At 29.9% G+C, this 144179-nt stretch overlaps 1 protein-coding gene across 2 annotated transcripts; it reads right to left on the bottom strand.

Moving 5' to 3' along the window:
- Positions 1–49129: 49129 nt before the first annotated feature.
- if (inflated) lies at positions 49130–141626 on the bottom strand. 2 transcript variants are annotated; one of them, XM_065510416.1, is made up of 12 exons: positions 141329–141626; positions 128168–128729; positions 92071–92195; positions 79851–79948; positions 68455–68581; positions 59659–59720; positions 59128–59176; positions 55181–55255; positions 53623–54017; positions 52680–53563; positions 50397–52617; positions 49130–50237 (listed from the first exon to the last, which is right to left on the bottom strand). In XM_065510416.1, exons 2-12 carry the CDS (start codon positions 128428–128430, stop codon positions 50148–50150), a joined length of 4389 nt encoding a protein of 1462 aa, XP_065366488.1. In that variant the 5' UTR covers positions 128431–128729; positions 141329–141626; the 3' UTR covers positions 49130–50147. The 2 variants fall into 2 exon arrangements, with proteins under 2 accessions (XP_065366488.1, XP_065366489.1); XM_065510417.1 differs by lacking the exon at positions 55181–55255.
- Between the last annotated feature and the right edge of the window lie 2553 nt (positions 141627–144179).

Below are 144179 nucleotides of genomic sequence, written 5' to 3'. Positions count from 1 at the left end.
CATGAAAACGATATAAGTTATAGGGATCCAATGCCAACATTTTTCAACTTCCGACATGCGTTTTGTTTAGATATTTCTACCGAGTCAGTCCATAATTTCACTGATGAAATGAATTAGTGTTGGTTGGACATAAGGTAAGGTTGGCTCGGATTACACTGATCCAGTAGTAGGGTATTCGAATTATTCGATTTTTTTCTTGTTCGAATAAAACGAATAATTCGAATAAGACATTTTAACTTGTTCGAATAATTCGATCACACGTTTAAAATTAATCGAATTATTCGAATAATTTAAATTTTAAAGTAAAAGTAAATTAATGTAAAGAATGAAGTTTTGAAGTCGGTTTTTTAATATTTTATTGTTATAGAAAAACAAAAAATAGCGTTAAAGTTAACAATTCAAGTATTGATAATGTTAAAAAACATTAGAAAACAAAGTTCATCATTAACTTTTCAACAGAAATATTCTGATCAGATTAACTCCCGAACAAGCTACAAAACAATTGTCTAGCAAAACCCTTAGTTTCCGTTTTGGAGCTAAGCTTTAAAAAATTTGAGCTAGTTGGATATGATTCTGAATTCAAATACAATATAAACGTATTAACAACTTTTTTATGTCGTTCATTAATTCGTGTTTTAAATTGAGTAACTAATTCTTTAGTTAATTAATTATTCACTATTTCTAAATTATTTATAACAAATTGTATTATACATCAAGCTCTATCAACGTTGCCGAAGCTTAATAAAGTTGTCTTGGGGAATTACACAATAAAGGGAATCTGTCCAAAGTTTGATATCATTGTCCACTCCACTTTAATGTAAGTTAATATTTTGATTAATAATTGCGATTATTCTAATATTTCGCCAGCTAAATAACAAATATTTTATTCCGTACCTTTTATTTTCATTGGTTCAAGTCCTAAGTTAAAAATTTTGAAAAATTTGTTTTCAGAATTGTAACTTCTTGCAGTATTATTTATATATTTATAGAAGGAGCTATCGGAATACTCATCTACAATGATCGAAAGTCCCTTTGTCTTTAGTTATTTGTTGAATTTCAGAAACAATACAATTTTTTTAATCATTTTTACTTATTTAAATTTTAAATTATTAAAAATTTTAATAATTTCGTTTTATTCGATTATTCTACATAAAATTGTTCGAATTATTCGTTATTCGAAAATGGCCATTTTTAAATTGTTCGAATAATTATTCGATTAATCGAACGATCATTAGTCGAATGAATACCCTATCCAGTAGGCATTAAGCCTATTTTGTACTCACAGTTGTGCCAAACATATTAATTTTTGAGCGGCCGGTTTTCCACAGGTACTAAGCCATCTTCAAATATGACATTCATCGGCAGAATTAATATCGTTCAAAGTTAGCTGCGATCTAATTTATCCTACATAAACCTGTGTATGATCTGCTCGTGTCTAAGAATGTCTCTGTAGACATGTCGTCGATTAGATTCTAATATAAATTGGGTGACTCCTCCAGAAAGATTTGATATAGATTGTTGGTCGTTTCTTCTGATATTGACGATGCTACAAATAATCTGTGCAACAATATCTTTATTTATGAGAATTTCGTAGGACCGAATTTTCAATCGTCAGATTTGCGCCTTTCTGCTATTTACTTTAAGATTATCTCAAAGTATATTCCTACAACCTCAACAGCTGATGAATGAGTTAATAGTTCATATTGTTTAGATCAAATAACAATACACAATTTCAAACAAAATTCCTTGGCAAATTTTCGTATGCTATTGTATTTTCCTACATTGAAAGTGAGAGAACAGACATTATCGGCATTTCGCAACAAGTTCGGTAATTTCACCCATTTTAGTATCGAAAGAATAGAGAAATACAAACCACACTTTGCACCGGTACTCTAGAATCAATAGATTTGAATATCTTACTGTCATCAATAAACTCCTTACAACGCTTCTGCATGCGGTCGAGAAGCTCCATATTCGGTGGGATATAGTTGGTGAGAATCGGATGATGATCGGATGGAGTCAAGTATTTCCTACACCGTTTCAAAAGTCCAAAGTATATGAAAAATTTCTTTAGTTCAGGGGACAGAACACAATTTTCTTATGAGCTTATGATTTCATAATATTTACTCCTCCCATAAATAGAGGCGGAGCAACATGATCTGTCGATCTGGATGTGAGAATATTGAGTCCTGGTAGCTTTGTAATCAAACCCATTCGGAGATATTTAGCGAATCAGACTATAATTTAATGCAAATGAATGACAAATGTTGCTGTCATCTGCAAACGAAAATAGAATAGAGAAGAGATTGTCTCAAGATCCTGCTTAACCCAAGCATTTATTCGACAAACTCGCCCTATAATTGAAAGAATATGAATCTAATAATGTTTTGAACTTGTTTCATGAGCTCAACAAATAGTTTAGTAAGAAGATATATCTAAAAAAGGAATAGAGAAGAGATTGTGTCAAGATTCAGTTTAACAAAAGCATTTATCCGACAGACTCGGTTTATAATTGAGTGAATATGAATGTCATCTGTCATTTAATTAAATCTTGAACTCGTTTGATGAGTTCATGATCTCTGGGAAAGCTCAACATGAATTGATAGAAGGAGAAAAAACGAAACCTTGCGGTACCCCTGAATTAATGTTGAACTTATTTGATATGTTTAACAGCTCCTTATTTGCGATTTCAGAGAAAGCTCAATATAAATTGACAACAAAGTGCACCTTGCCACCACGGCGAATGAACGACACCATATTTCCGAAAGGAAGTCTAACAAGTCTCCTGATGGTCGGAATATTTAACAAGATGGTAGTTTGCATAAATAAAGCTTGAATGAAGCCAGAATGACAAACAAATGTATCTTCTTGCGATAATGGAATTTTCTGAAAGAATTTTTTTTTTCAAATTATAATTGTATGTTAACTTTTACCGCTAACAGTTTGTGTAAACTAAAATATTTTCTGTAGCTGTTTGTTGATGGTTTTCACTCTGTCACATTATTCAATACGTATTTATCGTTATTTCTAGTTTTTTTTTTGTATTTAGGTATTTTTGTTGTAAATATGTCTAAACATAAAATTATTTACTAGAAAAAAAATCAATGAATTTTAGTATTTGTCATGCAATGATAATTGAACATTGTACTCATCATACATTTCGTTAACATTGACATTTTTGGAACAATGTCAGCAAAGTATTTTTTTTTGTTTGTCACATCACATTTCAATGGATATACTAAGTTTAAAGAAATTTTCAAATTAAACAACGAAATGAAATGTGGAAATGTATGTAGATGAAATTCATAATTTCCAAACATTTGTGTGGAAATTTTTTAGTTTTGAGGTGTTTTCATTGCTAGAGTTTATTAAAATACTATATAATACTATAAAAATGTTTTTTCTGTTAAAAATGCGGGATTTACAATAGATGGCGTATCTTTTGAACGCGGTTTTGGTTTTTAATAACTTACTTTTAAGTCTACATATCTGTCATTTATTCTCACTTAGTTATTAACATTATAGTGTAACGTTTTTTTGGTTCGAAAATGTTGAAGTCTGTGTCAACAAAGCGTCATATGCGGGAAGTTATGCTTTACTTCTTTAATTTGAAAAAAGTGCCACGGAAGCACATCGATTGCTTACCGAAGCTTATGGTGAATGTGTTTCATCGGTTTCAACGTGCTAGGGATAGTTTGTGCGTTTCAGAAGTGGTTATTTTGACATGGAAGACAAAGATCGCCCAGGCCAGCCAAAAAAGTTTGAAGACCAAGAATTGGAGGCATTACTCCCTGAAGATTGTTATAAAACTCAACAAGATCTTTCAAAATCATTGGGGGCTACTCAAGCAGCAATTTCAAAATGTTTGAAATTGAATTTTTCACCGAATGGATAAATTACGATAACCCAAAGCGTTACAGATCATTAATGTGAAGCCCGGTCAACCAGGTAATGCTCTATTATGAGCTACCGAAATCTGACTAGACCATCACAGGGAACCTGTACCGAATGCAACTGATTCGTTTGAAGCGATCATTTTCCGAAAAACGTCCAGACATGAAACCGTAATATTCCATCATGAAAACGCTAGGACACATGTTGCAATACATTTTAAAAATGATTTAGAATGAATGCAAACGCTCTCTCTGAGATACGTTTCACTTTGGAACAGAATATCCGATATTGGCTTGATTCGTTATAGGCCTGAAAAAATTAGCAGTTCTTTTCACTCGGAATCCATGTGTTGCCAGAAAGATTTGAAAAAGTCATGGCTAATTCTTTGAATAAAATTATATTGTATAAATCTTTCAAAATAGAAGTTAAATATTGGAAAAAATTCCGCTTTATTAAATCATACACCCAATACAAATAATTTAAATTATAAAAATACTTATTTTTAATTTCAATATTTAAGTTTATTGAAATCTTCACAATATTAAATACAACAAGTTTGTCGTGTTATTAGTTAAAGGGCCCTTAAAGAAAGCACTTGAGCCTTGTCCCGGCTTGTTTCATTTTATTTACAAAATTATTACTTCTAACATAATTGATTACTATTTACTCACTTTACTAGGGACAGTTAATCGATGGCAAATGTTAAATTTAACTTAAGTTTCTAGAAATAGTTGTATAAACAAACACTTAAATATCTTCTCCTAATACGTCTTTTATATAGCTGTGTGTAGTTATTTTAATATTTATAAATACTAATTTATTAAGCAGCTAATTTCAGATGGTATACTAATTTTATTTAATGATTTAACTTAAATTTAAAATTTCTATTATTTTTAGAATATTAAATTAACAAACCAAGACAACCAAGCCAGCCCATTGTTTATCCTAGAACAATATTGGGGGTTCCTTTTCACACTAATGAAAATAATAATAATAAACAGTGTTCTACATTCAATCACTTGCACTCACGTACAGCTGCTAACAGTGATAGCACTAAAACAATAATGTACTCTTCTGCTACTATATTATTCCATTATAATGTTATGATTATGTACGAGGACAATGGGAAAAGTAGTTTTTTCATAGAAAGTAACTTTCGACAACTGGAACTGCCGCAGCAACAACGGATCATGTTTTTATAAATATTAAGAAATCAGAAGCTCTTAATGTTCAGGGCATGAGAAACACATTTTTCAATTGTCGAAGGAAACATATACTACTTTACTACATCTGATATCCTTACTATTTATACCACCTATATCCGACGGATCATGGCATACAACTATTCACAGAAAAAACTATTTCTTAAACCCTTTCAATTCAAATATTTGTCACATATTGAACTGGTTTCAATTATTTCATAATTGAATCAAGTATTCATGTGCTCAAAAACAAAATTTTCTGATATTTTCTATTGAATTTGATAATTTTGATATTCGAATATACAATTTTCGTTATTGGTTGAACTTTAAATACAAAAATTATTGAATAGATAATTTTCGTAATTGAAAACACATTTTTGTTATTTTTTGTTTTTTCGATTACGAAAATTATCCATTCAATAATTTTTGTATTTAAAGTTCAACCAATAACGAAAATTGTATATTCAAATATCAAAATTATCAGATTCAAAACTGAAAATTCAATAGAAAATATCAGAAAATTTTGTTTTTGAATACATGAATACTTGAATTATGAAATAATTGAAACCAGTTCTATATGTGACAAATATTTGAATTGAAATATAGTTTTTTCTGTGTTATGTATATGCCGTTGCTTCAAAGTCTATTTTAAAGCTTCTATGAGGAAAAAATTCTTATTGGTGAAAGTAAGATATCCAACTATATTGACCAACCGTTGCAATGATCGTTTCACTGATTTATTGATACTACAATAGAATGCGTTCTGCTGAAATTAGGAAACTTGTTCCCGATACCCGCCGATTTTAAACGCAATAGATGCCTTTCAATAAAAATTCATTAATTTGTTTTTGATTGGCTACAGATTTGTTAAAATTTCCCATATCTGCCAAATTGTTACACAATCTGTGAAAGTGATTATCGGTGACAGTAAGGTATCCAACATATATTAATTCACTGGAACCTGGTCAATGTGGGTCGTATTTAACTGTTTTAAGGATATTACACTGAAATGTATTCTTCTGAAGTATAAGGAACTTCTTCCCCATTCCGGTCTTCAGCTAGATCTCATTCATTCGTGATCGAACATTTATTATTTAGCCGTACCGTCCTTATGTGAAATAAACTTCCTCAGAAGTATTTCCAGTCATTTTAATGTATGAAAATTCAAATCGAATGTCTACAAATACTAATCCCTCTATGTGTAACTTTTTTGAGTAAATTTTTTGTTTGATATTTTTTCGAGTTACCGCTCTATGTTCTCTATGTTTATAACATTCAAATTTTAAAAAGTTCCATATATGAAGGCTTGAATGAAGATCGTTAAGCCTAAAATGGATATAAAATATTTTGCACTGGACCTGGGAATTAGTTTTACTATCGGATAGTTAAGAAATTACTTATTCCAGAAGTTCAAAATTCTAAAATTTTCATAAACATTCTTGTGGTTCCAAAATTTTACAACATTAAGCAATCCAATGCAGCAAACTCTCCATAAATATGACCAATTTAATGATATTGAACTATTGCCCATAATCAAAATAAAAAAAGTCAGTAACAGTGTCCAAAACCACTGCAAATATAAAAAAGCAGTGGCCAGCTATTACTGATTTGAGCCGACATAATACTTAAAAATTCGAGATTTACAATATATGGCGTATCTTTCGAACACGGTTTTTGTTTTTAATAACTTATATGTCGTTCTGAAGGGTACATATCTGTCATTTATTCTCATTTTTTTTTTGCTTCGAAAATGTCGAATATTGTGCCATTTGAAAAAAAAACCGCTGAAGCTCACCGATTGCTCACCGAAGCTTATGGTGAATGTATTTCATTGGTTTCAACGTCCACTTCAGAAATGGTTTATGTGCTTCAGAATTGCCAACTTTGACACGGAAGACAAAGATCGCCAAGGCTAGCCAAAAAAGTTTGAGGACCAATAATTGGAGGCATTACTCCACGAAGACTGTTGTGAAACTCAACAAAAGCTTCCGAAATCATTGGGAGATACTCAAGCAGCAATTTCAAAACGTTTCCGGATTCACACAAAAGCAGGAAATTGGGCAACATTCGAAACTGAGAGACCTTTAAAGACGATGGTGGGAGCAAAAGGGTCCTATCTAGTATGACTTGCTGAAACCAGACCATCACAGGGAACATGTACCGAACGCAACTGATTTGTTTGAAACGAGCGTAAGAGATCGTATGTGAAGTCCGGTCAACCATCCAAATCGACACCAAAATCGAATATCTAAGGTAATTCTCTGTATTTGGAGGGAGCAAACGGGTCCTATCTATTATGAGCTGATGACCAGACCATCACAGGGAACCTATACCGAACGCAACTGATTTATTTGAATCTCTCTCTGGGATAAGCTTCACTTTGGAACATAGTATTCGATATTAGCCTGATTCGTTATTGACCTCAAAAGATTGACTCGGAATCCATATGTTGCCAGAAAGATGGGAAAAATCATGGCTAACAATGGCCATTACTTTAAATGAATTTATATTATGCAAGTGTTTCAAAATAAAAGTAAAAATTTAAAAAAAATCGGGAAGTTCTTTTTATTCTCACTTGTTCCAGTCATCTTATTTACAAATATTTACTTGTCACATTTGTTTGGGGAACTGTTCGGCCTGTCTTCGTGTTCCTAGTAGTATGGTTGAATATTAAACGACATCATTAATGTAACTTACACCAATCATTTATGTATGTGTTCATATCGTTAAAAAAATAATACACTCTCTCCTACCAACACCACTTAGACTATGTGTCACACTGCAGCAGAACAATTATATATCCTTTACATCAAAGGATATGTTGATATGTAATTTAGTGTGTGTGTATGTTGCATAGTTGAATTGCACATAGCAAGAATGACAAGAAGAGAAAAAAAAAATTATAATGTGACACCACTACCGTTTAAAAAGCCAGTCAGTCTATTGGTAAGACTAACCGTAATAGTTCCTTGCAGTTCATGGAACTAGTTTAAGCAACACAAGTTACCCAGCAAACTGGTTGTAAAGTTTTTGACTGAACTGTAAAAGGCTAATGTCATTGTAAGAATTTCAGTAAGCACACTTTGAGCTACTTAAATTACTAACGTAAGATTTACTTAGGGACTTTGTTAGGCAATCTGCATTACTTTGTGGTAGACGAGTAACTAGTGACTACACAATACACTTCTTTACAAGACCCAAAAGTAAATAGTGATATGTCTAAGTACCAATGCAAATTTACTAAAACTACTATTTTTATTTAAAACTGCAGGGTTGCTTTTTTTGTTATTATTTTTATGTTTTGTTGGTGCCATTGTTGTTTTTAAATCAACCTACTTTTCCAGCAATGTATTTGTTTTTGTTTATAAGTTGTACCAGCAAGTAATTATTTGCATTCAATTACACAGGTCAACAGCAAAAAAAGGCTTGAATAACCATAAAAGTACAAAAATATTAAAATTTTTCAATTCTATGCAGCGATTTTTTCCTCAAAATTTAGAAAAAAAAAAACGATTTTTGTTACAAAACACATGTAAAGCTGGGTTTCCGCATACACCGTAATCGGCGACTATAACGAAAACTAAAAAACGTTGGTGTTCGCCACCGTCTCGTTTCCGAATTGTTTTCGTTTCAGTTGGGTGCGTTGCGGCATAAAACAGAGACGAAATTATTTTTTAATGTTGTATGTCGCACATTAAATAGAATTTCATTATTTTTCACAAAATTTATTATTTTTTTCTCTTCCAATAAAGAAAATTATTTTTTTTATTCATTATGATTTTCTTTAACCCGGCAATTCCCATACCCTCGCCAATGGGAGAAACAATTTGTTTTTATTAAAAATAGTAAAAATACGTCTAGTTTACACTATAAATAAGTTTAAAATAAAAAAAAATATAGCTAGTTGCGATTTTATAGCGGGGTCACCAATAGGTGACACTGGGCAGAGAAAAACTTATTTTCTAAAAATACTTGCTGATATTGTTAGCCTGAATATCTAGCAGTATTTATTAAAAAAAATATTGTGGTACTTAACCGTTTGGCATTTTTATAACAACTTATTTATCATAAGACACACACCAGTATGTTAAAATCAAAAACACTGCTTAAAGATTTTTAAAAATCCCCTAGTTAATAAAATTCTAGCGTTGCCAAAATAAAATCAGATATAAAACAGGATCTTGTCTGTATATAAATAATATCAATATTTATCAGTGATATTTGTTTCTATGTTTAAAACTACCGTTAATGTTTGTCACCTGTAGGTGACACTGGGAATTGCCGGGTTAAATTTTAAATATTCACTTAATTGTGAATAAATTCGAAAAGAATTCATCTATTTTTATGATCGATATGTCATTTTGTTCCTAGTACATGTTGCTTTGCGATAAAGCAATAAAACTCAACAATTTCTGATTTTTTTTAAAACAAAAAAATTTATATTTTCATGTAAAAAATATATTTTTTTTTTGCTACAATTTGTTATTATAACTCCGAAACTACTGAATCGATTGAAACGCAATATATATGTATATGAAAATTTGTATATAACATGAGGAAAATGTTTTCAAAATTCAATCAATCAAAAGAAGAACACTAATTACTCGATTTTATGTATATCAAACAAAAACCTAAATCTTTGTGAAAATGAGCGAATTCACTTAATTGTGAATAAATTCAAAAAAAAAATCAATCGATTTTTATGATCGATATCACATTTTGTTGCTATTATATGTAGCTTTGCGATAAAGTAATAAATCTGAACAATTTCTGCCGTTTTCGATTTTTCATAATTTTTTTAAAACAAAAAAATTGCTATTTTCATTTAAAAAATATATTTTTTTGCTACAATTTGATATTATAACTCCGAAACTACTGAGTCGATTGAAATGCAATATACATATATGTATATGAAAATTTGTATATAACATGAGGAAAATGTTTTCAAAATCCAAATCAATCAAAATAAGAACACTAAGTACTCGATTTTATGTATATCAAACAAAAACCTAAAACTTTGTGAAAATGAGCGAATTAACTTAATTGTGAATAAATTCGAAAAGAATCAATTGATTTTTATGATCGATATCTCATTTTGTTGCTATTATATGTGGCTTTGCGATAAAGCAACAAATCTGAAAAATTTTTGCCGTTTTCGATTTTTCATGATTTTTTTAAAACAAAAAATAGCTATTTTCATTTAAAAAATACATATATTTTTTTGCAACAATTTGTTATTATAACTCTGAAACTACTTAGGCGATTAAAACGCAATACATAAACTTATTAAAGGTTATGTAAATTTCAATTTTACTAAGTTTATTTTAATAATATCGTACTAACCGTTTTTGAGTTATCACTAATTATGTGCCGAAACGTCTAAAAAAATCACAATTTTTTAGACAATGTTTAAAAAATCCTCTCCATAGAATTTAAAATTTAGAACATATTTCTACTGCTGGAACCACAATACATCAAAATTGTGTCGTGGTTGTTGCCCAGTGTTATATGTCCAATAAAAAAAAAACATAAGTGTATTAAGCAAGAGGGCCATTTCATGTAGTCGTAGGCAGAGAAGAAATTATACCTCCATTATGAACTCAAACTAGGCTAGTTGTATGGTATGAAATCATCTCTAGTTTAGAAAAAAGTTTTAATTATAAACAGTTGTTTCAGGTGCAGTTGTAGCATTTCATTTTACAAAACTTGACTTGACATTAAACGTTTAACAAATCCAAAGTGCCTGAGGTTTCCTTAAAATTAAAGCTAATCAAAGATTTCTCAGAATTTTATTTCAATCAGAAAAGTTCTCACATATATTCATTTCATTTCTTTGCATTCGCTTTCCTTCCTTTTTAGTCTAGTTTTTGTTTCCTTCATATCATTTTATACAAGGCCTTTTCTATTTGAAGATTTTATCACTTTTTGTATCTGCATACTTTACACATGTAATTATGTATTTGTTCTTTGAAAATCAAACAACATAGACACACTAAAGTATTGAATATTGACCCCTATTATGGCAAATTATATGACATTTTTAGTTTTTAATGTTAAAAATAAAAAAAAATAGAAAAAACTAAATGAAAAAATGGTCTTTACATATGAAATAGTTTTATAAATGTGTGCCAAATGGAAAGTATTTGAGAAATCTAATAATCGATTTTGAAAATGTCATAAATACAAACATTTGAAGACTGTTTAGAAATTAAGTTAAAACCATTTATTGTTAAATTATTTGTAGAGATTTATATTATGAATTATCTAAAATATATTTTAATAATTTATTCAAATCTTTCTAGAAGTATCTCAGCTAGAACATGCTGGAAATCATCAGAATATGCCACTGATATATGGGGCATTTCATGTCAAGTGAACCAACTTTTGAAATCAATGTCTTCTGATCGGAATGGTTAGTTCTATTGGTTAGTAACTCAGACACAATTTTTCAACAAGATCGGTCGAGAACTGTCTGAGTTAGAGGGGGTCAAAATTTGAGGTTTTGGCCAAACTGGTGTTTTTTCTTATCCATGTATCTTATTACCTATTGTTCTTAGCAAAATGTGTCCCAAAAAGCTTATATAGCTCTTTCTTCAATCTTTCGTAAAAAATAAAAAAAATTTAATATTTTTTTCCGAAAGAAAAAACTTTTTTGACTTTTTTTTTAAAATGAGCCCTTTTTTTAAAATAAAGCTTATATATTTTCCTTGAAAATCAAAAACTTTGTTGATTTTTTTTTTTCAAAATGGACTCTTTTTTAATTTTTTGTTTTAGCTAAAAAAAAAGCTTGGGTCTATTCCTTTAAACCTATTTGGTCGCTTAGTGGTATGCGAGTGGGATATATACCAAAATAAATATTTTGTAACTCAAGACATACAATTTTTAACTTTTTTTTGCCAAATCGAACTTTTCTTTCCAATATGGGCCCTTTTTTCCAAAATTTTAGTTTGCTCAAAAGAAAGATTAGGTTCATTCCTTTAAGATAATATTGGTCCCTTAGTGGAATGCGAGTAGTAGTTTCATTAAATTTTTTAAGAGATTCCCAAAAATGGCGTCCCGTTAGGTTATCAAAAATCTTAAATTGTCCAATGAGCCTATTATTTCTAAAAAACCCTACTGCACGTTTACAATTTGCCAAAGAACATTTAAGCTGGTCCAGACAGAAATGCGGTACTCTTTTCGAAGGAATCCAAATACAATTTAATAGGTTGTGATGTGAGAACATTTCTAAGATGACTGAAGAAAAAGAGACTGGACCCCAAGTACACAAAAACACTAATTCGGTGGTGGCCAAGCTATGGGTACAAATCATATCATTGAAGATAATATGACTTAAATCAGATACAGGTATATTTTAGACGATGTTATGTATCCATATGCTGAGAAATATATGCCCCTAGTGGAGATTCTTGCAAGACAATGACCATAAACACAAATCTAGGGTTGTAATCGAGTTGTTACAATCCAATAAGATGCGTGTTTTGAAGTGATCTCTCAAATCTCCACATGTCAATCCCATGGAAAACGACTATATCAAGATATTTTCTAGAAATTCACATTAGGCTGCTATTGCTTTGGCTCTGTCAAATCTTGTATATCGTACACACTATCAATATGTGACAATAAAATATTTTTCTGATAAGGACAGGGGGTAGGGTCAAATGTGGACTGATCCCCACAAAAGTTTGTGGAAAGATTTAGGCCCTAATTTTGTAAATCACGTCACAAAGTGATATTTATATGGAAAGCAAAAACAAAATTTCAAAAATTTTAAAAATTTGTTTTTGTTTTATATACAAATTCTTAACAGAACAAACGCACGAAAATTCAAGCGTTGATTTGCCTTTCATAATTTGAAAATTTTGTATATAAAACAAAAACAAATTTTTAAAATTTTTTAAATTTTGTTTTTGCTTTCCATATAAATATCACTTTGGTGATGTGATTTACAAAATTAGGGCCTTAGCTTCATATAAAACTAGTTTATGTCAAATTATTATAAGACAATTATGAATGTTCAAGTCAATTTCTGAGGGGGACCTTGTATGGGGACTAGTGACAAAGGTTTCCCGATTTTCCCCATACTTTACAGTATAATTTCAGAGTACTTAGAACTAATTGCCGCATAATCAATATATTTATGACAGTATTCCGGGGACATTTGTATGGGGGCTAAGTGAAATCATGGACCGATATTTTCAATACCAAACATACCTTATCAACAAAGAATATTTGTGGAAAAATTCAGCTAGCTAACTCCTTTTATTTGGGCCCTATCGTGTTTTCAACAGACGGACAGACTTACGGACATAGCTTGATCGTCTAAGAATTTTATAGGGACCCAGAAATTTATGAAAAGCGTCGTAAACTTATTATCGACAAATGAAAGGAAAATAATAAACGACCAATTCATTTCATCGCCAAAGACCTAAAAATGCAACTAAATCGGTGCACGGTTTAAAATATTGTAAAATATGGAGTTGAAGTTATACTCAAAAACCGCTGACAAAAACATTGAAATGGATTAGAAATTTAAAGAAACTTAAGCTAGAAACTAGTGTACGAGATATAAACAAAAAACTTTTTTAAATACCTGTTTTTATGAAACATTTTGTTCAGAAAGTTTTTCTGATAGTTGTTGGTTTTGACTTCATCTAAGAGGAGCTTCAAAAATTTCAATCTTGTATATAAATTCTACATCATAATTTCTAAGATCTTTGTACACTTTGGGTTTTGCTATGGTCGATTAAATTATTTATTATATTTCATAATGTCAATAAAAGTATTTAAAATAATTTGACAAACCAATGTTTTACTACTTATCAAATTTAACTCGTAAAAGTTAATTTAAATGCATAAAATTCAAATTATATTGAATTTTGCTGATGAAAATATAAGAATTTTTTCCTCATTTAATTAACCGAGTAAATTTCTAATAAAAAGCAAAGTAATAAAAAAATAAACCTTATTCCTTCTACACTCAGTAAACATTTTTATAATTGAATTGGGAAATTTTATGTATTATTTGCTTTATGATTCTCTAGTTCTGAATGATCACTTTTGTTTCTAAAAATATTTTATAATTGTATATGAATTTTTTACTGTTATTTTTCCCCATTTCCATATATTTTCTTCTAATTATTTTAATTTTCCCTTTAACTTTGCTTTTTATTTCCCATAAATCTTAATCCAACACTTTGTAAAGACAATTAAAGGCAACAAACCCCGAAAAAACGGAATTTTTATTGGTTTATTTTCGTTTTTTTTAGGGTTTTATTTTGGTAAACATGCACAGGCATGTAAATAATCCCCAAATGTAACCAACAAAAATAAAAAGTAAATATGTACATAGAATTGAATGAATGAAACAGGTCTGCCTGCTGCCAAACTATTTTAAATGGACGTAGATAGAAGGTTTGATGGCCAAACTAAGTGTTTCACAAACATTTTAGGAGACACACTCACTCTCGCCCATTTATTCACTCACAAGGGATCCCAATATCAGAATAAAATGCAAACAAATGAACAAACAAACAAATAGCAAAGGGCAAACATTGCCAAAACGATTTTCAAAAGACAGAGTAATAAAAAACAAAGTTATAGACAGAGTTGTGAAAGAATTATATGTTCTGAAATGTTATTTAAATAGCTGTTATAGATTTTAAAAATGTCATTTGTTATATTTTTAAAACTACCGAAATAAATTTATACTAATTTGCATATTACGCACATCGATTTTAATTTCTTTAATGAAAATATTACTTTTGAGAGTTTTGTCTCTGTTGATGGCAAAAAAAATATTTTATCAAAATATTTTTTTCCAGGTTGGCTACCGTTACCGCTAAGCTAAAGTTACCGAAATAACAGCAATTACAGTTATCGCTAAAATATCATTATATGTATATAATCGTAAATACCGTTACCGATATTCTATAAATAATTTAAATTATAAAAATACTAATTTTTGATTTCAACAATCAAGTTTATTGAAATCTATAAAATTTAAAATAGCGGTATTCACTGTTAAGTGCGAATGGTCTAGCATCATTGCAAATGCAAAATTTTACCGTAATCCAATAACAAAATACACACAAAAACATTTACAATTTTGCATTTGCAATGATGCTAGACCATTCGCACTTAACAGTGAATACCGCTAATATGTATTGTAAATCTGTAAAATAATTTAAATTTTTGTAAATTTTACTAATAACTCAATTTAGGATGAAATTACCGTTATCACTATAATACCGTTAACGAAATAACCGTTACCGCTAAAATAGCGGTAACCTATTAAAACGGTAGCCATTGTTTTGTTTTTCATTTTTTGTAGTCAAAATTTTATTTGGAAAATAGTAAACATTTTATTGAACTTTGTAACCAAATTTTTTATTACCCCCTGTCTATACTTGACAAATATTTATAAATAAATGGAGACTATACCTGATTATTTTTTATCTTGACAAATATTTTGACGTTTATCATGATACAAATTTATCAGGTATATACAGGGGTTTAGAATAAAATTAATTTAAAGCTTTAATTTAGATTTTTTTATTGAGCCTCAAAAGTGAGTAAACATCAAAAATTATTTGATTTTTTTAAGATAATGAAAATTCTAAAATCAATCCATCGATTAAAATTTAAAAGTTTCGGTTTGTTGGAGATTGGATTGAATAATAGATTAGGTTCTAAAAAGCAAAGATTTAAGTCGGACTATAATGATTTTCGTGATCTTAAAAAAAACGAAAAATTCACTGGTGTTTCCTCACTTTTGAGGCTGTGTGTATTTTCAACAACCTAGCCTATTTATTGTCCATTAACCGGTTATAAATTTCCGGTGAATTTGCATGTATTTCTCTGCATATTTCCAGTTTTTGAGTATTTTTAAATTTGCTTGCTAATAACCATAAAAATAAATCATTCGTAAATATCAAATCGATTAATTCCCCAAAATTAATCTAATAATAGAATTTGAAGAGAAGGAACTAGAATTTATTTTTCTATAATTCGAACATTTATTTCACTTGAAAAACACTTTTCAAAAATGTCTTTGTGTTTATTTAAGCATCAGGATATATCTGGCCAACCTAAGTCTTAGAATTCAGAAAATAAACACTGGATAGGATCGAAAATAAATATTCTGGGCATTTTTTGGCCAATGCTTGCTTCAGGTTACCTGTGATGGTCTGGTCAGATTTCAGCAGATCATAAAAGATAGAAAGAACCCTTTTGCTCCAACCAAAGACAAATAATTACCTCAGTGTCATGGATAGTTGGCTTTGATGTCAATTCGGCTGGTTGGCCGAGCTTCACATAAGATCTCTCCATTTTTCATCGCAAGTAATGATTCGGTAAAAAAAAATTTTTTGCTTTTATAGCGTTCAAGCATTATTTCGGACATTCAAAATCGTCTTTCAAGTCTCTCATATGGTACACAATTTCACTGTTTCTTGGTCTTCAAACCTTTTTTGGCTGGCCTGGGCGATATTTTTCGTCCTTGTCAAAATCACCACTTCTGAACCGCACACACCATCTTTCGCACTTTGAAACCGATGAAACACATTCACCACAAGCTTTGGTGAGCAATTGGTGTGCTTCAGCGGCACTTTTTTAAAATATGACGCATATGACGCATTGTTCACACTAAATTCGACATTTTCGAAACAAAAAAACTTTGTTGTTTACACTATAATGCACAATAAGAAAGGAAGAATAAATAACCGATATTACATCACAATGTCGTAGAATTGATAAATTATTTTGTTTTTTTATTTTATTGTAAAGTCCGATAGAAACTTTGTATTTTTTTTAGCAATTAATCGGTACAGAACGCAATTTTGTATATCTTCTAGGATGTTTTTCTTCAAAACCGAATTTATAGCTCTATACATTGTTATACATTGTAACTAACTGAAAATTTATTGAAGTGCTATATTTTGTATTTTTTTAATAAAGAAATTAAAAGTGTTATTATTTACTTAATTTTCTTCTTGTAATATAAGAATTTAATTTTTCACAAAATTTAATGGGGGATAATACTGTTCACATCTGACTTCGTTCAGATGTGATTCAAAAAACGTATAAAAGTTCCGTTAGTTTCAGAGTGATTTGTTTGACGTGTTTACTCTTACAAGTGTTTTGTAAGATCAAACAGCATCAAATAAAATAAGACTAAATTTTTTGTTTTGAATCATCCTAAGTAAAATAAGTTTTTGAAATAAATAAAAGAATTCAAATGTATTTTATTTAGTGGTTACGTCTTTTTCGTTAAATATTTGTCATGTATGACCCTACCTTAAGAAACCTATAAACTATGAGAGATAGCAACGTTTTTTGTAGATCTCATCTTTCAAATCCGATCGAGAACTTTTCACTCTATTTTGGTGCCTTGAGGCAGCGACCTACCTTGTCCAAATTATTCTCAACTACACTTTTTCTACAGCCAAGGCAAATTTTATTAAAATTTTGCTATCCTTTAAGAAATTACAGATTTATTTCCATTATTATTTTTTTTTTTTCAAAAACCAAACAAATGCCATCAAATACAAAAAAAAAATACTGAAACAAAAACTCAGCAACTCCTTGCATCTAAAAAACTTGCTAGAAAAGTCTTATAAGAAGGCATTCCAAACAAAGAAAAGTTATATTTATAGAAGAGAAACCTGAGTTCTTCTCAAAGGAAGGCTTTTAAAATAACTCACGAATATTTTCGAATTTGTAATTAGGCTCGCGATTTTTCCCGCTGGTCTTTTTGCTATGTTATACACTCACTGCTAGTAATTCTTGTTCTTTTTCACGTTTACGCTTTGACTGTCGCCACTCGTACTATTTTATTTAAACACTCTCTCTGTGGAAAATGTTGTTGATATTTATTTCATTGTTGTTGCAGTAATTGTTGTTTTTGTTTTTATTGTTTTTGCTATTGTAATCCAATTTATACGTAAATTTTTACTTCTTGGTCTTGTTGCTTTGTTGTAGTATTCATTTGTTGTAGATACACGCATGTGCCAAAAATATGTGGGCAACAAAAATCAGCAGCAGCAAATGAAAATGTGGTGGAAAAAAAGAAACTAATTTTTCTAACAATTTTTCGTTAAAATTCTGCTATTTTTTCAGCTTTCTTCGGTTAACCACAAGTTTAAGGACAATTTTATAATTTTAATAATTTTTTTTCTTTATTCTTTTAAATAAATTTTTAAATTTTTTATATTTTACACTGTAGTTATTTTATTGATAAATTTATTTTCTTTTTAACGTTTTATGTTTAACGAGCATTTAATGCTTAAAAATTTAAAAGTTTTTATTATTTTTTTGGTTATAAATTTGTGGAAGCCTTTAAGTAGTAAGTTTATTCATTTTAAAAATTGTACTTTTTTCTTCAATATATATTTTTTTTATGTTTATATTTTTCAAGCAAATTCCGTAACTTTTCCCGTATTTCAAGGATTTTTTCCAACTTGCACCATACTGTTTGAACCCCCAAATAACACTAAATAAAAAAGTGTTTGTGCAACATGAGATACACTATTTCGTTTTTACTTGTAACTCAAAGCTTTGTGAGCAGCTACCACCAGGATTGCCAATCAGGAAACTTTTGTAATATGGGGGATTGTGAAATGATTGTAGGAGATTTAGGGTTTTAAAATCCTTCAGCCTCTGTTGCCCTCATTAGGTGACTTGGTGGTTTATTTGACCAGATTTCAAAACCTGGCAGTAAAATATAACACTTCCAATCCATTTTTTAAATGTCTGAAAATAAATCGAGATCCATGTATCCGGTGAGGGCCTTAAAAACCATCGGAGACTACAGGGATATAGGTTAGTTTAGTGGAGATACGGGACTAAAAATCTCAAGTAATAACATGCAATAAACCCAGTGTCTGTTCTTAGCGAAGAAATTTCGTCTTGTACGTGCTGTCATCGATCGATCCATAAGAATGAAGCTAATGGATCTGATAAAAATACAATTTCCAAAGTTAAAAAGTTGCAGGAGTATAAATATAACATACTCTTGTGTTCCTAAAAATCTCACACTATTATTTAGTTTGAATTACCAGCAAATTTTCACGAGTAACATTTAACATCTAGAAATAAGGCAGGAGATTTTAAATCCCACATAAAATAAACCAAAAAACACTAATGGCAACTTTGTTTAAGCAACCCCTAAAACTGTTATTTCTATTTATTCTCCCACAAACTCTCTGCTCTGACACAAACTTAGTTTTTCGAAATTTAGAGAATTTCCATTATTTTCCCTCTAAAAAATGTTATGACGTCATGGAATGCGTGGTGCTCTACTCTACTCTAGACAAAAATAAAACCAAATACGTCATCAATTTTCGTCCGTGATGTGAAGTGTGTTTGTGGTGTTCTCTTATTTTGGATTTGTTTGGATTTTCCAACAATATCTCCCACCTTACTCTCATACACAACAAGTTGCAGTTGTATGTTTTCTTAGGGTAATTTGGGATACTTTGAGTAAAAAAAAATAATAATAATAAATACAGCATAGAAAAGCTAAAACTTAACTACACATACAAGTAGTTGTTTACTTATACTGGTAATACCAGGGATGAAACAGTAACAAACACAAATGGTCCAACACCTCAAATCAGAGACGTTTTCAAGGACCTAATTTGATGAAACTTGTTTATAATGTTATTTCTATAATTGATCAGAATTCGTTGTATTGAATTTCGTTAATCATATCTATTTACCAAAATAAAACGCTGGGAGAATCGTAATTTAAACTGTGGTCATTCCACGAAGTGCTCGTGGAAGTCAAATATACGCCCCCTTTTTCAGAGTGTATATTTTAGGAACGTGGAATAAAATTAAGAAGTATTTAACCAAGACTTTAATTTAACTTAATCCAAAAAGGTACCAGTATTTATACATACTTGATGGTACTATTCACAATTTCCATTTTGCTAACCTTTTCTAGAAACCAGAAAACCTTAAAAACACTATTTTTTTACTATATACCAGCAAGTGTCGCAAGGGACCAGTCACATGACTGACCCAATCTCATCTCATATTGCTGGGTCATTTTACTCTACTTTTGGTGTGCAAATAGTATTTATTTAAGGTAATTGTTGTGTTTTACTTTTAGTATTAATTACTTGATTGACCACCGAGTTATCTATTTTTAAGGTCATTTACACCTTAATTTTCCTGAATGCCAAGAATGTTCAATACTTTAGAGTTTATTGGTTTTTCATCATAGTGTTTTTTGAGTCCTACACACTTTGTCCAACATTTCTCCAATTTGTTTATCACTTCCAAAATATCAGATTTGTCCAGGTCATTTTTTGTAGGATTATTTCACTTTTATGTAAAATCTCTTTCGGTGGAAGAGAGAGCATTTCATAGCCTAATTCATGGATTTTTGCCATGGAAACTGCACACGCGGCAGCCATATTGCGTAAAGCTTTACAATACCCAAGTGATCATTCAAAATTGAAACCACTGAGAGATGTGAGATGCCTATGATCTTTCGCACATTGAATCGGATCGGCCAACACCATATCGTTATTTGTTTCAATTGTTTCGGTTGTAGAGACCTCAACTGGGCGTCCAGAACATTCGGCATCTTCCGTGCTTATACGGCCACAACGAAATTCAATATAACACTTTTTTACCATTGAAATTGATGGTGCAGAGTTCCTATAGTATTTATCAAGCTTAGCCTTGATTTGAGTGATGTTTTTTCCACACGAAATTCACTTTTTTCCATTTTCTTCTCAAGTTACGTGGTAGTCTGCTAACAAACTAAATAATGCAGCTTGATAAAATTTTGACAAGAGTCAACTGACAGATGCCTGTTGACAGGAGCAGTGTTGCTCGTTCAGTTAAGAGCCGGGAAATTCAAAAAGTCGCGGACTTATTGACCCACTTCATATCAATGATAAAAAAAATTTGAGATTTAAACCCAGCTGACAAAAATACCGACAAAGTCTTAACAACAAACTAAATTATTTGATTCTTCTCAATGAAAATAATGAGAAAGCAATTTACACTCTTGGGAGAAGTTATTTCACCAGCCCTGTGTGCTCAATGAATTCAACGGTCACAAAATTTGTCAGCGATCACTTTATACTGTAGAATTTTTCTAATTCCAAGATGTCGACGAATTTTACTAACAGGTTATGTATGAAACCAATAACCCTGTTTGATGAAATAATAAAAATATTTGGCCTTACTTACGACGCCAACATTAGCACGTGCTCAGGTTTCATTGAACTGCTAGCAAAATCTTTACTGTTTGTCACAAAATTACCAAAAGTTATTGGTGGCTATCACAGTGTTCACTCTTTCTGAGCAGTAGCAGTAGCGATTTTCGTTTAGACAGAGTACTAAACTGTTTGATTTGTATGAGTCCAGATCAGTTACTCCAATGTCCATGCGTGACTCTCACGCATCGAGTTCATTCAAAGGTGGAACGCATTCCATGACGATACAAGACCTCATCTCATATAAAGATAAGTCGCTAAGTGCCGCCTGGATATTCCACATAAAAATCCTAACATTCCTCAATTTTCATCTCAAACACTCGGCAGAGCATATAAGGATGGCGTAAATGTTCGCCGGAAATATTGATGGGTAGGTATCCTTGTTTCCATAAAAACCGGCCCGAGTTTACCATGTTAGGAACCATCGGTAAAACACACGTGATCGGTATTGCCATGCCACCAAGTCTGAGTTCACCACTGATCCCTTGAAGGTATAAGGTCTCCAAAACTTCTATGCAACACCAAATTCGATAATATGTAGTCTGATACTGCAATACTAGCGTCATTCCCAAAGATTCCTAGAATCTGCATGTACCCAACTAGATCAACTGGCTTCGCCCGGGAGTCTGGTTGCTTTCCTATCGGCCAATTGCTTTCGCATATGAGCGACACATTAAAGTGGGAGCTCATATATGTAGCTACCACTATTCATGTATACAGTCCATGACACGCCTTTTGAACTGCTGGGTATCATATGAAATACAAACATACATATATTTTTATACGAATGCCACAACACAAAAAATACTATTGTTTTTCCAAGTGACGTCACAACACAATATTGCTCATGTTGTTGCTGTTGTCGTTGTTGTGCTTAATATGATTTCGGCTTCTGGCATTTATTTATTTGTTTATTCTTGTTGTTGTTCTATTACTTGTATTTGTATTAGTTGATGATTGTTAGAGAAAAATGTTGCTTGTTTTTGATGGTTGGTTGTTGCTGTCGTTCTCGTTGTCGCTGACAATCTGCTACATTTGTGTTGGTGATGACGGTGATAAAAATATATTTCTATGGCATTAAATTTTTGTCAAATGTAATAAAAGTTGAAAATGTTGTTAGAATATATGTACAGTCAGCGTCAAAAGAAAGTGTACAACTTGTTTTTACATTTAAAACGTTTTATTTACATATTAAAAAACAATTTTTTCTCCAGTTCTAGTATATTTAACAAAACACTTAATTGTTCTCTTGTTATATATAAACAAAAAACTAAACTATTTCAACTGCAACAAAAACAGTAACAACAAAACCAAAAATACTCCATTTTTAACGCGTCAGAAAAAAGTGTACACATTTAGAATTGCAATAAGATTTTTCTAGCTACATAAAAAATATATTGTTATTCTTTATTTTTGCCTAGATTATAATTTTTTGTGGATCTTGCTGCTAGTCTCATGAGATTTTAAGATAGTAGCTTTTCTTGTTTGATCGCGAGAACTTTAAAACCAAAATGGGAAAACAAACTGCAATTGAAACAAGAAAGTAAGTCATAAAATTTAAAAATTAAGGCAAATCGTCACGTGAAATCTCCTCTATAATAGGAAGATGTCATAATACTGTAAAAAAAATTATAGACAAACAAAAAAAATTAGAATTTTAGAAGATCAGCAACGTGCCGGAACACCAAAACGCCTTAACAACCTTGAAATACGATCGATTGTGAGAGCAGTGAAGAAAGTATTCACAGTAAGTGCAGTAAAATTATGCGAAGAATTAACAGATTCGTCTGGAGTGAGAGTTAGTAACAGTACGGTTCGCCGAGCGCTACACCCAAATGCTCTATATGGTGGAGTTCCGAGAGAATAACCCCACATTTCCAAAGGAAATAAAAAGAGACTTCGAGAATTCGCAAACAGGTATAAAAACCAAGAAAATTGTTTTGGAATAATGTGCTGTTTACGGACGAAAGCAAGTTTAAGATTTTCGGAAGTAAAAAAATGAGTAAAATTTGGAGAAGCAAAAATCAAGAGTTTGACCAAAAAATGTACTATCCACCGTAAAGCATGGTGGTGGTTAGGTGATGGTGTGGGGGTGTATGGCGGCAAGTGGCATGGGAAAATTCATATTTATTGATAGTTTGATGAGCAAAACCGATTACCTAAACATTCTTATAGAAAATATGGAACCCATCATTAGAAAATTAAATCTAGACCGAACCTGGATCTTCCAACAGGACAACTATCCGAAGCATATTTCTTAACTTGTTAAAGAATGGTTGTTGTATCATACACCGATACAACTGGAACAACCCCCACAGTCACCGAACATTAATCCCATTGAACATCTGTGGTAGCATTTGGACAGACAGATCAGAAAATTAAATATTACCAGCAATGACTCTCTACACGAAATCCTGCAGGAAGAGTGGTTCAACATCCCAACATCGGTGACATCAAAATTGGTAGAAACAATGCCAAGGAGGCTTGAAACTGTTTTAAAACCCAAAAGATGTCAAATAAAATACTAAACACGTTTTTTCTTCTAATTTCCCTAAACTGTACACTTTCTTTTGACGCGTTAAAAATGGAGTATTTTTGGTTTTGTTGTTACTGTTTTTGTTGCAGTTGAACTAGTTTAGTTTTTTGTTTATATATTGCAAGAGAACAATTAAATGTTTTGTTAAACATACTAGAACTGGAGAACAAATAGTTTTTTAATATGTAAATAAAATGTTTTAAATGTAAAAACAAGTTGTACACTTTCTATAGACGCTGACTGTATGTATGTAAGTAGAAGAGTGGCGGCGGGAGGTTAGAAAAATCTTTGTATTTTTATTGTGCTCAAAATTAAAGTTTTCGCTTTTTATTTGATTTAGTTTTTTAGTCTTTTGTTATTTAATAGGTCAACTGACCTTCAAATCTTTTTTATTTTTTGAACAGCCAGGGCGGAAGAAATAGCCAAGTGAAATCAGTTGGTATAAGTAAATTTTTACCCCCATATTCACACAAAATTTTTAAATTTAAACAATGCACTATAGGAAATTTTCCCCATTTTTTGGTCATAATTAATTACAGCCAAACGGCTAGACCGATTTAAATAATTTTTTTGGATTCGAATTTTTGAAGACTCTTAAAAGGGAGTGAGGGACCATTAAAACTTTTCCATACACTGAAAAAAAAATTTCGAAGATAAAAATAAAATTAACTAAAAATGTCTTCCAAACTGTGTTTACCGGGTTGTATGTTCCTGGATCCAGTCCATACATGTAACTCTTAGGTATTTGCCTAAACTCTTTTCTTATATTTTGTTTTTTGAGTGTAAACCAACTTTTGATAATAAAACAAAACTTAGTTATGTTTAAAATTTTAATTTATTCATCCATTTGATTTTCTAATTCTAAATTTAAAAATCAAGGGTTCAAAAGAACGTTCCATTCTATTTCTTCATCTTCACTTTCCGATTGCTCTTCATCTGTTTGGTAATTTTCTAAAGAAATGGGATAAGATTTCAGCATATTGATTACTTCTGTAAGAAGCTTTAATTTCTTCTGTTTTTTAATCCGTTTGTTCAGAGAAATACTGGAAATGAAAGGATCAGATGTATCCAATGCTCTATTAAAAACATCGGTCAAATTATTCACACGGCTGCTTTTTCGTGCATGCAACATTCTATCAGATTTATATATTTTATGACGCGATTCAGAGGCGTCTTCACCGAAGCATCCAACGGGAAGCACAGTTGATTCAATAATTTGCCTTGAATGCACAAAACATTCGTGACTGCTCCTCTAAACATTGATTTAGATTTTCTGAACAATCACTTTCATCAATATGTGACAAGAAATATGCATATATAGCGGCTCTTTTTTCATTTTCACCATATTTCTCATGCCATACATTAAATAATTCTGAGTTTTTCACACTGTATTTACCTGTAAAAATGCGTTTTTTGAAAAAGTATGCAAATATATGCAGCTGAAATATGAAAAATTCTGTAGGTAATTGGCTGTCCTAAAGAGCTGTTATGATGTTATAACTAACATCTGCTAACATTTTTTTGTAAGTCAAAATAAAATTCAGGTTCATAATTTTATTATTTCATCGTAAGGTCACTTTAATTTTTCCAATTTAATCGGTCTAATAGCCGAGTTCACCAAGATTTCTTTATATATTAATAAAGTACTTACTTTCAACATTATTTTCCATTTTTTAATTTTTAAAAACTCTATATATTTATTATGAAAAATTTTATTAGAAATTGTATCAAAATTTGCTGCACTCAATCGTTATATGAAAACTTATTTAGAAATCGAACATAAAACAACTGATAAAGTGACAAATAATCAACTTTTTTGCAAAATTTCAAAATATATGTTTACTTTGTTATATTTTTATTTTTACTAAGTCTGCTTTTACACAGGGCAAGTTTTCTTGCGCAAGTCTAGAGTTTATAGGAGAGAGAGGCAAGAAGAAAGAAGAGGGGTACAAACTTGCTTGTACTGGCAAGTCTCTTCAATTCTCTTTTGTTTTCTCATTTTTACTATGGCGTCTATTAGGTTTTGACATATAAAATTGAACACAGACTTGCTGTGTGTAAACAGTCGAGCAAGTTTAAAAGGGCATCGAAGAGACTTGCTTCAAGTAAACTTGCTGTGTGTAAAAGCAGACTAAAGCATAAAAAATGTATTTTTCAAAAATTTAAATTTTACATTTTGGCCAAGAAATGGGGAAAATTTCCTATAGTGCAATGTTTTAAAACAAAATTTTTTTAACAAAAATGTAAAAATGTTAAGTAAATGATTTCAAAATATTATAAAAACATGTTCCAACCGATTTCCGGATTTTATATATTGTTAGACTTCTGATATAAAAGAGATTATTCAAGCACATTTTGATATTTTCAACATTGGAACTCGAGTGTAAAGGTTAAGATAAATCCAATCCAAATCAATCTGTGATCACTCATATTTTATACCAAAAATTGATCTTCAATATAATAAACTCAAATCGTTAATTATGTTCTCTATATTCGCAGTATTTACGAAGTTATTAAAAATTTAAGATATTTGAGTTTATTATACCTAAAACCGATTTTTACTATTAAAAACTCAAATATTTTAAATCATAAATAACTACGTAAATACTGCGTTCTTAGAGAAAATAAGCTAAATATATGAGTAAGCATATTTTATACAAAAAATAAATTTCTAGTTTAAAAGCTCAAATATTTTGTAGACAAATACTGGTAATGAATCACAAAATCTAATTTTCAAATATTTTGAAAATTCAAACTTGACGGGTATTCAAGAGTGAAAAGATAAATTGGTACTTTTTTTCCTAATGGTACTTTTTTAATATTTCAAATTATTAAACTTATCGATATAAAATAGTATTTTATTAAATAAGTAAAATATTTTTTAAATATTTTCATTGTTTTACTATGATTGTTGTAGCGAAGCGAACCGGGTTGCTAGTCTAGTATATTTCGATTCTATAATAAGGAAATGATGTAAATTCTTTACATATTTTTCCTTCTATCGTTTATTGGATTGTTACTTCATATTTAGCCAAGTATTTTAGTGATTTCTTATTTTCCTTTTACTTATAATATTATTTGTAATGTTCTTATTCTTATTATTATTATGTGTTGTATGTATGTATATGGTTTAGAGATTATTCTACACTTTTATTGTCACTCATATGTACACAGAGAAAACAGATTCGTACTCACAACCAAAATTGTCGCCAATCGAATTTTGTCGGTTGTACTATCGTATAATTCAGTTGAAATTACTGAATTTATATGGTACTCGTAACTGAATTCCAAAACAATTCGATAGCATTTAGTCAGTAACTATTGTGAATTCATACATTTAAAATAATTTGACATTTTTTGTTATTTCTACATACATATGTATGTAATTTATTTCAAAGGAAAGATAAATTATTAAAAATACAATATATAGTTTCGAAACATAATTAGTATATTAGTTTATATGTTCATATGTTAGTAACTGGATGTTATCCTTCTTCTGGTGATTGTTGGAGGAACCATTTGCAGTAGTTTCAATACACATTATAGACCAGAAGACACGACAGACATTTGCGAAAAATTTCCTTTGTTTTTTAAAAACAGACCACTTTCTTATATTCTTCTCAATTTCAATATATCATTGTATAATTTAACTCTGCTAGCGAAGTACCTCAGAGGTCCAAAATTGGAAAAGTTGACTGCAGTTCATCTGCACAGAATTTTTAAAAGCAAAAAAGTATTATTGCAATTATCTTTAAGTTACGATTTTCTTACCGTCGTGACGCTCATCAATAAGTTAGACAATTGCATTTCAGAACCTTTTGGTAGCATCTCCTTAATGGAAATATGTATGTAGATTTGTACTTATTTTTATATAAAAAACGGTTTTGAAGGTCATTTCCATACACATACATATTTAATAACTATCAGCAACTGAACTTAATTTGAGAAATATAATTGAGCAAAAGACTCTATTTTCAGCGAATTTTTGGGACCCTCAGTTTCAATTATAGACTGATATAATATTTGTTTCTTTTTGTAGTAAATTTATTAAAAATTTTACGAATATTATTTTTATGCATTAAACACATTCAAGACAACAGGCTACACGACTACACGAACACAAATTCTGCTGGTTACAGTTGTAGTCGTGTGTCAGCTACTGAATTATTTTAAAGACGACAGCTACAATTAAACAGCTGATTTATTATTCAGTGGTGCCACTTTAATAAAAAATAACCGTACAAAATTCCAAAGTAATTAAGATTGAAACAATTATTTTGAGTAAAAATATATATATGGTTATAATCAATTATGTACTTGTTATTAATTTATTTCAATATGGTTATCAGAAACTTCTCTTAATTAAGTAAAAAATATATTTTTTTAAGCACTAATTTGATTTACATTTTTTTATTATATTAGCAACACTATTTCTGTTTTGTAGTTGACAAAAATAGAAATTAGCCTAATTCGGCTACATCGGCATGAGTAGTCGTGTGGCCGTGTAGCTGTGCTGTCGTTAAAATAATCGTCTCCATATAAACGTGTGCATTTTATTTTTGACAGATTGAAGTTGGTAGCCTGCTGTCTTGAATGTGTTTAATGCTTTAATATTTATTATTTGTCTAGAAAATGTCAAACATTTCAATACCCAATTTTCGGTTGAGAACCCCGAATTAATAAAAAACTATAATTATAAATGAATTGTTCAATTGTTATACAAAATTAATGATTTCAACAACCAATATTCAGTACTGAGTCTTTATATACTAAATTTAATTCGGTAGTCATTTTCAACATTTTCAAATAAATTTCATAAATACATAAATTGGTTTATGTAACTAAATTTTCTATTGTAGAATTTATTATTCCATCCCAATTATGTTTTATATATTAATATTAACAATACAGATTATTAGTTGCATTTCTAAATTGTTGATAATTGAAATAAAATTTTAGTTATTATTATTAAATTTTAATAATTGTAACTGTTTTCCAACCAATCTGTTTTCTGTGTGTATGAAATTTTCGTTGTAAACGTTGTATAGATTCACTATGCAAATAGGGGAGAAGTTTGTAAATAAATACGAACGTCATAAAATATTTAAGTACATATATTTGAAGAGATCTTATAAGACTATATTTTCTTTTTAATTCATTTTATTATTTATTTATGGAATTTTTCAGAGGAATTTTATATAAGGTTACACAAATTCTTAAATAAAATAAAAACATAATAAGGTTTAAGGTGTGTTTATAATAAATTTATAAACTGCTGGCATAAATAAACAAATAAGGTGCAAATAAGTTTGAGTTTAGTGTCTTAATTTGCTGATAATCGTTTGGGAATGAATTTTGTGTTTAAAGCCTAGAAAGATTTGTGTGAGAATTTTGTATGTTTAAAACATTTGTTTTGGTTCAATCTTATTGGGTTATTTGACAGTATAAATATGTACATTATTGGTATAAATAAATTAAGCTGACATTATAATGATTGTTTGAATTTTTTGCATTAAGATTTCAACTGATTTCATTTTAAAATGGTTGCTACATTTTGGTTTTTTTGCCAATTACTTTAAACAAATTCTTATTACATAAATACCAATATAAAATTTACTTATAAAGTGACAAAGTTGGTACTCTATTATATTTTAAATACTGTAGATTTCAACAAATTCAATAATTAACAAGTAAGAGTGCTATATTCGGCTATGCCGAATCTTATATACCCTTCACCTTTGTTGTGGATGCATTATTATTTTTTTAAAATTAGTATATAGGTATGTATGTACATTGCCCACTTTCAGCTTGCAGCATCCTAAATTTATCAAGAACACAAAAAACAACAACAACGCCAAACGAAACAGAACACCAAAAGAAAAAACAAAATACGCAAAGCAATGAAACCAACACACATCCAAACATACGTTTAATTGTATAAAAAACAACAACAACGCCAAAAGAAACAAAACACAAAAGAAAAACAAAATACGCAAAGCATGCACATTCAAACATACCCCAGCAGTTCTAGGAGACAGTACCGAACTAGTGATTTTACCCATCATTTAGGGTGGGAGCTAGTTACTTCAATAGCCACGTGACTAGTCATTTTAACACGGGCATGTCCTAGGCAGGGGGTCAATTGTCTCTTTTTGATTACAATGGGACTGTCTAATAGCTGGTCCAAAGTAGGCAACGCATTGGATTCACATACTGGTTACATAGCGTCAGTTACCTTGCTAGCTTTGTAACTGGTTACTTGATCAGCTACTTGACTAGTTATTTTAACACGTGCATGTCCTAAGCAGGGGGTCAATTCACCCTTTTCCTTACAATGTGACTATCGGATAGCTGATCGAAGGTAGTCAACGCTTCTGGTGGGTAAAATAAACTGCAGTACAAAAAAAAGTTTGAAGTGACTTCACCATAGGTTACTAAGAGACACTAAAGTGACTATTGACTTCATGCTATGTTACATGCGATATCAATTATATTAACACAATTTGTAAAAAACCACTTTGTACGAATTACTCACAAAACGTTTAAAGTGACTACACTCTAGATTACTTAGAGACACTTAAGTGACAATTGTCTTCACGCTAGATTACTTGGGATGCATAAAGTAACCAATTGTCTTCTCTCTGCACTACAAAGTGCACACACGTGTCAAATGACCAAAATATATAAAATGGAGTCAGCCAAGTGATAAGACATTTGTGACAATTACTGTCTTTAAGGGATACATTGACTACTTGCTTAACTGCTGGGACGTTTTGTTGTTTTTTTGTAAAAAAAACCAACACACAACCAAACAAACGTTTAGTAACTAAACAAAAAAGCAACAACCATACGTTTTGTTGCTTTTTTGTCAAAGCATGCAATACATTGTGTTTTTTGATGAAATTTTCAGAGGTTGTCTCGGATTTTTGCTCATATCTCCGTTATTTATGGACGGATTTTGCTGATTTTAAATAGCAAAATTCTCGAAAGTATGTCTGACAGAATTGTTGAAGATTTGGATCCCGGAGATGTCTGGGGCCTTCAGAAAATTGATTTCAACAGACAGACAGACGGACAGACAGACAGACAGACAGACAGACAGACAGACAGACAGACAGACAGACAGACAGACAGACAGACAGACAGACAGACAGACAGACAGACAGACAGACAGACAGACAGACAGACAGACAGACAGACAGACAGACAGACAGACAGACAGACAGACAGACAGACAGACAGACAGACAGACAGACAGACAGACAGACAGACAGACAGACAGACAGACAGACAGACAGACAGACAGACAGACAGACAGACAGACAGACAGACAGACAGACAGACATACAGACATACAGACATACAGACAGACATACATACAGACAGACAGACAGACAGACAGACAGACAGACAGACAGACAGACAGACAGACAGACAGACAGACAGACAGACAGACAGACAGACAGACAGACAGACAGACAGACAGACAGACAGACAGACAGACAGACAGACAGACAGACAGACAGACAGACAGACAGACAGACAGACAGACAGACAGACAGACAGACAGACAGACAGACAGACAGACAGACAGACAGACAGACAGACAGACAGACAGACAGACAGACAGACAGACAGACAGACAGACAGACAGACAGACAGACAGACAGACAGACAGACAGACAGACAGACAGACAGACAGACAGACAGACAGACAGACAGACAGACAGACAGACAGACAGACAGACAGACAGACAGACAGACAGACAGACAGACAGACAGACAGACAGACAGACAGACAGACAGACAGACAGACAGACAGACAGACAGACAGACAGACAGACAGACAGACAGACAGACAGACAGACAGACAGACAGACAGACAGACAGACAGACAGACAGACAGACAGACAGACAGACAGACAGACAGACAGACAGACAGACAGACAGACAGACAGACAGACAGACAGACAGACAGACAGACAGACAGACAGACAGACAGACATGGCTTAATCGACTCCGCTATCTATAAGGATCCAGAATATATATACTTTATAGGGTCGGAAATGAAAAATGTAGAAATTACAAACGGAATGACAAACTTATATATACCCTTCTCACGAAGCTGAAGGGTATAAAAATGGGGGATTTACAATTAAGGCTGTCTTCAAACTGACATTACTTACTTAGTTATTGAACATTATATTGTAAAAAACAAAGTTATTTTTGCTTCGAAATTGTCAAATTTTGTGCCAACAAAGCGTTATATGCGGAAAGTTTAGCTTTACTTATTTAATTTGAAAAAAAGGCCGCTGAATTTTGTTCATCAAAACTTAGGGAGAATGTGTTTCATCGGTTTCAACTAGAGTTTCTTGTTCGGTTTTAGTCGAAACCGAAACCGCGGTTTTTCAAGGCCTAAAACCGAAACCGACAATTATTCTTCGGTTTTTACTTTGAATCTATATTCAGTAGAAAAATTATAAATTTAGAAATGAAAAACAAAATTGTTCATCCAAGTATTTCTTGACTTAGTTATTTTCAAATATCCAATGAAAGTATGGAGTACTAGGAGTACTGTGCCACCCCAATTAGAAGAAAGAAATAGTACTATTAAGTTTCCCTTTGTGAACTAATAATAATTCAGGATAACATGTCTCTAGTTTATTGGTTCATTGTAATGTGGATTCTAGCTTATTCGAAACTATTATTATAATTAAAAAAGGACCATAAATACTCAGCATCATAAATGCCTAATTTCATATTTCTGGGCCCATTATTATTGAAAATGCAAAAGAAATGTACCACTAAAGTCACATTTTGCGAATTCTAACTCATTTAGAATCGTGTGTGTCTAATTTTTAGGTTTATTATTATAAAATATTCGAAAAGTACTATTACAATAAAGAACTATTATGTACATAAGTACCAATTTTCCACAATTGAACCCCCGTCAAGTTTGAAATTAAAGTAATTTCCTGATTATAGGTTCAATATTACAGAAAATTCAAAAAGTACCATTTTGAAGAACGAAAAAGTTAGTTAGTTCTCCTTTTTTTAATCATAATACAATTGAGCCCCCTATTCTTGATCATTTCTTTACTGAGAAGCATAATACACAACGTTAATGTATATAAGCTAACTAATTTATTATATTAACAAAATAACCATTAAAAGAAAATGTTCCAATTTTCCTTTATCCTCTTGAACACCCGTCAAGTTTGAATTTTAAATTTGTAAAGCATTTCCTATATTATCAACTGATTTTGTTTTTATAACGGTTTCGGTTACAAAATCGACCGAAACCGATCGGTTTTAAATTTTTTAAAACCGAAATCGCGGTTTTGAATACTTCGGTTTTTTGGAAACTCTAGTTTCAACGTGCGAGAGATGGTTTGTTCGGTTCAGAAGTGGTGATTTTGACACGGAAGACAAAGATTGCCCAGACTAGCCAGACAAGTTTGAAGACCAAGAATGGAAGCATTATTTCATGAATCCTATGGTCAAACTCAACAAGAGCTTACAAAATCATTGGGAGCTACTCAAGCAGCAATTTCAAAACGTTTACAAGCAACGGGTTCATCCCAAAGCGGGGAAATTGGGTACCGCACGAACTGAAGCCGATAGACCTTGAAAAACGATTTTGTGTGTTTGAAATGTTATTTGAACGCTATAAAAAAATTACATTTGTACCGACTCATTACCATTAAAATAACCCGAAGCATAAGAGATCGTGTGTGAAGTCCGGCCAACCAGCCGAATCGAAGCCAAATATCCATGGCTCTAAGGTAATTCTCTGTATTTGGTGGCAGCAAAAGGTTCCCATTTATTGTGAGCTGCTAAAATCTGACCAGACCATCACAGGGAATCTGTACTGAACGCAACTGATTCGTTTGAAGCAAGCAATGGCCCAAAAACGCCCAGAATATACAACGCTCGGCTTCACCCGCCTTATAGTCCACACCTTGCTCTGTCCGACTACTATTTGTTTCGATCAATGCAGAAAGCTATCCATGGGATACGCTTCACTGCAGAACAGAGTATCCGAAATTGGCTTGATTCATTATTGGCCTCAAAAGATGGGCTGTTCTTTTGGCGTGGAATTCATATGTTGCCAGGAAGATGGGAAAAGGTCATGTTGTATAAATCTTTCAAAATAAAAGTTAAACAATTTTAAAAATCCAAAATTTTTAAGTCATATTCCCTATATATAGAATCCTTTATTAAGAACTGTCGGGCTTGACCGACTATACTTCTTTTTTTAATGTTTGCATTTCACAAAATTAATGCATTTCATATAGATCATAAATAATATTTTCTCCTTAGGCTTTATCTTTATAATCTAAAAAAAAACTGCATTTTCATTCATATGTATGTGAGAATGATTTATTTTATATTATCACAAATTGTACTTTATCTTGGTTATTAAATGAGATAATTTGATAGTATTAAACTAAATTTTAATTAAATATTGTTTAAACCTAAGGGAAAGTTGCAATAGTATTAGAATAAAGAGTGTGACACTAAAAAAAATTGTCGTAAAAATATATACAAGTTGACTAAAAAATGTCTGGAGTAATTGAGATTTATTATTGCATTTTTTGTAGAAATTTAGATTATTTATAATTAACCCTCCGACGGCTGAGTAGTTTGTATACGAAGTACAAGGTCCACAGGGACCTTTAGGAAATTTTATATGAAAACGCCCCCAGGGACCTTTTCACCTTTTCAGATTTAAACACATTTAAATCTCAATAGAAACTAAACTATTGGTCGGATCGCTTTGATTTTTTTTAAACGATTCTAGATAAAATTTCCTTGGAATACATGTGGAGGGCGGGTATACATCCCATGGACCATCAAGGAGTAATTTCAGTTTGAAAATGGAAAAGGTCCCCAGGGACCTTATCACCCGACGGTGGGTTAAATACTGTTTTAGTTCCATAAGTTGTATTAGAACATATGCATTCTAGATTGTTATTGAGATCAATGTTATTTATTTGAAATTGTTGCATTCGGAACAAGTTCTATGGAGTCGTTATGAAGCCAGTACCCCTTACTTGGAACCACTTTTCTAGTCAATGGATTTTGCTTGAATTGATCACTATTTAGGTGAGTGATTAGCCAAATACAGTTTTTCTTATTGTTTTTTGTTGTTTTGTCCACTTTAATATTCTTAGTTGATAATACCCATTATTCAAGATTAATTTCTAACAACAACTAGTTTTGTATTAGTAACAATATTAATAACAACAATTAACTCATTAATTTAGTAAATAAATTTGAATAAACACAAATAATTTACTTAACTGCAATTCCTCTTTATTAAATACATATTAGAAAACAAAATAGAATAAAACTAACTATTAAATTTATTTGATGAATTTCAAAATTCACATGATTCGTAGCCATTCTATTTGAAAATGTCTAATTTAGTTAGTTTTTTTGTACTAAAAATTTGACTTTGATTTATTGTTGTTGATTTTATAAACAGATATGTATGTAAATGCAAAATTTTTTTAAAAATATATTTATATGTATGTATGTATAATATTTAAAGATTTTAGGTAAAATATCTTACAGCAGTTTTTAGCTATTTTCTCTTTATTTTAATTTACGATTAAAAGAAATGTTATGTTTTTTCTTTTGCCACTTTCTTTTACCAAACATTTTACTTTGTTATCTAATAAATTAAGAATTGTCATCAATCATTTGCTATGTAATAGAATTTGATTTTGTAGGGTAACAGGTATGTACTGTTTGTCCATACGTTTGTTGCGGGAAAGGAAAATAAATTTAAGAGAAAGAAGCTTAGTCGAGCAAATTCCTTTCTCCTTTCTATAGCCTTTCACATAGCCGAAAAATGGATTCAGTCACTCACGAATTACGCTAAATATTCCCTAAAATAGGATAAGGAAAAACTGGCCTTGAAAGGGAAAAAACTCTCTTTTCTGGGAGGTTGTTAAAAAATAACTTTGTTATTGCAGTTATTTCACAAAAGTGACACTGATGAGTACTTAAGAATCTTGGGAGTTGTCTGTAAAGTTTTTAAACAGAGCCCCGGATTCTCCCCTCAATTTCTTACTTTAAATTGTACATTGGAGGTACACAACGGTAATAAGATCTATTCTAACCTATGCTGCTCTGAAATGTTGGAGTGCTCCATTGGACAGTTCACAATTTCCACTACTCAGGCCTATCTGAAGACGATGCTGGTCACTTCCCTTGATATCTCTGCTAAGTTGGCTCAAAGACTCAGAGAGTCCGCCGGGTTGACGGGATCTCAGTCTACACCTATGGTTCAAAGACGGAAATGGGCACTGGCTCAGGAATTTTCACTGGTTAGACAGTTTCACAATTTCCACTACCAGAAGGTCATTGCTCCCCTTGATAGCTCAGCTAAGTTGGCTATAAGACGAAGACATTCCTTTGGAGTGACGGGATCTCTGTCTACACATATGGTTCAAAGACCTACATCAGTGTGCTTGGCTTCTTGGGTTTTGTTAGCTTGTCTTGCACCGTTTTCAAGCCGAAAATATACGCAATCGATACGACCGCGAAAATAATACGATAAGGAAATCTCTAAACGGCTTTCCAATGTCGAAGTATCTCCCCAATTGTATGGCCCAGCTTGGATAACAATTTTTCGTATGGGTTTCAGAACACGAGGGAAATTAAATTGGCAACGAATGCGTTAAATATGGGTCGTCTTTGGATTAAACTGTGGGTCAAAGTCTCATTGATATCCTCTTGGTTGCGATCAAATATATGGAGCCTAAGCTACTTAGGACCTCGGCTATTGACAGTCAATTTCCTGTTGTATTTATTGAAGGGGTCGAACTACCGCATTCGATATCGAGTAAAACTGGTAATTTTGTTATTATAGAATTGTATCGCTTCCTATGTTTAAATTTGTTATTCTTTTGAAAGGCCTATCAATGCCATTATGTATGTCAAATGTTAAATTTTCAATTACTCTACATAAATCAAGCTAAATTTGACTGATGTCATGGGTTAAGTTGGCTTTGAGAACCGCTGTAGTTTGTGGCTTATTCGCATATTCGCACGGTTTCCAGTTAACATCACCTCCACGTGACCTCCATCATGACCTCAAATCAATCGTGTAAAATTTCCAATGTATCATGAGCTGTGTGACACGTATCGTCGTCCTGTTGAAACCACATGACATTGGTGTCGATATCGTCGTTGGTGTCCATATAGCTCTCCATTGACTGCGATAGACTGGCCAATGTCGTTCTCAAAGAAATATGGATTGATGATGCCGCCATCCCAATATGCACACCAAGCAGTGACTTATTCGGGATGCATTGGATGCTCTTGGATCTCATGTGAATTGGTATCATGTTCACGTATCCATTCATCCAGAAGTGGGCCTCCTCATCGCTTAAAATGAATGTTGCCCGAGCAGAACGCCCTTTTTAATAAAACAAATTTTTAATTTTTGCTAAATGCTACTTTAACAACACTAATAAATGTAGCTTCAACAATATAGCCGCCATCAACTGTCAAATTTTGGAAGTCCCTATCCTGCTTCAAATCGATAACGAATGCCAGACTATCTCTAAATATTCTGATAAGCAGTGATATGATGGAATAACGGAATAACGGGATACTTTATTAATGCGTTATATAGTGTAGTGTCCTAAAAAATCTGCTTAAATTATTTTATTTAATTTTCTGCATTTTATCAAAACTCATGAATATAACCTACAAAACTATTTTAAACGATAAAAAAAGAAATATACACATTCACTTATTAATGCTTACTAATCACGATAACATATTGAAAAAATGTATATATTTTTTTTAAACTGCACGTTTTTATTATTAACTTCAGTGAAGCTACAGTAAGTGTCATAAATATTCTTACACTTAACTCTATTATACCAAATGAAGAAATATTATTAAATATACTAAGCTTAATACAAATTGCATATATTTCTACCTTTTACCCCGGAATTTTATCAAAACAGTTTGACTTTGTTAAATTAAAACATACTGTATCACTGCTTTTAACGCTTACTGTATTTTAAAACATACATAGTTGTTTGTTTTTTTTTTTTTTTTTTTTTTGATTTCATTACCTTTGATTGCTGTAAAACCAAATTGTGAAATTTTTATTCTCAGTTACATTTAGCTTGTTTAAATGAATTTCTATTTAACGAATGACTAAATATTTTGATTACAAGGGAGTGACGTTTTTTTTCCTCTAACTGTTGTTGATCAATTATACTCAAACACGATTAATTAAATTGTCTATTATTTTTTAATTTAAAATATAGAGCAAAAAGTGTATAAAGAAAAAAGCAGAAAACTAAACGTTGGGAAATAGTACAAACAATATGAGCAGAAGGTTTGCAGGAAAGTAACACTTCCTGACTTTAATTGTGTGATTTATGGTGTGGTGTTTGTTTTTTTTTTGTAGTGTGATTTGCATGAAATGTGCATCAACATTTCTCCATCCTGTTGCCAGCTTCCTGCCATGAACTTTAACCTTTAAGAATGCGCATGTCTTAGAAAATACAAAACAAATTTAACAGGGAATTTTAAAGTTGTAAAATTTTTTTTTTTTAAAAAACTTTGTTGGCGTTGTTTCTTTTTGTTATTTATTTAAAAGAAATAAAAACAAAAATAATGTGAAAAGAAAGAAAACACCTTATGTACGATAAGTAAATTAAATTTATTTATTAATTACCCCATAATAACACTTCATTATCGTGTTAGACACACAAATTGAGGAATTTCTTGTTGTTTTTTTTATTTGTTCCAATTTTTTTTTGTTTTTGATTTCTGTCTACAACAAAAAAAATATGACTTTTTAATCAAGCGACTTCTATTTGGCAAAAAAAATTAAGACGAAAATTGAACAAATAAACAAAAGAAGTTACTATCCAATTAACCACTTGAGTTTTTTTTTCTGTTTTATTAACATACATATGTTTTATTCCCTTGTCTAGAATGTTCTGGTAAATTATAATAAATCAAAAAACATCAATACAAATTCCATGGTTCTAAACTTACTAGTACAGTGACTAATGGAAAGAGGTCATATAACTTGGTGGTCTAAATGTTTTATCAACGTTGGCTACCGTTATCGATAAGCTATCATTATCCCTAAAATAGTCATTTTGCTCGAATACTATTTCCAATTTCTATTACAATTGCCGTTATTTTAGCGATAGCGTTACCGGAATAATCGAAAATGCCGTTACTGTTAATCTATAAATACCTTGAAATCAGCAAAATAAACTTGTTTATACCCTCCATCAAAAAATATGGGGGCCATATTAATTTTGTCATTCCATTTGTTACACATCAAAATATTAATCGTTGTCCCACAAAAGTATATATATTCTGGGTCCTCATAAGATTCCAAGACGATAATATTCTTCGATATGGAACATTATAGAGTAAACAACAATGTTTGTTTTGCTTCGAAAATTTTAAATTTTCTACCAAAGAATCGTCATATGCGGGAAGTTTTGCTTTACTTTTTTAATTTGGAAAAAAGTGTCGCTGAAGCACACCGATTGCTCACCTAAGCTTATGATGAATGTCATTCAACGGTTTCAACATGCGAAAGATGGTTTGTTCGGTTCAGAAGAGGTGATTTTGACACGAAAGACAAAGATCGCCCAGGCCAGCCAGAAAAGTTTGAAGACCAAGAATGGAGGCATTATTCCATGAAGATTATTGTCAATCTCAGCAAGAACTAGCAAAATCATTGGGATCTACTCAAGAAGCATTACAAAACACAGAATTTCATCCAAAAGCAGAAAAATACGAATTGAAGCCGAGAGAAACGATGTTTGAACGCTATAAAATAAAATAATTTTTGCACCGTATCGTTACTTGCGATGAAATTGACACCAAAGCAAAATATCCATGACGCAAGGACCAAAAGAGTCCAATCTATTATGGGCTGCTGAAATCTGGCCAGACCATCACAGGGAAACTATACCGAACACAACTTTGTGGATTTGTATTTCAGTAATTGAGTTAAAAATGTAAGATTTTTTTTTTAAAAATGGGCATTTTTGCGATTTTCTTTTGGGTAGGTATGTTCCGCTTTTTGTCTCCTATTCTATGTCTACAACTTTGCTTCAGGCACAAAAGAGATATTCCGTACGGTATACCGAGATATAACCATGTTAAAATATAGAAAAACTGATCAAAATCCACCTTGAGCAAAAATTCGTATGGCTATTAAATTATTAATGTAGCCAACTTGACAAAACTAAAGATGCAGAAGTTCTTATTTTTGGGGATACTTTCACGTGCAATTGTCAGAATTGAGTCCCAAATCAATGAACTGAAAAATGTTATACTGTGATATTGTTTTGAAGCGAACATTGGCCAAAAAATATGCGGCCAGACATCAAACTGTAATATTCCATCATGAAAACTATCGGCCACATAAACTACGGAATGTGGTAGCAGCCCGGCAACAAACTGGAAATGCTGGGTGGCTCTTTCTTGCATGACCTCTTTCTTGTTCCCTCATATCTTCAACATGATAGTTGACTACTCCAGTTTGTCAGATTAATGAATTACTTTATTCTTGTTGACATATTTTACAAGGAGTGTGAAAATGGTATAATTTTTCGCATCCTAAAGTAAGAATTTAAAATATTCAGAGATCTGCTAGAATTAGAACTGATGCACTTAATCCCAAGCTACTTCAATTTAATACAGGGCTACGCACTCACATTAGTACAATATTAATTTTTGTTTGAATGGGTCTTGGAAAGAAACGAAAACTCAGAGTGGTATGAGTGGAAGAGGAACAAAATACACCGCCTATGTTTAGCATAGCCCTTCTTTAATTCAGCTTTTTTCAATAGCAATGCTGCGGGATCTATATTTGGATGTTGGAGATAAAAAAACGTATAGCTACGAGGATGGTTCGCGACTTTTTGAATTTCCGGGCTCTTAACTGAAAGGGCAACACTGCTCCTGTCAATAGACATCTTCAGTTGACTCCTGTCAAAATTTGAACAAACTGCATCATTTATAGCAGACTACCTCGTGACCTGAGGAGAAATTGGAAAAAAGTAAATTTCATCTGCTCATTAAGCATTATTTTTATCGGAAAAAACCACTCAAATAAAGGCTAAGCTTGATAAATACTATGGAAACTCTACATTATCAATTTCAATGGTAAAAAAGTGGTTTACTGAAATTCGTTGTGGCCGTACAAGCACGAAATATGCCGAACGTTCTGGACGCCCAGTTGAGGTCCGTACACCCGAAGCAATTGAAAAAAATCACGACATGGTGTTGGCTGATCGGAGATTGAAAGTGCTAGAGATTGTGGAAGCCATAGGCATCTGACATGGCTCAATTGTCTCAATTTTGAATGACCCTTTGGGTTTGAAAAAGCATTCCGCAAGATGGCTGCCGCGTTTGCTCAGTTTCCATGGTTAAAATCCATGAACTAGGCTACGAAATGCTCCCTCTTCGAAACCTGAATAAATGTCTCTGCGGAGAGAGATTAGCCTCCAACGATGAAATCATCTCACAGAAAATACTGTTACGAAATTGTACTTGAATTCAAATATAACGATTTTAAGGGCTGATTTAAAAGTAGCATAATGCTTTCAAATAACATTGCTGTAATAGAAAACTGTAACATATCTGTGGGCATTATTAAATAAAAGCTTTCAGTTGACCATTGATCGTAAGTTGGCAACGCTGTTTGAATTCGAATATTCAGTTAAGGAACATTTTAGAAAGTACACCACAGATGGCGTATGATCTAGAATATTCGAATTTTGACAGTTAAAGAGCAATCTAGAGTGCAGATGGCAGTGTTATAAATAGTGGCAGAGGTTGCAGTCATTAGTGAGTTTATCAGAGACGCTTTTCGAATAAACATCAACTAAGTGCCTTAAAGTGTATCCGGTTTATTTAAAGGAAATAAACCAGCGTTTTGAAAAGGTTAAAACGTAACAATACCTATTCTGATGACCTCGACAAATCATATTTTTTGGAAGTGATACAAAAATTGGAGAAACTAAACCTGAGACTTCACAACATCACTTACAAGCTTTAGAAGATTATATAGAGCGGAATCCCTTTTAAATATTTCAGAGGCGGTATCTGTAGTCCCCGCTTGGGACTACTAAAAGTGAAATCTTCAGACACTATCTTCCGAATGCTGATACTTATAAGATATCCCGAAAAAGGTTTCCAGAATATTATTCATGACGCACTTCTCAAGACTGATGGCAGAGTTAAACATATATTGGATGACCAGTAAAGCAGAATTGTACTTCCTTGTACAATTGAGACAGTGACCAATTATAAATAGTTCTTTGAGAATGTCAAGCTACTGTGGTCATATGACAACGTTGTCGTTCCTATTGACTCACGTTAAATAACTAACCAACCTCCTTCTGGAACAGTGGCATGTTCATCTTACAGATCGATTTCATATCAATATCTCTAGAGTAGTTCTGTGGCAGTTCCCTTTCCTCTAGTGAAATAAATGTAAATCTAGTTGCAATACCGCTAAATTTTTTTAAAAATAAACTAAATAACATTTCAAATCGGCTAGTATAACTTTTTTATGGGAACAAATTCCTATGTGAAATTTGTTGGCGTCTATTGTACAATCAATTTGTTTAAATATTTTGCATTCATAGTTATTTAAATAGTTAGTTACGAATAGCTAGCTTTCCGAAGTCAAATTGTCGTTTATCTAATCAAATTCAATCGTTTTCAATTAAGTTCAACTAATCAGTGGATAATATTTTAGAGCGGTAAAGCAAGTGCAGGGGGTCGATATACATATACGTATAACAAGATCACCATGCTGTTATTTTCTTTATTGTAGTTATGGTCATGAGAACGTTTATTTTTCGTTTATTTTCTGGAATAATTCATAGACGAAATAAGTGTTTATGAGTTATTTATGGCTAGAAAATTTAAAATTTTGCACAAAGTACAATTCAACAAATGTAATAATTAAAAAGTTCGAGATCACAGTCTAGCAAGACCAGACAATTTATATATAAAATATATTTAAAAGTTTAAGTGATTTTTGGAAGTCCACTTTTGATTTAATAGAAGTTATTACTTATTTTTTCTTTATACATATATGTAATACTGTTTCAAAATCTATCTCAACTAAAACTAAACTAACCTTTTATATCCAATTAAATTAAAAATAAAATGTTTCTACAGTTTGCTTTCAATTTCAAGTCAATTATAATTATATTTTTCCACAGTTGCATGAACACTGCCAACTAAAATAGCAGAAAGTGAGAGAGAGAAAAACAACCCAACAACATCGACGACATCCCATCCCAATGTGTTAAACACAAAATGAACTTTGTGTCCACATTAAACCTTGACCTTGCTCCAGTAACAAACAGCTCCATTAGTGTATTGTCCCATAAAAATGTAGTCGCACAGCAAAACACTACTAAATCCATTTGTTTATGAAGTACGATCATGTATTTGCGTTAGTTTTTTTATGGTCACTCTAAAATTTAGTTTGTTTTCTTCAGTTGTTGCCAGCATTTTGTATGCTTGAGAGACCGGAGAGATTAAAAATAAAATTAAATTTAATTACGAGTGGTTTTCAGGTGAAAAAGATGAGTAAAAACTACTGCTATGCGGGCAAAGTGCACAAACAGAGACGAATAATACGGACGGAGATAAGTCATCCAGCCAGTCAGTCAGACAGTAACGATGTTTGATTTGAGTTTGTTTGTGTTGGGTTAAATCGTCAGAGTTGCCAGCTGAGCTGGGTTTGCAAGGAATTGGGGAAACTTTTATAGTTTCCATAGTTTTATAGTTTTATAGTTTGCAGCTCTCGTGAGCACCTTCCGGAACTCCTGATTAATCTGATTAGATCCATCAGCGACATTTTCCTTAGAAGACTGTCCATCTGCTTGCTTGACTGTTTGTTTTCCTTATTTATTTTTAAAACAAACATTTTTGTTTTAAATCTTTTTTAATAAAATAAATTGATGATTTTTTTTTGAAAAAATTTCCGTCATTAATTCTCACTTAGTTAATGAATAGTGTAAATAACAAATTTTTTTAGCTTCGAAAATGACGAATTTTGTACCAACGAATAGTCATATAAGGGAAGTTTTACTTTACTTCTTTAATTTTATTGTGTTTAATCGGTTTCAACGTGCGAGAGATGATTTGTGAGGTTCAGAAGTGGTGACTTTGACCGGGAAGACAAAGATCGCCCATGCCAGCCAAAAAAAGTTTGAAGACCAAGATTTGGAGGCATTACTCCTTGAAGATGGTTGTAAAACTCAACTAGAGTTTGCAAAATCATTGGGAGCTACTCAAGCAGCAATTTCAAAACGTTTGCGAGCAGCAGGATTCATCAAAAAGCAGGGAAATTGGATACAATACGAATTGAAGCTGAGAGACCTTGAAAGACAACTTTGTATGTATGAAATGGTGCTTGAACCCTATAAAAGAAAATAGTTTTTGTACCGAATCCTTACCTGCCATCTGAACTGGTTCAATTACGATAATCCGAAGCGAAAGAGATCGTATGTGAAGCCCAGCCAACCAGCCCAATCGACACTAAAGCCAAATATCCATGGCTCTAAGGTAATGCTCTGCATTTGGTGGGAGCAAAAGGGTCCTATCTATAATGAGCTGCTGAAATCTGGCCAGACAGTCACAGGGAACCTGTACCGAATGTAACTGATTCGTTTGAAGCGATCATTTGCCGAAAAACGCCCAGAATATGAGGCCAGTTATTTCACTACATCTGCTAAAATAAATGTACTAAACGAAGTGAGTGTATGTAAAGATTTGTACACTTGAACATAATTAAGCTATTAGTGAAACACTTATCACAAATTATCGATTTCCACATACTAACCCCCATTTCCTCAACAACCTGGTTATAGTTTTTCCTAACGATCTACTTCCAATTAATATTTTTTTGGTATGAGAACTATCAGTATATCGTTACGATAAAAAACAACCAGAGATTAAGAAAAGGGTAAGTGAGATAAACCTTCCATCTAACTGTCATAAAGAATAATAAGTCACAATGGAAATTACATGGGCATTATCAGTTAAATTAAATGGGTTAACGACAATCAAACACGTGTGGCAGCTCTATGGGGGGTAAATGTTTGTCTTTGAGCAGATAAATAGTAAAAATTCAATAGTAAAATAAAATTTACACACATTTCATCATTTCAATTAGATTGGATGGATTGTAATGGTTGTTATTAAAACAATGTTTTACAATAGTTAACGTAAGTACTTTTGAGCAATCATAAATAGGATAAGTTTGTAATATATTGTAGTTGAATTTATTTATTTATTTTTGTAACTTACACTACTTACATGACATTTAGCAACAATTATTTAACAGCTGTCTTTTGTGAAAACACAAAATACATATTTTTCTTGTTTGTAGTTTTTATTTTTGTTTTGACTTTTAAAACACTTTGAAGAAGAAGATGCTTTTATTTTTTCTTACACTTACAATATAAATAATTTTTCTTTTTTCGTTTTATTTGTTGGGGCAGTAGGGGATTTTATGATTTGTATACAAATATTTTTTTTAATTTTCTTTTGTTTGGTAAAAAATTTCAGGGAAAAGCAAAATAAGCTTAAATAAATAAACAAATTGTTGTATTTGTTGTTGGCTAAAAGTGGCAAATAAATAAATAAAAAAAAAGCAGCGTGCTTTTTTATTTTTTCAGGGGCTTTTCTCCAAGAAAAACAAAGATTTCTTTTTTATGTACTTTGATTTTCTTAAATTTTCACTTTTAATTTATGGCTTTTTCTTTTTTTCTTTAATATTTTTTAAAAGACTAACCAAAATATTTACTGCTTGTGTTGTTTTTGGTCTTAATTAATATATTTTTCTTTTTTGGTTTTTATTTTGTTTCAATGCTAAACTGATTTCAAAAAAGTTTTCTGCAAAAATTTCATTTGTTGTATTTCAACACAATTACACCCGTTTGTTTATGATTTATTCGCTTACGTTTAGTATTTTAACTTTTTTTTGCGTGCTCTCCCGAACGCAGCAGCGTAATGACTGATTGTTTAACCATGAAATTTGTTGATTCCATAAGATATACACAAACAAATCCACATGAGCTCCCCAAAAACAGAAAAAAAGCGATACACTAATATCGACTAAAAACAACAAATTGTATCTCCACTGAAATGCGCTCTCAATTGGCTCTCTTTCAATGTCATAGCAGAGGTGTTATGCATTTTGTTGTTGCTAAACCTCTTCATTATGCTTTTTGTTATTATTTTTATTTAGCTGGGATTGATTGTTGGTTTTTTTCCAATACATATGTATCTTGTTTACGTATTATACTATAAAGAAAGCTGTAAATAAGAGAGTGGGACTGGTAAATAAGAGAGTGTTTTTACTGTTATATCATAAATAACAGTTTATTCAACAAGTGCATACAGTTATTGGGGGACAAACCATATGTTTATCGATAGGTGCCTAGTTACAATTAGTTGTGACACTGATTTAGGTTTGTGACTGAGCTAAGTTGTTTAGTACAGACAAGTCACATTATATATCTGTAAATTTACTTGTTTCACGAATAGATAATTTGAAAAATGTAGGAGTGTATTAGATAATTATTTATGTATGTTATTATTCATTAATAGATGGCGCCACATGTGACGAATTAAGACAACCTAATAACCAAAAAATGGCAGCATATTTAAATAGCGTATTTTAGTTAATAATATTCTAACTTTATTCAATTATAAAAAATTCACACACTATTGTAACTAAAATAACGAATCAATAGTATACATATGTAGTATTTTGGAATTACAATTTATATTTTCAAGTATTTTTGATTAATTACTAGTCTCTTTCCCTCCGTCTTAGAAATGCCTCTTATTTCAATTTCCAGTTTAAATTTTCTTGGGCAAAATGTATACAAGCAGTATGGGGGTTTTTTAGAAATAATAGATTTCTTCTCGGGCGAAAGCAACCAATAATAGCTTCATTTGTCGTTAGGGTAACAGTTCGAGAACTAATTTCCAATTTCAGATTATTGTTTACCTCCCGGAGAGACACTTTTTGGAATATCTTAAACTTTATTGCTATCAAATTTTGTTGTCTTACGAATTAGACATGTGAAAATGTAGGACAAGTTGAATAGGATGTACCCCTTATTAGGTGAGGAACTAGTGTTTTGCTTCAACTGTTGCCACCATATCAAGCGTTATAGGTCACTATGGACTTTAGAATTACCTAAAATGACCACTAGATCGGTTTTCTGGACAATGCATAGAAATTGAGATTGATAATTTTTATTACATCCCAAACTCTTCTTGTCAGTGCCTACGAAATGTGTTTGTTTTGATATGAATGCCAAGCGTCTTTAAGCAAGTCAAAATATTCACTAGTATCCCTCATTTGGACGCTTAGTAACTGGGATAGTGTTGGCAACTGCATTGCAGATGTACTGGGAAAATTTCTTTATCATTTAACTTATTTTAATTAGATTATTAAATAAGCCTATTTGCTTTATTACATGGGCACTATGGTCGAGACTAGACTAAGTTCAAACTACATACATTTTGTGATTTCAGTATATAGACATCATGTCCAAAAGTCGATAATATATGTACATATGTCAAGAACCTCCTCAATAGTCGGCTTGTTCAGTCTCAGAGATCTGTGTTTTGTAAATAGCGTAAGGATTGGTCGGAATAATTGTCAGCTCATTTTCCGTGCATCATTTTAAGGTTATATTCTTTTCGATACCGTTACCTCAAATCCGGTCACAGATATAACAAATATATATGGCGTAAACAGTAAGTCTCACCACCAGACTATAGATTACCAGGATCTAAAATAAGCTCCAGCTTTTTAACTATCAATCGATTGATCTGTAATTAACCATCTAACACGCAAACTTTATGAAGCGAAAAAAGGTTGTCGAATAACTTTTTTAGGGTAATTATGACCCAATAAACTCAGAACAGCCATCAGAAACTAATTTGCAAATTAAGTTTAGGAACTATGTGCAAAAAGGTGAAGAGTGCCTCAGGGCATTGTTGCCGGTTTAGGTGTAAAAAACAATAAGATAGTATTTACATCTTACATCAATTATGATACGATTATATTGAAAAATATACAAAAAGTATGAAAATATGTTTAAATATAATAAAAAGTTTGCGACTTTTTGTATAGTTTGCACCATCCCTGAGGCACCCCTTAGTTTTTGAGTTCTCAACACACTGTTTGTTAATTGTTTAACATTTACAAATTCACGTGCTAAAATTATGTCATCACTCACAGCTGACAGAACAAAAACTAAAAGTCAGAATGCATTTCGACTTTGGAGGGAAATGTTAACAAATCTGTAACTAAAGTCACCGTTAAATTTAAAAAAATATATATAATTGCTTTTTAAGATAATTGGTGTTTTTTTAAAGGGTTAGCAATTTTATTGTCTATCCAAAAATTAAAAAAATCTAAGTCGACGCAAGTTAATTTATGCTCTAAGCCTGGAATTATCTAATCCATACTTCGAAATTCGATTGTCTACAGAAGATGTAATGATTCTTCATCTGATCGTGATCGAGAGACAAATGAATGGCTATTAGAATTTTTAAAATTGTATCGATTACTCCCTAATTCTATACGAAAGGAAATCGTTTCGAATTACAATGTAGTTAGCACACAAATTCGAACATTTTCATTTTCGGATTGAGTTAAGCAGTAACCGCCAAAGTTCCATGATTGGCAAAGTAATCTGACATTTATCGTGTTGTTGGCATAGAAGGGCATCAATTGACACCTTTTAGGCACACTGTGACTGGTCACGAAACTAACCCAAACTAAACTGTACGAAATATCGTACAATTTTGTCCCCTTTGCACATGTCACAGGACTAAAATTTTAATTTTCAACTTTAAAACGACAACTCTATGAATTAAATTTTAATATTTTTTTTTATTTTTTCTTAATTTGTTTATTATTTTTACAACTTAGTGGGTTAAAAGCAAAATTAATTGTATATAATAAACAAACAAAAAACTGCTGTTAATAATAAGTACCGTTAATAAATTAAACAAAGCTTTACACGGGGAGACAAAATATTAAAATTTTAACTATATTTTGCACAAATTTCAAAACAAATATAAATAAAAATTCACTTTTAAATTAAACATCTAAGCAGAAATTGTTTATTGTTAAAAAATTATGTATAAAAAAATTTAATTATTATAACAATGTTTTTTTTTTGGGGGGGAGGGGGAAATCTTATTTCTGACTTAAAGTTTATTTACACAAGTTTAAAAATTAATAGCAGACAGAAGAAAATTAATTGAGGGTTAATAATAATTAAAAATTAATTAATAAACAAATAAGTGTTTTTTTATGTTTTTATAAAATTATTTATAATTTAAATACTCATTCATACATTCACAAAGATCATACATTCTTAAAAAAAAACAGGACTAAAAATATACATTAAAAAATCGTTAAAAATTATAAAACAAACACTCTCATGCTAACTCGTTCACTCTCTTTTTTTCACTCACACACTGTGGCAGATATAATTGCTTATAAATTAAGAAAAAATTCTTTAAATATTTGATTTTGATTTAGTATTTTTAGATTCTTGTTAAAATGATTTTCAGTAGTTTCATTTAGATTTTTTTTTATAAAATTAGTTTTTTTTGTTTAAATATTAGTTTAGTTTTTAGTTTAAATTGTATATAAATAGTTTAAAATTGTTTAGCACTTTTATGTTTCTTCTTATAATTCTCAACAGGTTTACTTAATCTATTAAATAATTTCATTATTTTTTTAGTTTTTGTTTTAACAATTTGAAAAATATTTTCTTGCTCTTCCATTTTATTAATAATAATTATTGTTTTATTATTTATTTTATAAGAAATCGTTCGTTTTTTTATGGCAAATTTATCGTTTCTTTTCCTTTTTTATTATTATGTTTCTATTTTTTTTTTTTGGTGACTAGGAGCCGTTAGTTTGTTAAAAAAAAACACAAAATTATTTTATAACAAGAACTTTCTTTCAGTGTAAACTGTAGCGGGGGGTTTTTAGTAAGAGTATAATTTGTTTAAAACTTTTTATAAAAGAGTTAAATTGTTGATTTTGGTTCTGTTGTAATCTCTCGTTTGCGTTCTTGTATTTCCAAAATGTTCTTTCTATTACTAGTGTTAAAAAGGCAATTTATTTTTACTAGAGAAACTCTTAGAGTTTTCTCTATAAGCTGAATATGAAAGCACTCTTTGCTGGCTCATCATTTACAGATGCTCATCGGCATGATAACCGTTACGTAAGGGTTGACGTTCCATTGAGTGATCGGTGGGACGATTACGATTGAAGAAACCACACTGAAAATAAAGAAAAACAATTTATTAATATTTGTGTTTATAAGGATATAAATCCTTCACCAATTTCTACAGTATTCATTTGTGACCCTCTAAAGTCTGGTTTAACATTATCCGATTTGTATCAAATATTCAGACATTATCTATTATAAATTGGCTTACCTTATAAAGCAGGAATATCAGCAGCAACAAAATCAAAGCACCAGCACACGCCGCCAACACAACCACCCACAATGGTACCACATCCGGCACTGGTGTGGGTTCCGGTATTGCCTTATAGAAAATCTCATGTGTTCGGATAATATCATCTTTGGGCTCACCAATATATGGCAGTTTCGTGACATGTGACACGGCCATCGTGGAAACATTCAGTGGAACACTGCCCGCTAATTTCTCCATAGTCTGGGCCACCATGCGAGTACGTATGGCAATCCAAACACCATCGTCTTTGCCTAAATTACGGGCCACACAACGTAGCGTTTCACATTTGGCAGCCTTGCAAGGTGAATTCATATCGATTTGTGTTGGTTCGGCGACTTCGGATTCTTCACGACGCACTCTTCTATGGGGTTGGGAAGACGAAGAGGAGTGAGATCTTGAGGCGCCTTGTTGTCCGCCCGCTGACGGGCCATTGTAGTCTTCGTCATAGTAATCTTCGTTTTCGAAGCCATAATAGGGTTTGTTGCCACCATAGTTGGAGGAAGAAACTTGATGGTAGTTGGCATTGGTTTGTGGTGTACCGCTGGAATAGGTTTGATGATAGTTGTAGCTGCCTGCTTGAGGCTGTCCGCTGTGGGTACGTAATTCCTGCTCGACATTGCCACGGTTCAGGTTACCCAAATCTAAGGTGCCAGCTTGGAAACCACGACCTCCGACGGCAGCCTTTTCAAAAGTTCCCTCGCCGGCTGCAAAATCATTGTAGGTAGCAGCACTGCCTACACGTTGGTTAGGTGATTGTTGCTGTTGTGGTCTGTAAGCTCCACCTGTCGAAGAAGATGACGAATATTGTGTTCTTTGGGGAGTTCCGGAATTAACATAAGTTCTTTGATATTGTGTAGAGCCCTGTGGACCAGCCATCTGTATGTGGCCTCTGGCATTGTGAGCACCCATTTCAGCTTGTTGCTGACCTTGGCCTTGTTGGAATTTTTGCTGTTGACCAGCACCGGCTACACCAGCTTGTTGATAATTAGCCGATGATTGCTGTGCATGGTGGAAGGTTCTGGGTACACTGTCAAGACTGGTAACATATTCGGTACTACTTTCCACCACATGAGGCTGACCATGTTCGTCATAGTACACAGAGCTATTTTTAGTTTGTACTACTACTGAAGGTCCACCACCGGTACTGGTGGAGTTCCAGGAATAAGCCCAACTGCCACCGGTACCACCTCCCTGCATATTGCCCTGAGCTGCAGCATTGGCACGTTGCGAGTGCACAAATGAAGCATCACCAGAGGCAGCCTGTTCATCTTCCTTCTCCAAACGTATCTTTTCTTCGTTACTCAACTGAGTGCCTCTGCCTATGGACACCACATTGGCACCACCCTGATTCTGACCATGTGACTTTTCAATATACACTCCACTACTATGACCACCTGAACTACTTGAACTAGAGCTGGCACTTTCATAAACACCATGGCTCCTAATGATAGCACCTCTTTCCTCTAAATAGGATTTGCGTACAAGATTTTGATCCAATTGCAAATTCAAAGCATTGACATTAACATGAGGATCACATTGGATATTGCCATGGGTTTCGGGTTGATTGGTCATATACATGAGGTAATCACCGGCGGCTGTCTGATAGGGATAATGTATAAATACTATGGCCTCATCGATAGTGGAAGGACCCTTGTTGAAGATATTATACAAATGCACTACTTGGGGACCCAAATCCTCTTCTTTGGTGGCATTTTCAATGGGCTGGTAATCGGAAGCCTTGTACAAAGCAAAGTCGGGCAATGAAGTACCATCAATAGCCAAATCAGTCTCCACCCAAATGCTAATACTTTTGCGTATAATATTGTCGAAATGAGATCCATGTTTCTCAATATTTGTAGAGTTGGCTTCCATAAAGAAATCATAACTAGGAGCCATGCCTACTTTGTGGGAAGGCAACATAATCACCTTAAAGTTGGCAACTTTCTTGGACTGCAAAGGATTGCCGATATCACATTTCAAAGTATAATTGTTGGCCTCCGAAGGAGCGGTACAGGTAATGGGAGTATCGGTTTTATCACCAATCTGTTGGATTTTCTTAAAGTCCAAATCCTTAGGCATGACCATGTAAAAAGCAGCCTCAAAAGCATCTTCGTTCATGTTGGAAATCAAAACCTCTATGGATAAAGGTTCGCGAGAGCCCAAAAGATATTTGTCAATGGTCCTGTAAAACAAAATAAAGAAATAATTAATTTGTTTAAGCTGGGAATGACAGGGAATACTCACTTAATTTCTAATCTAAGATCAGGTTCACAAATATTATCAGCACCACAGTTCTTTTGTATATTAATGGCATCCCTTTGAACAATTTCACGATTTTGATCTATAACCGGTTCCAAAGCATCACGTTTACGTCTCACCAACGGTGCTGGTCTCCGGCTAGAACGTAAATTGTAACGTGTCTCCACCTCCAATGGAGTCAGCTTATCCTGGACATTATCAATGAGATATACGGTCTCATTGCGACAGAAATTCTTGCCAGCAGCCAAAGTTATGGTAAGATTACGTATATTGCGGCCCTCATCCAACAGGAAGAACATGCGAGGATTTTTGGGTTTCTTGGCATCCAATACCCAGGAAACATCAAATTCCAAAACATTGGGCAAATACTCGCCCGTATAACTCCAACATGTGGTAATATCGGTACAAGCTACACGTTTGCCATCACGCACTGTCTGGCAATGTTTCTCCTCGATATTGATGAGTTTGGAGGGACTGGCAAACGAAGTCATGGCATTTACAGCAGCCACAGGGCGGGATTTGAAAATGAACACTTGATCAGAGGCATAAGCACCTACCGCCAAATCGGGATAAGTGTTACCGTCCATATCCAAACCACCAGACAATGCGAAACCAAAGGTACGAGGATAAGGAGCACCCTCCACAATATCTTCGGACTTGATGATCTGGGAAGGTTTTGCCAAAGGACCATTGGCAGAGCCATGGAAAATGTAGACAACACCACGACCAAAGGGACCATCATAGGGAGCACCAACGGCAAAATCACCATAACCATCACGATTAATATCACCCAAAGTGGTCAAGGACAAACCAAAACGTCCCTTGGTATTAAAGCCATCACGGATATGCTCAGTAGACCAACGGGTGGCCTGAAATGAAATAAATTATTATAATAGTTTTTAGTTAATGTTAATAGCAAAACACTTACATCATTTGTGCTGGACTGCAAGAGAATATAAACACGACCCACATCATATTTGCCCTCGGCATTGCCGGGCTCACTGTACATGGGAGCACCAATGATCAAATCATCCAACCCATCACCATCCACATCCGAAGTTGTCATGGCATAACCAAAGTATTCACCAATCTGGCGACCCGTTATATTAAATATATTCACCATATTCCATTTATTCACCACAATCTTGCCCAACAAACCAGCACCTCTGGGCATGCCAATGGCAATATCTTCTGAACGATCACCATTAAAGTCACCAGTGATCATAGAGTAACCTAAGTAGGAATCATCATCAGCCGAACTACTTTCGGCTGTGGAATACACTTGATTTTCGGGTCTGGTAACATCATACGAATAAGTTTGACCTGAATAAATAAAGAAAATGTTAATTTCAAAAAGTTCCATTTGAAAGTGATGGCAATAAATAAATTATTAAGTTTGCAGTTAGTTCTTTTTTTGTAAAATAAATGGGTGCCAAAACCAAAATTATCTAAAATGGATAAACAGCTACAATAATATGTAGTAATAATAACAAGAACTCGAACAAGACATTAACACTAACATGCACCATAAATATATCAAGACATTTATTTACCAGTTACATAGAGCTTACACCACACTTGTGATTTGCAGAGATAGAAATTTAGCCATGCCTTAATATTTAAAATGAAGTAATGTTGAAGGGAATGTTAGAGGTTTGAGTAAAATACAATACCTCTAATATTATATTCCCTCAATTAATAATAAATTATGTATAAATGTAAATGTTAAAAAATCCTTTAAGATTAGCAATAAAAATGGATAAATGAAAATGGTTTTATAAATATTTTTTAATTAAATGTGTGTCGTAATGTAGTTTACAAATCAAACCAGTGACGGAAGGTTTTTCTTTAATAAAAATAAAACAAAATGATCATGATGACAAAGATGATGGAGATGATCGTACCAAACCGATGATGTTTTTTTTTTGTTGTTTTAAATGTTCTGATTAAAATGCTAAAAATGCTTAATTATAGTAGAGAAAAGATAACACAAGTTAGGAAGCTAAAATTGAAGCTATCAGCCTCAGCAGCAGGCGTACGAATCGATTGATTTATGATCTTGACGTATTGATTGAACATAAATACAACTGAAAAGTCTTTAAACAAACGGGTCAGTATAATGCAACAAGTTTGATTTTCATGTTTAAGAAGTAAAAAAGCGTTTTTTTATATATAAAAACAAAAGAATAAATAATTTCAGATAAAATTTTAAAGAACACACCATAAAAAAGCATTAAACTTAGAGATACAAAACAGAGTAAAAGAAAATTAAACTTAATTTAACTAAAGCTTTTGTAGAATGTGTCAATAATAAAATTTGATTTGATTGAATTGATGGTAAATAAAGATTAAAATATACAATGTATTTTATTTGGTTGGTTTTTTAATCGGTTTAAGTAATATGCAGTAGTTGTTTTAATAATTTAGCGTTTTTGAGTTTTCAACAAGACCATATTTGGTTTTAAAAACGTTGTAGATTTCATTACCTCCGGTACCGAAAGGCTGATAAAATGGCGGCTTATAGGGGAATGTTGCATCTGGCGATACTGAGTAGGCTTGTCCTTTAGTTTGGTAATGGAGTTTTCAACATTATTTTAGAGTTTTTTTTTATTTTTTCAATTTAAATATTTAAAGGTGATCAACAACACATTACACACGACATTTGTTTGGAAATTAATTTCAATATTAAACAAATTGAGACAGTTATGCGTATTTTTTTTTTTTTTTTGTAGGATAGTGCAGTAGTAGTAGAGTATAAAACACGAGCAGAAAACAAGAAAGAAATATTGGAATTTTGATTAATATTTTGAGGACACATTTTTAAGCAATAAATAAAAAATAAATTATCTCTAAAAATTATAAATAATTTACATTAATAGATTAATATACATATAATAAAGATTAGCAAGTAAAAGGAAATTTGATGATGAATATTGGAACATAATTATTTCTGTAATTCATTGACAATTGTGAACTATTTTAATTTAATTTTTCAGGGTGCAAATAATCTATAAAAAAATTTAAATTAAATGTTCTATTGAATAATTACAACATTTATTCAATAGAATAAGATCTTCGTTGGAAAACACTGTTATACACAAAATTTTCTATAGAAAAATCTGTTATACAGAATATTTTTCATTGAAAAACAGTATTTAAAAAACTGTTATACAGAAAATTGTTATGCACAAGTTTTCTCTAGATAATTTTCTGTATAACAGTTTTTTAAATACTGTATTTCAATGAAAAATATTCTGTATAACAGATTTTTCTATAGAATACTGTTATACAGAAAATTTTCTATAGAAGTAACTGTTATAGAGAAATGTTTCTATAGATAAATCTATTATACAGAAAATTGTTTATAGAAAAAACTGTTATACAAAAAATTTTCAATAGTTTTTCTATAGAAAAACTCTTATACAGAAAATTTTCCATTGAAAAAGACTGTTATATAGACAATTTTCTAATAAAAAACTGTTATACAGAAAATTATCTATAGAAAAAAACTGTTATACGTAAAATTTTCTACAGAAGTAACTGTTATACAGATAATTTTTTATAGAAAAAACTATTATACACAAAATTTTCTATAGAAAAATAGGATATACTGAACATTTTCTATATAAAAACTGTTATACAAAAAATTGTCTATAGGAAAATATGTTAAACTGAATATTTTCTTTAGAAAAAACTGTTATACAAAAAATTTTCTATAGAAAAAACTGTTATACAGAAAATTATCTATAGAAAAAACTTTTACACGCAAAATTTTCTACAGAAATAACTGTTATACAGAAAATTTTTTATAGAAAAAACAATTATACACAAAATTTTCTATAGAAAAATAGGATATACAGAACATTTTCTATATAAAAACTGTTATGCAAAAAATTGTCTATAGGAAAATCTGTTAAACTGAAAATTTTCTTTAGAAAAAAAACTGTTATACAAAAAATTTTCTATAAAAAAACTATTACACATACAGAAAATTTTCTATAGAAAAAACTGTTATAGAGAAAATTTTCTATAAAAAATATTCTTATAGAGAAAATTTTTCATTGAAAAAGAAATTTTCTATAAAAAACTGTTATACAGAAAGTTTTTCATAGAACAAACTGTTATACCAAAAATTTTCTATAGAAAAAACAGTTATAAACAAACAACTTTTCTTGAAATCCAACCAGAGAATGGGTTTGCTTCTTTGATTTGCATGACTCTCTTCTTTTGAATATGGCGAAATTAAAAGAAATCGAAAGACAAACAAATTAACACGACATGAACGGATATGCTACGAACAGAAAATTATTTGAAAGTATCAAATGAATTGCGGGTATTTTTAAATAACAAATATATGTGTCAATTTTTTCATCCCCGATATGGAATGGTTCGTGCTATGTTTCACAGATATTTAGCTGTATTTTGAAAATCAGCGTTCTGTGAGAAATGTTTTTCATGTTTCTCGTTGCGTAGCTATCAACTCGCCACATATCACACCACTGGAATTTTTTCTTTGGGTTCCAAAGTCAAAATTCTTCAGCAATAAGCCATATACCGCATGTAGCACCTACATGCGTAGCGTAGTCGCGGCCAATATTTGAATTAAATTATTTTAAAAAAGTAAATGCAGAGATTTTTCTTTCATTTCATAATAAAGATTCAGACTTTAGGTTAAAATATTAAAAATTCTTTCAAATTTCCTTTTTTGAAATAATAACGTATAATTCTATATAACTTAAACATTAACATATAATAAATATAAATAAAAATTAAAAATAAATGGAAGTTAAAAATATTATTCGGACATATACTTTTAATTTGAAGTAAATTCTACATTATTCAGGCTGAATTTCATTTATTTGCAATAATTCAAAGAATGCAACAAGTAATTTAAAACCTTTGCAGATTGGCCCGTTATGGGTCGCTTCCGCAATCCTCAGCAGAACCTCATCTTATTGTTGAGTAAAAAGTGTTTAAATTACTTTTTCAATGTATTCCTTGAATTACTAGAATTAAATGAAATAGAATTTTTATTTTTTTAAGAATTGTCTATTTATGTTATTATATAAAGTGGTATGAAAAGGTTTTAAATCGTAAAAGGACATACAAATTTTGAATTTCATTTAAATACGTATCAGGTATTTTCTGCAGGCATTATATTTTAAAAACTTCCGTTTATTATACAACTTAAAAAAATATTTAATAAATACTTAAAGCAAACATTGAAAAGCGCAATCATAATGATATACATATGTACTAGAGTTTGCTTTTCCAATTATGTTGCACTAATTTACAGATAAAATAATAATTAAATAAATTAAAATCCTGTTTAAAAACTTAAAACAAAGGTAGGTCTTATTTTCTATATTACAGAGAAATCCTTAAAGTAGGCAACTAATATGAATATAATGGAAAAGTAGGCTATGTTTATGGCCTACAAGGGAGCCCTTAAAAATAGGCAACAGTAAATTATTTAACCCTTTATAAGGTTCTGTTTCTGCCCCTTAAAGTAGGCATTGTATTCATTTAGACTTTAAGCTTATATGTAAATGTAAAAGGTCACAATGATAAGACTTTTAATTAAATATTTGAAAATCCTAAATAATTTTAGTAATATCGACTTATTTCACTACATACTCAAACATGCATGTTCTAGCCAATTACTTGGAACAATTTTAAACTAGGAATTTAAAAGATAACAAATATTTTTTTTTTAAATTATTTTAGATTTAGCCGACAATTAAAGAACACACAAACACACAGAATTGTATTTTTATGACGAGAAAAACTTAAAGTCTACCAAAAAGGAACATGCAGCATTTTGTTGTTCTTACGAATAAACAAAAATATCCTTGACTCCAAAAGAATTAGCAACAAATAAGACAGATAAATATTGATTTAAATTAAATATTTTTTTAAATTTCAATATCAACCTGATACTAAAGGGGTTTTTAAATTTAATTTTGGTAAAACAAAAGCATTCCAATATTGAAAGACAACAACAGTAAGACAGGTAGGAATTCTAATAAAATCGTAAGAAAAAGTATAACAAATAGAAAAAAGAAAACACATTCGTATTAGATTATTTAATAAAAATTTACGTTACAATTAGAACACAATTATTTAGCCAAAGATTTTTACTAAATGATTTTTCTTTAAAGGGAAAATAAAATCTAAAGGAGTTTTGTTTTTTAATTCTGGAAAGGAGTGGTTGGGGTTTACTTGAGATATGATAGTAAAGTAATATTAAAAACAATAATACAACAATATTTATTTTTATCAAAATAAACTTTTAAAAAATACTACTGATTTTTATATAAAAAAAATATAAAAATAAATTTAAAAAAATAAACGTACAATATCTAAATAAATAAACTAAAAAAATACAAAAATAACAAAAGGAAAATAAACAGAAAAAAATTAAAATAAATACCTTGCCAATACCAGCTACCAGGAGCACCAACATATAAACGATCACCTTCCTGAAAATTTTCAAAAAAAAACGAATTTTAAATTTGCACCTTTAAGAATTTGAATACAATGATTTTTTCTTGCTTTTAAATAGAATTGTTTAAAAATAAATAACCAAAAAAACGTTAACAGCAACCCAAGTGTTAATAATGATTTTCTTACTTCATTTTTAGCCAGAAAAAGTTCCAGAAAATTTATGCAAAATATTAAAAATTCTTTACACGTTTAGAATCACTTTGATTTCTTTGTTTTTCATGTTGGTGGTTTCTATTTAAGTCTGCTTATTTTTATTTTTTTGGTTTCAGAACATGAAAAAAACTGTTATTTCGTAAAAAAACGTGTTGAGTTTTTTTGTTTGTTTTGGTGTCATTCTTTATTTGGAGTATTTGCTGGTTTGTGTTAATGGGAATTGTTTATTTTTTGGAAATTATTCAATATCTTTTTGGGAATATTTATGGTTTCCTTGTTAATATTGTATTTAGTTAATACTTACACCACTAGCAGCGGCACTGAAACCAGCCTGGCAATAACCCTGACGATGATAACCCCAGTTGTCTGAAATTTTAAGAAGAGAAAGATTTGGTTTTAATATAATGATTTTAGGAAGTAATTTCAGGGTTTTGTTTTTGTTACAATAACAAAAACCTTGTAAAATTTCCACTCAAAGTACGTACACGCTTGTTGGCACAAACAATTTTGTAAAAATGAGCGAATACACTTAATTGTGAATAAATTCGAAACGAATCCATCGATTTTTATGATCGATATCTCATTTTCTTCCCATTATATGTGGCTTTGCGATAAAGAACAATTTCTGTCATTTTAGATTTTTCATGATTTTTTTAAAACATTAAAAATTGTTATTTTCATATAAAAAATATTTTTTTTTCCTTCAATTTATTATTATAACTCCGAAACTACTGAGCCGATTGAAAGGCAATCTATATGTAAAAATTTGCACATAGCATGGGGAAAATGTTTTCAAAATTCAATCAATCGAAAGAAGAACATTAACTACTAAATTTTATGTGTATATCATAAAAATACTACAATTTTGTAAAAATAAGCAAATTCACTTAATTGTGAATAAACTCGAAAAGAATTAATCGATTTTTATGATCGTTATCTCATTTTGTTCCTATTACATGTGGCTTTGCGATAAAGCAATAAATCTAAACAACTTCTGCAGTTTTCGATTTTTCATAATTTTTTTAAAACAAAAAAAATTGTTATTTTCATGTAAAAAATATATTTTTTTCTTCAATTTGTTATTATAACTCCGAAACTACTGAGCCGATTGAAATGCAACATATTAACGGATTAAACGGTTATGTAAATTACAGTTTTTCTAAGTTTATTTTAATAATATCGGCCTAACCGTTTTTGAGTAATCATTAATTATGTGGAGAATAGTCTAAAAAAAATTCACAATATTATTTAAAAATTAAAATTTAAATTTGAATCATATTTATACTACTAGAACCACAATATATCAAAATCGTGTAGTGGTTTAAAAAACCTCTAAAATTTTTTCGATTTTGTTGCCTTGAGCAATATAATCGAATCATTCCATCGGCAACAAATCAAAATGAATATATACTGTAATGAAATAATACTGCAAATACAGACATTTCTGGAGCTTAGCTATCAGACGATTCGTGTATTTCGCAATACCTTTTACGAAGTACGAAATCTATGTAACTCCCGTTCTGTGTCTGAGTTTACAGATGAAGAGGATTATTTTATTGAGATCCAAGTGAATAATTGCTCATTTAAGTTCCTTCAATTATTATAAATTAAATGGCAGCTGTTTTATTTCTAAGCAATTTGTTTCATTAGATAAAATCTTAAATAAAAGTTTTTTTAAATGAAAAAATTATTCAAATTTAATTTGTTATAATTGCTGCAATAAACGATCAATGACATTTTTATTTAAATTCCTCAATTAACAAATAATTACCTACATAAATTTAAAAATTCACAGACCACTATTTATTAATTTGAAATACCTTTGAAAATATTATCTGTAGTTTTACCCTGGCTCTGACTCTATCAACTCTAAACCCTCATAATTGTTTGCCTTTTTTCCACATCAATAAATTTCACTTTAAAATACTTATACTTTAGTTTTCTTCAAATTTAAATAAATAAAATATGTTCAAATTCATTGCTTTATTATTATTTACAAGTGTCCAACAGATGTCAAAAACTCTTTTTTCCTTTTTTATTGAATTTTATTTCCCTAGAAACACACCCGCACGTCACTTCATAAAATGAAAAGAACATGAAAAAACTCCCTCGAAAATATACATTGGTGATCGTGGCTATTTTTAGTTTTATTTTCTTTTATTTTTATCATTTCGAAAATTTTCCAAACGGTGGCAATACAATATTTTTATATTGAAATTGAAAATAAACATATGCAATTGAATGTTTTTCATCATGTTCCAATTTTTGGTTTTTAAGTGAACACCTCATAAAATTCTTATTTTAGTTTTTTTGTTTTTATAGAGTATGAATTTAAAAATAAACAATTAATATGTATAAAATATTGAAATGAAAATTTTAAGGATTCTTTTGGGGGGAATTGCACAAAATACGAAATTAAAGTATTTGTTACAATTTGAAATTTAATATACCTGGGAGTTTTCAATTAAATGAAATTTGAGATGGAAAGGAATTGTTTTTATGAGGACATTTAAAGTTTTTTTTTAGAGAGAAACCACAGTATTAGAATAGTTGGCAAAACAATATCAGAGCCAAGCATTTGGCAAATGTTGCTGATACAGACGAACTTATTATTTAGATTTTACTGAAATTTTTCAAAACAATTACTCTGTTTTGATATTAAAGAAATTTCCTAACTTAAAACAAAATTATTAAAACAACTTTCCCATGTGTAGCTGGAATACAGTGGGTAATAACTAGGCATTACCTAAGAATACTAAAAATAATGGCTATCCTAAAGAAACTCAGCAGCTCCTTATGGGTTAATTTAACTAAATCTCAGCTGAATTTTTTCTGCTAACTACTAATAAAGACTCTCACAACTATTTAAACGTTTCGTTTAAAAATTGTATTGGGAAGCAAAAGATATTGAGAAACCTCTCTTAAGCATTCCAACATTTCCAAGAGCAATAAATACCAACTTAACGCATTAAATATTTCAAATCGTATAAGAAAAAAAAAAATATGAAGTACTTGTATAAATTTAACTTGAAATTGTTTGGCGGTTTGAATGTCATATTATGGACAGTCAGTCAGTCGGTCCCTACGTCCATTATTATTTGATGAAATACATACAGATTTTTGTTTGTTCCCTTTTGAAAAACATACAATAAAAGCCAGCAAAAAAGTGTAAGGTAATGTAACAACAACTAATTGAAATTCTATACGGGGGCGATTTTATTATGAGAAATTACTAGCTTCTTAAATGTTTTCATTTTCTGTAGTTTTTTTCTCTGGCTTTTTTGCGAAAAAAAAAATACAGCACAAGGAAACAGAATCAAAAACACACCACAAACTGTTTAAGTGCATAATTTACACCAGTGGCCGGCATTTATAGTCATCAGGGGCAGAACACATCGTGTATTTAGATAAGCATAATACGAATGTAAAACTCATCAAAATTAGCAAAAGGGAAACAGAAAATTATGTTTATGCAATATCACAATATCTGTTATATTCTGTTTGTGCCGACAACTGATTTACACGATAGTCGAGTAGGGAGCACAACTGAACAGAACACTAAATGTTGAACCACTATATTGTTTTTTAACTTCAAAGAGAAATCAACAAAGAGGTGGTAAGTGGGGGATGATACCTCAGGGTCCATTTAACTTGAACCTTTATCCTGTTATTTGAAATTTAGTTTTTATTCGAACAATCGGAATAATTCGGAACACCAAAAAGTTTCTCTTTAATAACAAAACATTTTGCTTCGAAAATATTGAATTTGGTGCCAACAAATCGTTATATACGGGAAGTTTTGCTTTACTTCTTTAATTTAAAAACAAAAGTGCTGCTGAAGCACACCGATTGCTTACCGCAGCTTATGCTGAATGTGTTTCATTGGTTTCAACGTGCGAGAGATGGTTTGTGGTGATTTTGACACGGAAGAAAAAGGTCGCCCAGGCAGCCAAACATTTTTGAAGATCAAGAGTTTTCAAAATCATTGGGAGCTACTCAATCAGCAATTTCCAAACGTTTGCAAGCAGATGGATTCATCCAAAAATTAGGGAAATTGGTTACCATACGAATTGAAGTTAAGAGACCTTGAAAAACGATTTTGTGCGCTAAAAAAGAAAATCATTTTTGCACCGACCATTATTTGAGATGAAAAATTTATCCATTACAATATTTCTCTGTATTTGCTGGGAGCAAAAGAGTTCTATCTATTACGAGCTTCTGAAATCAAGACCATCACAATGAACCTGTACCGAAAGCAACTGATTCGTTTGAAGCGAATATTGGCCAAAAAATGCACATAATTTGTGGCCAGACATGAAACCGTAATATTTCATCACAACAACGCTCGGCCACATGTTGCAATACATATTAAACAGTAATTAGAATGAAGTGGTTGGGAGTATTGCCTCTTCCATTTTATAAGGTAATTCACTGTATTTGGTGAGAGCAAAAGGATCCTATATATTATCAGCTGCTGAAGTCTGGTCAGACTATCACATCGAACCTGTGTCGAACGCAACTGATTCGTTTGAAGCGAGAATTGGCCGAAAAATGCCCAAATTGACAAAGTTAGACCACATGTTACAATACCTGTTAAAAACTATTTAGAATGAAGTGTTTGGGAAGTTTTGACCTTGTCCCGCCCTACTACTATTTGTTTCGATCGATGCAGAACGCTCTCTCTGGGATACTGTTCACTTTGGAAAAGAGAATCCGATATTGGCTTCATTCGTTCTTGATCTCAAAAGGTGAGCAGTTCTATTGCCTCGGAATCCATATGTTTATACTTCTATACTTCGCAATAGATTTAACGAAGCCTGATCGTCTCCCAACTCAAGTTTTATGTTCAAACTCTTTAATTTTCTCAATTCCCAAAAAAATTAAAAAACATTTCCAAAATTTTTGGATGAATTTGCCAAAGGATTTAGTATAAAAATATTTGAATTTGGATGAAACTCAAAAATTGTTCAAGTCTGTCTGAGGTGTACTACTTTGAAGCCCCAAAGTCGATATAAAAAGGTGGTAATAAATCTGCATCTTCAAAACTACTGGTCCGATTTCAAAATTTTGTACAAACAAATCATAGAGGAGGAGATAAGCTTCCAGAAAATTAAATTTGTAACCACTCTGGTGTGCAAAACATTTTAGAGCTCGTAACTTGTACAAATATGGACAAATTTCAATGAAGTTTACTTTTTATTTGAGCATTATAGACAATCCTGTTCAGTTCTCTAAGTTTCAATTCTTCCTTTTGCAATCGGGCCAATAGTTTAGAAGATGCAGACTTATTACCACCTTTTTTAGATTGAAGAGTCTTTGAGTTGCGTTTTCAAAACTTAATCTTCTTCTGTTTTGTCAATACCGGTTAGAAATGGCGGATTTTTATTCTGTCCCTAACTTTAACCATATTTTGAAAGAAATGTATTTATTATTTTTTTATTTCCTTAAAAACATGTGAGAAGTCTACAATATTATATCTAATAAGTCAGAAAATAATGTTTTAAACTATTTAAAATAAATTAATTTCTTCTAAAATTCATGATGTAGGATTAAACTAAGTTTAAATCAAATTACTCTTTCACTCTCTCCTTTTATTATATGGATAACTACGATTATTCGAAATTACGTTTAAGTAAACAAAAATTAAACTAGGTTTAAGTTAAAATTTACTTCAATTTCAAACTTCTTCTAACATCTGTGCCTATTTCTTGTAGCAAACTTCCCTTTTGAAACATATATTTTTTTAACATGCTGCTGGTTTGTCAAGCAATTCAAAGCAACATCAATTCAAGCATGTTGCATGTTGGTTGTACTTGTTTCTTGCGGTTTAGCTACAAATACTGGTACAATACAAAATAAACAGTGAAAACCTTTATATATATTTTTTTTTATAAACAATTCTAAGTCTGAATTTGGTATGACATATTTGTTGTTTTTTTTCACTCTTCTCTTTTATTCTGTCCATTTGAGGTTTTAGTTGTTGTATAATTTTGTATACATTAGTGCGGTTTACTTGACTGGGCAAATGTTTAAATTGAAACACTTCAGAGACAAATTGTTATCGTTTAATTTGATCTGGCGCACGATCATTGTAAAAAATAGTAGTGTAAAGGAGAGAGACATTTGTACGAGTTGAGTTGAGTTGTGTGTGCTTCTGCTTCTGTTGTAGATTTCTGTATAAATATTTGTAAGGACTTCTGAAAAGTTTTTAACCCTTGACAATACGTCGCGTCGTATATATTTTATAAGAACAGTTTTGTACTTCCCTAAACACAATGCAACACTTTTTTGTTGTTTGTTTGTTTTCTTTTTTTTGTGCTTTGTGTCTTTAGAGGAACATTCAGCATTTTTGTTTTGCAAATGTTTTAATTCCTTAGAGAACAATTATCCTTTTATGGTCACAAGTGGAGGCACGCATATGGAATGATTAACAAATTGCTATTCAATCAGGAATTTATTTGTTTAAAATAACTTCTCTACAAAGAAAATGTTTTAAATGTTAAACGTCTTCGATGGTGTAGACAACGTAGACGACGACAACAACAACGTTGGTAAGGAAAAAAAATGTGAAACATGAAACAAATTGCTGTGTGTCTTAATAGAATTTTCATGTCCTTTCGTATAGCAGTGCTTCTTAAACTTTTCTTTGAAACTTGGGCTCCAATATTTATCATGACAAAAAATGTTAAATGAAATGTTCTGTAGAACTTAAGTTTCATTAATCTAAAATTCTAAAAAATATAGGTTTTTGTACTAGTAAATGCCCTAAATGAAATGTTCTATAGTACTTTTACAATTCAAAAAAGAACTATAATATATTTGATTAATTAAAAAAATAACTAATTTACGTTTAGTACTTTTGTTAAATCTACTACTTATTTTTAAAATTGTAGTTTTTGGGCATAGTAACAAATAACGGAAAAAAGTTTTCATCAGGAATTTTTCAATTCCAAAAAAGTACTATTTAACTTTTGGTACTTTTTCAAAAATCTATTACACTTTTAAAAAATAGTTGTTTTTCACTAGTCTTTAAAAAAATTTTGTATAGTACTTTTGTAAATCAAAAAAGTTCTATTTTCTTTAATTACATTTTATAAAATTTACTACTCTTTTACTATTAGCTCTTTAATAGTAGCAATATATCCTAAAGAAATGCTTCGATTAAATTTTAAAATGAAAACTACTTTTTTGCATTTAATCTGATTGAAAAATCTACTACTCTTTTTTGAAATGGCAATTTTTTAATATGAAACTTTGCAATTCAAAAAAGTACTGTTTTAAAAATCTACTACTCTTTTGGAAAATAGTAGTTTCTTGACACTCTAATCAAAAATCTAAAAAAAAAATTCTCTTTTGGATTATTTACAATTGAAAAAAAGTACAATTTTATGTTATTCATTTTTTGAAAAATCCACTACTGTTTTTCGAAATAGTGATTTTGACATAGTATTAAATTCTTAAAGAAATGTGTAATTTGCAATTCAGAAAAGTTCAATATTATTTTACGTTTTGAACTTTTCTTGAAATATTATTAAAAAGCCATATGGAAAATTGTCTATATTACTTTCACGATTCATAAAAGTACTATTTTACGTTTAGTACTTTTTGTGAAATCTACTACAATTTTACAAAGTAAAAGTTTTTTGACAAAGTAATAAGAAATCATTAAGGATATTTTCTCCAGTACTTAAGCGATTCAAAAAAATACTGTTTTAGTTTTACTACTTTTTTAAAATCAACTACATTTTAACACATACTTTAGTGGCTAAAAAAGTACTATTTTAAGTTTAGTACTTTATGAAAAAATTAACTACAATTTTACATAATAGTAGTTTTTGACATAGAAGTAATAAGCCCTAAAGAAATTTACTCTATTATTCAAAAAAGTAATGTTTTACGTTGAGTACTTTTTTAGAAAATCAACTACTATTTTTAAATATGGCAGTTTTTGGCATAGACATTTAAAAGTACTAAAGATTAGATTCGAAATTAATATAGAATATATAGTATTTTTGCAATTCAAAAAAAGTTTAATATTATTATACTTCTGGAACCTTTTCAAAATCTACTACACAAAAATAGTATTTTTTGACATAGTAAAAATGTGTCTTAAAGAAAATTTTCTGTAGTTTTTTGTAATTCCAAAAAGTACTATGTATTTTCTTTTAGTAATTTTTTTTATAAAATTGTAATTTTTTGACTTATTAATAATTGCCTTGAAAAAAATTTATTTATTGTATGTTATTTCTGCAATTTAAAAAAAGTACTTTTTCATGTTTACTACTTTTGGAAATATTTACTACACTTTTTACAAATTAGTAGCATTTTGATAAAATATATATTAATAAATTTTGCAATTTAGAAAAGTACTTTTTGAATACTTTTTGAAAAATATACTACTTTTTTAAAATGGTAATTTGTTCACATTGTATTGAAAAAGCTGAAAGAAATTATTCATTAAGAATATTGAAATTATAAAAGTACTATTAAAAAGAGTTTTTTTGACACGAAAATTGTCTCTGGAACTTTGCAATTAAAAAAATATAGTATTTTACATTAAGTACTTTTTTTTATAAAATTCACTGCTTTTTTAAAAATTTTCTTTGGAATTTTTTCAATTCAAAAAAGTAGTATTTTACATTAAGTACTTTTTTTTACAAAATTCACTACTATTTTAAAATAGTAGTTTTGTGATACAACATTAAATAGCCATAAATGAAATGTTCTGTACAACTTTGGTAAATTCAAAAAAGTACTATTTTTCTATAGTACATTTTCAAAAATCTACTACACTTTTTCCAAACCATATTTTTTTAATGTTCCTATTTAGTTTGTTTTTTTTAACTTACTTTATTTATAAATCATATACATATTTCAACAAAAAAATCTATCTTTATTATAAGAAAATATAGTTTAAGTGACAGGCGTCACTGTCATTTTAAATTCGTTGGAAATGTGTCAAAATATGATGGTTACTTTTTGACAATATCGATTTTTTAAACTCAGTTTTGTTTTTTGTTCAAAACATATTTATAGTTAATTTAAATAAATATACTTAGTTTTTATTTATGTAGATTTACATAGAAAATATTTTACTTACTTGTACGACATGGTGAGACCTCATTGAAATGCGTAAAGTTTCTTGTGGTAAAACACGTACCAATGGGATCCCAGCGTAAATTCTTTTTCGGTGTTATTGTATGGAAAACATAACGTGGAGCACATGCCTGCAAAGAAATCACAACAAAACAACAACATTTAAACAAATTTATTTCAAACATAAATAAATAAAATCACAATTGAGAAAAAGACAGACCAACAAAAAAAAATGGGGAAGAAGACAAAAACTTCAAAACCATGTTAATAAAAGTCCACAACAATAAAATGTTTTTTTTTTTTTTTTGGGAATACAAAAACAATAAATAAAATATTTTTGATATTAAAAAAAACTATATATGATCACATCAATTGAAATCATGGAAAATAAAAAAAAAAATAAGATACGACTGAAATAAAAATGATTCATGCAATGAATTGGTTGTGTTACGTGGTGGATATGGATGTTAAGGAAAATTGAATAGATAGATGGACGGATGGATGGTTGGTTAAACATACAAGTATGTTTATTGAATATTGCGTACGTATGTAGGTAACTCATGGACTCTCCAAAATAAAATAAAAATAAAATACAATATACAAACAGACATCATGTACACTTATATGATGAAGGCAACCTGTCAACCAAATATGGTCACTTTAAGGCCGGGCCAGGCATTTAGTTGTCCGTCAGCAGTAGATAAAACAGCGTTGAAATCTTAACAAAAAGACTTAATATTTTTTTTTGCTTCTTCTTTTATTTAAACTCAACATCATGCACTTGTACTGTTTCAGCTAAATCCTTCAATGCTGATCCCTCTACTTTTTCAGGTGAATGTTGTTTGGATCATAAAACAATTACTTTTACAAATTTATACAATACCACAAAAAATCTTTTATCTTATTTTATTTTGTTTTTTTTTGGTACTGCTTTTAAATATTTAAAGATTCCTTAGAACAATGGTGGATATATGTATATGACTGTTGTTTGGTTTATTTTGAATTTCAAATTTATTTATAATACAACGAAAAACAAACTTCTTAACTTTCAAAGTAAATAACTTATTCGTCTTTTAACTTAGATTTTAAAGTGTTTGTAATAATAGGGTTTGCCAAAAACAAAGAAACTATTCAATATCCTTCGGTTTTTCAAAAAAAGTTCTGAAATCTACTACTCTTTTACAAAATAGTAGTTTTTTGTACATGGTAATAAAAAAATCTTATATTCACTCAAGCTTTGGCAATTAAAAAACTACTATTTTCCGTTTAAAAGTTTTTTTTTAAAATTTACTACTCTTTTCAAAGTAGTGGTCTTTGAAAGTCCCTATGAAAAATTTCCTCCAGTCCTAATGCCATTCAAAGAAGTACTATTTTACAGAACGATTTGGTGAATGAGACAAAACACCAATAAACAGTGAATTTATCTTTTTTTATGTTCCCCACGTTTAGTAATCTTTTAAAAAAATTGGTTTCTGACAAAGTACTAAAAAGCCTTATGGTTAGTGTTTTTTAGTACTTTTACGGTTCAAAAAAATACTATTTAGCATTTAGTACTTTTTGAAAAATCTACTAGACTCCAAGGACAATTTTCCCTAGTATGTATGTAATTCAAAAAAGTACTATTTTACGTTGAGTACATTTTTGAAAAACTACTACTATTTTTAAAATAGTAGTTTTTGTCAAGGAAAATAGTTTTTTGTACTTTTGCGCTTGAAAAAAAAATACTATTTTAAGTTTAGTAAAACGACTACACTTTTACAAAATATTATTTTTTGGACTTAATAGTAAAATGCCTTAAAAATTTTTCTCAATGAATTTTGCAATTCCAAAAAGTACTATTTTACGTTTTGTACTCTTTGTAAAATCTACTACACTTTTATAGAATAGTAGTTATAAGACATAGTAGTAATATTCTGTAATAAAAAATGTTCTTTAGAATTTTTGCAATTCAAATAGTTTTATTTTAGTTTAGTACTTTTTGAAGAATCTACTACACTTTTATAGAATAGTAGTTTTTGTCATAGTAGTAATATGCTGTAATAAAAAATGTTCTTTAGAACTTCAAACAGTTTTATTTTACGTTTAGTACTTTTTGAAAAATCTACTACACTTCTACAAAATATTAATTCTTGGCATATTATTGAAAAGCCATATGAAAAATTGTCTCTAGTACTTTTAGGGTTTAAAAAAAACTATTTCGCACTTAGTATTTTATGAAAAATTTACTACTCTTTTACAATGTTAAAGTTTTTTGACAAAGTAATAAGAAATCATTAAGAATATTTTCTCTAGTATTTATGAAATTCAAAAAAGTACTGTTTTAGTTTTACTACTTTTTTTAAAATCTACTACATTTTAACAAAATATTATTATTTTGTTAAAGTTGTTATATATCCTAATGAAAATGTTCTCTAATACTTTAGCGGCTAAAAAAAGTACTATTTTAAGTTTAGAACCTTTTGGAAAATTTACTACTATTTTATATAATAGTAGATTTTGGATTAGTAGTAATAAGACCTAAAGAAATGTTTTCTAGTATTCATAAAAGGTACTATTTTAAGTTTAGTACTTTTTGAAAAATAAAGTACTCTTTTTAAAAATTGTAGTTTTTGACATAGTAGTTATGTTATCCAACAGGAATTTATTTCAGTACATTTGGAATAAAAAAACAAGTACTATTTTACTTTAACTACTATTTGAAAAATCTACTACTCTTTTCAAAATATAACATTTTTAAAATGATAGTAATATAAAATGAAATGCTTTAAAATACCTTGAAACCCCTAATCTCTCAAATAAAATCATGATTTACAACAAGTAGAAAATCTGCGAACTAAAAACACACGACTACGAAAAATCATTTTTCTTTTTTCCCCAAATCTTCCAAAAACAGTTTTAACAAAAAAGCTAAATCTGTTAAAATCTTTCAAACAATTTTCTTACAATTCATTCAAGTTTTGTTTGTTTTTTTTGCAGAATTTTTTTTTTTATAATCGCTTCGTTTTATTTTAAATGGTCATATTGACCATTTTTGGTAAATAATCGTTTGGTATCGAAGTGGAAAAAAAACATACTTGAAAAATCACAAAAAAAAAACTGAATAAAATAATGTAAAATGTAGGAGAGTACAAATCTACTGTAATGTTTTGTTGTGGTACGTCGTAGTACTTGCACCACAATTTACAATTGTGAACAACACATTCATTGGTATTTTGCAATTCGCCAACAACTGCCTTTAAAGCTGTAAAAACAAGGAACCTGTGAACCAGAGGCAGGCATATCATTGTTATCGTTGTTGCTGTTGTTGCCGTAGATATTCTTGTCATCATTGTCAGTTTTAAATGGAGAGCTTAAAAGCAAGCCTGAGTATAACAACAACAACAATAAGGATGATAATATTAACCAGGCTTGGAAAATTTCAATTTTCAAATGGGATTTGAACTTCTAAACATAAATTTAGATACTTTTTTAAATGTTGTTAAACAAATTTACCTCTAACATTCAAAGTAAATAACGTATTAGTCTTTTAACTTACATTTTAATGTGTTTGTAATAATAGGGTTTGGCAAAACCAAAGAAAGTACTTTTGCTGTTGGAAAAAGTACTATTTTACTTTAGTACTTTTTGAAAAATGACTATTTTCTACCAAAATTTTAGTTGTCTGATATAGTATCAAAAAAATCCTAAAGCAAGTCAAAAAAGTACTACTTTAAATTTGGTACTTTTTAAAAAAATTCTACTACATACGTCCTAAGGAAAATGTTTTTTAGTACTATTGCAATATAAAAATGTGCTATTTTATGTTAACAACTTTTTGAACGAATAGTAGTAATAAGCCCTACAGAAATGTTCTCTAGTATTCAAAAAAGTACTATTCTACGTTTAGTACTTTTTGGGAAAATCAACTACTTTTTTTAATACAGCATTTTTTTAGTACATTTGGAATTAAAAAGTACTATTTTTCTTTAATACAGGATTTTTTTTAGTACATTTGGAATTAAAAAGTACTGTTTTACTTTAAGTACTTTTTGAAAGCAATACTCGTTTTCATATTTTTTTTTTTGTTTTTATATAATTTTAAAATATATTTAAAAAGTAGTTTTTATTGCTAGTTTTTAAATTAGCAATAACATACCATTGTTAGTTTATTAAGTACTTTTCCAATTCAAAAAAGTACTCGTTTTTTGTTGGTACTTTTTGAAAAATCAACTAAATTTTTTTAAAAAAACAGTAGTGAAAAAGGTCTCTTTTACTTTTGCGTTTCAAAAAACTGATATTTAACATTTAGTACTTTTTGAAAAATCTACTAGTAATTTGAATTTGATACTTTTTATTAAAGAACCCAAAAATTCAAAAATTTCATTCGTAATTATGCTCTGGGTGAAGAAAGAACTCGCGAGTCATTGCCATTTTTGCGTAAGGAGTAAGCCGTAATTGGTGATGGAGTTATTTTAGGCCGAGTATTAACTTAAAGAATTCAAATAAAAAATTTGAAATTTGACCCCTTTGGTGAAGGGGATAATGTTTCCGGATTTAAGCAAAATTTCAGTAAATATTCATTTATATTATTATTTACATTATCTGAGACCTTTTCATCGAGTTGGTCTTGACTATATCTGGTATATTGATACCACATTTGGGTCCGTAGGCCGAAAACCTATTTCAACTAGAAATGAACTTGGATCATGATGAAGAATTTAAAAAGTCTAATAATACTGAACTTTCCATTACTGATTTTTACACAATGCTTAGCTTAAAGTTGAAGATCATTTATTGTGGTTGTTGTTTTTGCTTAGTGTGTTCTTGCAACCGATTCAGTAGAAAAAAACAAGGTTTGTATAGTTTTGCAAATGAAAAAAAAAAAAAGTTTTATTGAAAGCAAATATTTTTTTTATGCACCTACAATATAAAGCCATGAAAACATAAGCTCTAGAATTAAAGATATTTGTTTAGAAACAGTTGCAGTAAGGAAAATAGCACAATTCAACAGATGGCTACCGATTCAAATGATTAAAAGGTAACGATAACGCTAATTTCTATTATGTCGGTAATGGTATTTGTTATTATTTCGGTAACGCTAATTTCGGTCTGACTTAAATTATTAGCAAGTTTTACACTAATTAATAAAAGCTGACATAGGTGATATTATATTGATGTTTGAATTCTGTAGAATTCATTTCATAATTTAAAATTATTTTATAGAATTGCGCTAACGGTATTAACGTATACATCGGTAACGATAATTTCACGGTAGTTGCGCTGAAATGGAATTTTAGGGGTAAATTTAGCTAGGGGCAGCCAACATTGGATAATATACTTGCTGTGATGTGTTTGACAAAGTTGTATAATATTTTTTAGAATCGCGATATTTACTGTTGTATTTTTGTTTTCACTGTATTGTAGTGGTACATAGTTTTTGCTAGAGCGATAATTGGTAACTGGAAATAATCATAATTTCTGCCTATCCCCCACTCTGACAGTGACAAAATTATAGCAAAACGGAAAGTTTTCCATCTTATGTATGTTTGAAAATTGGTATTTTATAATTTTATCCTTGCCTTAAAGTTCAGAATACGGAAGTATCTCTTAAAATATCTTGACTTGTGCTAGATTTTCAACCCAAACTATTACCAATCTTGAACAAACATTGTATTGAATTGTTATGCATTTTTAACTGCATTCGATATTATATAAATCGATTTTCTGCTGACATCAAAAATATAAAAGATCTTAACTTAAAAAAAAGTAGCCAAATTGTAATGATCATAAATGTATGAGAATGATTATTCCTTTTATAAAAAGAAATCACAAATGATGTTTTAATTTTTAAATTCAATTGACATTTTTCTTAAAAGATCAAATATTAAACAGCTAGTAATCTTAGCTAGCTTTAAAAAATGTTTAATTTTTATATGATTCCATACATTTTCAAGGAAAATTGTCTTGTCACGTTGTCACATCATCGTTAATTTTTGTTTGTTTTTTTGTTGCCTACATTTGCATCACCTTATTTGGTTTGAATTTGCCATATAAAATTTAAATTTTTCTTTTATTGATACTTTTTTTTCTGAATTTTGTTGTCATTGTTGCCATTGTGCTGCTTCCTTGATGTGGTTTATTGTGACCAGTCATCTCTGATCATATTAATCCATTAGCGGCTTGTTATTGTCATCCATTGAAGACAGCCAGCCCCACCAAACTTCTTTGTAAAGGAGTGTTTTTTCTGTTTTTTGTCGGGTGAGGTCAAAAGTCAACACGATTCGTTTTTGTTTTAACGTTTTAGATTATTTTCATAATTTTTTTTGGTATTTTTTGGGGTATTGTCTTATTTTTGAAATGAATACAAGTAAGTTGTGTTTGGTATTGAGTTTAATATAAAGTCCGTCTGTTTTTAAAGATTTCATTTAAGATGGTGTCATTTGATATTGTTATTAAGTTTTTTCATCTAACGATATTTGTTAAATGACACTTTTTTTATTAAAGATTATTGTTAGTTTTTTGAAACTCAATTATATTTTGGCGTCTGCTGATTTTTTTTATGGTATGAAATTGGCATATGTTTTATTATGGTTGAGCTGCAAGAAATACATACATATAGGCACGAATCTAACAGTGTATGTAAAAATTAAAGTGTTCAATTTTTATTTTTAAATTATCAAAATTTCTCAAAATTTTCCTTAGTCTACCACCATATGGTTTTTGATTTAAATCTGTAAATGTCCGTCCCTTAACTTTACGGTTTGGATTAGAATTATCTAATGTACTGCATCTTTTCTTTCTTTGATGTATTCTGTGGTAAATGTGACTTTTGTATTATGAAAACACAAGACACAAACCAAAAAATGAAACTTTTGACATTTGATGAAGTTTGACAGCATGCTGTGTGACGTTTGAATGACACAATAAGGCGGAACAATACATTAATGTTTAAAACCACATCAACAAAATGAACATTTATTGTATTAAATAAACACAAAAATTTCATATTTATTACAAAATAAAATCTAAACACTGGACTACAAAGAAAACTAGAGATTTGAATATATTTTTTTGTAAATTTATTTGACACACCTTTAAGTCATCAAAAATGTCAACTATTTTTAAAATAACAAGACATTTTTTAAGCACTGAAAAGTTTTAATACCTAAAATTCTCATTCCTAATCGGGAATTTTACGCAAAATTTCGGGAATTTTTTTATAAGATTTCTTCATAAAGTCACAGTATTATTTCTTAACATATTAAATATGATGAACAAATATGTTGCCAATCGAAAGATTTGATCCCTATAAGCACCAAAGCCCCAAAAATTCAAGCCCTTCAACAATTTGATGGAATTTGACTTGAATGCGAATTTATATTTTAAACTTGAAAAATATTTGAAAAGATTAAATATTTTTCAAACAAAAAGCATGGCTTGAGTTTATATTTCCTTTTTACTTACGAATGCTATTGATATAAAAAGTAATACAATTATAATTCAAGGCTTGAATTGCACTTGCTTTCAACTTGAATTCCAGTAAAAATGATTATTGGGATTATACGAGGGTTTGTCAATTAGTCCGTGACTTTTTAATTTCCCGGCTTTTAACTGATGGCAACAAAGCTCCTGTCAACAGGCATCTGACAGTTAACTCCTGTCGTTTAGTTTGTATTTGACAGCCATTAAAAGCAGATTACTTCGTGATTTGAGGACGATACGTGAATCCACTACAACACACCAGAGACAGTGTGTTTCAAAGTTGGTTTGTCAGCCAATGAAATCCACACTAACTGCCTTCAAAATGGTAAACCATTCAATGACGAATATTATGCCAACGTATTGAGTCGATTTAATCAGCCCAATTATGAATAAAAAATTCACCGGGAGTTTGTTCCCAGGGAGTTTTTTTCCCATTGCATTTGAATAGGAAAAATGGCAAAAATCGATTAATTAGACTACGAATAGCTCCCTCATCCGCCCTATTCTCCGGATTTAATCCCGAGTGACTATTTCTTGTTTCCAAACCTTAGGAAATGGTTCGGAGGAAAGAGATTTGACATCAACGATGAAATCTTCCCAGAAACATATTTCGATGACCTCGACAAATCTTATTTTTTAAAGGGGATAACAAAATTTGAGATTCGTTGGACTCAAAGGAGTCTATGTCAAAAAATAAAATAATTTTTTATCCAAAAACCTGTGTTTCATTCAAAAAGTCAAGGAATTTAAAAGAAAATATTGAAAAAGTAATGTTGACCCTGTACTGTAATTCCGCCAATCTTTAGATGACCAACAATTCTTGAAAACATCGTATATTTAAATCTTCATTAACACATTTATTTCACTCAAAACTTTAATTAACTATCATTTGTTTATTGTTATATTGTTTTTATTACTAAATAAAACCATAAAATACTTCCCTTTTAAGACTACATAAAAATCGTTGAGATCACCAAAACTTCAAAGTTAAAAAAAAAGCAATTTGTACCATTAAATTGGCTCATTTAAAACAAATTCTCTTATATACTACATCAAAAAAGAAATTACTATAAAATCAAGACAAGTCTCCAGTAATTTTTATAACTTACACACACTTTCCTCAACCATAGTCTGTATACTTAATTGAAGGTCATGTTGAAACGAAAAAATCGAACACAAAATCATTAAATTTATAACAAATTAACAACAAAAGAAAAACCTCAGCTCTACTTAAAGAACTTACATTTGCACTGATTAAAAGACCATTAAAGAAAACCAACAGTCTAAGCATTGAAGTAAACGTCATCTGGTTTACCTCCTAGTCATACATTCAACACCCCCCCTTTAATGACTGTGAATATAATGATGATGAGATTGTTCAGCGTTAATTGAGCAAAAAACCTAAACCAGCGAATAAATGAAAATTAACTAACTATTAGCTGGATTTTACCCACCTCCTACTTGCTAATACTCCAAAATGAGCTGGTCGTGTAAACAAAACCAATAGTTAAATCGTTAACAATTAAAAAAACATTTAAACTGCTTTAAAGAATGGCGGGGCCACACCTTTATGTGGGAAGACACGCGTTTAAACTCGATTTTTGACTAACTGGCTAGTTAGCTGACTGTCTAACCGTCATTACACACTGACCTGACACCAGTCATCAGCAAATGACCCAATAAGATTTCTGATTTTCTGTTCCACCACAAAACAAACAATTTAATAGTAGTTACCATGATTTTTTTTGTGTTACTTTCTTTCACTTGCTTTTTTGTTTGTTTGTGTTTTAGATTCTTAATGAAAAGTGAAAACAATGTTTTCCTCTTTATGGCCACATACACGTTCATATTACCACATTAACAAGTCATAACTTAAGTCCCTAAAGACTCTTGGACGGAGGGACAGACAGCGAGCAAGAAAAAACAAACATTGCTTGTGCGATAATCCCACTCCCACCTTGTTTCTAAACGCTTACATGTGTAGAAAACCGTTAAAAATTGTTTTCCAATCAGCCACCCACCCAAGCAATTGTTTAAGAAACTTATCGACCAACAACAAAACCTAAGAAAACTAAGCCCACCTAGAAATTTAGTATTTAGCTCATGGTTGTTTTGATTTAATCGTTAAACTTTAATAAAAAAAATTCTTTAAAGAAATTGAAAGTTATGAACAGCTTATACAAACTTAATCTGGTAATCTTCTTTAAGCATGATTTAACATGATGTTAAATATTAGAGTATTATGATTTGTCGTAGATAGGACCACCCAAATACAAAAGAATCTTTATAGATTCTTTCTATTAAATAGTTTTTGAAATAAAAAGTTTACCAAACACTTGTTAAACCATAAACCATAGTTACTAAGCTTTAAAATTAACCCTTTAGGGACAGGACCCAACTCACAACTGGTTTCCTAAATGTGAGTCAAGATAAATAAATATGCCTAGTTAATACATAACAGTGTGAAGATAAATATTGGGTAAAGCTACGTTTCCGCATACACCGTAATCGGCACCGAAAACGAAATTCCATACATTTGCATCGCCAAAAATGTTCTGAAACGAACTTTTTTTCGGTGCAAATGTATGGAATTTCGTTTTCGGTGCCGATTACGGTGTATGCGGAAACTTAGCTTAAATGGCTTAAAAATGCGGGATTTACCATAGATGGCGTATCTTTAGAACGTGCGAGAGATGGTTTGTGCGGTTCAGAAGTGTTGATTTTTACACGGAAGACAAAGATCGCCCATGCCAGCCAAAAAAGTTTGAAGATCAAGATTTGGAGGTGTTACTCCATGAATATTTTTGTCAAACTCAACAAGAGTTTGCAAAATCATTGGAAGCTACTCCATTAGGGAAATTGGGAATAGAATCTGAGAGCCTTGAAAGACGATTTAGTATTTCCATTTTTGCACCGAATCATTACTTGCGATGAAAAATGGATCCATTACGATAAACCAAAGCGTAAGAGATCGCATGTGAAGCCCGGCAACCAGCCGAATCGACACAAATGCCAAATATCCATGGCGCTAAGATAATGCTCTGTATTTGTCTTTATTTTTAAAGCAAACACAAACTGAAGAGTTTTGGTTGTCTGCAGACACACTAAGATTCATTGGCGGGAATCGAACCCGCAACCCTCAGATTATTTGAAGTAACAGCACACTATCGACTAGTCTATCGGGGCAGCAATTGGTGGAACCAAAAGTTTCCTATCTATTATGAGCTGGTGAAATCTGGACAGACCATCACAGGAAACCTGTACCGAATGCAACTGATTCGTTTGAAGCGAGCATTGACCGAAAAATGCCCAGAATATGCAGCCAGACATTAAACCGTAATATTCCATCATGACAAAGCTAGGCCACATGTTGCAAAATCTGTTAAAAACTTTTTAAAAAGTGGTTGGGAAGCTTTTCCTCCGTCTGACTACTATTTGTTTCGATCGATGCAGAACACTTTCTCTGGGATACGCTTAACTTTCAAAAGATGAGCAGTTCTCTTGACGCGGAATGCATATGTTGCCAGAAAGATGGGAAAAGCTCAATACTTTGAATAAATTTATATTGTAGAAATGTTTAATTTTTAAGTCATACACCCAATATGTTTTGACGAATTGGGTTGATAGTTTCAAGTTATTATTACACAAAATATATCTCTTTTGGTCCTATATGATCCGCCTTATTGGACCTGTTTTATAGATTTCTGAGAATCTAATTTTATACTCGTATTCACAGACTATGAGTCAGTACATTTGAAGTGATGAATAAAATCACTTGCTCATTATTCCATAAATATTAATGCTAGGCCTGATTTCTATAATTTTATAATAATTTTTATTATTGTGGCTTTAATTTGTTGTGGCTTTTATTTAAAGAAAACTAATATTATATTTTATTAATAAATAAATCGTTGAACTGCAAAATTTCTTTCTACTCACCACCACTAAATCGTTATCACGACTTGTAGCCACTGTTGCACCCAACCATTGATATGACTTGCGATCAATCACATCGCCATGTGTATTACGATTATTGCCTGTAAACAAAATATAAAAAAAGAAAAGAAAAATACGGAAAATATATTAATAAAGTTATTTCAAAATGTATTGTAGAATTTATAATAAAACACTGAAAACTAAAAAAAAAAAAATGAAAATGCGAACTGAAAAAAATCCAACATCTAGACAATTAATCAAAAACAATCATAAACGAAGAATGGCTTAATTAAAAAGCAGTTAAAAAATGTTTAAATAAAAACAAACAATAGATGACACGAGATGTCAGCTAGCATGGACTCAGTCAAACTCATCAAGAGTCTCTAAAATAGTCAGAATCATCATCATTATAGTGATCTTCATCATCATACTTATGTATTGTTGGGTTTTATATGATGATCATTGGAAAACAGAATACATATTTATAAAGTCAATAAAGTATTTGTTTAAAGTAGTGAGAGAGCGAGAGAGAAAAAAAGTTTAATAAAATTACACCCTTTCCAAAGGAAAATATTTAATCCAGAGCCATAGAAATCTTGATCGTGCCCCTTAAATGTCTTATAAATTTGATCAAATAGCAACAATATAAAATCTAGAAGTTCCCAGTTATAGTGAAAATTCAGAGAACGATAATTTTATTTCATATTTGCAATTTTATTTGACAATATTTCTTCATATTTTGGAAATGGTGTTTTTTTTCAAAAACATAAATCACGGTAGTTGATTTAAAATAAAGAACAAAAAAAATTAAATTATTATTTTGTATGATTAAAATGAAGCGGAAGTTTTATAATGCGTTTTAATTAAATCAAAATTAAAATATGAAAAAAAATGCATACACTTTATTAAAGGGAATTTAAGTGTTTGATTTTAAAACAAAAGTTATATTAAATATTGTGACTTTTATATTTTTGTATAAATATTCATAATTGTTTTGTGGTGTATTTACATTTTTTTGTATGTCATTGGTGCAATTAATTCCATTTTATATTTATTTTAGGATTGTTTTATATATTTGGTTCCATTTGCATACCTTTTAGTCTGATAAAACATTTATTTAAATCTGTTAGTTTTTAAATAAAAATGTCATATAAAAATATTGTGAAAATTAGAAAAAAGAGAAGAAAGTAAGTAAAAGTTATTTGTTGTTTCTAAGACCAATGAATCAATAAATTTATTATTATGCAATTGGAATTTTATTGAAATAAAAAATTATTGAAACATTTCCTAAAAAAGTATTTTTTTATATTATTCGAGCGATAAACAATTCATTTAAAATGTCAAGTATTTTGACATTACTTATTAACATATTTTGTAATGAGTTATACATGCCATCTGCATTACTTAGAAGTGGCTTTGTAATGGCTTGTTTATAATCTTATTAAATTGGTAAAATTTGATTTCATATTTCTGATCAAACATTATCAAAAACAATTTGATTATCGATTTTGAAATTATGTAATTTAGAAACTGTATTGACATTTATTTCTGGACATTTATTTCTTAATATTAATCTATTATTCTGTTATTTTCATGTTGAAGCTGTTTTATATATTTCAGAAAATCAGATTGTTCGCTTTTATTTTGAAACATTTGTATAATATAAATTTATTCAAAGTATTGGCCATAGTTAGCTATGACCTTTTCCCATTCGGATACTCTGTTTCATAGTGAAGCTTATCTGTCTTAGGTGTAGATTCGACTGGTTGGCTGGGCTTCACGTAAGATCTCTTACGCTTCGGGTTATCGTAATGGCTCCATTTTTCATCGCAATTAATAATTCGGTGCAAAAATTATTTTTTTTTATAGCGTTCAAGCATAATTTCGGACATGCAAAATGGTCTTTTAAGGTCTCTGGGCTTCAATTCGTTTGGATGAATCCTGCTCCTCGCAAATGTTTACAATAGGTGGCGTATCTTCCAAACGTGGTTTTGTTTTAAATAACTTATAACTCATTTTGAACGGCACATATCTGACATTTATTCTCACTTAGTTATTGAACATTATAGACTAAACCACAAAGTTTTTTTTAGCTTCAAAGTGCGGGATGTTTTTCTTTACTTCTTTAAAAAAGCTGAATCACACCGATTACTGGTGATGAATGTGTTCCATCGGTTTTAATGTTCGAGAGATCGTTTTGTGCGGTTCAGAAGTGGTGATTTTGACACGGAAGACAAAGATCGCCCAGGCCTGCCAAAAAAAAGTTTGATGACCAAGAATTTGAGGCATTACTCCATGAAGATTGTTGTAAAACTCAACAAGAGCTTGCAAAATCATTGGGAGCTACTCAATTAGCAATTTCAAAACGTTTACAAGCAGCAGGATTCATCCAAAAGCAGGAAAATTGGATATCATACGAATTGAAGCTGAGAGATCTTGAAAGACAATTTTCGTCTATCGGGAGTCCAATCGGGACGAAAAGTTTCCTATCTAGTATGATCTGCCGAAATCTGGCCAGACCATCACAGGGAATCTATACCGAATGCATTGCATTCGTTTGAAGCGAGTTTTGTCTAACAAGGTCCAGAATATGCGGCCAGACATGAAACCGTAATAGTTCATCATGACAAAACTATTTAACAAGAAGTGGTTGGGAAGTTTTGAATCACCCGCCTTATAGTCCAGACCTTGCCCCGTCCGACAACAATTTGTTTCGATCGATGCAGAATGTTCTCACTGGGATACGCTTCACTTTGGAAAAGAGTATCCGAAATTGGCTTGATTGGTTCTTGACCTCAAAAGAAGAGCAGTTCTTTTGGCTCCGAATCCATATGTTGCCAGAAAAATGGGAAAAGATCATAGCTAATAATGGCCAATAGTTTGAATAAATTTATATTGTACAAATGTTTCAAAATAAAAGCTAAAAATTTGAAAAAATTCCTAATTTTTAAGTAATACACCCAATAATTTCGCTCGAAATCAATTATGTATATTTGATATTTGAAAAATTCAATTTGATTTTATATTCATATTCAACTACTACAGATGTGTTTATTTCATCAAAAGTTTATCTTTATAAATTAGTAGCAATTAATCAAAGAACTTATTATTAAAAGGTCTTGACATGTACTAACTAATTCTAAGTAATTCAATACATTTCTAATTCAATTAGACTCTGCTGCCAAAGAAAAAAATCACATCATAATTGATTTATTTCTGGGACTTAGTATTAAACAAAACTATTGCTTCCTAAGAGAAATCAACGGAAACTTCTGTCATTGTTTATTAACTCCAATCTTTAATACTCATCATAAATCGTCTCTCTTTCTTTTGTTTTACTCGTTCCCCATATATTGGCGCTTCTTTATGTGATTTTTTTTTTTTTGCATAAATTCTATAAATTGCTGTTGCAAGAGTTACATTTTACGAATTATTAAATATTTTGTTCAGTCAATCTTTTTGTGCAGCACCCCGCCAGCACTTAGAGTCGTTGCTGTTGACTACTCATACTTCCTAAATGGGATGGCTGGATGGCTGGCTGGATGGATGGGCAAACGGCTTCCGCTTTAAATAAACTCGTGAATTGAAATTCAATTGGCTGAAAAGTCAAAACGCCTGAACAAATGACGAATGCTGTTATTATCACTTAAACAACTATTTACATACAAATCAACCATGTATTTTATTTGTAGTTGAAAAGACAATGACGACGTCAACACAATGATGACAGCAACGATGGAGACGGCGTCGAACGAACGCAATGACGGCGGCTATAATGATGACCACGTTGTCACGATGCTTATTTGTAGTGGCGGCTTTTCGAAGTTAATCAGTCAAATCACGTCAATGTAACCAACAAATAATGAGAGAGTAAAAACATACATACATATATGTTATATTATTTTCTTACACTCATTCTCAGTGACAAATGGAACTAATGGTGAAACATGCTAATTCATTGATCAATTGATCACCAACATTTATTAGGATCATTCATTCATTTATCCACTTTTTCTACTTTTTCTTATTGATTTGACTTAACAAGCCTTTGGTTGTAGAAACTAGCACCCTGCTCAGCGTGAACCATCATAATAATCACACCGTTTACATGTTTGTTGGTCATGATTACCATGATCATTGAGACGTATTCTCTGCTTGTTGTACGAGTATAGGTGCTTAAAAGCAGAGATGGTACCGAAGCTCTTATTGAAAGTCTACTGTTATTAGGTACTTTTAGCACTTTTTACTATTTAGTGATTTTATTGTGTAAAATAAAACCCTAAAAATAGAGAGTAGTTGCGTTTCAGTTGCCAGAAAAATACTTTTACAAGTAAATCAAAGTGTTTGCTTAAGGAAAAGTCAAAAAATGGTACCTTCCTTAACAAAATTTAAAATCCCTTGCAGCCCATCCCTGCTGCCCTAGGTGTGATTGTGCGAGAGAGTGTGTAAGCAAATTATGATGGTGGTATTGGAGTGTGAATGTTGGTTTGTTGTCAGTTACTTAAATGCAGTCAATTTTGCATTCATTAACACATTCATCTTTTTTTCCCCAGTGTTTTTTTTTGCCTGAAACCGCTTTTACTGTCGTTAAAATTTTAGCTTCACTTGATTTGTTGTCCACAATTTAACCATTAATTTGCTTACGCTTCTGTTTGTATAAAGTTTTTTAAAGCGAAAGCAACAGCAACAAAAAGTGTTAATGTTTGACACGATCTTATCGTGTTCGTCAGAGCCGTAGAGACAAAGTTCTCTCAATGGGGAGGGCTAAAATATATATATGAGAACAGAACAGAAATTTAAATAAATAAATTATCCAATTACATAGTTGTGATTTTGACGCGGAAGACAAAGATCGCCCAGGCCAGACAAACAAGTTTGAAGATCAAGAATTGTTGGTCCATGAAGATTGATGTAAAACTCACCAAGAGCTTGCAAAATCATTGGGAGCTACTCAATCAGCAGTTTGAAAACGTTTGCAAGCCGCAGGATTCATTCTAAAGCAGGGAATCTGAATTGAAGCATAGATACCTTGAAAGAAGACTTTGTATATCTGAAATGCTGTTTGAACGCTATAAAAGAAAATCATTTTTGCACCGAATCATAACTTGCGATGAAGAATGGATCCATTACGATAACCCGAAGTGTAAGAGATCGAATGTGAAGCACGGCCAACCAGCCCAATCGACACCAAAGCCAAATATCCATGGCTATTTATTTGGTAGGACCAAAATGGTTCTATCTATTATGAGCTGCTGAAATCTGATCAGACCATCACAGAGAACCTGTTGCGGTTAAGGAACATAACACGATGCTGACTCAACAGTTCTTTCTGGGATGTTACCGGAGGAGTCATCCAAAATTCAACATCACACAGTTGGAGTCTCCCCCAAGGCATGTCAGACAGGACCTTAGAAAATACGAGGAGAGCATACAGAGTTATGTACAGGATCCATTGGATCGCAGCTCGTATATGACAGCTTTGAACGACATTCACAGAGACGCCATCAATTCGGCGGTAGCAGGATACCGTATGAATGTCGTACTTGGAGGTCACCCACCACCGATAGCAGATGCCAAGAAGAAGATGCCGCGTAAAACAAGATTCGTTCTGGCACAACTAAGATCAGGATAGAGCAACAGGCTTAATGCCTTTTGGTCCCGCATAGACCGTGCCAGGTCAGGGTCCTCATGATACCCTCCACATTTTCAACTCTCCAGCAAGCCCTACTTCACTACGTCCATTAGATTTATAGACCCATCCAGCAGAAGTAGCACAATTTCTTGGACTTGATATTGCAGAACCCCCAGATAAAATATTGTAAAATTTTTCACGCTGCTGCAGCAACAACAACCTGTAACGAACGCAACTGATTCATTTGAAGCTAGCATTGGCCGAAGAACATCCAGAATATGCGGCCGGACATGAAACCGTAATATTCCATCATGTCAACGCTAGGCCACATGTTGCAATACCTTTTAAAAACTATTTAGAAATAAATGATTGGGAAGTTTTGTCTAACCCGCCTTATAGTCCACACCTTGCTCCGCCCGACTACTATCAGCCCAATTATGAATAAAAAATTCCCCGGGAGTTCGGCTCTCGGCTTGTAGATTTAATCCGACAATATAAATTCTTCGGATCTCACTCGCCTAACTATAAATGCCCAAGATAAATGCTGTTTCGGATCTAGAGCCTAGTCATCAAACACCTCTGATATTCTAAATAAATATAATTTATTTCAAATATATATATTGATAAACTAAAGGAAAATCGTCCATATTTCCCCAAATGTTCCTTTATAAACCCTCTTTTACTACCTCACACGCTTTTTGTGGAACCGATCTATACTACACTGCTTAGGCTCTTGTTTATTTATCTCGCCTTAAACCAGGCAGCAGTGGCTGACGTTGATCATCTCTTTCTTACTCTTTTTTCATTTAACAAAACCATAAATATGTTGACTATTACCCACCGAGTAATAACCATGAATTAGCGTATTTATAGCACTTCATGAACATGACCATTATCATGAGAACAAAAAAAAAGAAGAAGAATAAATAAATAGGAAACAACAACTCACAAACTATTGTAGACATTGACTTTAGCAAAGAGAATGAATGTTCCATGTTCTTTCTTTTATATGTAGTAGCACAACTAGTGGTGGTAATACCTCCTAAGATAGTGATGATGCACTCGCTCGATCATTATTAAATTTATGGTTTTGTATTTGCTGGTTGTGTGTGATGTGTTTGATGTTGTCGATCGTGACGGGTATGGTGGTGGTTGGGAGATGGTGGTGGTGTGGAAAATGTAAACTATTTTGCATGCTACTCATACAAAGTGCTTGCGGAAAATCATATATGGAGCCATCATCATCATCATTATTATCTTCCATAGACACAACCATAAACATTTACTGCAGTCTTCACGGCTGTAGACAAGATGTTCTGCATAAATTTACATTTTACGCACATTTTTTTTTATTATTTACTTTGGTATTTTATTTTTCTATTTCTCTCCTTTAGGCTCTTTTTTGTTTATTTGTGTCCCTAAAGAGAAATATAGGTGGCGTTTCATAGATATTTGAATTCAATTTATTTATGAAATGACAGAAATAGTTCCCTAATTGTTCTTACACCTGGAATTTCGCTATTTTATTTATTTTTTTAGCCTTTAGAGGAAATTTTGCATATTTTATTCTTAATTTTATAAGTCCGGAATTCAGGACTTTCGTGGTTGGTTAAAATTCCTCCAGAAAAATATCTGTAACTTTTTTATCCCTTAATTCTGTTTTCTTTAATATTAACTATTATTTTGAAACTTCTTTTCAGATTTGTTTGATTCCTATGGAAATACCCATATTTACACATTTACTTAGGCATGCGAATCAATATGCAAACAACAAGACTTTTTAATTCTTTCAAACTTAGTACTACATCGAGTACTTCTTTCTTGTACATAAGTAGTTGTTGTGCGAGTAAAATTCTCCTCTTTAAAATAGCAAATGTTTTGCTGCTGATTCTTTCATGTGGTTCTGTGCGTTTACACAAACCCCATCCATCCAACCCGCCCCAGTCATACATTCACTTTGCATGGTACTTTACTGTGGTACGTTCTGTGGTCTGGTTATTTTTTGTTGGTGAAGCGCACGCGCGGGCTTTCATCATCAATCGCGCATTAGCCACAAAATTTACAAACATCCAGCAAACAAGCGTATAATTTTATTTGCACATCCGCACACAGGCCGCTAAGAGCAACAAAAAAATATAAATAAATAAAAAAGAAAGGAGAAGAAGAAGCTGAAGGAAACAGTTTGTGGTAAAAAAAACTTGCCACAATTTGTTTTTTTATTGTTACGGTTTGCAAAATCAAACAACAGCTTTTTGCAAAAAAAAAGAAGAAGAAAGAACGAACCACAAAATGTGTTTTTCCAAAGTGTATGGCCAACATGTTTTATGTGGCTAAATATGGTGGAGCATCAATTGAGTGATTTTTTTTTTTGGTTTTGCAGAATTTTAAGGAATGAAATTTGTATGTTGACAGGAATTTGAATGGGAAAATAATGTTGAAAGGAATTGAATTTAAATGTATTAAATACTTTGTGGGAAAGAGCAATTGGAGAAGTTGCAGGAATTAGCGGTAATATTTTTATTATATTGGGTAGGTGATAAAATTTGTGTACGGATGCGCTACGCCAAAGATATGTTATGATTTACTGGCTGCTGGCTGGCCTTTTGGCCAAACAGTTGGCTCTAGATCGATCAGGCTTAGTATTGCAAGGTTATGGAATCATGGAAATAATGCACATGTGTTCATTTTGTAATGTTTCACTAACATTCCTGTCAATGTTAATTATTTCACATCTACAGCCTTCCATGATAGAAAGTTTTCTGCATCGCTCACTAAAGAGCCATCTTAGGAAGTACATAATGTGTCCCCTTGATGGATCTTAGCCTGCGCCTGCAGTAGGTGTTGGCTTTTACATTATCCGCTTTCTTAATAGGGTGAGTTTCATGCTGCCGCATAAAAGGAGCGTAATTTAGTCTGAAATCTCGGCCATTAATAGGAGATTGGGTGCCAATATCCTAATATGTGCCGATCTGTAATTAAATCTCTTTCTAATGTTTATGAATGCTGGTTGTCTCTTAATGAGATGACGAGTCATTCCAACCTGGAGCTAATCTAGGTGCTGCGTCGTTCGTGCTGACATACAAGACATTAACGTTGCGATCATTCCCGAAACGTATTTTCGTCTGTAAGACAAGGAATTCCGCTTTTTTGATACAAATCATTTATACACCAGAAACATTAGATAGAGACCAGATGGTCTTCTATGACTTTGAAGGTTATATGGCCCATATAAGACTGTCACAGATCACCTGAGCGTCCAAGGATTCTAATAGCTGTGTTGACAGGGCACTGTTCGATAGGTCTGCATACGAGGAGATTGTATTAAACTTTAAACGATTTCTGTAGAAGTTTTGATGATGAGAACGAGGAAGAGTCGGTAGAAGACTACTCTGTCATTGCATTCCGTTTCTGCACGTCTTGACGAATCTATTGCTGGTGGATATTCGAAAGATGGATTCGCTTATTCGTGAATCGGTTTTGTTTGTCACACTGTTATGCAAAGGAACAGAGTTGGTGGGAATGAAATATTATGAACCCGGCTTCCACTGGCTGGCTTGTGTTTATGCATAACGAAGATTTCACAATTAGGCTGAACTCTGAAACTTGTCGAAGATGAAATCTCCGATATACTTAAGGATCATGATCCACGTTGCATTATACGACTCCTACCATCTTTACAAAGTCATGGACACCGAAATTTTATGGATTCAAATTGAAGGTATCAACCTTTTTCAGCAGGATGGCTCAACAATGTATCGCAGCACACCAAACAATGATTCTTTTGCACATTAAGATCAGTAGTAGAGTTATCTGCCATGTTGGAGACTTTTTGGCAACTTTTTGAAGTTGGAATTTGTTCCGAACTTTTGAAAAACTATGGAAAGTATGGTAAACTATCTACTGTCGTAGGGAACGCTATAGGCCTTTCTATCGGAATGATGGTATCATCCCTTTCGCGATTCTATTGATTTATATCGAGCTTTCTTAAGAATCTTACTATAAGAGTTGAGATTGCGATCCCATTAATCTTTTGTTTCAGCAGGATGGCTGAACATGTCACGCAGCCCAAAATGTATTATCAATAATTTCAAAGAAGTCAATTAACCATCTCGGAGAAGTCATTATGTCCATTAGTCAGACGTTGTGGAAGGTTGCTAATGTAAAACCCAATTCTAAAACTACCATCGTAGGGAACGCTCTATGGGAGACTGGGTAGTCTTCCTATCAGAAAGATGGTGTCGTCGCTTTTTCTCGTGTTTATGATAGTAAAATGGTGATCTTCCATTAAGTGTGCATTGGTGCACTTCTATCAAAACTTGGTGCTTTGGTGTCAGGCATAACTTTTCTCAAGGATCTCAGTATACGAGTTGAGATCCCATCCAATGAGCACACGATTAATTCAAAGGAAAGTTACCTTGCATTCTTCAACTTTATTTCTTATTTTTCTTAATGACTTTCAATATCAAACTTCATGTCCTTTTAAATCTTTGTTATTTGCATTAATTTCTCCAAGACTGTCGGAGATAGGGATCTTGTAACAATCTCTTAATTGGGACATACGAATATGATAGATTTTAAAGTGCGATGAATCATATTCCTACATCTGTATTTATGTTTTATAAATATTAAGGAGCCGAAATCTCTTGATGTTCTATGTTCATCAAGAGATTAAAGTTCCCCAGTCTTGATTTATTAAAACGGTGCAAAAGATTCGGCGTTACCTCCGATATTCTTACTACTTACGGCCAGTGTTGCAGTGAAGTTTGTACGCTATCGAAGTGTATCTATCCATCTTTACTGATTCATTGGAGCATCGTTGGAATGCGTTTATGCAATAGAGCTAGAATAGTATCACAGTTGCATGGACTCTGTTCTGATAAAATTAGGAAGCTTGAACCCTAAGATGTTTGTGACGCACACAATAATCCAAGAGAGCATTTTCATTTGTGGTCGATTCGTCAGTGAATCGCACAACATATTCGTTTTACAATCGTACTGTTCGTGAGTGAAATAAACTCCCAGCTGAAGTCTTTTTTCTTACTTACAACATTGAAGGGAGTAATGTCTGGAAACTCTACTCTCATGAATGAGAATGGAAGGTGAAATTTAAGAATTTTTGATTTTTAAGAAATTTTTGGCGAGTTATGCTGATATTTTCTAAAGCAACTTACTCCTTAGAACCTCTGTTCCACAAGATACGCACAATGTTAGTCTGAATCAAATAACAGACATCATCATCATCATGAACGAATAATAACATATGCGGAAATATGGTAATTTTCAACATTTTTTTTTTTTATTTTATAGAGAATTTAGAAATAGACATTTATAGTTTTTTTTTCTTAGCTGTTTTTGATATAAAAGAACGAATGAACGAACGAACGTAAATGAATAAAAATATCTACAAAGGAAAACAACATTCTTCTTTATGATCTTGGCAAATCGTAAATGTAAATGTTGTTGGTCTATTGGTTGGTTCCATATGAAACAAAAAACAAACAAAATTAAATAAAACATTCTCCTCTGTTGGTCAGGTACTTGCAGTTAGTCAGTCAGTCAGAGAGACGCAATCGTACTTGTTGAGGAATTATTTTATTACAAATTTGCTGTTGTTTGTGTTGTTTTGGTTACAACATAAAAATAATTTCCGTTTGCAGCCAACAAATTGAATTGAATTTAGCTGGAGTTATTTGGAATAGTTGCTGTATATTTTAAGGTGAACTAGTTTTGCCCTAAAACAAAAAAGCTTAACGGCAAAAACTAAATGCGGTAGAGATACATACATACATAGATACAAGATAGAATGCGTAGGCTGGTTGCGTTTGGTATGTTAAATAAACACAAGTTGTCACTACTAAATATTTGTCTATTGGGGTTTTCTATTTTGTTGTTTTATTTTGGAGTATGTGGATGTGGGTTGTTGGAGCATTGAAACGCCCAAACATTTGTACAAATGCTAGCACAAATCAACTGAAACAAATAAATATTTTATCAAGATCATCCTATCATGTCACTCTCTAGAGATCATCATCATTATTCAATGGTGGCATATTCACGGTAATAAAGACATTTTCATTCATTCATTGACATTTTAGCCAACATTTGTTGACTTTTACAATGAACAAAAACAAAGCAGGCAACAACAACAACAACAAAAGCTTAAATGTCATTCACTTGTGAATCGAGAGAAAAATTAAAAAAAACTTAAAAATCTAAACAAATTGTTGCTATAATTAGAGAAAAATCTAAACCATAAAATCTTCTTTTTGAAAAAAGCCACATCATGCAGTTGTGTTTAGACACCCAGCATGGGAATTAATTAAATTTAAATTTGTTTCTTTTTTTTAATAAAATACATTCATCTTGGTTATTTCATGCTTATGCAAATGGTAAACCACCTGAGACTGATTTGTTTCGTTCTAGTTTTTTTATTTTTTTTTTCAAAATAAATCGTTTGTAGGCATTTCTCTTTTTTATGACTTAATAAACTTAATAATAAATATGTATGTATGTATGCATATGCTGGTTCTTAACATTTTTATTTTATCATGTCTAGTTTAAATATTGTTAATAACATTATTAAATACTTACTTGACGAATCAAATTTCACTAAATTACAATCACCATCATTCATTCCGCAATTGAATACGGCACCGGCTTCTATAACACCTTCTTGATATGAGGAGGTATCAAATTTAGGGGCACCGACCACCAAACTGCAAAGAAAAGAAGAAAAAGTAATACAATTATAACATATTTGTTAATAATAAAATTGTTTAATTTAGTAATAAGGTAACATCAATTTATTGAGTTTTTTTACCCCCATTTTCTCAATCTCTGGTTATTTTTTATCGTGACGATAAACTGGTTTATCGTTATGAAGAACGATAACCAGATATTGAGAAAATGGGGATTAGAGTATTTTATCTAATTGCTCAAAAAGTTGAGGAAATAAGCCTTATATTTGGCAGATTTTTTTTATAAAAACTTTTGCAGGAGTACTAGCAAATACAATTAATTAATGTGGCTTCCAAGACCGGTTATCGAAGAACAGTTTTATAACCTTCAACGCCGGACTACTGGTGAAAGGAAAGTTTCTTCCGAATATTGGATAACAGGCAAGGCTAACAGGGTCTAACTAAGTTAATGTTTTTTACCAGGAGATAAAAGATGGAAACGTTTATATTTATAACGAAAATCGGAGGAGTGGAAATAAAATTAGCAGATGAGGTATTTTGGGTATTTTCCATTAGCTTGCAGAAGAAACGTCCAGGAAAGACTCAAAAAAGATCCCAACGATTACTACGACTGCAGGGATTTCATAGGCAAGAACTTGGCTCTGCGATCAAGTATTGAAAATTGAATTTATGTACGTCGATGTCAAAACTATACTTACGTATGGCTAGAACCATAATATTCATTAGATATTGGAAAATAATCAATCAGTAATGCTAAAAGAAGCGCCTCTGGATATCATATTATATCTACGTGGCTGGAGTGACGACTCTATGAGTCTAGTGAAGCGAAGCCAATGCAGGAAGGCTGCACGCAAATTTTGTACTAATTCGGTTGCTTTGGACACGAGATAGGAGGAGTTCAACTACTTGTTCCATATAGTGGACTATATGGACTTGTTCCATAATGTGAATTTTTATGTGCCGCTAAAGGCTTTGAAGTGTCATATGGTCAACTGCTGGAAGACTGAAAACGATTCCGGGCTATATTAGGATGTACTGAGTACAGGGACTCATAACGTACAGGAAAATGAGGACAATTTCACGAGACAAGTTTCTACACTGGACTTGGAGGTAAGGGAGTTGGGGATAAAACCTTCGATCTGTCACTATAGTATGGTAATTATTGGGAAGTATGTGGATGATACCACCCTATCCAGAAAAGACCAAAGGGGTTGCAAAGTGCCAAGAGCCATATGGACCAAACTGGTTTGACAAGTGCAGTCTGAGAACTTCTTGTGATCATATCTGGCTACAGTTCAATAAGGGCTAGGATTAGTATATTGATAAAGGGACTACGTTTATCTATGTCGACTGCGAAGTGTCGCTGAAGTTTTTGAAGTGACATATGGTCAACTCAAAGATAGCAGGGAACTGCAACGAGCTCTCCGTAGACTAATAAGTCTGGACTGGATTTGGAGGTTAAGGAACCATTCGACTTTTTATGTCACTACAGTAGGGTAATATTTAAGAGATACTTGGATGATACCAACTGATCCTGAGAAAGCCGAAAGTGCTGCAAAGTGTCAATAGCCATATGGTCCAAACTTCACATGACAGCAACCAAAATTCTGTTAGGGTTTGACCAGTACAGTCTGAGCACTTCGTTGATGTGATCTAATATAGTCACTGATCAATAAGGGCTAGGATTATAAATGTCTTTGGCTTTTTAGGTTTCTTGCGATGAAATGGAATATTTCCATTAACTAAGGTTGCAATGTTATAGATGTATTAGATGGCTTCGCAGATGATTCTACGATGGACTGGAGGACATTCTTGTTTGTAGACAGGGGATAGATTCTGATTCATTATGGAATCAAGTGGCTTAATGATAGGAGATTGTGAATTAGGAAAGTTTTTCTGTTCTACTAACATTTTCTTTTTTAATTATTTTTCTGTTTCCTTCCTAATCTTTATAAGAAATAAATAATTTCATTATATTCGAGGGGGTTATAATGGATGGGACAGTATTTGCCACTTCAATAACTTTTTTAAAATTTGTTTTTTATTTATGGAAAATACGATATTAAATTAGTTTTCCCTACGTTTTTTTTAAATACGAGTTCATTAACCATATAACTGAAATTCGTATTATTATTATTTTTCTTGGATTTAATTAAAATTTTTGACTAATAAAAGAATTTTTATAATTTTTGGTTAAATATGATAAAATTGTGATTAATGCAATAAAAATAAAGAGAAAATAAACAAAAGTAAATAAATAATACGTTTAGATAAGCAAGTTATTTTGGGAATATTACAAAGATTCATCATATAGATAAATAAAATATACATGATACACATGATTTGTATAACGTCAAATGAAGTCATAATGTTTAAAAATTAAATATATTTATAACCTAGAAAGACATCTAATGCTAGGGTTACCGATTGTCCCAATTTTCGCGGGATTGTCCCGCTTTTAATGATGAAATCCCGCGTCCCGCTCGGGATTCGTAATTCCCGCTTTTTTGGATTTTCTAAATCTAAAAATTTAAACAATTAGTGCTACTGATATGTATGTATTTCCCGTGAGAAAATATTTATTCAGAAAAGAGTCCGTACACTTTACCAGTTATTTCTTAATGATCAATCGTCTCTGAATAATTAAAAATCATTATGTCCATCTTCTAGCGGGTTTTCCGTGACTAAAATACCCAAGAATTGCTCATTTGGAACTACAGAGTCAGCAATTTCAAAACGTTTGCAGGAAGCAGGATTCATCCAAAAGCAGGGAAATACAAATTGAAGCTGAGACACGTTGAAAGACGTCTGAAATGCTGCAGTACCTATTCTATTTGTTTCGATTGAAGCAGCACATTCTCTCTGCAATACGCTTCACTTTGGAACATAGTATCCGCTATTGGCTTGATTCATTATTGGCCTCAAAAGATGTGCAGTTATTTTGGCTCCCAATATTTTTTTTTATTTTTTTATTGGAAAATTTCCAAATCAAGTTCCAAATCAAGTATACTGGACGAAATTTAATTCTTTAATTTAACTCTATTAAAGGATTTAAACATTTATTGCGTATATTTACAATTTGGGAAAAATACAGTAGCGGAGTTCACTATTAAGTGGGAATGATCTAGCATCATTGCAAATGCAAAATTTTACCATAATCCAATAACAAAATATATACACAAAAAAACCTTTACAATTTTGCATTTGCAATGATGCAAGACCATTCGCACTTAATAGTGGACTCCGCTAGTGTTAAGATAGTTGAGGTATAATTTATTATCTTTTGCCCTCGAAAGTTTTGAAAATCCCGCCATTTATCATTTTTAAAATTGTCCCGCTTTTTGCTGAAAAACCGACTATTGTTTTACCAACTTGTAGTGCAATTAGTTGGCTTACAGTCAGTATTCATTTTCGATCCTATAAGGTATATATATTTTGGATTATTATAGTTAGCGGAATAGATTAAGCGATGTCCGTGTGTTGGTTAAAATATGCTCATGAGATATTTGCTACTGAAAATCAGGAAAATCGGCTTATAATAAGCTGAAACCACAACTAGCTTGATTTTTTATTTAAAATTTATACAGGAATATGTTTAAAATTGTGCATATGATTCAGCACTGTCGAATACTGGCTTTATTATGTCATTCTAGGTTAAATGACATCTCTAAGAATAACCCTGACGCAAATATGATAAATCAAATTTTTTTTAATAAATTGCTTTCATCATATTTAAAGTTAGTTAAGTATTATCGCTTAAATATTTAAAAACTTTAAATTTCTTTTGAATTTATTACAAAAAATTTACAAACTGTGAACATAATTTTAAAAACACTAAAGTTTTGTTCAAAGATTAATCATAAAGGAAATTAAAAAAAAAAAATATTTTTCAAAAAAAATCTTAAAGAAACAACAATACCAGTCTTGAAATACTGCCAATATTAGAAATTTATTATCGTCACTGTTTGATTTTTTTCTTTTATTTTTTTAAACAACAACAAATTTTTGTTTATGCAAAAAGAAAAATAAAAACAATTTTGAGTTTATTTGTGCGAAATTTTCAAATCATTTTACTGATTGTATGGGATTTGGGGACAAGGCGTTAATGCCACGCGTTTATTTCACATAAATTTTGTTTTATTTGATACAAAAAAATTAAATTAAACAAAAAATACAAATATAATTAAAATAACAATGAAGAAATAACAATGAGTCATACCCTCCCAAAAAAAAACTATTTTTTTATATTATTGGCCCAAAAATTTAGCTATTTGTTTAAACTTTTGGTGGATTGAAATACATAATGAAATTACTCATTTAATTTAATAAAAACAATAAACAGAATGAAGTAATTAATAAATATATGTATAATAATACATATTAACAAACTTTCTTAGAATATTCAATTAAATATTCAAAATATTATTACTCATTGTATTAATTACTTTAGTAAACTACAAAAAATTTTTGAAATGACTTCATTTATAAACAACAATTCACTTAAATTACAAAAAACAACTTCAAATTTCGTAAACATTTTTAAGAAATTTTTAAAATTTCCAAAATTCTCAAATTTTGTTTCTAATTTTGTTGAAACAAATTCCATTATTTTATTCATTTAATTTGATTTCTATTTTTTTCCAAACAAATTATATTTTTTATAGTTTTCTCTCTCATTCTTACATTATCTCTATGTCTATATCTTGATATAAGTACTTTTGATTTTTTATATAGATTTTTTTTTGGAATTCTGTGTTCTAGTTTTATTTTTCAATTAATTATTTTACACTCCTCTAGTAAACAATTACGTGTACGCACAGAATTTTGCAATAAATAATTGAACATCATGTAAATTGGAAATTTTTGTATACAATCAAGTGTATTTGTATAAACAATAACAACTATATATACCTACTTGTTCCATATGCATATATTGTTACAGTTACATTCCAAATAGATCGTGTGCAGTTGTATTTTACAGATACCCCATTTGATAAACAAACTTGTAAAACTGTGGCACTTTGTTTATTTGTTCTTTTTGCTTACAAATTTAAATTTAAAATTCTACGAACTTGTAATTTTTTTTATATTGTTTTGCTCAATAGAAATTGGAAAAAGAAATATTTATTTATGAAGTAGTTTTTCAATAACATTTTCATGTGTAAATTGTTCAATAATTCATTTCGAATTTTCCTAATAATTTTGAATGTTATGAAATATTTATATTGAAGGTATTTTAATTAAATAAACAGCATTTAAATATTAGTTTTATAGTTGAAATTTGAAATCATAGGTTTTTCAATCGATTACCAAGATAAAAGCTTTGAATGAAGCTAAAGAATTTTTTTGAAATGATTTGATTGATTTGACTGACATTTTGTAAAGAAATTCTGGAATTTGTTCCCGATTCTCGAAAATTATTCGATATACTCGTTGCCGAGAAACTTCGCTCTTGAGAGGCTTCTCCGTCGCACAGTGGCGCCATTTGAATTTTTTCGTTGCAAAAATCATAACTTTGGAACAAAATGAGATAATCAAAAAATTTAAAACGCACATGATAGATAATTGATCAACCTATGAAATGAGTGTTTGAAAGGGGTTCTAGGGCTTTTAGGTGCCTACTTATGGTACAGTAGTTTTGACTTACCTGCCTTTCACTTAAGAGCATTTTGCATATAAGTGCACAAAACTTGTGCTTTCTATATTTATTTACCAAACTCCATAAAAATTCGTTAATTTAAGTGCATTGTTCATACCTGCACATTTAAGATAAGTGCATAATACATATGGAAGCTATAACTGGATTTCATGAAAAAAAATTCAAACAGTACAATTTTATTAATTTCTTAATAAATAGATCTATTAATAAAATCCAAAATAAAGACGATCCGTTACCTAGTTTTCGAGATATTGTATCTGAAAGCGAATCATATTACCTAAAAATGTTCAGTCAACTTTGAAGGGCTATATCTTCTGAACCAAAAATCTGATTGTAATAAGAGTAGCATATTTGAAATTGTTGGACATTTGGACATTGTTGAAAAAAGTATTCAATATTTTTTTTTTTTTTTGCAACATCACTTGTTCTACGGGCGCCAATGTGCGTCAAATACCCTGCTAAAAATATCAAACTTAATGCTTAAGTTTGATATTTTTAGCTGCAATTTAAAACTATTTTTAAACAATACTTAATAATAAATAATAAAATGTCAAAAAACTTAAGAATTCTTTATTTTCCTTAAAATGTCATTACTATTATTAAAACTTTTCTGATTATGGTTAGCAGTCTATTCATAAATTTAAGTAATTATAACTTTTTACCAAATAAATTTATACAAATTCTAAAACAAATTGTTATTTATCTAAAAAATACTATTTATCATACAATAAACATTTAAATAATTTTTATTTGTTTTTATTTTTTTCTTTTGTATGAGGTAATAATTTATTAATAATTTTATTTATTTCATATATGGAAGCCAACTACTTGTTAATTTTTTGAATCACTGATCATGTTAATTTTTCAAATATGACGTCAGGTTTTTTTTTCCAGCCATAGACATTGAACATAAATTGTTTATAAAACCAACAAAAAAACCAATAAAAAATGTATTTAAACATTTGTTTATTTATTAAATACTTGACCATATGTTCGAAAAAAAAATTGGCAAATTTTAAAAGCAAACAATTTTAGAATTTGAAACAGATTTTATATTTAAATAAGGGTTTCTCTACAGCCTTTAGTAAATATCTTCAAAGGCCAGGCGTTCTTTTGTAAATTCCATAAAAACTTTTCTTTTTTTTTTTTGTTAAATACTTTTAATGGTTATTGTGTGCTCTTGACAGATGTCATTTTTTAATTTCAATTTAGTTTTATTAAAAGTATTGCGAAAAAACCATCATATCAATACAACAGACTCACAGAACGAATGGGCAGAGCAGCACCCTTTTGTCGAAATTTTGAAGTTAAGAGAAGAGTTCAAGTATTGAGTATTTAATGATTATTATTGTTGTTGTTACCATGAATAGGGGTTCATGGTTTTTTCTGAAGTGTTTTATTAATAAATTAAATGAATGATGATGTGCTTAAATGGGATTTTAAATAGATTTTTATTAATAAAAATAGACAAACTGACAAACGGCAAAACATTTATCTATTTATTGCTTTGTTTGTTGACAGTTAATACAGTTTAATTAAAATTAATTGTAGCTTATTTTTTTCCATTTCTGTTTTTCAGAGATTTCGTCATATTAAAACAAGGTAAGGATTAAAGGCATTATTCATAATCAATTTTTAAATTTATCACAGGTTTATAAAACAAATTTTGTAAAAAATTTTGTTTTATAAAATTAAAAATTGATTGTGATGATTATTTATTAAAATATTTTTAATAAATGTCTTAGATTTTGGGAACTAGATTAAATTTTTTTAATATATTTTGCAGAACCCTGAATCCCAATGTGAAGTACATACAGTGAGTGACAATACATGAGAAACATTTCCAAATATTCAATTAATAGGTCACAATTGAAAAACAATGTATTGAGAAAACAATGGAAACCTAGGTTTCAAAAACAAAAACTGTCTGTCGCTGTTAGTGACTCAGTATTTTGATGGATATTCAATCGTATCTTTTAATATATTTTGCTATTATCCTATAACCGTGGTATAATTTTGAGTCCATATTTTGTGAATCCGTATAGGTATTGAGATCTAAATTACAATTTTGAATATATGTTGGGAGTTTTAAAATTCCCACTACATAGGGGAGTACTTTTCATAGCTAAATTATTACTCTAAACCGCATTTTCTCAATCTCTGGTTATTTTTTATCGTGACGATATACTGACAGTACTCATACGAAAATTGTATTAATTCAAAGTATATCATTACGAAAAACGATAACCAGAGATTGAGAAAATTGGACTAAAACAAGTAAGAGAGCTATATTCGGCTGTGCCGAATCTTAAATACCCTTCACCAAATTATACTTTAAAATAAAAATTTTAAATATTTTTAGATAAACACAAATACAATTTTATTTTTCCAATTTTTTGGAATTTTTTTTTCGAAATTGTTTTTTAATTTTTTTTTTTAAATTTAGTGAAAAAAAAAATTTGGGTTAAAAAATATTTTTTCGATTTTTGACCCATTGTAGGTCCAACTTACTATAATCTGATATACGTCGTTGCAAAGGTCTTTAAAATATCTATCATTAGATATCCATAATACAGATATAGGTCAAAATCTTGTGTAGAACAACATTTTCTGTAGAAAATCTTGTGTAGAACAACATTTTCTGTAGAAAATCTTAACATTTTCTGTAGAAAATCTTAACATTTTCTGTAGAAAATCTTAACATTTTCTGTAGAAAATCTTAACATTTTCTGTAGAAAATCTTAACATTTTCTGTAGAAAATCTTAACATTTTCTGTAGAAAATCTTAACATTTTCTGTAGAAAATCTTAACATTTTCTGTAGAAAATCTTAACATTTTCTGTAGAAAATCTTGAGTATAACAATATTTTCTGTAGAAAATCTTGTCTATAACAATATTTTCTATAGAAAATCTTGTGTAGAACAACATTTTCTGTAGAAAATATTGTGTAGAACAACATTTTCTGTAGAAAATATTGTGTAGAACAACATTTTCTGTAGAAAATATTGTGTAGAACAACATTTTCTGTAGAAAATATTGTGTAGAACAACATTTTCTGTAGAAAATATTGTGTAGAACAACATTTTCTGTAGAAAATCTTGTATAGAACAATATTTTCTATAGAAAATCTTGTATAGAACAATATTTTCTATAGAAAATCTTGTATAGAACAATATTTTCTATAGAAAATCTTGTATAGAACAATATTTTCTATAGAAAATCTTGTATAGAACAATATTTTCTATAGAAAATCTTGTATAGAACAATATTTTCTATAGAAAATCTTGTATAGAACAATATTTTCTATAGAAAATCTTGTATAGAACAATATTTTCTATAGAAAATCTTGTATAGAACAATATTTTCTATAGAAAATCTTGTATAGAACAATATTTTCTATAGAAAATCTTGTATAGAACAATATTTTCTATAGAAAATCTTGTATAGAACAATATTTTCTATAGAAAATCTTGTATAGAACAATATTTTCTATAGAAAATCTTGTATAGAACAATATTTTCTATAGAAAATCTTGTATAGAACAATATTTTCTATAGAAAATCTTGTATAGAACAATATTTTCTATAGAAAATCTTGTATAGAACAATATTTTCTATAGAAAATCTTGTATAGAACAATATTTTCTATAGAAAATCTTGTATAGAACAATATTTTCTATAGAAAATCTTGTATAGAACAATATTTTCTATAGAAAATCTTGTATAGAACAATATTTTCTATAGAAAATCTTGTATAGAACAATATTTTCTATAGAAAATCTTGTATAGAACAATATTTTCTATAGAAAATCTTGTATAGAACAATATTTTCTATAGAAAATCTTGTATAGAACAATATTTTCTATAGAAAATCTTGTATAGAACAATATTTTCTATAGAAAATCTTGTGTAGAACAACATTTTCTGTAGAAAATATTGTGTAGAACAACATTTTCTGTAGAAAATATTGTGTAGAACAACATTTTCTGTAGAAAATATTGTGTAGAACAACATTTTCTGTAGAAAATATTGTGTAGAACAACATTTTCTGTAGAAAATATTGTGTAGAACAACATTTTCTGTAGAAAATATTGTGTAGAACAACATTTTCTATAGAAAATCTTGTGTAGAACAACATTTTCTGTAGAAAATCTTGTGTAGAACAACATTTTCTATAGAAAATCTTGTGTAGAACAACATTTTCTGTAGAAAATCTTGTCTATAACAATATTTTCTGTAGAAAATCTTGTCTATAACAATATTTTCTATAGAAAATCTTGTATAGAACAATATTTTCTATAGAAAATCTTGTATAGAACAATATTTTCTATAGAAAATCTTGTATAGAACAATATTTTCTATCTTGTATAGAACAATATTGTTCTATACAAGATTTTCTATAGAAAATATTGTTCTATACAAGATTTTCTATAGAAAATATTGTTATAGAACAATATTTTCTATAGAAAATCTTGTATAGAACAATATTTTCTATAGAAAATCTTGTATAGAACAATATTTTCTATAGAAAATCTTGTATAGAACAATATTTTCTATAGAAAATCTTGTATAGAACAATATTTTCTATAGAAAATCTTGTATAGAACAATATTTTCTATAGAAAATCTTGTATAGAACAATATTTTCTATAGAAAATCTTGTATAGAACAATATTTTCTATAGAAAATCTTGTATAGAACAATATTTTCTATAGAAAATCTTGTATAGAACAATATTTTCTATAGAAAATCTTGTATAGAACAATATTTTCTATAGAAAATCTTGTATAGAACAATATTTTCTATAGAAAATCTTGTATAGAACAATATTTTCTATAGAAAATCTTGTATAGAACAATATTTTCTATAGAAAATCTTGTATAGAACAATATTTTCTATAGAAAATCTTGTATAGAACAATATTTTCTATAGAAAATCTTGTATAGAACAATATTTTCTATAGAAAATCTTGTATAGAACAATATTTTCTATAGAAAATCTTGTATAGAACAATATTTTCTATAGAAAATCTTGTATAGAACAATATTTTCTATAGAAAATCTTGTATAGAACAATATTTTCTATAGAAAATCTTGTATAGAACAATATTTTCTATAGAAAATCTTGTATAGAACAACATTTTCTGTAGAAAATATTGTGTAGAACAACATTTTCTGTAGAAAATATTGTGTAGAACAACATTTTCTGTAGAAAATATTGTGTAGAACAACATTTTCTGTAGAAAATATTGTGTAGAACAACATTTTCTGTAGAAAATATTGCGTAGAACAACATTTTCTGTAGAAAATATTGTGTAGAACAACATTTTCTATAGAAAATCTTGTATAGAACAATATTTTCTATAGAAAATCTTGTATAGAACAATATTTTCTATAGAAAATCTTGTATAGAACAATATTTTCTATAGAAAATCTTGTATAGAACAATATTTTCTATAGAAAATCTTGTATAGAACAATATTTTCTATAGAAAATCTTGTATAGAACAATATTTTCTATAGAAAATCTTGTATAGAACAATATTTTCTATAGAAAATCTTGTTTAGAACAATATTTTCTATAGAAAATCTTGTATAGAACAATATTTTCTATAGAAAATCTTGTATAGAACTATATTTTCTATAGAAAATCTTGTATAGAACTATATTTTCTATAGAAAATCTTGTATAGAACTATATTTTCTATAGAAAATCTTGTTTAGAACAATATTTTCTATAGAAAATCTTGTATAGAACAATATTTTCTATAGAAAATCTTGTATAGAACTATATTTTCTATAGAAAATCTTGTATAGAACTATATTTTCTATAGAAAATCTTATATAGAACAATATTTTCTATAGAAAATCTTGTATAGAACAATATTTTCTATAGAAAATCTTGTATAGAACAATATTTTCTATAGAAAATCTTGTATAGAACAATATTTTCTATAGAAAATCTTGTATAGAACAATATTTTCTATAGAAAATCTTGTGTAGAACAATATTTTCTATAGAAAATCTTGTGTAGAACAATATTTTCTATAGAAAATCTTGTGTAGAACAATATTTTCTATAGAAAATCTTGTGTAGAACAATATTTTCTATAGAAAATCTTGTGTAGAACAATATTTTCTATAGAAAATCTTGTGTAGAACAATATTTTCTTTAGAAAATCTTGTGTAGAACAATATTTTCTATAGAAAATCTTGTGTAGAACAATATTTTCTATAGAAAATCTTGTGTAGAACAATATTTTCTATAGAAAATCTTGCGTAGAACAATATTTTCTATAAACAATCTTATGTATAACAATATTTGCTGTAGAAAATCTTAAGTATAACTATACTTTCTGTTGAAAATCTTGAGTGTAACATTTTTCTATAGAAAATAAAATAATTGTCTATAGAAAATCTTGTCTATAACTATATTTTTTGGACATGTTGTGTATAACAGTATTTTCTATAGAAAATCGTATGAAAAACAGCATTTTCTTTAAAAATCTTGTCTATTATAAAGCATTTTCTATAGAAAATCTCGTATTCAACAGCACTTTCTATAGACAATTTTGTGATAACAGACGACTGTTTACAGCATAAAGCTACAGTAATATTAAAATTTTAAGTACTCTGGTGATGAAGAAAGTAATTTTTTAATACTATTTTAATACGGAACAAAAATATAATTTTCCATCCCTGTATATAAGATTAAAAGTAAATCTTAAAATAGGAGAACACATATGGAACCGTAACAGCAAATCCAATATAGAATCGTTTACATAATTAGTTGAAATTTCATAAAATTTTATAGAAATTGCAAACGGAATGACAATCTTACATATACATATGTATATAGCCTTGCCACTTATGATGAAGGGTATTAAAAGAATTAAACACAACAATCGAACAAAAAGCTTTTTCTGAAATGTTTGTTATTTACTTTCATGTTTAAAAACGGCTAAAAAAATAGAATAACAATATGGGAGTCAAGGCGAATTGTTTAGACAAGTGAACTGTCAATTCACTTGTGATTGTTGTGGCGAAAAATACAACAAACCCAAAAGCAAAAACAACAACAGGCAACTTTGACAGTTCGACTATCTTTTAACAAAAACAAAGTACCTGTTGTTTTTGTACATGTTGTAGTTCTGTCGTCACCTTCTATCGATTCGCCTTGCTGGGAGTGGTTGCGTTGCTCAATTATTTGTTGACAATAGCAACAAACAACAACAAAAATGAAATAAGCGCAAAAGCAACGTGCTCAAACAACGTGGTTGTTGTTTTTGTACAATATGTGTTCTGTGCAGTGTTACCATATGTCAAGTTTTCCCTTTTTAGCAAGGTTTTTGAGACGCAAAAAGTTTTATTTTAACAAAAAAAGTTTTTTTTGTAAAATTGATATCAATAAGTTGAACCGATGATTTCAAAATGATAGTAGATAGAGATTGATTTGAATATATTGAAAGCGTCTCCAGCACTAAATTCACATAAATTATCTCAGTTTGATTACATATATGTACGAATTGGGTTTTGTAATTTTAGTATGTACTTAGAAATAAAAAGTTTTCTTCAAAAAATATATAGCAACACTGGTTCTGTGTACGCGTGAGAGAGTTGCTCTTTTGAGAACACATTATAAAAAGCTCTCTCTCAAGGCGAATTTATATACTAGGTGGTGTTGATAATGTTGTTTTGATGTTTGAGCTGTCAATTATCCAATGATTGTTGCGGCGAATGCTACAACAAACGTAAAAGTAACAAAAACAACAGGCAAACTTTGACAGCTTAAACCACATAAACAAAAACAAATTGCAAGTGGTTTTTGTAAATGTTGTACTTATTGTAGAATCGACACCACCTGGTATATAAATTCGCATTGCTGAAGATTGACAAAGAAACACATACATATATACATACAAACATACACCTGGTATATAAATTCGCATTGCTGAAGATTGACAAAAAAAACACATACATATATACATACAAATAAAGCTTTGTTTGTTATTATATATATATTTACATGACATCATTGAAAACAATAACAAATTACATTGTGTTTTGGTTTTATGGTTATATCTCAGCCCAGGTCCAACTTACTATGGTCTTATATACGTCGATGCAAAGGTCTTTGAAATATCTATCATTAGATATCCATATTGTCTAAATTAATGACTTAGTAATCCAGATATAGGTCAAAAATAGGTAAAAAATCGAGGTTGTCCTGGTTTTTTCCTTATATCTCAGCCATTTGTGGACCGATTTTCTCGATTTTAAATAGCAACCGAGCCGGAAAAATTCCGGAGATATTGATATATGAATCATGTATGTATGTTATTTGGGGGCTTCGGAAAGTTGATTTCAACACACAGACGGACAGACGGACAGACGGACATGGCTATATCGATTCCGCTATCTATAACGATCCAGAATATATATACTTTATGGGGTCGCAAATGAAAAATGTGGAAATTACAAACTTATATATACCCTTGCCACTCATGGTGAAGGGTATAAAAATATTACAATTATTTTCGAACACTATATTTAAATAAAATTACTAAAATTAAGTGACTAATGTAATAATTTTATTATTTAAATGTGTTTCTACTCCCGTATAAACTGTTGAATTGTTGGAAAAGAATTTTAAACATAAATAAATATTTACCGGATAAGCGCATGAGTGACTTTTGTTTGGTGTTCATTTCTTTTTTTTTCTTCTTCTGTAAACATTATTACAACAACAACACCAACAATTACAACCTACACCAACAATTTCGAGGTAAACAAAAACACACATATTCCTGTAGCATAACAACAACAATAACAAAAAAAGTATGGGAACAAAATAAAACCCTCTCTTAATAATAAAAATTTCCCCCTCTTTCATGTAAACAACAAATACACATGGTCAAGCCAGGCAGGCGTGTTACAAGAATAATTCAATTAAAGTAATAAAAGAAAAATACTAAATAATTAAAAAATGTATCTAAAACACACTAATCTAATATAATTTAAACTGAAACATAGTAAAATAAAATTTCTGTGAATTAAATAAAATTAAAAAACACATGTATGGGAAAAGCAACAACTTTTTTCCACACACTTTAACTATTTACTACTTTAGTAGTAAAAAGTACTGGCATCAAAAGTTTAACTACTTCTAAGCAGTGAATGGGAGGCCTCTTCTCGGCCACTGGACGTTTATGTTGCTCTGAATTTAATACGGTCGTTCATATTGCTTGCTGTTCTTGTTAAAAACTCTAGTCTGAGTTCCGTAAACTATTAAATTATATATTTTTTATGTGCATTTCTGTGTGTGTTTTTTTTGTTATTGTACGATTACTATGTTTTGTTAAGCCTCTTCTAGGTCTTATTGTTATTATTACTATTTGTATTATTGTTTTTGTTTTTTCTTTGTTGTTGTTGTTGTTGTTATTATTACAATGTTCTTTGCTGTGAGGAAGTTCAATGTCATGTAATAAAAAAACAAAATCTAAACATTTATATTTACAGCACATGTATGGACTAAGTATTATGTTGTTTGCATTTTATGATGATTGTTGGGTTGGTGTTTGAACTGTTCATTGTTTTGTATGGGTTTGAGCAGCAACTTGGACTTCAAACTCAAACGTTTTATGTAAACAAAATGTTAATTATGGCAGAGCAAATGGAAGGCAAATCCCGGCAAAAACTTGGTATTGACTTGTAATTACTGAATAACAGAAATACTTTTCACTAACAACATTATTAGCGACTGCATTACTTGGAAGTAGTCAAATAATGACTTATTTATCATTGAATAAGTCATTATAGGATGTGGCATTGGCAAATATTGTCTATTAAAAAAATCAGTTAAGCGGTTTCGGTTTTTGTCTTCAAAAAAACCGGTTTATATTAAATTTTTATTTAATAGAAATTTAGCAGTTTTGAATTCTTTAGGCAATTATTTTATATCTTTTATGAAATGTCAAATGCTACAATTTTCTATAAAATAAATCAATATTTTTAAAAATGTTATCAAAGTTTTTCATAAATATGTTTGAATGAGCTTTAAAAAATATATTTCAGTAAAACCGGTTAACCGTCTTACAAAAACCGGTTTGTCAAAAAACCGAAACCGGTGGTATTTACAAAGATGAAAAGATTTTGGATACTCTAGTGAGAATATTCGGGAAAATTACTGCACCCTAAGTACACAAATAAGACAGTAGGGGTCCAATTTATATTATAATACTGAAATTGGATACGGATCCATTTTAGTTTGAGAGTGTTTACAATCTAGTGAGGTACGTGTTTTGAAGTGGCCTTGCCAGATCTCAATGAGATTATAAGGGAATGCCAAATATTTCAAAGACAATTAAATCTCTAATTGGTTCAATACATCGCACAGTGCGCCCGTGAAACAATTGAGGTTGCAAAAATCAGAAATTTCATGTGCCTCTAAAAAAATATTGAATAAACCTATTTTACAGGAAATTGTCCAAGAAATTATTCAAATATGCTGCTATTACTATAATCAGATTTTTGGTTCAGATGATATAGCCCTTCAAAGTTGACAGATTTGCAGTGTTAAAAAAAACAGTTAAAAAAAAATATTAATTTTTTCTGGAATAATTTTAAATCATAAAAGCCTTTAAAATGAAACATAAAAAATCAAACATTTTTAAAAATATTTTATTTTACTCCCCATAAAATTGATTTTTACACAAATTTCAACTTTGCTAACCCATTAAAATTTTCATAATTAATTAAATATTTGGAAAAAGATCCACTGTATTGTCGGCCATATTTGCCAAAATAAATGGTTTTACTATTAATGCTGACTTACTTAAGTCACTTTTATACAATTATTTTAACATGTTGCTTTTCAATCAACTCACTCCTTATTTTATTAAACCCATATGTATTTTTAAAGTGACTCTACCTTGAAAACCCCTTTAAGAACAAAACATACTTCCGTAATATGTTAATTATCGAGTGTCTCACATACAAAAATGCATAAATTTCCAAAAGTCTGTATTATAAATTAACTAAGTATTTTCTTAGGAACATTAAATTGTCTTAAACATAATCAAGCCCTCAATAAGAAAAAAAAACCAATAAAAACAGAAGAAGGAAAAAAAACATATGGGCTAATACAGAGGTCATGCCAAAGAAATGCATGAAATTTCCGCAGATAATCAACTTCTAGCGCAGACATATGCAACAAACGGCTGGGTGATCGCAGAAGCGGGCAAACACAAACAAATGCAACCAACTATTGTTAAATAAAATTCAACTCCACTCACTAAAAACGTCAAAATTTTCGAAAAACTGCATATGTCTTGCAATTGTATTGTATTGTACTATAAGAGTATGTGTTTCTGTGTTTTTAAAAATGGAAATTGGAATATTTTAAGAAAATAAAAGGAAATCCAACCAAACAACAACAACCATAATAATAAAACAGCACATGCTATAATAAACTACTAAAAGTAAAAACCAACAACAAACAGAGAGACAGACAGACAAACTTTATACACGGTTATTTAGTCATACATACAGTCAGTCAGAGTCAGCCAATGTTTTGTTTATGGTTTTAGATCCTCCAAATTGAAAGAAATAAATAAAATATGACTATCAGAGATACATGAGGAGTTCTTTTATTTTGTTTTCCAAAACAACAACTACAACATACTACTACTTTTCATATTGTAATACATATGTTAAATTTGTTGTAGTTGTTGCTTTTATTTTAAGAATTGAGTTGTTATAATGAAAATATAAAAAAAGGGAAGGAAATACGAGGAGTTGTACTCATTTATGCATAAATAAAACTGTGTGCGAGATGTGCCCTCTCGCGCTCTGTTGTTTTTTGTTTCCTTTTTTCTCCTTCTATAATCTGTTATGTATTATCTCTCTGTAGTTTAACCCTTGGTGGAGTAAGGGGAAAAACATTAATTTCATAATTTTAAAGTAAGAAATATAAAAGCTTTACTTTTATTACGAGGGTTACAATACCGGACAAAAAACAAACAAAATTCCCCTCGAAGTTTATTTTGTGGCAAGCCATTAGCAGTTGTGGCAAATGAAGGCAATCATTTGTGACACCAGGCACTAAACACAAAAATATATACATATTACTTAAAACAGCACAGATTGCCTTCATATTTCTGGCCCGATTTGACATCATTTGACACTATGGAAAAAAAGGCTCTTGGGTGGTATTCAAACAATAATGTAAATTTTGTACCATGGGAGGCAAATCCACCCAACTGTCCAGAACTTCGACCTGTGGAAAGGTATTGGGTCCTTGTAAAAAACTATTAAAGAACACAGGAAAGGTATCCCAGGACATGTCCAATTTTAAGCTTAAGTGAACCACCTCGTCCAAAAAGGTAACGGAAGCAACTAAAAAATCTTTAATGGGAGGATTGCCTGATAAAGTGGATAAATTTATAAATACCGAGTAATATTTGAATAAATTTACGTATTTTTGAGAATTTTTATATTGAACGATTTAAGTTTTATTTATACGTTTGTTTCAGCTCACTCTTTATTTGAAAACTTTAATCGACTTTTGGCTTAATTTAGTATTGAAAAATTCCCGAGAATGAAGAGTTTTTTTTAAATATTTTCCGATAAATCATTTGCAAACCTTAATTTTCACACAGCTAATTTTTATACCCTTCACCTTCGTGAGAAGGGTATATACATATAAGTTTGTCATTCCGTTTGTAATTTCTACATTTTTCATTTCCGACCCTATAAAAGATCCAGAATATATATTCTGGATCGTTATAGATAGCGGAGTCGATTAAGCCATGTCCGTCTGTCTGTTGAAATCAACTTTCCGAAGCCCCCAAATAACTTACATACACGATTCATACATCAATATCTTTGGAATTCTTCCGGCTCGGTTGCTATTTAAAATCGAGAAAAAAAAACAGGACAACATCGATTTTTGACCTATATCTGGATTACTAAGTCATTAATATTAATGAAAAAGACCTTTGCAATGTCGTATATAAGACCATAGTAAGTTGGACCTACAATGGGTCAAAATCGGAAAAAATATTTTTTAACCCGAATTTTTTTTGTTCACCAAAAGTTTTTTTCGCTAAATATTAAAAAAAAATGAAAAAACAAAAAAAAAATTTAAAATTTTAAAAAAACAATTCAAAAAAAAATTTTCCAAAAAGTGAAAAAACAACTTTGGAAAAAAATAACTTTTGTTTACCTAAAAATATTTAAAATTTTTATTTTGAAGTATAATTTGGTGAAGGGTATATAAGATTCGGCACAGCCGAATATAGCTCTATTACTTGTTTAAATTACAAATGCATTTTTTTAATTTTTAAAGCATTTACTGGAATGCAATAATGGCTACTTCAATAACGAGGCTAAATTGCCTTCAAAGGGTTAAATTAAAAACACACTATGATCATTAAAATTACATATTTGAATTTACGTTAAATAAATGTTTGCTCCAATATCCTGAGGCTAAAATAAGCAATAAGTGAGTAAGATGAGAGCCCTAAAAAGAACCGCTACAAAATTTTCCAAACAAAAATGTTCTAAAGCCTTCCTCTCCACTTCTTCCTCTTCTTCTTAGTTTACAACATACACAAACATATTAAAAAGAAGTTGAGTATTTTGTTTTATTTTTTGTAATTTTTGACATTGATCCCATACATGTGCTCGACATCCGCTGTGGATAATTTTAGTTTTTCTAGCAGACACAAACGTCGTCGGCCTGTGACTTTTACTTTGCCCATCATTTATTTTGGGAGTGAGCGGGTATAAGTGACTGTGTGCGTGTGCGTTTATGAGCGTGCGTGAGCATGGGCTTGATGTTTAAATGGGATTTTTTTCGATTTTACTCTTGTTTTTCCACTGTTGATTTTGTTGTTTTATTTTTACAATGAAAAATTAACCTTTTATGGTTTAGCAAACAAAAAAATACAGCACGTGAATGCAGAAAAATAATCTTGTTATTTTTTTCCCTCAAAACAAAAAGGGAATGTGTTATTATTTGCAAATGTAATCAATTGGGCTAGAATGACTGACTAAATGACTTTAATACACATGTGAATTTGTTGGGTTTATTATGAATGAAAACGAGGAGAAATTTCCAACAAGAGTTGGAGTTAGGCTCAGTTATATTTCTAAATAGATCGATTTGGAATTTGTGGTTTTTAATATAAAATTTCTAAATACCAATACCCCGGTTTGCGTCGCTTCGGTCTGCGTCGTTTCGAAGTTGCGTATTTTTAAAATTTCTGTGATTTCGATGTTGTGTCGTTAGTCCTTCGATTTGCGTCGTTTTGTTTCAGTTTGCGTCGTATGGCTTTGAATTGGCGTCGTTTATACCTCGATTTGCGTCGTTGATATGAAAATGTTTGTATCGAAAAATCTATTTTTTCACCTAGAAATTATGAATCTCGAAACCAATACAATTAAAATCATTACAAATATATGGAAAGTCGTGTTTCGATCTGCGTCGTTTCGGGTTGCATCGCGTTTCTCCGGTCCCAATTAGCGACGTAAACCGGGGTATTAGTGTATTGTATAAATACAGTTTGTCTAAAATGTTCCTCTTACTGTATTATAAATCCTTCTCTTCTTTACCGGAAAACTTTCACATTTTCAAAAACGAATAATTTATTTAAACTGTCATGTTACAATTGCCGAAAAGACACGCACATTTGACTGATCTTTTGAGAACATTTAACATTTTAAAGGCTCTTACAAGAACTGTTAAGTTTTTCCTTATTGTAGGCTATTGAAAGTAAGCAAGGTCAGTTATATGTATATAGCTGGCAGCATTTATCTAATATTATAAATCAAATGTCAAGAATTTCGAATAGAAAAACGTCCGCCTTACATGCCAAAGTCAGTGGTAAACAAACTGACCAAGAATCTGTTCTATGGCCAGAATCTATGTATGTCACATGTACATAATTCTTAAACTCATTCATTCCAATAAACTTTGCTAACAAACTTTAAACACTAAATCGCTAGATAAGGAAACTTGTGTGTTTTAAAAGCTTTTTTTATTCCAAACATAGTTTAACACGTTTGGCAAAAACAAAAGATCAATTGTATAAAATTAGTTGTTCACAGCTAAAAACCAAATTTAGTCATTGATAATGTGGTTTTTGCTATTCCCGCTTTTTGTTTCTTTCGTAACTCACAAAACACTTGTTGCACTGCACTACTTAACCGACTTGGTTTTAGGAGAACAAATCATGATCAGTACAAATAGAAGAGCAATCAACCAACTGGTATGGGTCAAGTTAGTGGTTATTATTGTGGCTGGCCATAATTTGTTCTTTTCCATTTAAGCAGCCGGTGTAGCTAATAAAATTAGGTGATTTCTATGTAACTTCAATATCATCTATAAAAACCAATAACATCTGCTGGCTAATTAGTGACATTTCACAAACATGATCGTTTCATTGTAAAGATCATTTCTCATTTAGTATAAATGAGAGTAGTTTTTATGTTAAAAACTAGAAAAAGTTCTAAAGCTGCTGTTTAAGGCCTGAGGTGACCTTAATATTTTGAGGAAATGTGTCATTTATGGTAAAAAAGAAAATAGCTTATGACATTGTTTTTATTTTAACTATTATTTCTATTAAAAAGTTTATATTTGTCACCATATATGTAACATCTTCACCTACTTAGTATGAATAGAAGTTGTTATGGAAAGTTTTGTGTTAAAGATGAATGAAATGGTAGTTGAAGGAAATTGTTTTATAAAATTTATACCATAGAAATAGAAAATTAAGAGAAAATATGTTGGCCCTGCTACAAAATGGATTCGATTGTAGAGAAAATCTTCTAATCTTCTTACTCTTTAATAAAAACCTTGTACATACATACATATCGATAACTTAATATAAAAAGGTCCTAACTCCAGATTTTCGTTTATTTCGATAAATGGTCCGATCATATATCATAATTAGCCAAAAAAATCACGACATAAAAACACGAGTTAGGGCCTTTTTATATTAAGCCATCGATATATAAATATCAAATTATAGAGGATGACCTAAACCATAGAACAAGAGTTCTGGAAAAATATTGCAACATTTTGAATGTACCCGCACACAACTCCACAGATCCTTAAAATAAGTTTCCGAATAAATAATTTTGTATTAAAAAAGACATGTTTAAACATGTTTTATCAGAATTTTTAAAATTTCTTTTATTAATCGTTAATTGGATGAAAAATAGTTTTTTTTTTGCAGTAAAAATTTTTTTTCTTGTTGAAAAAAATTTGAAAAGAACAAACGTTTTAGGTAAAATCCATTTTTTTAATACACCAAATACTTAAGGGTAATTAATGACTGAAAAATGCGCGATTTATAACTTTTATTTTGAAACATTTGCACCATATAAATTAATTCAAAATGTTGGCCATTGTTAGCTATGATATTTTCCATTTTTTTCCCAGCGGGCAACATATGGATTCTAAGCCAAAACAACTGTTCATCTTTTGCGGCCATAAACGAATCAAACCAATTTCGTATACTCTAATCTAATCCAATATGATGCGTATCCCAGTGAGAGCGTTCTGCATCGATCGAAACAAATAGTAGTTGGACGGGACACTGTCTGGACTATAAAGCGGGTGATGCAAAACTTTCCAACCACTTCATTCTAAATACCTTTTAAACAGGTATTCCAACATGTGGCCGATGTTCGTTTCAAACAAATCAGTTGCGTTCGGTACAGTTTCCCAGTGATGGTATGGTCAGATTTCAGCAGATCATAACCAAACAGAGCATTACCTTAGCGCCATGGATATTTGGCTTTGGTATCGATTCGGCTGGTTGACCGGGCTTCACATACGATCTCGTACGCTTCGGGTTATTGTAATGGATCCATTTTTCATCACAAGTAATGATTCGCTACAAAAATTATTTTGTTTTATAGCGTTCAAGCATAATTTCGGACATGCTAAATCATCTATCAAGCTCTCTCGGCTCACACATGGTGAAACAGATTAAACACTTCTTTTTTTCAATTTAAAGAAGTAAAGAAAAACTTCCCGCTTATGACGCTTTATTGGTACATAATTCGAAAATTTCGAAGCAAAAAAAAAAATAAAATTTACTTGAATTATTCCTTATTTTGTTCTCCACTGCATTTAGCTGTCTATCCCATGACATTTCCTCTATTCTAGTCTTAACAACAATTCGTAGATTGAGCAAAATAAACATTGGCTAAATTGCCAAAAGGCAAACAATGAATTGTGTTGAATCTAAAAAAGAAAGGAATCATTTGTGGTTCTGCGCTCGAAATGCATTTAATTTGCCAATAATTGCAAACAAATATTTGGTTTGTTTTATTACATTGCCCCCTTCAAAAAAAAAAAAAAACATCTGACTGAGTGTCTAAAATTGTAGTAAATGTAAATAAACATTAACAACTATCAATACACTAAACATACAAAGATGATCTTAACAGGGATGGGAAATTTAAATTTCAATAATTTTATATTTGAATTTGATAGTCATTTTGAATATAGTTATACATATAAATTCCAGTTGTTCCTGTGAGCAGCACACGTTAGACGATTGCTTACTTTTAACAAATTGTGGCAGATTTTTAAATACTAATTACCAGGAAAACCGGAATCATGCAAATGCTTGGAGCCCAGCATTAGGTATTTATCCGTTTCAGAACATTTTATGAAATTTGGCATCGATTTGTTTGCCCTTAAGAGCATATTTTTGCATATACTAGGTTGTACAGCATATTTATGGCATATTTTGAATTTTTAGTGCATATTTGTCCATTTTCTATAAATATTTGAATATTTAGCATATTTTAAGGGCATATTTTTCCTTTTTTACTGCCTATTTTATGAGAATGAAATGCTTTTTTACGAGCACAAATCCGGTTTTAATGATAATTACAATTACATTTTCTTAAGCTATGATTAAAATATTTTCAACATCGTATGTTTATTTTTAATACAATAAGTCCTTTTTTTTATTTAAAACCACACTTTTATGCTTCAGCTCATTTTACCATTCCTGGATCAATAAAAGACAAAAAAAAAACAGAATAGCACTAAAAAAGTGATCTTGTACATTAGTAAAACCTAAATAAACAAAAGATGTTAAAGTTCTCAAAGCAACATTTGTTGAATAAATATTAGATGTTTTCCTACGCATCTAAATACATTCGTGCATACGTTCATTCAGTTCATTTTTGTCATTTGTTGTTTTCACTTTCAAATGACAAACATGTAATTGTTTTACCAAAAGGACAGCCAAAACCCAAAACAAACACAAATATTTTATCTACAAATGTTTATCAACAATTATTTCCTTTTTTTTCATGCTATACGATTTTACAACAAAATAATAAATATCGATTTTGAGCTCATACATGTTTTGAATTTAGAAACAAAAATAATAAAAACCACAATTATCCCCTAGATATTTATTCACTGAGGGACTGCTGTTAAACTGATAAGCATCAATTACAAATATCTAACGCCTTCAGGAGAAATTAGAAAACAAACTACACTTACACGTACCACTACAATTATTGTAAATTCAGTCGTTCTTCTATAAATTCCTATTAGAGGCAGGACAATAGTGGTTTAGAGCAATTTAGGTACTAAATAAATTTGTTTTTCTTCTTTTTTGTACTCGTACGATCAAAATTCGTTCAGTGTTAATTGCTGTTGTTGTTTTGTTGTATGTTTACATGTTTGTTTTGTTGGTTTTTTTATTTTGGTAGTTAGTAGTTGGTTGATAGTTAAAGTTGGCTCCTTTTTTGTAATTGTTACCTAAACATTCTAAGTATTTCTCTATTTTAAACGTGTGCGCTGTTTTTTTTCTATTGTCTTTTTTGTTTGTTTGTTGTTTTCCCCCTTACGGAAGTAACAAATTGCTGAGCAGAGTTTGGAAAGCCAAGAATGAATCTATCAATAACTCAATATGTATAAACTACAGTGTAATGAGTTGGTATTTAAAGTGAGAAATCAATTTTTTACAGCTGAAAACATATTTCTGTAGAATAGAGCTTCCAATTAGTCGCTCTTTTTTTCAATTCTTGTAAAATCTGTTTTTGGTTCGAAAATGTTGAATTTTGTACCAACGAATCGTCATATGCGGGAAGTTTTGCTTTACTTCTTTAATTTGAAAAAAACGTGACGCTGAAGCACACCGATTACTCACCAAAGTTTATGGTGAATGTTGTTTCAAAGTGCGAGAGATGGTTTGTGCGGTTCAGTAGTGGTGATTTTGACACGGAAGTCAAAGATCGCTCAGGCCAGCGAAAAAAAGTTTGAAAATCAAGAATTATAGGCATTACTACATGAAGATTGTTGTCATACTCAAGAGCTTGCAAAATCATTGATTGCTACTCTAGCACTAATTTCAAAATGTTTCCGAGTAGCTGGATTCATTTAAAAGCAGGGAAATTAGGTACCATATTGAATTGAAACTGGGAAACCTTGAAACGCCCAGAATATGCGTCCAGACATGAAACCGTAATATTCCGTCATGATAACACTCTGCTACATTTTGCAATACCTGTTGTTCGGGCCCAGAAACTCCCAGAATATGCGGCCAGACATGAAACCACAGTTGCAATACCTGTTACAAAGTATTTAGAACGAAGTAGTTGGGAAGTTTTGACTCACCCGCCTTATAGTCCAGACTTTGCCTTGTCCGACTACTATTTGTTTCGATCGATACAGAACGCTCTCTGGGATACGCGAGTATTGGCCCAGAAACGCCCTGAATATGCGGCCAGACATGAAACAACATGTTGCAATACCTGTTAAAAACTATTTAGAATGAAGTAGTTGAGCAGTTTAGCCCCACTCGCTTTATAGTCCAGACCTTGCCCCGACCTAATGCTATTTGATTCGATCTTCGCAGAACGCTCCATCTGGCTTGATTCTTTCTTGGCCTCAAAAGATGAGCAGTTCGTTTGCCTCGAAATCCATATGTTGCCAGAAAGATGAGAAAAGGACATAGTAAACAATGGCCAATACTTAAATAAATGTCTCAAAAGAAATGCTAATAATTTGAAAAAATCCCTCATTTTTAAGTCATGCACCCAATACAAACCAATGTAAACAAACGTTGACAGATAAAAGTCAGAAAACATATCGGGAAAAAATAGTTTCGCCTTGCCCGCAAATATGGCGGAAATGTCTCCTCTCTCTCAATATAATGCAAGGCGAATTCATACAAGGTGGTGACAGTTCTACAAAAACAAAAATTTGTCTTAACTAATGTCAAAAAACAAATAGTGAGGGCTTTACTTATTTATGTAAAAAATAAATATGTTGTTAATAAGCTTAGAATATGTAGATATTTAAATATAAAAACAAGGTTTGACAATTGTTAGAACCAAAAAGTGAAAAAAAAGTTATCAGCTGTTTGGCTGACTCCACCTTGTATAAATTCGCCTTGATATAATGTAAACAAACCATTACAAGTGTTGCTAACTTGTTTAAAGCATATTAAGAGACTGGCAGATAATATTAAAGTAAACAAATTAAAACCAAATTCTGTATCATAAAATATATAATATACAAATGCTACCAGGATTTAGGTCTTACATTAATAAATATTTTAGATTTTATAAAGCTTTTAAAACTTAAAGAAAGCTATTTATTTTTTATTATGTGAAATACCTTCTCCTAAGTATATCCAACAAATATTTGCCATCAATTAGTGCTCTACATTTTTTTGGCTTCCGTTCTATATTTATTTTCAGTTTTTTTTTATTTCAAACAAATTTATATTAACGGACATAATTAATTTTCCCCTCAAAATTGTTATCATAAATCTTAAGTGCATTTAACATAAACATATTCCTCGTAAACTTAAATAAACAAAAATATTTGACCAAACATATATTTGTTTGTTACCACACAACAACAAAGTTTATTTTTATAAAGTAAATGCATACTAACTATATAAACCTTAAATGGTTTATTCAAAATATACATAATGCTGGCACATATTTGTAAATTGTTTATTTAAAAGCTTAGAAAATTAATTTTATTTTCTTTTCTGACGAAATTAGATTTTGCTCTGGCCGAAAAGACAAAACAGCCGAAAAATCTGTAACATCAACATAAAAGAAAACACGGATCGGACCGTGTTAATATCGTATGGCTATGTGAATAAACAAAAGCTGGTGAGTTGTTGTCCCAAATAGCTTTAATGGTCTGCTAAATTATGTTTACATTGGCTTTACGTTCTCTTTAACTTTTTTCCAAATAAACTTGGTAAAATAACAAAAAAAACCCCGACTAAATAAACTATAAACAAAAATTAACAATTTTCTTCAAACATTTTTAAAACATTTAAAATGCCAAAAACACAAAGAATTATCTCAAGAAAGTTCACACATGTGCAGACAGGCATAACCCAGCAGTTTTAAAAGTTGCAATGTATCACTATTGGACGGAATTTTTTATAAATGTCTAGTTACCTGGCTGACTCCTAATTACATATATATTTTCAGTCAGAAGTCCATAGATTACTTTACGCACCCAAGTAATGTAGAGTAGATTTAATTGTCAATAAGTGTCCCTTAGTAGTCTAGAATGTAATATGTTTTATTCTTATCTTTAGGTAGTAAATATTTTAATAACCAGAAGTAATTTAGTGTCATTCGAGGAACATCCTCCCGAACTGCTGGAATATTGCATGTTTGTGTACAAATACTTATGTATCTACTACAACTGAACATACAACTCCGAGAGCGTTGTATGTCTAACCAAACTTCAATAAAGTAAAAGCACTTAAATCTTTTAGATACACACACAATAAGATTACCTGACTTATCACTTTATAAATAACCGCTGGCACTTTTTCAGATCAGCCTCATCGCTTCTCAACAGAATACCCTCTCACATTTTCATTCTAAATTTAACGTAAATATGCAATAGTTTATAGATAAATTCTTAAGCAACTGGCAGGGCCTTTAAGGGGAGGTGTGGAAGAAAGGGGCAAGGGGAGTGTATGCGTCTGGTTGTGGCTGCCTTTAGTTGAGTCTTCATGTAAAGGAAGTTTTTCATACAACAAAAAGAATACTTCTTCTTTTGATATACTAATTTAAATGGCTGTTGTATTGTTGAAGCAGATATTTTTTTCTCGTTCAATTCAATTCTTAAGTACTTGACATTCTTGAAGATACCAGATACACTTCATACGCACTTAAAAAGAAGTCTTTAAGATTATCGAAAATTGTCTTGTTGGTATTTTTTTTATATTCCTATTTACAAATAAATAAGACAATAAAATTTATAAAATATGTTATTGCATTGAATGGTTGTTTTAGAATATGATAAAGCATATTGAAACATTATTTTAATTATTTTATACACATTTTTGGTTTAGTTTTTGAATTAGAAAAACTACTTTTTAGTTGAAAAAAGTTTATAGATAGAAGAGGAACACGTACGAAAAACTGATTGAAATCGGTTCATTATTTCATACTAATGGCCTCTCCAAATAGGAATTTTCATAAATGCCATAAATGTCTGATTTATATAGCATCCACACAAATATTCCCAAAAATAAGTTCTTTATAAAAATAAATCTCTTTAAAAATTTGTGTGCGGATCGATCCATAACCGACCTTGCTCTTATATAATGTTCACTTCCGAAAATCACTTTAACTAGCATATAGTTTTTAAAAATCTTTGTATCCAAATAAAAATTCAAGATAAATACGTTTAGTTTCTACGGAAATCAAGATTTTTAATTTCATCAAGATCAGTCCATGGATTAGTCATAGCTACCTACTTCCGAAAATCACTCTCGAAAAACAAATAATTGAAATTTTAAAATTATATTTGGTAGGGCCTGACCGATTATACTTTCTTACTTGTTTTTAAGTTATTTTATACTTCGTTGCAAAGGATTTTTCAACTGTATCAATGTACAGAACTATCTGAGATATAGGCAAGCATACTTTCCAACTCGAAAGAAGGTGTCTCCGATAAATATTTTTTCTAATTTTATACCCTTCACCAAGGTTATAAAGAACATTAACATTTGAAAATGATTTCGGGCATATGGCCCCCATTGCTCTTCTTGACGAAGCGCATTCTCGGCGTCCAATTTTGGTGAAATAAGGTCCGAAGTAAATTTGAATAATTTGGTAGCGTTGTTTAAGCATCAAGCTATTCATGATGATTTGCCAGATTATGCAGATCATAAATGCCAAAAACTGAGCGCTGGTGATAGTTCGTTTGACAGCTAACTCTTTCGTTAGTTCAATCGAGCTTAAAAAAACACTATTTACATAAGTTTGTCATTTCGTTTCTCATTTGCGACCCGTTAAAGTATATATATGTATTCTGGATCATTATATCTAGTGGTTTCGATATTGCCATGTCAGCACTCCGAAATAGATAGCGGTGTCGATATAGCCATGCCCGTCTGTCCGTTTGTATTTTGAAATCAACTTATTACATGATTCATACATCAATATATGGACCCGGTTCGGTTACTATTTAAAATCGAGAAAATCGCCCCACAAATGGCTGAGATATAAGGTAAAACCCAAGACGACCTCGATTTTTGATCTATATCTGGATTACTAAGTCATTAATATAAACAATATGGACATCTAATGATAGATATTTCAAAGAACTTTGCAACGACGTTTATAACGCTGTAGTAAGTCGGACCTATGATGGGTCAAAATCGAGAAAAATTATTTTTGCGTCCGAATTTTTTTTTCACCAAAAAAAATTTTTCATACAATTTTTTTCATTCAGGTTGACTAACAGCAGAACTTGTTCAGGTTAAAGATAAAAATCGATTGATTAATTTTCACAAAATTTTACGTTTTTGTTTGATATACATAAAATTGAGTAGTTAATTTTCTTCTTTCGACTGATTGAATTTTTAAAATATTTTCCCCATGCTATGTACAAATTTTCACATATATATTGCTTTTCAATCGGCTCAGTAGTTTTGGAGTTATAATAACAAATTAAAGAAACAAAATATATTTTTTATGTGAAAATATCAAATTTTATATCTGATATATGGGGCATTTCATGTCAAGTGAACCAACTTTTGAAATCGATGTCTTCCGATCGGGATGAAATTTGCACCAAGGTTAGCTCTATTGGATAGTAACTCAGACACAATTTTTCAACAACATCGGTCGAGAACTCTCTGAGTTATAGGGGGTACAATTTTGACAATTTGGTCAAACAGGGGTTTTTTCTTATCCATGTAACTTATTACCTATTGTTCTTAGCAAAATGTGTCCCAAATAGTATAGATAGCTATTTCTTCGATCTTTCGAAAAAAAATATTTAAAAAAAAAAATAAAAAATTTTTAATATTTTTTTTCCGAAATCAAAAACTTTTTTGACTTTTTTTTAAAATACGTCCTTTTTTTTTTTCTTAAAATAAAGTTTAGATATTTTCCTTGAACACCTACTTGGTCGCTTAGTGGGATGCGAGTGGGATATCTATCAAAATAAATATTTTGTAACTCAAAACATAAAATTTTTGACTTTTTTTGCAAAATAAAAAACTTTGTTGACTTTTTTTTTTCAAAATGGACCCTTTTTTAATCTTTTTTTTTAGGTCAAACAAAAGCTTAGATATTATCCTTGAAGACCCTTTTGGTCGCTTAGTGGGATGCGAGTGGGATATCTATCAAAATAAATATTTTTTAACTCAAGACTTACAATTTTTGACTTTTTTTTTGCAAATACGGGACTAAGGGACTAAAAATATTTTTTTTCGAAAGAACGAAGAAATAGCTATCTATACTATTTGGGACACATTTTGCTAAGAACAATAGGTAATAAGTTACATGGATAAGAAAAAACCCCTGTTTGACCAAATTGTCAAAATTTTACCCCCTATAACTCAGAGAGTTCTCGACCGATGTTGTTGAAAAATTGTGTCTGAGTTACTATCCAATAGAGCTAACCTTGCTGCAAATTTCATCCCGATCGGAAGACATCGATTTCAAAAGTTGGTTCACTTGACATGAAATGCCCCATATATATTAATTCCTCATGTGGGTCCATGTTATCAGATGTTTGTTCTTTATCTATAAGGATCCGGGATATATATTTTTTATAGGGTTGAAATTAAAAACAGAATGACAAACTTAAATATATCCTTGCTACTCATGGTCTTTCATCTTATTTTCTTTTATTGACATATATTTTTGATAATTGGAACTTCAGTTTGTGACCCAATTAAATATAAATATACAACTGAAACTAAATACTCAATCATCCTAGTCGATACAAATGTATTTGTTCTAGCAGCTACTAGGTTGGTCTCTCAGGTATACCAAAAATAGCAGCACTATGAATTTGAAATCATTTATCATATTAAAATGTAAACAATGTCAAAAAATCCATATTAAACACTTCAATAGATCGTGGGAATCATATGTAAACATAGATTAAATAATTTTGAAATTAATCATATTTTAACAGCAACAAATCTTGCTGGGATCCAAAACAAATCATCATTAGCTAGCTAATCATCATTATTATGTTCTAAAGTATAAAGGAAAAGTTAAGGAAAACAACTATTTAGTTTTATCTCTCTCAAAAGAAATTTAATTACACAGAAAATAAATGTGCGTGCCATAATCAGATAAATAATTGTGCTTAAATAATCAAAAATTATAAAAAAAACTACACATTAATAAAAAAAACCAAGATAAAAATATAAAACAAGTAACAAGTAAAGAGAGAGGAACTTGACAACAAAGTACTAAAACTATAGTTTTAAAACTACAACTTTTAAAATGTACTACATACAGCCTCATTTAATGAACCAGGAAAAGAATTTCTAAAAAAAAAACTAAACACACCCTCTCACTATTAGTTATTTTTATCATATTTATTTAATTGAACAGAAAATTCTTATGGGAAAATTTTCTATAAATAAAGAAAAAATATTTCTTAGTTCTTTAGTACTAATCTAATGTAAATATGATACATTCATAAAATTTAATGTTTTTAAAAAAAAAAAATTGAAATATGTTTTTTAAGATGAATTAATGTTTTTCAACATTTGTTGTTTAAAATTATATTTGAAATAGCTACCTTAACAAGCCAAATGATTTTTTAGGATTTATTTTGTTTTAAAAAGGGTCTTTGCCTTTATCTCTTGTCAGTTTAAATTTAGTCATGCATTACAAACACATAAAAACAAAGAATTAAAATTTTTAAAATCAAGCTAGAAAGAAATATTTAAAACTTTACACCTCATAAATAACCAAATATGGCATAAACTCATTCCTACTTACACAAAACTATACAGACGAAATAAAATATTTATTTATAGTTATTTTTTTTAAATACTAAAATTGGTATTTATGTTCAACAGTAACAAATCCCCTGATGCCTTTTAATAAGTAATAAATTTGCCTGTTTTTTAAACAACCAACCAAATAATAATATTATTAAACATTTATATTTATAAGCTGGCATTTCTGACCATCCGTCCATTCATCTTCAATATAATTTCTAGTTTTATTAAGTGTCTGTATGGCTGTAGTTAGGAAAATTATAAGAAAAAGTTAGTGTCTGTTAGTGATTCTTTATGATCTGTTTACAATGATAGCCTTTTGATCTTATTATTTTGCCTTTTCTTTTTTTTTTTTTTTCAAAAAAGTATTGAAATTTTTTATTTTTATTTTTTTTTTGAAATTGTATGTTTGATGATGATTGTCTTTAGTATGACAAGCCTTTCATATACATAATAGTTGTTGTTGTTGCTGCCAGCTTGTTTGATCATCAATAAACCATTTTTCATAAAATTCATATTTTGCCAGTTTGTTTTTACACTTTTCTCTCAACTCATTGTAGTCAAAGTCAAATGTCGAATTTTAAGATTTTTTCTTTAAGATTTTAAAAAAAAAAAAAAAAAAAAAAAAAAAAAATGAAAATCATTTACATATGTATGAACAATAATGAACTAAATTGTTTAATAACAAAAATAAAAAATATTCACACAGTTGATTCTCTTTCAGTTTTGTTAATTTTTAACTAGTGTCTAGTTACTTGGCTGGCTACTAGTTGTAATTTGACACTTATGTATTTATGCGGCCTGCAAGGAATATACCAGGTTATTAATACTAAAGCTTTCTTAAGTAATCTATATGAAGTATCCGTTTAATTTCTTTGATAACTAGCTTCAAATGAAAGTAAATTGCTTACTTTACATATCCCAGATACTGGCCACTTTAGTGTCCCTAAGTAATTTAAAGTGTAGTCAGTTTAAAGTTGTTATTTATATCACTTAAATATTCGAAATAATTCATAATTAAATTTTAAAATCAAATTAAATATACGCGAAATATAAATATACTCAGGAATTAATTCTTTGTCTTAATTCCTTAATACTCAAACGTATTCATTCTTTAAAGAATTAATTCCTTATTGAATCATTCAAGTTTTCTGTAATACAAACGCATTGAAAAATAACTTAATAAAATGTTTTAAATGATTAAGTTTTTCTTCAACTAAAATCTATACAAATTATTAAAAACAATTGGGATATTCACACGGTGTACTATTTGTTCATATTGTCATAATGTCCTTAAACAAATTTTTGTTGTGTTTCAAACAAAAAAGTTCTAAACTAATAAGACTATTTGAACTATGTTTATTGTTTTGTCATAAAATAATACTTTTTTTGTTTAAAACACAGCAACAACTATTATAATATATTAGGTCATTATGACAATATGATCAAATAGTAGACCGTGTGAATACTCAAAATAAATAAAAAAAAAAATATGAATGAAGAACACATATTTTAATTCTATTTCGATTAGATTTGAATATACAAAAATTTAATCATTCAAACGTTGAATGAATTCGGTTATGAATTAATTCCATTATGAATTAATTCGACGAAGAATGAATTCTATTTATAAAATACTTTAGTTTGGAAATGGATTTATGGAATGAATTGCTCATTTTTTTTAATTCTGAATTAAGATTTGTGTGAACTAAGCTCAAATTGAATTAATTCGAAGCTCTAAGTTCAAAATAAATTGTAACTTCAGAATGTAATTATTTATTTTACTTAGAAGCCTTTTTTAGTTCCAGATTGTAATCTGTTTTAACCATTTTTTGTCTTTATGATCAATTTATTTTTCGCACTATAAAGCTTATAGTTACTTTACTATACCTTGGTAGATAAAGAAGTAGTCAGTTCGACCACAGGAAATACTGCTGCTAGTGTATACTTAGTCAAAGGAATGATTATTTACAAATAAACCGGTATCTTCGCCAGAGAATGAATTAAGTACTAAAAACCAACTATGGGACTCTCTCAAAATTTCCCGGGAACTTTCCCAATCCCAGGAAATTTAAAAAAAAATATAATTTTTTTAATTCTCTAGAATGATCAGACAATCGATCAAAATCCAATAATGTATATATGTACTATATCAAGTTAGGAAAGAATACCAAGACAGCTTATTATTTTCGTTATTTTTTCTAAATCTTTAAATCATTGCAATAATTCTTTTAAGAACTTTTTCAATTTGTATTAAGTCGACCTACTAGGAATCCTAATTTTCCTAACTTAAATAAATATGCAGTTTTAGTTGTGATAACCGAATTTATTGCTAATGAGCGATTTATTTTAAATGACCGAATTTGGTATGACAAAAATTAGGTTATTTATATGTGTCAAATGATTTTCTGCTGCTAGTTTAAAACCAATGTATGGATAAAATTGAATCATTCTATAGGCAAAAAATCACAACGAATCTGTGCGGCAATAATTCTATAACTTTAAGACGAAAACTTATAAAGAAATTACCGAAATTTCCGAACAAAAATTTTGAAAAGTATTTTTTTGTATAGAAAATTTTGTGTATAACACTTTTTTCTATATAACACTTTTTGTAAAACAGTTTTTTCTATATAAAGCTTTCTGTATACCAGTTTGTTTTATAGAAAATATTGTGTATAACAGTTTGTTCTATAGAAAATATTCTGTATAACAGTTTTTTCTATAGAAAACCTTCTGTATAACAGTTTTTTGTATAGAATACTTTCTGTACAACAGTTTTTCTATAGAAAACTTTCTGTACAACAGTTTATTCTATAGAAAGCTTTCTGTATAACAGTTTGTTTTATAGAAAATATTGTGTACATTTTTTCTATAGAAAACTTTCTGTATAAAAGTTTGTTTTACAGAAATTTGTCTGTATAACAGTTTGTTTTATAGAAAATATTCTGTATAACAGATTGTTCTTTAATAAATATTCTGTATAACAACATTTTCTGTAGAAATTTTTCTGTTTAACAATTTGTTCTATAGAAAACATTCTGTATAACAGTTCCTTCTATTGAAATTTGCATGTATAACATTATCAGTATCAGTTTGTTCTATAGAAAACTTTCTGTATAGAATACTTTCTGTACAACAGTTTTTCTATAGAAAACTTTCTGTATAACAGTTTGTTCTATGGAAAATATTCTAAAATTGTTTTCTGCATATCAGTTTTTTGTATAGAAAACTTTCTGTATAACATTTTTTTTCTATAGAAAACTTTCTATATAACAGTTTGTTTTATATACATTTGTTTGTATAGCAGTTTGTTCTATAGAAAACTTTCTGTATAACAGTTTTTTTCTATAGAAAACTTTCTATATAACAGTTTGTTTTATATACGTTTGTTTGCATAGCAGTTTGTTCTATAGAATATTTTCTGTATATCACTTTTTTCTATAGAAAATTGTCTGTATAACAGTTTGTTTTATAGAAATTTATTTGTATAACAGTTTGTTTTATAGTAAAAGTTATGTAGAACAGTTTGTTCTATGGAAAATATTCTGTATAACGGTTTGTTCTATAGGAAACATTCTGTATAACAATTTATTGTATAGAATAATTTCTGTACAACAGTTTTCCTATAGAAAACTTTCTGTATAACAGTTTTTTCTATAGAAAGCTTTCTGTATACCAGTTTGTTTTATAGAAAATATTGTGTATAACAGTTTGTTCTATATAAAACTTTCTGTATAACAGTTTGTTCTATAGAAAACTTTCTGTATAACAGTTTTTTCTATAGAAAACTTTCTGTATAAAAGTTTGTTTTACAGAAATTTGTCTGTATAACAGTTTATTTTATAGAAAATATTGTGTATAACAGTTTCTTCTATAAAAAATATTGTGTATAACAACATTTTCTATAGGATATTCTCTGTATAACAGTTTGTTCTATTGAAATTTGTATGTGTAACAGTAGTTTTCATAGAAAATTATCTGTATAACAGATATAATAATATCAAATATTTAGTATAAATAAAAAAGAAAATCATCTTGTACTTACGAATTGGTGTGAGGGCCACTGCGACCCTTGTGCAAGGCAATGCTGAAACCAAACATGGTATTCGACTCCAGACGCTGATGTTTCGTATAGCTAGGTATATCGATGTTGTAGGCCGACGCCAAAGGACTCCGTAGGCTGAGGCAGCATATGAGTAACATGATCATCCAGCCGGAGGTAGTTTTTGTGATGTAATAATTGTTGTTTTGGCGCATGTGTAATGAGCGTTGTTGTCTCGGTGGTGCTGAAACTTTTTTCAACTTCATTGTGATGTGGTTGTGGTTATACTTATTATGATGACTTTTTTTCTCGCACTTATTTTTTAACAAATATTTTAATTGTAATGAATTTTCGTTTTCTTAATTTATTAGGTTTGAACACAATTTTCTATGATTAAATTAATTAATTAATTAAAATTCGTCATTATTTTTTTTGTCTTGAATTTTTTGTTTAAAAAAAAGGAACCTCGTTTTTGGTTGTTACTTTTTTTAGTGTTTCTGCTGGTGGTTGTTGTTAGATAAAGTTGTTGCTGAAGTCGCTGCTATTGTTGTTGTTGTCGTTGTTGCTAAAGATCAAAAAGTTGAAAAAAGTATGAGTTTCGAAATTTTGTAAAAAAAAAAATTAATGATTTTATGTAATTCTATATTTTGTGTTTTCTTCTTCCGCTCAAGGTCTTTTGTTATAGAAAAAAACTCACGCAATATTTTAAACAAATGTTGAGATAAATTGTCTTGCTATTATTGTTAACAAAAGATGTTGAAATAGAAAATTATTCTAAGATTGTGTACACAAAATAAAGCAATGAGTCAAGGCAATAAGTACCAAAATGGTACTATTATTGTAAAAATTGAGGGATTTTAACATTTCATTTAATAGATCAGAATATTCTTAAACTTAAATTATTTTCAAAATGTGTGTTCTATTAAACTCCCTAAACTAAGAAAGTATCTTTAGCAATAAGAAAATTATTTAGTGGCAAAAACTACTATATACCAAAAAGGTACTTTTGATATTAAATCGTATGTTTGGAAATTCAAAGTTATTTTTCCTATGACTTTAAATTGTGTAAAACTAACAAAATGTCTGTGGTACGAAAAAAGTACTTTTCTATCTAAATCCAATTATCTCAACACTAATGTCTCAGACAAATCAAAAAGAACAGTAGAATGATTTTTTTTTGTTTCTCTAAACAATTAAAACACGATCATATTACTTAATAAGCTTTTTTTTTAATTCATTTTCATTGACAAAACAATAATAGAGAAAAAATATGAAATACATTTTTTTTTTAAATACAAACACACGTTTTATGGCTCAATAGTCGTAGACTTTGTAATCAATTTCAGTTTCATCTTGATAAATATAAATAAATGTATATATGAATAAACACATGTATAATTGTCTAAATTACAAAATGACTTTTAACGAATGGAACGTTGTGTATCAAAAAACAAGCCAAGGTTAATGGAATAAGTTTAAATACTCCAAAAAATAAGTTAACAAAACAATTAAAAACAAGTAAGAGTGCTATATTCGGCTGTGCCGAATCTTATATACCCTTCACCAAATTATACTTGAAAATTTTAAATATTTTTAGGTAAACAAAATTACATTTTTTTTCCAGTTGTTTTTTGAATTTTTTGGAAAAAAAATTTTTTCGATTGTTATTTTAAATTTTTTTTTTTTAAATTTAAAAAAATTTTTTTTTTTAAATTTTAATAAAATTTTTTTTTTTAAATTTAAAAAAAAAAATTTTTTTTAAAATTTTAAAAAATTTTTTTTTTAAATTTTAAAAAATTTTTTTTTTTAAATTTTAAAATTTTTTTTTTTAAATTTTTAAATTTTTTTTTTTGTTTTTAAATTTTTTTTTTTTTTTTTAAAAAATTCGGGTTCAAAATTTTTTTCCCGATTTTGACCCATTGTAGGTCCAACTTACTATGGTCTTATATACGTCGTTGCAAATGTCTTTGAAATATCTATCATTAGATATCCATATTGTCTATTAATGTCTTAGTAATCCAGATATATGTAAAAAATAGGTCAAAAATAGAGGTTGTCTTGGTTTTTTCCTCATATCTCAGCCATTTGTGGACCGATTTTGCTGATTTTAAATAGCAAAATTCTCGAAAGCATGTCTGACAGAATTATTGAAGATTTGGATCCCGAAGATATCTGGGGTCTTCAGAAAACTGATTTCAACAGACAGACAGACAGACAGACAGACGGACAGACAGACAGACAGACAGACGGACATGGCTTAATCGACTCCGCTATCTATAAGGATCCAGAATATATATACTTTATAGGGTCGGAAATGAAAAATGTAGAAATTACAAACGGAATGACAAACTTATATATACCCTTCTCACGAAGGTGAAGGGTATAAAAAAACACAGAATAAACATTTAGCAAGTTAAATACAAGTAGTAAATAAAACAATACAAAAAAATGTCTCTTTATCAGTTTTACGTTTTTTGGTTCATGTTCTGTTTAATTTTATGAATTTTAAGGTAAAATCGTATACAGCCCCCGTAGTTGTTGAATAAACAACATCTGTTGAGTGCAAAAGCAAAAACAGAAAACAAAATTTACTTTAAAATAAATTTCAAGAAAAATATAAAACTTAGCTGACGTAATTCTGCAAAAACGTCAAAATGTTAATGTATACAGCAATACAGTGGGTGGGATGAATGACTGAATGAATATATAGCTTTTTAATTTATTTTCTGATTTCTAAAACTGATTGCAAGGTGTTTAGTATAATTTGTTGTTTTCTTGTGTGGTAAAAAATGTTGCCCTTTTTCTGCCCTCTTATTGGAAATAAATTTATTTCTAAAGCTTTATGTGGTTTCAAATTATAAGCTTTTTAAGATCTATAAAATAACTATAAATATGAGCGTAGAAGCTTCTACTTTGTAAGTATGGCAACATTAATTGAAGCTGCTCTAAAAGCTCTAGAATTCGAACATTCATAAAGCTACTGGAAGAAGATGGCGCTGTGTATAAATAGTTGCAGCAGTTGCAGTAAGTAGTTATTTTATCATAGGCGCTGTTAGATTTAAGATCAACTGTCTTGTGTAATATAAGTATGTATGAATTATAAAGACACAAAGGCCCATAATCATAGTCAAAAATAAAGTACATTTTAAGAGAATTAAACTCGACTCTACTTAAGAGTGGACTTTAGGTATATCATAGACAAGTTAAAGTATACTTCTGACGCTGAAGTCGACTGTAAATATAAAACTAGCTGAAGTTGTTTTTAACTCATTTAACAGCAGAATCAGCTGTTCTTCGCCGAGTAAAAAAGTTCGTCACAAAGTAAAAAATGTTTAAGTTACAAGATATTGGTAGAGATTTTGCAATTATTGAACAGTTATCAATAAAATTAGTACCAAAATATCGTAATTATGATATTAATCTTATCTTTTCCATTTTTCCACAACAAACAACTTTCTTTCTTTCTTTAGATGTCCCGGTTACTTTTATTGTTAACGTTTTCTATGGTTGCAATTTAATAATAAGCAGGTTTTTATTTTAAAGTTGTTTTTAAAAAGAACCGACTTTAGTGTTTGACTATGATTATGGGCCAAAGTGACTATTTAAACTGTGGCAAATTTAAATAAATAAATAGTTGTTACAAATTTTGAACTACTAAACTGCTTTTATTTGCAATCAAAAGAATTAGGTTTATTTTAAGGAAATGAACCAACGTTTTTAAAGGGTAAAAAAAGTAACAGTATCTATATATATAAAAATGAAATGGTCCATGTATGTAATGGCATCACGTGAGAACGGCTGGAGCGATTTGGCTGATTTTTTTTAACTCGATTCGAAATTTTCAGGAGATAGTTTGTAAAGAAAAAAATTTTCATAAATTCCGGGTAAAACTCGGTATTTTTTTGAATTTTTTTAGTCCAGCCAACTGTAATAAAAAAGCTCCCTAAAGTATGCAGTACAAATTTAGATATTTTATTTGCAAATCAATAAGAACAGGCAGGTTTATGTGGGTTGGAGAAACTTGAAGAACTAACATTAGTAAATACAACCGGGTGAAGCCGGGGCGACCATCTAGTTTATAATAATTAAGTAATTAAATATTTTTTCAGTTTGCTCCTCTGCTTTTGTAATTGTTAACATGTCATGACTATTGATGGATAAATTAAATTTGTTTAATTCAAAAAAATCCTGTAATTTTGTCCCTTATTACCCCACTGTCCATGTAAACATTGACTCTTTAAGTTGTTGCTGTTGTTGTTTTTTCGTTCATTTTCTACATGCTTTTAGATGTTGCTATTGTTTTTTTGTATTTCTCAAAGATCGAATTCAAGATCTATACTATTTGATCATGATCTGAAGTTTTTTCTGGGTAGTTTTTTTATTTTTTTTTTGTTTTTTGTTATTTTTTTGGTTTGGTATTGGATCATACAATACAATTCACTGCATATGGAGGTTAAATGTCGTTCGTTTCTATATATTTTTGTTGTATTTTTTTAGTAGAGCAAAGCAAACAAAAAAAGAAAAAAGTACCATACTCTCAAAATAAAAAAGCAAAATTTGCTTTTAATTTTGCACACATTAACAAAAAATTGTATCTTTTATAAAGCCAAACACACATACAAATATCAGTTTTTAGAACTTAAATGGCTGGCTGCTCTGTCAGTTTCAAATTAGAGTGTGTGTGAGTGTGTGCTAAAAAAAATATCTAATAAACATTTGCCGCCTAAAAAAGATACAGCTAAAAGATATGTCTGCTTTACTAAACAACTACGACTATCTTTCAACTTATACAAACAAAATTTAGCCCAGTATTTGTATATCTTTATATGTACTTAAAGATGTGTGTATTCTTTAGATATGAAACTGAAAATCAAACAGAGTAAAAAAATATTCTCTAAATACAATATTTTCTGTTAGAATTCAGTTCATTTCTAACAACTTATCTCAACATTTGAATTTTGAGAGAATTATTTTTTTCAATTCTAAACAAGAAGATGAAAACAAAAACAAGAATATTATTGTATTTTTTTTAATAAAAGATTTTTATAAAAATGTTTTGTTTATTTTAGCTTGTTTTAAGACAAAACGTGACATCACTGTTTAAAATTTTTTGAAATTGTATTTGAAACAAGTTGCACTTGTTTTTTAGCTTAAAGCTATTTTTATGTATGTTTTAATTGTTTATATAATTTTTGTTAATTATTTTTTGCTCATTTAAATATTTGCATAAATTATTCAATTCGATTTCTTTTAAAATTTCATTTATTATTGAGTGACTGGATGAGTGTTCTAGTGAGTGAGTGCTAGTGACTGTCTATGAATGAATATTTAAACTATGAGTAGTATCCGTTTGAAATATTGAGTAGGTGCTGTTTACGAATTTTTTTTACACCATATTTTTGTTATGTTTATTTAGCTTTAACTTATTATTATTTTTTAGTTTTGTATTCAGTTTATGTGTTCTTTTTGATTTAAATTATTAAAAAAAAAATTATATAGATAAAATTGGTTCAGGCGTAGGTGTAATTTTTTTTATATACACAATTTATTACCACAATCACTTTATTGACCTCAGTTTGTTGTGTTTTTTTTCATTCAATATTTTATTTAAAGGTGTTTTTTTGTTATGTTAAATATAGATTTTTTTATTTGTTGTAGGTTACTTATGAATTTGTGTGTCATTTATTTTTATTTTCGTAAGTAAATACAATTTTTTTATGTTAATTTCCTTTAATAAGCTTTAAACTGTTTTTTTTTTGTGCACTTTCCGGTTTAAATTTAATTTTTATTTTACTTGAAATTTCCCTTTAAATTATGATTTTCAACATTTCACTTTAAATTTAAAATGTCAATAACTTAAAAGCAATGAATGGCAGGCAATTTAGCAAAATTAAAAGAAATATATTATTAAAAATGTTAAAGACTCTTTACAGCACTGCTACACGTTCAATGTATATATTGACCACGAACCAGTATTGCCATATTTATTGAACGTGTAGCATGCAGTATTGATGGATCGCAAAATAGCCTAAGGGTACTGCTACACGTTCAATATATATTGTGATATTTGGATCGCGATCGATTGTAATGGATCACGCAAAATTAGGTTATTCTGCGATTTGGATCGCGATCCATCAATACTGCATGCTACACGTTCAATAAATATCGCGATACTGGATCGCGGTCAATATACATATATCGAACGTGTCCTAAGGGTACTGCTACACGTTCAGTAAATATTGTGATATTTGGATCGCGATCCATTGTAATGGATCACGCAAAATTAGGTTATTCTGCGATTTGGATAACGATCCATCAAAAGTATTGATGGATCGCAAAATAGCCTAAGGGTACTGCTACACGTTCAATATATAACGCGATACTGGATTGCGGTCAATATATATGTGCCCTAACATTGTTAAATCAAGATAGCCATTCAAATATCACAATATATATTGAACATGTAGCAGTGCCCTTAGAGTAAAGAAATAAAATTTGTAATATTAATAACACTTTTTTAACTCCCATGAAAAGTTGAATTTTTGTTGAAAAATATAAGAATTTCTGACAATGCTGAATGTAGGGTGCAGGTCCAAATATTAAAAGAAATACATTCTTAGATTTATTATAGTCTATTCTTTTAGAAAAACTAATAAAACTTTATATTTTATTAACAACGTTACTGAAACTATTTAAAAAAAGTAAAAGTACTTTACCAGGAAAAATAAAGTACTATTTTACTAAGTGTTAAGTTTAACTCCATTTATTTGACATGCCACATAAGAAAATCTAGATATATTTTTTAACAGCCGTAAGGAAATTATCTCAACTTTTTAAATTTTTTTAAAATGTTGATATATTTAAAAGTATTTTTTCAAAAAATAGCAAAAAAGTACTTTTTACGAATTTACTTAAACTTTAACCGACTGTTTTCATTCAAGTTATAGTTAATAAAATGATTTTTATAAATATTATAGAGAAATATAAGTAAAATATAGAAATAATTAAAAATTAATCAAATCTATGCAAATAATTTAAAAAAGTGAAAGTACTTAATCAAAAATATTAAAGTGCAGTTTACCAAGGGGCCTTAAATTTGTCTGCATTTATTTCACATAACAGCAAGAAAACAAAGACATATTTTATATCAGCGGAAAGGAAATTGTCTCTACTTTCGGAAAATAAATAAATAATGTAAACATTTTGAAATATTAAAATGTAAAGTCTTCTTTAAAAGTATGCAAAAAAGTACTTGATTTTGCTTAAACTTTTTTTTATATTTATAGATATTGAAATGATTTGAATAAATATTTATAGATCAATATGAGAAGAATTCAGAAACTAAAAAATAATTAATCAAATTTATTAAAACAATTTAAAGAATTAAAAACTGCTTAATCAAAGAAATCATGGAACAATTTAACAATATCGAATGAAAAATTTCGTTCACATTCTAAGTGAAAGAAAAATGATTGATTTTAACATAATTTTGATATAGAATAGGACCAGATTACAACGAAAATCGGTCTAATACTCGGGTTAAAAATATTTTTCCTGATTTCGATACTTTAAAATAAAAATTTTAAATATTTTTAGATAAACAAAAATTAAAAAAAAAATTCAAAATTTATTTCAACATTTTTTTTTAATTCATCAATGCAACAATTTTTATGACAAGGAAATGTTTTTTGGTGAAAAAAAAATTCGGGTTAATAATATTTTTCCCAATTTTGACCCATTGTAGGTCCGACTTACTATGGCATTATATACGTCGTTGGAAAGCTCTTTGAAATATCTATCATTAGATATACATGTTGTCTATATAAATGTCTTAGTAATCCAGATATAGATAAAAAAAATAGGTCAGAAATCGAAGTGGTTGGGGTTTTTTGCTTATATCTCAGCCATTTGTTGGCCAATTTTCAAGAATTTATGAATCATTTATGAAAGCTAATCGGGGGCTTCTGAAAGTTGATTTCAACATACAGACGGACATGGACATAAGTTTGTAATTCCTTCATTTTTCATTTGTGACCCCACAAAGTATATATATTCTGGATCGTTATAGATAGCGGAATCGATATAGCCATATCCATATGTCCGTCTGTATGTGGAAATCAACTTTCCGTAGCCCTCATAGACCCGGTTAGATTGATATTTAAAATCGGTCCATAAATGGCTCAGATATATAGAAAAAATCAGGACAACCGCGATTTTCGACCTATTTTTTTCTATATCAGGATTACTAAGTCTATATTAATGATAATATATGGATATTTCAAAGACCTATGCAACGACGTATATAATGCCATAGTAAGTCGGACCTACAATGGGTCAAAATTGGGAAAAATATTTTTAACCCGAATTTTTTTTTCACCAAAAAACATTTCCTTGTCTTGAATTTTTTAAAAAAAATTTTAAATAAATTTTGAAATTTTTTTTTTAGTTTTTGTTTTTAAAAATATTTAAAATGTTTATTTTAAAGTATAATTTGATGAAAGTTATATAAGATTTGTTACAGTCTTACTTTAAATAAATTTCTTATACATTGATTGGATTTCCATCGGATCTGTTAAGATCTCCATAATTTTGCTTTCAAACCCTATTTAACATTTCCTCCAGTGTATTAATTTCATTTTGCCATAATTGTATTAAATTTGTCAAAATTTTATTTTCAATTTGATGGCTCTCCAAAAAGTACTTTTGTCAGGCACCTGATAGCCGCCAATGTCACCATAATAGGTGTAGGGTTATAATTTGTATTCAATTTAATTAGTTTTATTGCATTTTAATTTCTTTTTTATAAAAAAAATGTAGGTGTAAATTGAATGTAATTGACAGAAATACAAACTACTATGAGTTTTTAATTTTGTTGTTTGTTTTATGCTTCAATTCTATGGAAATCAAATGTAGATCGTTATAAATGTTGCAAGTACAAGTAACGACGATCAGTACAATTCAATTCACTGTGCGTTGCTAGCAAACAGTTTTTTTCTTCTTTTTTTTGTAAATAAAATTTAAAACATGTCTAGCATATTAATTAATTAGAAATGTATAATTGTACATAAATAAATAGTTTATTGGAAACTTAAGTAGGAATAAAAAAAATATATAATATAAAAAAGACCGCTGTGTGGTTGAAAGCCAACCTCGGGCATGAAAAAAAGTAAATGCGTGAGTGTAGAAAATTTTGCCATGTGTTTAGAAAAATAAACTATTTAGTTAAGAGACTGACTTTCCACTTTAAACGCACTTTTTTCCTAAACTTACTTTTGGTTTTTCTAATGCTAGTTTAAACCTAAATCATATTTGGTTATAGCCTTAGTTTATTTTTATTTATTAAAGAATTTCTTTGGTTTTTCTTTTTGTTGAAGCCTAATAAATTAAGTTTTATTTAATGAATTATTGGCGCCCACGTTTACCATGAATTTTTCTATTTTTTTATTTATATTCTTACCAACATTAAACCTACAATTACCAATAACTCGTAACGCATTAAATAATGGGATAAATGGTGTTTATTTTAAACCATTTTAATACAAAAAATTTTATAAGTAGAGGTACTTATTTTATGTAAATTGTTAAAGGAAATATTAACTATTTTAATAATAAAAATTAATAATTTTGTACTTAAAATTCTTACAAATTAATGATAATTTAAAGTTTCAAATAGTCAAGTGTTTTATTACTAAATTATTTATTTTGTTAAACAAATGGAAATTCAAAGGCATGTGAACTTTTTCTCCAAATCATAAAAGGTTAGAATTGAAATATGTATTTTGACATGTACTGTTTTCTAACCCTATAAAGATTAATAGATTTTTATCAAAATGTATATTAAATATTTTGAAAAGCTTTTTAACCATTTTATTAATTTATGCTTTTTTATGTTGTTTAAAATTTTCACACATTTTTCTGAAACTTAACGAAGCATGAATGAATTTGGTTGTTTTTTTGTTTAAAACCACAAGATTTGTGTAATTTTATTGGAATTTTATGTGAGAATATTAAGTGAAGTCTTAAAAAATCAAAAACTAAATATTCATTATGTTTTTTGTGACTAGATAGATTACTTGAACTTAATTATAGTTTTGTATATTTTATAAATCAGAATGTTCAATTTATAAAAAATTCCGCCAAAAATGTATGTGTGCCAGGGAATTTTTGATAATGCAAGACAAGAAGATAAAACAAGTAGCCTACACTGAGTAAATAAGAAAAACATTTTTCTTTGGAACTTATTTCTGTTGAATTTTATGTGAATACCAAAATAAAGTGCAAGATAAAGTGATTTTCGGAAGTGGGCCTTGACTAATTATGGAACGATCTTTATAAAATTAGGTGACATGACTTCCGTATATATAAAACTTATTTGGAGCAAAATTTGTATAGATACCTATATAAATTAAACATTTATGACAAGTGATTCAGAGTCGATCGGTTTTAGACCAATATTTCTGGGCCCACAAGCGCTGATTTAATTGTTCAAACATTTTCATTAGACCGTGTTTTAAAGAGTCTTAAATAATTGGGCTTATTTTAATCCCAAGTACAACAAAGGAGTTGATTTTGAATAAAATGTAAACTTCAGATCTGTGGAATATTTTTCTGAAGTTTGCTTAAAATTCTCCAATTAATTACTCGAAATTTTTTTTGGAAAAATCTCAACATTTACATATTTGACTCCGGTTTTGAAAGTGTTAACGGATACCGATTTCAGTATATATTTTCTATGCATAGAGTCATAATCATAGATAAATACTCATAGATCAGAAACTCTCCTATTAAGTACCTAACTCAGTTGTAAAAAAAACTAAGGGATGAGAATGAGAATAGCGGTTATAATGGAGTAGGGTAAATTATCGACCCACCCTAACAAAAGTCTATAGAAAGATTTTGGTTCATATATAGTTTGTTTATGTTCAATTATTTCCGATATTAATTATTATAAGACAATTATGAATGTTCAAATCACTTTCTGACGGGGGATCTTGTATGGGGACTAGGGACAAATGTTGTCCGATTTAAAGTATAATTTCAAGAAATAATTTGTGCAAAATTTTATCAGATTTGCCGGATAATCATCATATTTATGGCTGCTCAAACAGTATTCCGGGGGGACATTTGTTGGGGGCTAGGTGAAATCATGGACCGATATTGCCCATTTTCAATACAAAATAAACAGAGAGTATTTGCAGAAAATGTCCGCAAGCTAGCTCCTTTCATTTGGGCCCTAACGTATGTTCAACAGACGGACAGACAGACGGACATAGCTAGATCGTCTTAGAATTTCATACTGACCCAGAATATACATACAGTGATGCCTCGATTATCCGTGATTCGATTATCCGGTAACATCAATTATCCGTGAAAGAAAAAGAAACTAATTTTGAATCGATTTCAACTTTTTTTTTGCATCGATTAACCGTAATTAGCTCAATTATCCGGGATTATAAGCAACATTTTTTTTCGATTATTTTTAATAACAAACACAATGTGAATAAAACGAAAAAAAAAGAATTCCCCATTCGAAACTGAAAATATTTAAAGACTGCTGAAGAACCAAAAGTTCTGGATTAATAGTGAATGAAAAGGCTAAAATATTCCACTCAAAATTAAACAAAAAAATCGACATGGAATTCACAAACTTAGTTTTTGTCCTAAGTTTGTGAATTCCATGTCGATCTTCAGCTGATTATATAGCTGCCACAATTCATATCAATAGAATAGAATAACTCAGCAATGAACGATTTATACAATTTTCCACCAAATGTGACGTCTTTGATGCAATCGATGGATCAGGGTGCAATATGTTGAGTTTTATTCTAGTTTCCGCTCTATGTATATTTCTCTATGATCACAATATTTTCAATTTCTTTTATTAAAACTAAGCCACAGTAAATAATTATTGGAAATTTTGCAAAATTTTAAATTTTTTTTTTTTTGAATTTCATTAAATTTAAATTGAAATTGCAACAGAATTATGTTTAAAACACAACAAATCAAGCACAAACCTGCTTCCAAGTGGGAGCTTACCAAACAAAAATCATGTCTTCTGTAATGGAGAGTGTAGGTGCTAGATCAAATTTCTGAAGTTAAAGATCAAATGTAGTGCTTATCCTCTGCCCATAGAGAAAAAAAACATAGAGCTGTTATTTTGTTTTTTTTTTACTAATAGATTCTCACCACTTAGGTTTTTGACAACTGAGTTAGGTTTTTGACAGGAGAGTTTCCGCTCTATGTACATAGAAATAACTCAAAATACCGTTAACGTAATATGTAATCCAATTGAATGTTACCGAATCTGTAAACAAACTTGAACTAAATTTAGTTCAGGCTATGAACTTTTTACAAAAAATTAAGTTTAACTTTGTTAGAAGAGACAAGCTTAAAGTTCCAGCAGGAACCTGAAATTTCCAACTGACTATTTCGCACTTGACATTTAACAAATGTTTAACTTTTAGCATTTCAATTACAATTTTATAATGGCAATTTATTATGTCATTAATTTAACAAATTTCACTCATCATTTTTATAAAAATCTCTTAACACACAACCATTTTTTTTAACAAAATGTTTTTTATATAAACATTAATTTTTTGTTCCTAAATTATATAATAATTTTTAATATTTTTTTAATTCCATTTCGTTTTTTTAATTTGTTTATTTTCAATGCTACACATAAAAATTATTCACTTTTTTGTTGTATAGCAAAATGTTCCAACACTAAGGAAAGTAACACTAATCAGCTATTTTTAGAATATTTGTATTTTGATTTTTTTTTTTAATTTTTCACTTTTTTCAAACATCATCATCATCATCATTATGAAGATCATTCATCATCAGCTTCATCATCATCACCTTTATAATATAAATATTTAACACAAAAATAAATCGAACGTAGGCAAATTAATAGAATTAGTCAGCAAGCATCACAATTATTTTTAAATGTTTTCAAAACTTTTTATCAAAAATTTCACTTTCAGTTAAACACCAAATAAACTAACGTTCTTTTCCTGGTACATAAATAACTTTAATTATTTTCCTAATTCTTTTTCAATTGAAGGTTAAATTATTTTCACAGACAGCTATCTTATAGATACATATACATATATAAGACTGTGTAGCTGTATGTATATGTAAAATAAAATATATATTGCTCACTTTTTTATATCTATTTATCTACATATACAGATATGTATGTTTTCTTTTAGATATTTATGTTTTAGATCATTTAAAACGAGTCGTTTATTTATTTCAAAATTATTTTTTTAACTAAAAAAATTATTTATTTATTCGTACTCGTTAGTTAGAGTAGTAGAATTTTGATCTAACCGCCGCGAGTTTTCAACACCAACTGACTAGACTCGTAAGATTTTGAAAAAAAAAACTTGGAACTCTTTTCAAATTTCAATTTCAAAACATTTTTACTTTTCGTACAAAAACAAACGTAACAGAGAAGTGTGCGAGTATTAACAGAGGACAGCAACAGCAGCAGCAGCTACAGAGCACTAGCAATAAATACAACAACAACAAAACAACATGAGCAAAATAGAAGCACACACAACATTTTTATTATCATTAGTTTAGTTGTAGTATCTAACAGATACTTAATAAACAAAGTACAGTGGGTATGCCAAGTGGAAGATTTTCAATTGTTTTTATTTTTTAGCAAACATTTTGGTCGGAGGAGTAGTATTGGCAAAATTTAAATTTTTTTACAAAATCAAAAGTTATTATTGGTTACTGGTGAAATTGAACTTTGAACAAAAATTTATGATTTATGAAAATTTGGTACTTTTCTTAAAATTGCTACCTTTTCAAAGTATTAAAAATTTATGATTTCCTATAATGCTGAATATTTTTTTAAGTTTGGTACTTTTCTAAAATTGGTTACTATTTTAATCCTCTAACCGTCCAATTTTATTTCGAGGTAAAATAATAACCAGGTTAATGTTTGAAAAAAAAAAGAAATACGTTGGAATAAAAACAAACGAAAGACAAGTCCATGTTCTTGTTTATCACTATAAGTAAATTGTTTGTCTCTTTACACATATTTATCGTTATAACGGGAAAAATAACCAAATAAAGCAGCATTACATACATTTAACATACCCGCCTAAAGGCAGCTTGCCGGTTAGAGGGTTAATGAGCTACAAATTTATTATTTTTTAGCAACACTATTTATTTATTTAAGTTTGATACGTTTTTAAAGCTTAGTACTTTTATTATAAATTGCTACATTTTTAATGATCTACAAATTTATGATTTTTTAGTACTTTTTTTATAAATTGCTACATTTTTAAAGATATGAATATTTATGATTTCCTAGCAATACTAAATATTTTTCTTAAGTTTGGTACTTTTTTAATGCATTGTACTTTTTTATAATTTGGTACTTTTCTAAAAGTGTTTATTTTTAAGTTCATATAATTAATGAATTTCTATTAATACGAAAATATTGTTTCTATGTTCGGTAGTTTTAAAAAATTTAGTACTTTTTTTAAAACTATTTGGTACTATTCTAAAAATTTGTATCTCTTTAAAGTTTTAATTCTATTACTTGGAATATTTGTCTCCAATGTTTGGTACTTTTGTTTTTGAAAAAATACTACACACTTTTAAATAAAAAAAATTGGTACTTTTCTAATGCTACAAAAAAAATATGCAGATTTTTTCGTTCACTTTTGTATCACTGTGTAATTCTGGAATTTCTATCAAAATACTTTTTAAAAAAAAATTTATCTTGTTAAAGTTTAAGTACTGATGATATTCCAAGAAATTTCTATCAAAAATTTAAAGTTGAATCCATTTTTTAATTTGATACTTTTCTAAAAATTATTTGGTAAATTCACAAGGGGTCTTATCATGTCATATTGTCATATTGTATGCTATGTTTATTGTGTTATCGTAATCAACCAGCAGAGACCTGCACCGAATGCCTAGGAGTCGATTAAGCCGAGCCACCGAGTCGTGATATATTAGGACATTATGACAATATGACTGATAAGAGACCTTGTGAATTGATCAATTGTATTTTTAAAGTTTAAAGAATTTCTAGCAAAACTCAATACATTTTTCAATGTTTGGTACTTTCGTTTTTTGAAAACTAATTTGGTACTTTTCTAAACATTGATTACTTTTTGAAATTTGGTACTATTTTAAAAGTTGATGAATTACTATCAATACTGAATATATTTTTGGAATTTGGAACTATTTTAAAAATTTGGTACTTTTTAAAAAAATGTTATCTTTTCAATGTTTAAAAAATTTATGATTTTCTATAAACTCTGAATAATTATTTTTTACTTTGGTACTTTTTTTTAAAATTTGGTACTTTTCTAAAAATTATTGTATTTTTAAAGTTTTAATACTTGATGAATTTCTATCAAAACTGAATATATTTTTCTAATGTTGTTTATTTTTATTAAAATTTTAAATTCCAGGGAATTTCTATCAAAAATTACTTTTTTTAAGTTTAGTACTTTTTGAAATTAAAATACTATTCTAAAAATAATAAAATTTAAAATTGGTTGAATTTCTATCAATACCCAATAAATTTAAATTCAAGTACATATTGGAAATTTAATTGGAATTCAACTTGAATTTCAGCCCATTTTTCAAGTACTTTTCAAGTTATAAAATTTTTGAATATACATATTTTTCAAAATTTGTTACTTTTTAAAAAAAACTTTATCTTTTCCAGTATAAACAAATGTATGATTTTCTATAAACACTGAATATTTATTTTTGTGTACTATGGTCTCTTTAAGATTGGTCCTTTTTTAAATTTGGTACTTTTCTAAAAATTGTTATCTTTTAAAAATTTTAAACATCAATTTTTCTTGCAATATTAGAAAATATTTATTTTTCTACTTGGGTACTTTTTGAAAACTTATTACTTTTTTAAAGATTGGAACTATTTTAAAAATGAATTTATTAAACCTTAATATATGTATATGGGGCATTTCATGTCAAGTGAACCAACTTTTGAAATCGATGTCTTCCGATCGGG

The sequence above is a fragment of the Calliphora vicina genome, chromosome 4 (assembly GCF_958450345.1).
Source record: "Calliphora vicina chromosome 4, idCalVici1.1, whole genome shotgun sequence".
NCBI classification, from domain to species: Eukaryota; Metazoa; Arthropoda; class Insecta; order Diptera; family Calliphoridae; genus Calliphora; species Calliphora vicina.
This window is presented reverse-complemented; position numbering and strand designations above follow the sequence as displayed.

Excerpts from the sequence above, each read along its gene's own strand:
- if (XM_065510416.1), bottom strand. The coding sequence starts at position 128,430 with ATGAAGTTGAAAAAAGTTTCAGCACCACCGAGACAACAACGCTCATTA. Across the intron at positions 79,949-92,070 it reads AGTGAAATTTGATTCGTCAA|GCAATAATCGTAATACACAT; the intron begins GTAAGTATTTAA and ends TTTTGTTTACAG. Across the intron at positions 59,721-68,454 it reads GGTCTCACCATGTCGTACAA|ACAACTGGGGTTATCATCGT; the intron begins GTAAGTAAAATA and ends TTAAAATTTCAG.